The sequence below is a fragment of the Podarcis filfolensis genome (assembly GCF_964270895.1).
Source record: "Podarcis filfolensis genome assembly, chromosome: 6".
NCBI lineage: Eukaryota > Metazoa > Chordata > Lepidosauria > Squamata > Lacertidae > Podarcis > Podarcis filfolensis.
Genome location: NC_139609.1, coordinates 46,803,448 through 46,947,136, shown reverse-complemented (window position 1 = coordinate 46,947,136; position 143,689 = coordinate 46,803,448). Strand labels below are relative to the sequence as shown.

Genomic DNA, 143,689 nt, shown 5'->3' with positions numbered 1-143,689 from the left:
AGAATCTCTACTTTTCTTTTCTGTAAAACTTTAATAAAAATTTATTTTTTAAAAAAAGGAAAGTTTAATCCTGTAGGGTGCTGCTCCTTCACAAGCACCTTCCATGTGGAGGAGCAGCACCCTGCACGATCAGACCACTCCTAGTCCTGGCTCTGTTAGGAAGACAGCAGTGACTCTGAGGTGAGAAACAACCTAAGCAAAAAGAGCTTCTGTAGTGAGGAAAGTGCTGCCATGACTCCCCCTTCGTCCTAGTGCAAAAGAGAGCTGCTACCTGGGGTGTGGATGGGAAGAAGCTTCTCCATGCCTTTTTCTCTCTTTCTCACAGAAGGAAGACTGGTGAAGGCCCTAGCCAAGGAGCTGCAGCCTGCAGGATCAAATTGTCCAATCGCCGGCTGGTGTGAGGAGGATTTGATCCTGCTCCTTCACCAGCACCTTCCCAACTTGGGTCAAGCCTGCATCCCCCAACTGAGTTTGGATTCCAGCTTTGTCCCAGTTGAGTAAAAGGTAAAAGGTAAAGGAGCTCTGGATGGTTAAGTCCATTCAAAGGTGACTATGGAGTGCAGCTCTCATCTCACTTTTCAGGCCAAGAAAGTCGGCGCTTGTCCACAGACAGCTTTCCAGGTCGTGTGGCCAGCATGACTAAACCATTACTGGCACATGGAGGACCATGCACAGAAATGCCATTTACCTTCCCACCACAGTGGTACCTATTTATCTACTTGCACTGGTATGCTTTCGAACTGCTAGGTTGGCAGGAGCTGGGACAGAGCAATGGGAGCTTACCCCATCACGTGGATTCGAACTCTCGAACTTCTGATCGGCAAGCCCAAGAGGCTCAGTGGTTTAGACTACAGCGCAACCTGCATCCTTACCCAATCCAGCTTCCCTTACCCAATCTAGTACACAGTCCTACTTTATTTGTAACTTGACAAAATGTAGCATTGCATCAGCTGTGATTCCTTCATGCTACAGAGCTGATGGTACTATGAGGGCTTATTGTTGTAGTGAAGATCCTGAAGATCAGATGTTGTTTGAAATCAGCAGAGTCCTGCAAAAACAGAGCAGGAATTTATGTACATTCCTTCCCATGCCAGTTTTTCCAGTGTCTTTCTTGACCCACAATTAGTTTGCATGTTGTTGAGGGTTTATACGAAGGGCCTTGTACAATTTTCACTTATACCAGTACCTTCTCGATTCCACAAACTCTATTTTCTGTTTTCATAAATTAACCAACTCTTCTAGCCCTGACAGTTGGGTTGCGTGGAGTCCACATGCTCACATAATGATAATTAGCATCTTGATTAACAATCAAGAAGATTAAAGTGTGGTGTTTCCTCATCTTCCAAAGTGGGTGGGTTGCTGAGTCAATCTACAGTATTGATCCTGGAAGTGGTGCACTTAATTAAATGTGAAATGCATTTTAATCTACCAGTGCAAAAGCAGTCACTACAATGTGGCTGTAAGAACGAGTACATAAAAATATAAGAAAAGCGCTGTTGGATTAGACCAACGGTTCATCTCGTCTAGTATCCTATTTCTCCACAGTGGTCATCCAGATGCCTCTGGGAAGGCCACCAGCAGGAGATGACAGCACTAGCCTACTTCTTCTGTTGCTCCCTAGCAATTCATATTTAGTGGCATACCTGAAGTTGGAAACCCCATCATGACACCTAACCACTGATAGACTTACCCTCCATGAATTTGTCTAATTCCCTGTTATAGCCATCTAAGCCAATATGCCCAGTGCACAGTTTGTCCATGTCCCTAGGTTGTCCCTGATACTGTGGTGAAGCCACTATAGTCATACATCAATGTATCTTTCATGTTCTTCTAGGTGAAAGTTGATGTCCTCATTTTGTCAATGTGGCTTTGTTCCAAGCAAGCCTCCACCCCTGTATGCATTACTCATCCAGTTTATTGGAATACTTGGCACACCTGTTTTTAAAATGTTTTCAAAAGGCTGTTCATCAAAGGCAACAGAACAATATAGCTCCTTAGAAGGCAATATGGGGGAAAGTCATTTAATGAAGGATTAAACCAGAACTGAGTGTGAGAGGTAAGGGGTAGGGGAGGAGGAAGCTTTCTGTACATCCAGCAAATGCACTTCAGCCAGTGGAGTGTAATGGATGGAGTGCTGGACTAGGATGTGGGAGCCCAAGGTTTAAGTCCCCACTCAGCCATGAAACTCACTGGGTGACCTTGGGCCACTTTGTCAGGATTCACAGAATGCTGTGTGAGATAGTAAGTCTGCAGGCTTGGGTTTGCTAGCAGATGCAACTGGCTGATGCAATCAGCCTGCAATACTGTCTATGGAAGTGCTGAGTCAAAAAGACTCAGCAGTAATGTGCTGTCAGTTGATTGGCTGTCATCGGTTTAAAAGGGATGTAAATATAACAATAAATAAATAAATAAATGGTAGACATGTGGAACGAGAGGAGGGGTTGATCAGGTGTCAAAGAAGAGGGTTGGCAGCCCCACACGTTTGAAACCCCCATGTTTGTTCATAGGATCCTAGGTCACTGAGGGGAAAAGGTGTGTCCCTGTCATGCTATGGAATTTCTGCCTGCTTTTGAAAACTTAAGGGTCAGCTCACATAGGACAACTTCTTTGTTTTGTTTCTCTCCCACAATAAATCTTACTTTTATTCAATTCAGTCTGAAAGCATGTAAAGGTTGCATTTTCACACTCTGTAATAGCTTAAAGCAATTCAATAATTCAGAGAGTGCTCAGAACAATGCATTTCCAAAGTTCTGTGTGAATGTGCTCCAGGTCAACGGAGGGAAAGGATGTAGCTCAGGGGCAGAACATTTGCTTTGCATGTAGAGGATTCCCAGTTCAATCCCCAACATCTCCACATAGATATGGGGATGTCGCCTGTCCGAAACCCTGAAAAATAGCTTCCAGGCTGTGTGCCATATTCAACTAGCTGGACCAATGATCTGACTCAGTATAAAGCAGCTTTCTATGTTTCTTCCTGTCAAAAAGAGAGGGAGAAGGGAGGAGGGGCAGTAGAGATCCCAAATTTTCAGTTTCATAGTTAATTTTCCAGCAGCTGGTAGAATTGTGGTTATGTTCAATCAAATCACAAGGTGGCAGCAAAGGGATTTCGAAAATATACGAGGCTTTTAGTGAAGCCAGGCGATGAAATGCTCTGTGCCCTAGCCTAAAATATATTTGGGGTTTGCATTCTACCTTTCATTTATTCTTTAACTCCAGAACCTTTGACAGAGTAAGATGCTTTTCCTGTAACAACATCCCGTTGTCATTCCCAAAATAATGTCAGAGTTAGAGTGTTATAAGAAAACTGCACTGCTACTGAGCCATTGAAACAGGAAATTATAAGCTTGTGAATCTGGAAAAGTAGGCGGGAAGGTAACAAATATGTTTATTATAGGAAATGCATAACTTGGATATGAAAGAGGTGTCTGCTTCTAAGCTAACCTGTTAAGCCAGAATCCAAGGAAGCCATTCTTGCTCTTTTGTCCCCAAGACAATTTCTCATCTCGAGATCTGAATGAAGAAGTGAGGAGGGGTTTGGCAGTGAAGAGAGATGCAAGCTGAGAGTACCGTTCTACTTCAAAGGAAAGAGGGTTAGCAGCACAGATCAAAGAACAGAGGCAGTCTAGAAATGGACATCTCCTCTGTGTGTTTTAGCCCCATGCAAAGCCTTATCTTAGCAAGTTGAGTCACACCACAAAATTCTGGCATGCTAGGCCATTCCTAATTACAATCACTGTGTAGATGGGTGGAAGAGGAAGAGATGGTGGAACATAGCAAGCTGCCCAGTAACCAGGTTCTCACAGTATTGTCTGTTCAGACTGGTAGCAGCCCTCAAACAGAAGTTTTCACACAAAATTATGTTTGGGCCCTGCCTGGAAGACCAGAAGTTCCCTGCTCCTGAGCTAGATACAAACTAAAGAAGCAATCAGATAGTGGCCTGGTTCACACCTTACTAAAATACGGCAGGTTCTCCGGGTGTGGGGGATCGTGGCCGTTTTGCTCCTTCCCAGTTGTTCTGCTGGTCAGCTGAGCCAATCCATGGCTTGTCATCTGAATGTGGGCTTGTGATTTAGCTCTCCCAGATTAACCAGGAGCTGTATACCAAGACTTGGGCTGCAGCTCAGGCTTAGTTGAGAGACAGAGCTTGAGGTTAGAACCAAGGTTCTCACTTCAGCTTTCCTGTGCGGTGGCTTGACACATCACTCATCTTGCCAGTGAAGAATTATCACCATTCAGCCCTCTCATCGCATCTTGGCCTCTAGTCTAGATGCTCTTAGCTTATTCAGACTGAGAAGAGTTTTCTTATCAGCACTGCATACCGGTACTTATTTTCCCCCACACACCCTTTCCTACCACCTTCCCTGTTTTCAGATTGGCCACATGAGTGTGTTAACTCTCCAACACACTGAACTCAGCAGATAACATGGTAGTGGTTTCCCTGGTGACAGAATGACCAATTGCAGGCTTTGCTGCTCCTTTTCTTCCTCCTCCCTCCCTGGTTCATTTTCATGGTACCCAACTCCTGCAGCAAGGCAGAATGGGGCTGATAGGTGTCTGAAAGAGCTTCATAGTCAGAGGCCATGGGCAACTGATTTCCGTTACTGCGGGCTATTGAAGATATATTCCTGCTGAGCTGCTTTGGAGGGGAAATGTAGCCCAAGAGGTCTGACATATAGTTCTTTTATAAAGAGAAATCTTGTTCTGTTGCATCCACTCTCTGTGTATAGACACGAAGATATCTCTCCTGCTGTTTGTGCAAATTATTTGGACTGATCCATACAATGAGCACACACATCACCTTTCTCTCCCCCTTAAAGAATTCTGGGCTAGATTTTACAATAACTGCTATATAAAATCCAGTTAAGCCCCATAAACAAAGATGATTGTAAATTGCATGGCTTTTATTTACACTCATTATCAACATACACACACCAGCTGGCAGTGCAATTTTTTAAAAAGTTAAGTTTTATATAATATGCTTTGATATGTTAATCTTGGAAACCTCCGACCTGTTTTCAGATACAGGTAGTACTAAATAATATGACTTATTTTTTTATAGTCAGGCTAATCATGGTATTGTAGAGTTGGAAGGGATACCAAGGATCATCTATTCCAACCCCCTGCAATGTAGGAATCTCAACTAGATCATACATGACAGATGACCATCCAACCTCTGCTTTAAAACCTCCAAGGATGGAGACTCCACTCCTTCTCGCCCTAATGGTTAGGACTGCTGTTCCTATCTAACCTCAAAATCCCGGCAGGAATGCTGCTATAATCTTTTAAAATTGGACTTTAAAATATTTTAAGTAAACACCTAAATATGTCTGCTTCCTTCCTGCAATGATCCTTAACCATGTGGCTAACCATTTTCATTTCTCAGCCTTCTTTGTCAGGGTGTGTGGCACGCTCTCTCTCTCTCTCTCTCTCTCTCTCTCTCTCTCTCCAATGCTGAGGTTTAGCTTTCTTTTCTAACTTGCCTGTATCTGTTCTGTGTTTATTTACTAACTATATTTTTTTGGGGGGGGGGATGAACGAATTCCTATGCCTCACAAATAACCCAGAGATGCATTTTAAATAAAAGCAAACATTCTACTCATGTAAAAAAACACTGATTCCTGGACCGTCCGCGGGCCGGATTTAGAAGGCAGTTGGGCTGGATCTGGCCCCCGAACCTTAGTTTGCCTACCCATGGTTTATACTATACTATAGTATACTATAGTATACTATACTATACTATACTATACTATACTATACTATACTATACTAGTATGTTTTTATTGTATGTAAGCCACTCCGGGAGTCATTTTGGCTGAAGAGCAAGGCACAAATGCTCTAAATAAATACATACCTGCACGCATGCATAAAATGAGGTTTAAATGCTCTACACTTCCATGGCTTGGCAAGCTCAAAAATATCCTGGGGCCTGTAGTTGTTATGGGTGGTGAGAGTTTTTAGGAGATCCCTTCTGCACCACACACACAGAACTGCAACTCTCAGAGTGGTTTAGCAGCCAGTCATTCATCCCAGTCAACTCTGGAAACTGCAGTTCTGTGAGGGGAATAGGGGTCTCCCAGCAACTCTCAGCACCCTTAAAAATCTGATCAGAAGGAATACGATACATACAGCCATCTTAAAAATGCACAATCCTGTGATGTACATTTGAAATGCAGTCAGAGGAAACTCAGCTGCTTCTTTGTAGCATTAATATTATAATCTGACAGTGGTTTGGATCTCTTAATAAGTGACAAATCCAAGCAAACCTATGCAAATGAGGAACTGGGTTTATTACGTTTTCATTTCTAGTCAATCAAACAGAGCTGTCCCAAGATATTTTGCTCCCTGAGGCAGAGCGGAGAATCGCAGCCCACCCCACAAATAACAGTGCAAGGTTGGCTTATTTGCTTCGGCACCCAAGGCAGGAAATCCCACAAGCACCTCTCCCAACAAATTAAATAATAATTTGCTGCCCTTTCAGCTCCCTAGGGCAGCCACCGAGTGACTGTTGGGGAAACGGGACTGGCCAAAATCTCTCTTTCCCCCTGGTCACTGGATCTCTGGATTCAACCCACTAGAATACACTGTTCAGCTGAGGCTGCAATCCTAAAAATGCTTATTAGGAATCAGTCCTGTTGAGCTCAATAGGACTTACCTCTAAATAAAGATGCATAGGATTGTACTGCATTAGAATGTTCCTCAGTATGTATTCAGATGTCAAGGAAATAAGCAACTATTCCATTTTTAAAAGACATCTGAAAGCAGCCTTGTTCAGGGAAGTTTTTAATATTTAATGTTGTATTGTTTTAAACTCAGCCAGATGGGCGGGGTATAAATAAATTAGTAGTAGTAGTAGTAGTAGTAGTAGTAGTAGTAGTAGTAGTATTTTGTCAATGTACTGTTTTTCCTTTCAAATCCCATCGACAAAACCAATAACTTTGAAGGGTGTCTTTTTTTGTTTTTCCGAAGATTTCATGTGAGGCATGAATTGCTGACCAATATTAGTAAAGCTAATTTTTACCTCAGAGGGGGAGACATTCTCTGAAGGCTGCACTATGGCTTTCTGAAAATGCTCTTTTGAATCCAGGTGCTGGGAAATTCTCATAAGCAAACCTTACCTTATGGGGTACATTCATGCCTTTAAGAATAGCAAAAGCCAGCTCCCAAATTGATAAGGAAGTCAATTTGCAGCCAGGAATTCCTTCTTGCAGTAGGACTTGCAGTGCTGGCTATTTCTAAAATGAAGCATTGGAAAAGCTGATGGGGAAGAATATAATGAGAACCTAATTGGAGGAGGTGTTATGTTTTAACTAATAAGGAAAGTAGCTTTTGTGTTTTCTCATTAATTGATGGATAATTATATATACATACACATATGTATGTACATAAATCTATATAAAAATCTCTCAACAGTTGTTGCTACGGCACTAATCTAATCCAGAGGCAGGGAACCTGTTGCCCTCCAGATGTTGGGCTTTCAACGTCCCTGACCATTGGCCATGCTGACTAGGCTTTAAGGGAGTCCTAACAACATCCTGACGCGGGTGGCGCTGTGGCTTAAACCACAGAGCCTAAGACTTGCCGATCAGAAGGTTGGCGGTTCGAATCCCCGTGATGGGGTGAGCTCCCATTGCTCGGTCCCTGCTCCTGCCAACCTAGCAGTTCGAAAGCACGTCAAAGTGCAAGTAGATAAATAGGTACTGCTCCGGCGGGAAGGTAAACGGCATTTCCGTGCACTGCTCTGGTTCGCCAGAAGTGGCTTAGTCATGCTGGCCACATGACCTGGAAGTTGTACGCTGGCTCCCTCGGCCAATAAAGCGAGATGAGCGCCGCAACCCCAGAGTCGGTCACGACTGGACCTAATGGTCAGGGGTCCCCTTTACCCCCTAAGAACATCCTAAGGGGCTCTGGTTCCCGATCCCTGGCCAAATCTATCACATCTTCTTGTGTTTTCCCCATAAGTTGCATCTCATACATTAATGTCTAGGATGTCAGTAGCTTTGACATGATGCAAGAGAAAACTTGCAAAACATAACCTTCCATTTAGGAATGAATCACGAGGAGAATGTTACGATCGAGCTTTTGTTGCTCTTTCACCCCGAGGAAGCGGTGGTTTCATCATTCTTCTGATTACAAAGCAAAGCAACCTCTTGGCAGTACGACAGAAGATAAACTAGAGAGATTAACAAAATGCAGTGGGCAACACCTGCCTTTGTCCAGGGTTTAAGGCACGCCCTCGCTGAGGACTCTGGGAGTTGAACCTGGGACCTTTTTCATGCAAAACAGATGCCAAGCTGTGGCCCTTCGCCCATATACTGTGCATCCATACCTTTTATCTAATGAGGAAATTAGCTTTTATACCTGGCCATTGGCTGGCTGAGTCTTTTCTCATTAGTTGATGGAGAATAATATTATACATATATATATATATATATATATATATATATATATATATATATACCTGAGCAACCCAAGCTCAGTTGGTTAGAACGTGGTGCTGATAAAGCCAAGATTGTAGGTTTGATCTCTGTAATGGGAGAGCTGGATATTCCTGCATTAGAGTAGAGGATCCTGAGGGTCATTTCCATTAGGAAATGGTATGTCCTGCAGAGGACACCTAAGGCCCGTGAATAATAATAGCTTAAAGGTCCCGGGCCCTAAGGAAGCCAGACTACCAGGGCCAGGGCTTTTTCAGTGACAGCTCCTACCTGGTGGAATGCTCTGTCCCACAAGACTAGGGCCCTGCAGGACTTGATCTCTTTCCACAGGGCCTGTAAGACAGAGCTATTCCGCCTGGCCTTCAATTTGAATTAGCCTGATCCTCTATTCCCTTTTCCCTTTCCTCTTCTATGAAGAAACCCTTTCTGGAACCCCACATTTAAATTCTTCCCTGGTCTCCTTGCTGGCCCTAGTAGGACCAACTTGGCCAGTTAGCCCTGGCCAAGATTTGATGTCTACTGACTGGTTTTTGTTTCCCCTCCTAAAATGACCCCTGAATTTTTGAATTCTGTTGATATAGATGCTGCATTTTATGTTGTGTTTTATGCTGTTTTAAAGTCGCATTTTAATCAATGTTTTATATTTGCTGTTAGTTGCCCTGAGCCTGGTTTTTAAACAGGGAAGGGCGGGGTATAAATAAAAAATTATTATTATTATTATTATTATTATTATTATTATTATTATTATTATTACCTTGCTGAATGTCTAGCATTTATGAGAGCGAGGCAATTGTCAGGTCTAGCCTCTGCTCCCAGAAATGGCATAAAAGACTTCTCTCCTTCCCCTTCCCTCTCATAGAATTGAGTGAAAAGTTTATGCTTATTGTGGGCAAGGAATGGGTGAGAGATTGAGGTGGTTGGAATGGGAGATAGACATCTAATTTTAATCACTCAAGTGTTAGGCCCAAATGGCTCCTTTTAGCATGGTTGGTGCTATTTCTGTACCTTCTTCGCCTTCTCCCTGCATCACCATGGTAACGATGGCTGCAACTCCAGCAGCCATTTTTCACAGAGGTCTGAGGGGATGGGCCATAAATCCAGCTAAACAAGCCTGCTAGGTTCCAGTTGCATTCATGACAAGGTTACATCACAGGATTGAGGAAGATGGATGTGCGCATGTGAGTGCTTAGCGCCAAATTTTCTCTTTCTCTCTCTCATTTTTTTAGAAGTGCAAACAATAGAGCTAAAAGGTCGTGTATCAGTGAGATAATCGTCAGCGACGTGTCATTATTACATACTGTGCATTTATTATCTCTTGCTGCAGCCATGTCAGAGGCGGCTGCAGAGGGCTAGATAATTGGGTGCCTTCATGCAGATGGTTTATTATCAGTCTCTTCCAGGAGGAGGTTTAAGACAGTTAGTGATGCTGTTTGCTAGTTAAAGATTAGAGACCCCAGAGAATAATTAACAATCCCAAAAGCCAGTCTTTCTGCAGGATTCTTATGCCTCCACTCCCTCCACTGCCTTTTAATCTATTCATTCTAGCAGGTGTAATAAAGTGATAAGGAGAGGCTCAGGGGATGTTTGTTTGACTGCTTTTGGGTGTACAAACTACAAAGGATGGCATTTTATTTCTGTCTTTCCTTGGCACCAGCAGAAACTAGGAAAACTTTCATGCCCACTCTGTGTCTGTAAACACACACTGCTGCTGGCCAAGTTCTTGCCCAGAGACCACCTGGGCCACCAGCAGGCTTGCCCATTTCCATGGCATTGGGCAGGGGGGAGCGATTCATGTGTCTCCAGCAGCAGAGGCTTTCTGACAAAGTGGCAACCATGCACAGCTGCAAAACTGCTCTTTTTCTTTATGAAGACGCAAACGTTCAAACTGATTTTCCTATTTGCTGTACCAGAGACAATTGGATCTTCCATGCTTGGTAGGTAGCACAGTGTTAAGACTAGGTAGGCAGACATGACATTTTGGCGATAAAGCAGTTACCACCTGAATGTTTTCCACTAAAATATTAAATTAACTGTTTTTAAAATGTGGGAAAGCTCTCAACTTACAAATCTAGTGAATGAATGATTGGTTGGGTTTGTGGGTTCCATGAGAAATCTGTGGTACAATATTAGGGCTCCTCCCACCTCTTGAATATGTCCCCCATGGGTTCAGAATTCAGAATGCGGCAGCTAGACTGGCGACTGGGAGTGACTGCCAAGACCCCATAACACCGGTCTTGAAAGACCTACATTGGCTCCCAGTATGTTTCCGAGCACAATTCACAGTGTTGGTGCTGACCTTTAAAGCCCTAAACAGCCTCGGCCCAGTATACCTGAAGGAGTGTCTTCACCCCCATCGTTCTGCCTGGACACTGAGGTCCAGCGCCGAGGGTCTTCTGGCGGTTCCCTCACTGCGAGAAGCCAAGTTACAGGGAACCAGGCAGAGGGCCTTCTCAGTAGTGGTGCCCACCCTGTGGAATGCCCTCTCATCAGATGTCAAAGAAATAAACAACTATTTGACATTTAGAAGGCAGCTCTGTTTAGGGAAGCTTTTAATGACTGATGTTTTAATGTATTTTTAATCTTTTGTTGGAAGCCGCCCTGAGTGGCTGGGGAAACAGCCAGATGGGCAGGGTAGAAATAAATTATTATTGCACTATTATATTATTATTATTATTATTATTATTATTATTATTATGTCTACAAATACTGCAGTGGAGGACAAAAGAGGGATGTTCTAAACGGCAGCTGCTTTAAGGTATAGCAGCATGTAAAATCCTAGCCATGGCAGAAGACATCTTCGAGAAAAGAAAAAGAAAATGCCCCAATATTGTACCACCAATTATCCCTGAAAACCAATTTCTCTCCTATTAAGCAAGGTAAAAAAAATTAAGCTAGCATTGTTATAGGTATGCTATCTGGTCGGGGAACTGCTTTGCAAAATTTGGAGAAGTGTGAATTTCAAAGGATAGTTGCATTTTGGTCCGGGCATTGTTTCTGGAAGTGTGGGTAAGGAGGGTTCACTTGAGAATGCAAATTACTGCCTCATCCCTACTTCCAACCAGTAGCAGCAGGCAGGGCTGCATGGATGGGTCTGCCTGGCTCTCCTGCCCTCCAAGGAGCACTGCCTGTTACCAAGAGGAGGAAGGGCAAGGGAGTTAAGAAACGGGAGGGGCGTGGGCTTTCCGTGAGCACAGCATCAGGAACATAGGATTGGCTTCAGTGCTGCAACCTCACATGCCTTCCCTTTCTCTTCTCAGTAACTGGTACACAGCACTGGGGTGAGAGGAGTGTGGCGCAGCCACACCATGTAGTTCTGCTGTCTTTTACTGCTTCCAGCTACAGTCCTCAACTGGCATTTGTAGTTGCGATATAACATACAGTGGTACCTCAGGTTAAGTACTTAATTCGTTCCGGAGGTCCGTTCTTAACCTGAAACTGTTCTTAACCTGAAGCACCACTTTAGCTAATAGGGCCTCCTGCTGCCGCTGCACCGCTGGAGCACAATTTCTGTTCTCATCCTGAAGCAAAGTTCTTAACCTGAAGCACTATTTTTGGGTTAGCGGAGTCTGTAACCTGAAGTGTATGTAACCTGAAGTGTATGTAACCTGAGGTACCACTCTACAAGCAAGTCTGTCTGTGACCTCTTTATTTAAATCTTCATCTAAATGTAAGAAAAGCAATATGTATGCAATTGCTGACCAATGCCATTAAATGACTTCAGGAGCCTAAAATCGGTTATGTGCCAAGTTCTCCCAACTCCCCAAGTAAATGTGTCTATGTTGCGTGATCCACTCTGATTGTTCTTAACCTGCATTGCAGCATTGGCTTCCACTTTCTGAAATGCTTGGGAATGGAGTCACATGAGGGAATGGCATGGAATCACCCCCCACTCAAAAGACGTGTTGTGGCGAGAGAGCAGTGATAGAGAGATCAATCCTGAAGCCAAATACCTTGGCTGGTTAGTTAAAATTCATGCATGTGGCTTTCAGACAATCAACTCCCACTTCACACTTACTTAGCTTCCCGTCGCACAGTTTGCCTTCTCATTGACCTATATATATGATCAGTCATTTCGGGTTACCTAGTCTCAGTCCTGTGACTTTTATAAGCTATGTTATCTATCAACACCCTTGATATTTCAGTTGCCCTTCTGACCTCTAGAGGGCAGCACTCCCACTCTTTTTAAGATTCTGGGTGTTGTCGTGGGGCCGCCCAATATTCTTTATATTTATGTTTTTTCATCCATGAACCTTGGACTTCCTCCCACTCTGTCTCATAGGATTACAAAAAAATTAAGAAAGTTTTACAGAGTGGCTTTTTCATAGCTACATGTGACAGTTCATTTTCTGTATATAACTGACTAAATATATGAAAGTTACAGGTAGGTAGCAGTGTTAGTCTGCCGTAGTCAAAACAAAATTTAAAAATTCCTTCCAGTAGCACCTTAGAGGCCAAATAAGTTTGTTATTGGTATGAGCTTTCGTGTGCATGCACACTTCTTCAGTGCACACTTCTAAGGTGCTGCTGAAAGGATTTTTAAAAAATATATGAAAGTTGATGATTTGTGATGCAAATCCCACCTCACCTTGGTACTTGCATCCTCTTTGTCTACCCAGCTCCTTTCTCTAGAGTAGAACCAACTACTTCATGGGCTAGAGAAGAGTACTCTTTTGCTTGTTTAACAGACTTGTATGTCCCTTTTGGCAAAACAGCACCAAGGCAATTAAAGCAGTTTAGAACAATAAAAATCAAATCAATAAACTAAAAGTAGCATCAGAAAAATGCTGAAAAATCTTAACATGCCTGTGGAATGCCAGAGGAACAGGCTCGTGGAGAATAAGGCCATCAATATTGACTGGCAGGGATGTGCACAAAGTTTGTGGATTTTTTGAAATTGCTTATGAAATATCACATAATTCACTGGTTTGAATTAGGTAAAGAGCATGTGGGGGGGTAACCTTTTTTTTCCTTTGTCAATTTCACAATGAAGATACGGATATATAGATCACACAGAGACACAGGAAGTGCCTCTATATTTTCCCCTTTGCAGATTTGGGGACTGATTTCCATAGGAGCTCAAGGTTACCCCAGGGGCGTAGGAAGGGAGGTGCGGGAAGGTGCAGCCCGCCCCGGGTGTCATGCCTGAGGGGGTGACAAAATGGCACACTGCGGGGGGCAGCACTTACCGCGGGACCTGGCCTGCAGCGCACCCGAGCCGCGCATTTCTCCTGGGAGTGACGCGGTGGCTCAGGGCCCCACACTGCCCGAAACAGGCAGCCGCCATGAGCAGCTCGTCATGGCACCTCCCTGGGCGGATCGTCATGGATCACCACGGTGCCCCCGTGGGCAGCTCACCCCACTCCTGCAGCTCCAGGTACTGGAGCAGCTAGCTATGCCCCTGGGTTACCCATTTCCTTTGTACTGGTGCAAATCTTGGGTCCCTGCAGCTGATTTTTGGACAAGAGAAAAGATTGGGAATTCTAGTCCTAGGACTGCGTCACGTCTAGTATGCCCTTGAGCATAATATGTTCAATAAACTTCTCACATAGGAGAACTGGTTAATAAACAGCCAAGTAGAAAGTGCCTGTTAGAAACTCCAGAGACTGGGGAAAGGTCAGTCATGCTGCTAGGGATGGAGGAGAAATTTGTTTTGCCCACTTTTCGCAGCAAGCCAAACAGATGTCCTGGTCGCAAACTTATTATGTACAGTAGACTGGGATGCAACTATCAGTTGGCTTATGCGCTTCATTGTATTGTGTGATGCAGTTTTGGATCCCTCTAAAAATATGCCCAAAAGCATGTGTTTCGTGTTTAAAGTGTGCACAAAATGCACATTTTATGGCTGCAAAGAATGCAAAAGTATGTTTTTTATCAGATTTATCAGATGCAATTTAAATGCATTTTTTAAAAAAAATCCACAAAAATTGAATCAAAGGACCCATGATTTGGTGTGTGTAAAACTGACATGGAATGAAAATAGGCTGATCCTTTCACCCTTGTTCACCACCAATAATATATAGAATGTAAGAAAATGTGACCTTGTTTACCCTCCCATCCAAATCAACAACTGAGAGCATCTAGTTCTCTTCCATCTACCGCTTGTCGGGTTTTTGAGGCTTTGGCGTGCACCATTGAAACATTTCCAAGTGTAACTTTGAACCCAGGACAATTGGAAACATTTTTTCTTACATAAAAGTGTCGATTGCCAAAACAGAAATCAATTGTTTGCAGTAATTGACTCTGGCTCTCACCTATCATCCCGTGTTACTTTTGTAACAAAAGGGAGGACAGGGGAGTCAGAAGGGCTATTCTAACAGAGTGCAGCTAAGCACACACTTTAAGAAGAATTTGCTGAATTGCAGGCTATGAGTTGAGGGTGAAACTTGGTCATGCATTCCTATAAAATGGGACATACTGTGTCTTCAAAAGGCTATAGTGTAGGAGTGGATAGAGCAGGAATGTAGTTCCTGAGCTATTTTAAGCCCCCCCCCACACACACAATTTTTAATAGATTCCACATCATTAATTCAAATGCAATGTGATTTTGACTTTAGAAATCGTTCTTTCCCATATTCTAGCATGCATTGTCTGCATTTTGAGCTGCACAAAATTTGAATGAAAGAGACTTTAAGGACACTTCTAGTCCCCATTATGAATGGGCAGCAGCCTTGTCCATCATCTCCATCTATATGCCCTCTCTCCCAGCCTCACACAAGGATAGAAGCAGTGGCCAGAACCAACAGAGTCTCGGGTCTTAAGGAAGAGAGACTCACCCATACTATGGGATAACCTAGAGACAACCCAAAGAGCAATGATCTGGTAGGGTTGCCAGCACTGTAGTCATTTGAGGAAGGAAAAGTAACTAGGTTTGGGTTTGAATCACTGGGGAAGAAATGGTGAAAGAAATCCTGCGAACTTTTGAAACACAGGATTTTGTTACATCCTGCTTTGCAGGCTAGCTGGTGTGACTAGCTGAACACCCATACTGTAATTAAAAATATCTTTATTGATTAGTTAAACAATTAAAAATACACACAGTAATCCATTTTACATTGGAAAATTATACCTGGGATTTTGTTCCCACAATAAAACTGTTGACTTAAAAAAAAATCAATAAGTATCAGCCAACACTCACTTGCAGGTAACAAATCCTCCGCTCATTTGATACATACATGGAAAGAAAAGCAGATCATTCACATCTAAGGCTTGCATCTGAGTCACATAGGCTTTATTCATGCCCTAGTACAGTAGCTGGTGTGTCCTTGTGGCAATTCCATAGCAGAGCAAGAATCAAATGAAGCAGTCTGGTGGAGCATTACAGACTTGAGTTGATAATACCTATTTACTGTTCCCATGTAGATGCTTTATTGTGAAGAAAGAGTAGTTTCTCACCAAGAAATTTCCAGGTGGGACATAGCAGTGGGCTATAAAGGACTTTCAAAGAGGTCTGTGTTTGCTGTCTATGGCAATCCAGCAATAGCTGCTAAGAAGAAATAATAATTAATCTTAGGGGCATTGCTGGGTACTTAGAAGACTTGGGGCAAAAGTCTGTACGAAGTTTGCATGTGTTAGATGCAAATTCAGACTGGTTTTCACAGCCCTTTACTTTGTGCTAAGGGTTTCCAGGCAGGATCTTCTGGGCAGATTATGATGGTGAGTGACTTTGCAGCACAACTAGGTGCCCTGTAAGCTAAATGGTTTTTGGGTTTTTTGCGGGGGGGGGGCCTCAAAAGGGAGAGGGACAGAAGATCCAGGGCCTAGTGCAAGAGACTTGGTTTCAGCCCCCCCCCCCAAATGTCTGTGGTGATTATGGAATGATACTAGCAATCAGCTTTGGTAAAGATTCTGATGTTGGACTCGACATGGTGTGCCAGTTTATTCCACCCCCCAGAGAGGTACACAGATGACCTCAAAACTTAACACAGGACTATAACAGCAACATGAAATCTGGTGTGGAAAAGTTTTAACATAAAAAGAAATAAAACATGGGCTTCACTCAGCCAGCAGCCAATGCCTTGTAGTAAAGTGATTAAATCCATGCACAACAACTGATGTGCAGAACTGGTCTCTTGTATGGAGTCTATAATATGGGCAGGATAAGAAAAGACCAAGAAGTGAGGATGATGGTGATAAAGATGCTACATGCAAGTGGTAAGAACTTGAATATTGTTTTCACTATGACATTCAGTTGTGTTTCTGCACTCCAACTCGACTTTGTTTTCATAAACGTGCGGGCCTTCTTCACTCCTGAAATATTAAGGGACAGAAAACACATATTATTTATATACTTCACTGCATCTGTCAGGGAACTGTCATCTGAGACGAAGGAGGTGAAAGGGCTCATGGAGGGTGAGAGAGACCACTCAGCGGAGGAGGGGACCAGCAGGGGGAGAAGTGGAGTTCCAAGGGAAAGTGAGTCGGAGGGAGAGCTCAGAGATACTTCAAGCGAGAACAGTGGGGGGGTTTCAGGACCTCCCGTAGGAACACCCACTCCTCGGCGGAAACTGTCACGCCGAGAGTCCAGAAGACGTGTTTCCGTTAAGGAGCTTTTATGCTGGAAGAAGTTCCGTAAACGCCCACTGTCCGATTCAACGAGCGATTGATGGAGCCACGCTTAAGGAGCTCCATCACAGACAGAGGTTTGGGAACTTAGCCAAACTCTGAGGGATCAGGATTTTACGCCCAAGCAGCTCATCATCCCATCACAGCATCATACCCAGCTTCCAAGGAGAATGGCAGAGTACGCATGGTTCTTTTTCCTTATTTTTATCCTAATTTTGTGCAGTCAGGCTGAAAGATCCCAGCAGACCCAAGTTCACACAGTTAAATTTTCTAGCAGAGCAGGGATTTGAACCCCTGAAGTAACTGTTACATCTCAAGTCAGAGCCAAGTAAAAGTGGTTTTCATGATGTTTGAAGCATCTGTTTTATGAAATTGAAGCCTGATGCACAGATGCACTAAGGATGGCTATGCACACTCATCCTTTTTTAGAAACAATGGTTCCAATGCAGGGCTGTCAAACAAGAGGCTCATAGGCCAAGCAATGCATTTTGGGATTCCACTTCCAGTGTGGCCTACGGCACCCCTATTGCACCCCAAGCTATTCAAGCTCTTTTCAGATATCCAGAGTCAACCAATGGAGTCAGGCTACAAAGAGAGAGAAAATGAGTCAGCAGTGGCTGATACTATGTGCTTTCCTTCCATGTTCTTGAAACTGGCAGGGCACGTGTCAAGGAAACAAGAGAATGAGGAAAGGTGTGGTGATTTGTTATTGGGAAAGGCAACATGGATTACAGAGCTGTTTCAGATTTGCAGGGTAGAGGAGGCCACAGTTTTGAAAGACAAAGCAGTGACACGTGGGGATTTTCTTTTTTAACATAATGTTCTTTAATTAAAAGAACTCTCAGAGTGGTTTGCAGAAGTAAAATACATATTAAACCAACACAGAGATAATAGGGCAGAAGGGTACAGTGCTAGAGTTCCAAGAAAGCCTGAACAACAAAATAGCTTTTATTAAACAGTGGAAGCCTGTGTCTTCTGAATAATAGTGGGGAGGATGTTCAGAGGCAGACACCAGCATGGGGAGGGCCACTTCCACTTGCCGCACGACACTCAGTAAGACACAGTGTAATTAGCAAGGTTTCCTCTGATGAGCTTAATGATTACTGGGTCTATGTAGGGGAAGGTGGTCCTTTAGTATCCCAGAAACCAGAGACCCTGGGAAACATCCTGTGTTTCCCAGTACTCCTTGTGTCATGCTATGGCACCACACTAGGTGCAAGGGGACGAAGATGGCCTCACACAGAAACCTCCATTGAGAGCTTCATGGAACTAAGGGAAAGGAGAGTTGTCAACACCAAGGAGGTGCTCAGATGTGAGCCAAGAGGGTTATAATTAGGATCAGTGGAGAGATTTCAGCAGCACGATGGGAATGGGTGGCACCTCGGAGTGGAAAGGTGGGGAGCATTTTTAGAGGCAGTTTTTCATGTCTATTCGCAAGACGTTACATCTTGTAACTGGGAGTGAATTATGCAAGCTTTCTGATGCCATGAACTGCCGTGAGCACGGTCTGCTATGGAAAGGCTCCATGCAAATGGAAGGTGATGAGCGTGTGCATAGACCCCTTTTACATGCTGTTAAAATGTACAGGTGGAGAGAGAGGGTGTGGCTGCTGCATGCATTGGTGGTGGAGGAGTTCACTCTGGTGACCCTGTGGCCTCTCCTCATGCAATCTGTAAATGTGGGAAAGGAGTAATCTGAATCCCGCTTTTAGTTAGTTATGCTTTTTTGATATATATAAATATGAAACTAACCTGAAGTCCGCTGCAGTTGTTGAATACCTCCCTTCTGACCCATTTGAAATGGGCATCTCTTCTTTGTTGCTGCTCATGGAGATTGCTTTGTTTTTCTCCTCAAGGGAATCACTGTGGAAATAATCAGAAGGTACACTAGGAGACCAGAAGGATAGGTCTTGTGTTCAATTCAATCACATAGATCCTACACTTGAATGCCTCTCCTTCTTTCTTTCCTCCCTTCTCTCTCTCTCTCTCTCTCTCTCTCTCTCTCTCTCAGATTTATAACCTGTGCCTTCAGGACCCAAAAGCACCCCCATTATAATAAAATAGTGATAAACAACAATAAAAGTCTAGCAGCTATCACAATAAGGCACAGCAATGAAAACACACTATCATCAGTATAAGAACACATCAAGGTTAAAAAGGCTTGCAAAGTAGAAAAGATTTTTCCTTCTCTGGGGAGGGCGTCTCACAGGCCAGGGGCCATCACTTGAAAGTATTTCTCCCACGTAACTGCCCACCTCAGCTTGGATGCCATGGGCGACTGAAGAAAAGTGTCAGAGGAATATCTCAGTATACAGACAGACTGGTAAGGGGTACTTAAGGAAGGAAACATTTGACTGTAATTTATTTATTACCTTTTCGTCTCATCCTTCCTCCCAAAAGAACCAATATAAATGTTGGTGTGATTTAAACATAGTGGGGACAGTAGAAGGAAGATTTCAACCCTACTCCACCAGCACTGCAGTCCCAACCCATTTTTTTTTTTTTTTTGAGGGGAGAGGGGTAAATGCACTTGCTTTACATATTTTTAAAAGGGTGCAATCCAGTCAGGTATCTACTGACATCGCATCTCGTTTTGTCCCAAAGCAGCCCGATACATCAACACAGAAGCCATACAACCATCTTTGGCTGGAATAATGACAGTGGTGGTGGTACTTACTTGTTGTCCTGGCACCATAACCTATTGACAACAAAGGCAACCATTGCCAAAACCAAGAAGACAGTAACTGCAATGGTGCCCTGCACCCATGGCTGGAGGCTTCGCTGAACTGTCAAGAAAAGGGATGAAAACAAGTTTATTGTGGCTCCCAGTACTGGTAGTCTAGCTAGTTCTGTATTAGGCATGCAACACTATGCTCACCAACTTGGTGGGAAGGGTTCATAGTTGACTGAAGGAACATCTGTTCTGCATGCAGAAGATCTTTAGTACAATTACTGAAACAGTGCAAGATCTGAAACAGTGCAGAATCCCTGCCAGCCAGTGTAGAGTAGGGGGTTGGAAACCTCAGGACCAAGGTGGCCCTCTGAACCTCTTTCTCTGGCCTTCTCTCCCCAGGCCATCTCCCCCACCAGCCCTGTGTTCCACCCTCCTGTGTGAAATACTTGAGCACAACATCACCCGTGGCTTCCAGCAACTGGTCTTCAGAAGCACTACAGCCTCCAACCATGAAGGCAGAGAGCATAGACATTATGGCTAGGACGCATTGCTAGCCTTCTACTCCATGAATTTGTCCAAGCCACTTTAAATCCTCACTCACCATGTGGGCCCTGCAAGGTTGGCCAGAAAGAAACATGCCCCCTGGGTTGAAAAAGACTCCCCATTTTCAGTGTAGGCAATACTGAGCCAATATTGGCCTGGCTTGCTATAATGCAGCTTCTTATGTTCCCAACTGTAATTTATCTGGGCAGGGTCCGTTTCTGTTTAGTGACAAACTTACTGCTGCTGCCTAATCAAATTAAATAGAAGTAGCAGTATCTAAATAGCAGTACATGTGCATAAATCAAAAAGATTACAATCTATGCTTCCTCTGCCATAGATGCATTTCTTCCCCTTGTTATATTTTCACACCCTAGACAAGTCCCGAGGCAATTGAATATGGGGAATGCCGTGGCAACATGCAATTCATACTCTTAGCTGGCAGAGATCTCTCAGAAAGCAGTCACGTCTCATCTCCCACCAGGTATCATGCTCATTCAGAAACCTGGTTATTAATTCTGAATCAACCTGTGAGGTGTTTGTTCTTTCCCCCCCTGCTCAGCCTTCCCCCAATAGTTCTGATATTAAGTAGAACTAAAAGCATTTATTTGGGGGGCGGGGAGTGTTAAATAAATTCTCTTGGGTCAAACTTTCATGGGGAAAGCCAAATTTACATCCCCCTGATTTAAGTATGTAAGAGTCAGGCTGACCCAAGGTACTGTACTTTGTTGATTAAGAGGAAGGACAAGGTCATCCCCACCAACTCCATGCACAGGAACAGTTGATGGGCAGTTGAATCTTGCTTCAGCGCTTGCTGCCTGAGGGTGGAGCAGCACCAACGCAGAGTGCAAGCAAGGACCCCAGCACACATTGTGTTCATTTGGCTTTTCTTCACTTTCGGTGTGAAGTGCCTTGTGGGAGAATTTGTGCAGGAGCAAAATCTACTTTAAAAAATAAATAAATAAAAATCCTGGCTGGCCTTCAGTGTTGGCCATAGAAATTATTTCACATAAATAAATCAAAGAAGTTACCTTAAAGGTAATCTAATCTAGCGTTTTGAGCAATGGCAATCCAGCTCCCATGGCCCCATCTGATCTGTGCATTTAAAACAACACCATACCAATTCCCAATCCTTGGAACTGCGGTTTCTTAACATTGCTGAGAGTTGTTAAAGGTAAAGGGACCCCTGACCATTAGGTCCAGTCGTGGCCAACTCTGGGGTTGCGGTGCTCATCTCGCTTTATTGGCCGAGGGAGCCAGTGTACAGCTTCCGGGTCATGTGGCCAGCATGACTAAGCCGCTTCTGGTGAACCAGAGCAGCACACGGAAATGCTGTTTACCTTCCTGCCGGATTGGTACCTATTTATCTACTTGCACTTTGACGTGCTTTCTAACTGCTAGGTTGGCAGGAGCAGGGACCGAGCAAAGGGAGCTCACCCCATCGCAGGGATTCGAACCTCTGACCTTCTGATGTTAGGAAGCCTCTATTCCCCTCACAGAGCTACAGTTCTCAGAGTGGTTTAGTAGCCAATTCCTCTTCCCAGGGAACTCTGGGAACTGTATCTTTGTGATTAGGTGTCTCCGAACAACTCTCATCACCCTTAACAAACTACAGTTCTCAGAAGTCTTTGGAGGAAGCTATGGGTGAGATTCATCGAACGAGCCCCATGATCAGAAGCCCTGCTTGTCCCCTCTTCCCTATATGTGCCCCCCGAAATTGGCTAAAGGGTGTTGGGAGAATCTCCCAGAATAGCACACAGGGGAAAGAGAGGGCAGATCATTCACCCTGGCAAGCTGCAATGCTTGCGCAGTTGGAACATTCATCATAGCTCAAAGTTGATTTCCACCCCATGATTGTTCATGCAGATGGGGCCAGTGTAAGACTACAATATCCCAGGTAAGCAGCCATCCAGCCACAGAAGGAAAATAAAAAGATCGGAGGTAGGGAAGTAATCCCTCCTCTAGAATTTTCTGCCAAAAGGAAGTGTTTTGCATTCCGTGTTACGGTAAAACCGCGGCCCTGCCAGTGTTGACAAACACTTTCTTCTCTAAGAGGGCGGGTGGCCCTTTCGCAAGCTTCTTATGACTACCTGTCCCACCCCATTCATGTTTTGCTGCCCTCTCAAAACCACTTTCCTGGAACAGAAAATGCCCAACCTTTGCCTCACCCTGAATAGAAATCAGACTGTGTTCTCCTCATGCTGTAATCTGTCACTAATTGTTAGGTCGTTCCAAAGAGGAGGATGGTGACTTGGTACACAATAGGCCTGTCAAAAGTGGGGCCAATGTTCCCAGACTGGAATGTTCAACTGAAACTAAAATTTGCAAACATCTCCTTACAGAACTCACTTGACTCTCCTCAGTTTGGAACTGCTGAGCTTTGAATGCTCAGTTAAGTCAATACCTTCTGAAGTGGCAAAGGCCTCCCCTCCCATGTTTGAAATCAGATTCCAGAAGCCTAGTTGCTCAGTAGTCCTCAAACATCTGTGGAATTCTCCATGGGAGGAGGTTCAAAGCTCCAAACAGGGCTACGTGAGGACTGGTGATCTCCCTTGGTTAATGCTGGACTACAGCAGCTGATGAAAGACAGTCCAAAGGTCTCTCCTGCCATTTTACATCTTGCCTTCCTTTAGAAAGTAGAAGAACATCATTCTGCCCTTTGACTGACACATGCATTGCAATAAAGGAAGCTCTTCTCCTTGGCATCTGGCCACCTTATGCAGAATTAAAATTGGAATTAAATCAAAGGGCACTGGAGGCATTCGTCACTCACCACCATCCTACAGAAATCCTACCCTCTTGTTTTGTCTCCCAGCAGTTCTAACAGATCATCCATTAATGTCCAGATAATGTTCAACAGGAAAGGAAAAGGTGCACTGTGTCAGAGGTGCTTGTAGGACAACAGTTGGGTTTTGAGTAAATGCACCTTAAGGATTGCCAGCTTCTAGCAGAGCCCATATACGTTTAACAGCTATGTGACTGGCAGACGGTACCAAGTTAGTGTCAGCACCTGGTATCCTTGGGCAGCTGTTTCCTTGCAGGACTCGCTACTGATGCCAGTCCTGGATAACATGCCCCTGCCCCCACCCACCATTTACTTTTCCCACAATGTCCCAAGGTAGCAGCAGACAAACATGAGGAAAACAGAAAACAGGGAGGGAATGAGGTCTCATAGTTTACAATAGCAAAAGACTTCTTGGGCAGGGGGAAATATAGAACAGAAATGAGGGGTGCTTTTATGAAAGTTTATTGTGAATCAGGTCCATTTTTTGGCCATTTCCCACATATCTTTGGGAAAGAGTGACAAACTATCTGCGAGGGGTGGCCTAGAAAGATGAGGAACATGTCGCCATTGGCAAAGCAAATCCAGAATTCCTTTCTCTCACCCAGACATGTGCAACAGACCAGAATGCTGATGGAGAATGCATTTAGATGTACATCTGCATAGGCATCTGCATGGACATGGCCACCCTCATTTTCCCCAACTAGTTACCAGTATGTGCAACTAGGTCTGATTAGAAAGTGAAAATTTGCTGTGTGCTTTCCTGGTGATGCTATGAATGAAACTGACATCATGGTAGAGCAGGACAGAGGGTGTTCCCTAGCAATCTGTGCAACAGGAAAACTTCTCCTGTCTCCTTCTGAGTGAGGACAATGAGAGGGATCCATTTGCTCTCAGTGACACTGTCCTGTAGCTAAATCTGATTGGCTATGTGGCACCATGGTTTCATCATATCACAGTGTGATCCCTAACTGGAATGGATCATACAATAAAAAAAGTCACAGAAATGCCATAATGAAAAAGCAGCAGCACATTGGAGCAGGCATGGGGTGTGGCAAGGGAGGGAGAGAGTAATGAAATGCCATTTGTGATAGACTGCCTCATTTATTTATTTTTTTAAGAGAACCTTTTGTAAATTTAGCACAACTCTAGCAAAAATACAGCTGAAAAACTTCCTGAGTTGCAAACCAGAGAATGACAGCTCTGCCATGTGCCCTGCAGTGTGGGCTCTGCAGCTACCTGCCTTCTACTTGATTAGTGCACACAGGTAAATAGTCCTTTTAAGGGTTGGCACTTTCAGCCCTGTCAGCCCACCTACTCAATGAAACAGCATTTACAAGGCAAAGAATGCAAAGAATGCATGATGAAGGTAGGTGAAAAAGTGCAATAAACAAAGCTATGTGATGTGCTGCTTTAGCATCTGCAGGCCGGCCAAAATCTGTGCCACATTCCTCCCAGCCAAAGAGGACTTTAGAAGCCCTGCCAAGGCCAGCATGGATGACATAGTCTGACTATTAGATTGTGGAAGTACTAATGAGCCACAGCCTGTGCAATCTTGCAGTTCTTTGTAGCAGGAAAACGCCCTGCCTTTCCAGTTTGGAGCTCAACCACACAGCCAGCCAGCTGCATGGGAAACTGCTGCTTGGACACATCCTGCACAAAGACTGCAGCCTGGCTGTGTTCAGTGCAAGATGTCTTACTCCACAGTTTCATTCTAACTGTTTCATTGGACAGGACATGGTGTCTGCAAAAAGTTTTCATACATCATTGCAGTTGATGTTTCTGGCTTACATCTTTTATAGTGTGTGGCATCCTTCTTGATTTGCGTATGCATTTATTTGTTGATTAATTTTGTATCCCACCTTCCCTCCCAAAGGAGCCCACATATGCATCAGAGCTGGAAAGAAGAGAGCTTCCATGGTCAGGTGGAACATATCTGCAGATTTTTCCCCCCTCAGAAGTATTTGCCAGGATCCTTACATTCCACTCAGCAGTGCAAAATAGAAGTGAACAGAAGTCTGCCCATGTTGATGTTGGGAATACTCTTCCTGCAGGTTTTTGGGATTTTTAAAAATTCCTCCCATCTTAATTTTGCACTTAACATGAAGGGTGCTGCTATTCAAAGGTGCCAGGGAGGTCAGGCATGGGTGAAGAGGACAAGCATTGGTGGTGTATTGTTCACCTGTGTCGCAAAGCAGCCTCACCCCTGGAGATTCAGCTTGCTTGACAAATGCACAGAGCAAGTGACCAAACAAAAATGGCAGTGGAAATAATCTGGCACTCCCACAGCTGTGCTGAAACAGCTCTGACCTCGCCATCACCCTGCTCCACCCCAGCCCAGCTATAGTGAGCCCAGTGTGGGAGGGTAGCTTTGCAGCTCTGCCCCCCCCCCCCATGACACTGGCCGCAACTGCTGCTTATGTTCAGCAGGTGGCTGCATCATGTGCCCTCCTCAGACCATGCCCAGGGACATAAGGCTGTCTGAATGCTCCAGCGTTACTTCATTAGTTCATGCTGGACAACCACAGTTCCTTTTGGTTTACTTAACAGAGACATCTTAGCTCATGCCTGCCCAGAAGTCATGGTCTGTTGTGCCCTAGCAGCTTCCCCAAACTCCAGTGGAGTGGAGGCTGGCTGTGGAAATTCAGTGGTAAACTAAAGGAAGGGAAGAAAACTCTGCAAATTCTATTTTTCCACAGTGAAGGAGAAGGATGGATGAAAGAGATGGAAAGAGATGAGATGAGGGGAATATGGGTGAAGAGACAGCTATGCACATTCAGATTTTTTTTAAAAAAATCAAAAGCCTATGATGAAGGAGGAAATAAAGCAGGCCAGTGAATGTAGCAATGGAAGATTTTGTCCAAATAAACACGACTAGCATTAAGCAATGCTGGTGTTGGTTTCATGGTGTCATAATTGTTATAATAGAAAGCAAACAAACTTTGGGCATAAATTCAAGTATATACTGTAGAAGCAGAATAAATGTCAAAACAAAAGAGGTCAAATATCAGCTGGGAAAGGTGAAGAAGAATCAGCATCTGCCAAAAAAGAAATCTGTTACCTCTTTGGCAGTTCACAGGTTCCAAAGCGACCAAGAGACAAAAGGTCACAGCCAGAGCAGCATTCATTTTGGTGGTGTGGGGAAGCGACTTTGCTGATCAGCGCCTTGATTTGTTTGCTGTAAGCAGAGGCTCCGTGGACTTGTTCCTTCTCTGAGGAATGCAGGAAGGCAAAATGTGAAATCCGAAGAGCCAAGGTGTATTTGGGCACGCCTCCCTCCTGGGTAATAAGCCTGGTGGATGATCAAGCCCATTAATTGGAGGGTTGCCATGCACCAGCAGCTATGCAAATGGAGCAATTCCAGAGCATTTTAGCAACTTAAGAGGATTGTTTTTACTTGCTGCCTCTTTGCTCCATTGTGCATCAGGTTGTTATGCAGCTCACAGAACTGCATCTTGACTTTCCAGCACCTCGTTAATGGCTTGGAAAGAGTCCAGAAAAAAGAAAAGGGGCTCTTTCTTTGGCCCATGCCCCACTGTCCCCTTCTGGTGCTGCCCATGGGTAAAGTCCCCATCCAAGTATAGATCAGACACAACTCTGCTAAGCTTCAGTAAGGTAGTCTCCTTGTGTACCTTCAGACCATAGCCTAAGACACTTTTTCAAAAGAGAGGGGATGTTAAAGCAACCATCTCATAGTCCAGTCTCCCCTGCTATTCTGTAAACTATCATTGAATGTACACCTTCCCATTTACTCTGCATCCAGTGTGCTCCCACCACCGGTATGGGAAGAAGCAAACATGTGACGTCAGCCACAATCCATAGCCTATCATCTTTCTTAGGAAATAGTATATTTTGATGCATTTTCTTGGATTCAAATGGAGAAAAATAATATACAGTAGCTGCATTTTAAGTGTACATGGCTTCAGTGATTATCAGGAGCAAAATTCCCCCACTAGTACAATGGTCTTGCCACTTGGTATTCTGGTAGCTATGCAGCCCCTAAGAAATGAAGAAAGTAAACATCACTTGGCACATGCCTTTCTGCAAAAAGCAGGTCAGGGTTTCCTTTGGCAGGGTCTGAATCTCGCCCCATTTGCCAGAGATAGCATGCTTGGTTTAGCTAGTTGCACACCACTTGCACTGAATACAGTGGGACTTGTTCCTGAGCAAAAAAATGGGGGATGCCCTCTGCCACTTTCATCAACCCTACCAACGATATTACCCTACTCTTGCTCGGGAAACTGTTTCATGTATTTTACTTTGTGCTGATAAATCATCCTTTGCTGCTCAATGAGGAAACCAGCTATTGTGTGTACTGGGATGAGAAAGATAGAGAGATTTGGTAACCACCTCCAAATATTTGAAAAGCTGCCAGAAGAAGACAAGTGAGCATTGTTCTCTGCTTCCAGACTGGGAGAGCAGATGATGGACTTACAAGGCTTAAGTTAAAGGAAGATATTCAGGTTAGGCATTGGGGAAAGGTTACTAACTATGAGAGCAGCAGGGCAACAAAACCAAGTGACTTAAGTAGCTGTCCAATCTCCCACCCTGCAAAGCTTGAATCAGAGGCACCTGTGTTTCAAGCCACACATTATGATCCCTCCAGTGCACCCAAATCAGTCAACTCTTTGGTCAACACAGTGACTTTAAGAGCCCGTCTGGTGTAGTGGTTAGAGTGCTGGACTAGGCCCTGGGAGACCAGGGTTCAAATCCCCACTTGGGCATGTAGTCACTTGGGCCTCTCAGTCTAATCTACCTCACAGGCTTGTTGTGGGGGGTTAGATAAGAGTGGGGAGAACCATGGATACCACCTTGAGCTCCTTGGAGAAAGAAGTGTGAACTAAATGCAATAAACAAAGAAGCATGTGACAAGGTAACCTGTCTGGCCTTGGAGCAGAGAGAATTTTGAAGTTGTGCTCAGCTGTGGAGCCCCTGAGGGACAGGTGTGGGAAGGGATATAGGAAGCTGCCTTAGAGCATTGAAGGTCAGCTCTGAATTCCGTAGTTGCTCATTCTGGTTCTCAACAACAGCATCTCTTTGTCGGTGCTGGTTTATTATTGATCAGCTTGGCAGATTATCTCAAAGCAGAACATGCTGTGATAATAACTGCCTTGTGCAGAGGAGTCTGGCACTGCATCAGAGGGACTGGGAGGGAGAGCCAAAGACTAGCTGCAGAAGTCACTACCTTTGAGATGCTCTAACAGGCTACGCATGATAAAATATTGATGTCTAGATGTTCTCTTGTCAGTACTCGTGAACATCGTTGAGCTGTTTTCCCATGTGATTTTAACGACTTGCTCAGATTCATCTACCTGATTGATCAGCCCCTCTGAGGACTGGAATTTCTGCTTGCCAGACAAAATAATCTCCCCACCTGCTCCCCCCTCCATGTACCCCCTCTTCTGTGGGTTCTCCTAACACAACTTCCCAAGCCAATGTGGGGGCATGGGGACACTTGGGGGGAGGAGAGGGGCAAGTGCCACTGCGCTGGTGGAAGGCATAGCACAAGGTGCCACTAGCAGGACTCATTCATGTTTCCACTCAGGAAAGTGTTGAGTGGGGGGGTATTTGTGGCTTTAATGCATAAATAAAATTACATACCTCTTACTCTTGTTCTCACTCTCTATCTAGCTACCTTTATATGTTTAGGATTTTTTAAAAAGAAACTCAAAAGACACCTTGTACTACTTTATTGCTTCTTATGAAGCTAAATTTAAAAGAGAGATTTTGGTAAACGCCTAGAAATGTCTACCTAGAAATAATGAGGTGGGGGGAGGGGTTGTTTTGTTTTTTAATTTGTAAGAAGTAAGTGTTGTTTTCAATTAAGCAAATTGCATTATAAAACAATGTGGATTGTCACAGATAAACACAAGGAAAGCTGGTCATACATTGCATGCCTCAGCTATGACATTGCAAAGATCTATGTTAGGAACATTCACAAAGCAGTGCCATTTTCCTGTTCCTTAATGCCCGTAACCACTATTTATTTTCTTGAGATAACAGCCAAAGCCCTGGAATGGGGAAGGGTCATTTCTGGGAACGGGATTTCTGTGCTGACTCAAAGGCCACATCAATTCACAGGAGACAGCAGTGGACTTACCTGTAACTCACTTCTACACAACTGTGTACAGGATTGCCACCACACCTGTTTTCCTTGCTTTATGCTGCTATCATACACAAACATGCATGGAAGTTACTCCCATTGAATTAAATGGGGCACTTCTGAGTAGAAATGCATAGAGTTGTGCTGTTAGGTAGCAACCCACTTCACAATGAAGTTAAGCAGCTTAATTTGAACTACCTGGAGTAAGTGGGATGGGAATTTGGCTTATTTGATCTGGTCAAGCATGAATGGCTTATTTGCTATCTCTAAGACTCTGCTCTTTATATTTGAGGAGCTATTTCAAAAAAGGTTGTTATTATGTGCTTTGAGTATCATGGATTTACCAGTATAGCTCTTAAGTATCAGGTGTTAGGGTTCCTTTTACCAGTCTTGCCTTATAAATGAGCTGTAATTGCTTCTCCATTTGGTACAGATGATAGTTTATTGATGGACAAACCATGTAGGTCACAATGGCTGTGCCACTTCATTCTTTATTGGATAATTCTAAACCAGGAATGTCCAATGTCCATTTTGGGGGGCCTAATCTGGCCCGCCGATACTACCCCGTGGCAGTATAAGTCCTGGGGTAAAATCCTTAAAAAAGCTCAATAACTTCAATCCTAACAACTTTGGTTGGCCCTCACACATGTTCACTTCATCAAATCTGGCCCTCTTTGAAAAAAGTTTGGGCACCCCTGTTAAACTAACCTAAAGGCAAGAGCTTTAAGCTGGCTAAAGAGATGTCACGTCATTCTCTAACTGATTGATCTGTTAATAAGGTGAAGGTAAAGGACTCCTGGATGGTTAAGTCCAGTCGAATTTGACTATGGCGTGTGGCACTTATCTCTGCTTTTAGGCCAAGGGAGCCAGCATTTGTCCTCAGACAGCTTTTCCAGGTCATGTGGCCAGCATGACTAAACTGCTTCTGGCTCACGAAACACTGTGACGAGTGTCAGGGCCCACGGAAACACCTTTTACCTTCCCGCCACAGCAGTACCTGTTTATCTACTTGCCCTGGTGTTCTTTCGAACTGCTAGGTTGGCAGAAGATGGGACAGAGCAACGGGCACTCACCCCGTCATGGGGATTTGAACCACCAACCTTCCAATCAGCAAGCTCAAGAGGCTCAGTGGTTTAGACTGCAGCTGCACCTGCATCTAACTGATTGATCTGTTAATAATCTTGTGCATCTCAAAATCAGACCCGGTTGGTCACAAATGTGAAATGTCAGGAGTCCACTGTGCACTTCTACAGCCAAGCATTGATATGAAACAGTCCATCTATGAGCTGAATCTTCATGTGAATTGGCTCTTGACTCTTAACAGCAACAATCTTTAGTTTTCATCTGCTTAAACACAACTGTCTTGGTTTCACTGGTTTGTGGCTCTAATGGCTGAGATTGCATACACATTGTTGCTTGCTAATAACTGTGATGTTAAAGCAAATTTTAAAATGTTTTCCATTGAGCCCAGAGCTGAGTCATCTGAACTGTACCAACAATTTTTTCTGGTTTCATGGTCCAGCGGGTGGTGGAGAAACAGTACTTAAAGGAAATTTTATTTAAGCTACAATGACTGACACAAACTAGTCCAGTAAAACATGTGATTATTTTATTTAATCTTTCAAGTTGTGAAGAGGAAGTAAGCGGTGAGCAGCTATAATGCCAGGAAGTGCTATCTCCTAAGATCAAATCTCAATCCTTCATCTGATTTATGATTTCACAGTTCTTTCCATAGTAATAAGTATTTTTGAAAAATGAAGCAGGTCCTCATAAATTACAATTCAGAGTTTTAGAGCAGGGGTTCCCAAACTTTTCTCCCCACCCTAAACCACTTGAAACTTGTTGCGGGACTTAGTGGACCACTTCATAGGGGTTTGGTTTGGTTTAGTTTGCCTATTGCAGTGTGTTGTGCTAGATACTGCAAGACTTGAAATTGTATTTCTATTGCTTCTTTTATTTTTATTTTTATATTTATATTTTGTTTTATTGTATTACAGTTTGATTTCCATGGAACTGTATAGAATTCAAATTGTAAGTGTTCTTCACTGACATGTTTGGACCAGAGTTGGGGAACCCCTACTTTAGAGAATTCTCTTCCACCTTAAAGAAATGTCTTCCTCTCTGTGTCAGGATCCATCTCATCCATTTCTCAGATGAAAACAAGGCTGTTGGGTTTGCATGGGAACTGCCATCTTACTCTTCTGGAAACGTGAATGTACAAGGATCAAGAATATGTCACAGAGCTTCACTGGAAGCTGCCTTACATTCTGCTGGCGGGGGGGCGGGGGCGACCGTGATTATATTTAGGTTTACTTTAAACCTAAAAATTTGGCTGGCATTTACAGTACTAGGTGTGGTTCCAGCACCTCAAGGATTTACCTGTTGCCAGTGGGGATTTAAAACAAAAAGAAGTCTCAGAACTAATGTTAAGATTCAAACATGTTGGCACCATTCAAGCTAAAGTTTAGTTGTGTGACTAATGGAAGAGGGAAGTTGCCCCCCCCCCCATATATCATGATCCCCAGATTCCCAGGTTTCATTTCATAAAAAGAGTAAGTTTCCAGCATTTGTAGAGCCTGTGATATGTACAGACACTATTCTTACAAATTTTTGAGAGAAATTAGCCTGCTACCCCATTCAGTATTTTATTTTGCACCCCCCTGGAAACACACACACACACACACACACACACACCGAATATTTGCTGTGGATGCCTGCATACATGTTTACTCTGGTGACAACCCTGATTGATCTATGTCAGACTTTCTTCTGGGTAAACATGCAGAAGATTATGCATACTTAATTGGGGGCAACCCCTACTGGACTCAGTGAGACTTGCTTTCTGAGTAAAACATTTTCAGCGAGGGTTTAATCACATTTATCTTTAATTGTATTGGAGCCAAGTCACTTACTTCAGCTCACATTTGCATGCAAAACTGTTGCTAAATAAACAGATCAAAGGGTGTTTTCATGCATCAAGTCAGCTGGGCCATGGAACCTGCTTTTGGTGACAAAGATCAGTTCTGGTGTGTAGAATAATGATAGAAATGGGTGTCACAAGAGGTTCGTGATGATAGAATTGTAGAGTTGGAAGGGATTCCGAGGGTCATCTAATCCAACCCCCTGCAATACAAAAAAATAATAATAATAACTAAAACATGCATGACAGGTGGCCATTGAAGGAGAGTCCACAGTCTCCCAAGGAAAACCATTCCACTGTTGAACAGCTCTTACCGCCGGAGTTTTTCCTGATGTTTAGTCAGAATCTCCTTTCTTGTAACTCGAATCCATTGGTTTGAGTTCCACCCTCCAGAGCAGGAAAATACAAGGTTGCTGCATCGTCGTTATGACAGCCCTTGGGATATCTGAAGATAGCTATTGTATTTCCACAGTCTCCTGAGTGTTCCTGATCTAAATCCCCCTTTCCTGAAAGATGTATTAGCTCCATTGATGAAACAGCACAGGCCAGTGCTTTGGAAGGGGTGTATATCACTTAAATGTCATGGAGGGGAGAGTAAGGCATCTCCCCCAGCACTAGTGACTGCTTTGATCAAAATGTGGGCCTGTTTTGGATCCTGCGTAATCACAATCAGACCATATACATCTGGAATTTGAAGACTTCTAGGGCAGAAAATGTGGCCACAGGGCCTGTTTGAGCTACAGTGCCTGACTTTTTAAAGTGTGCAACTTCATACAGTTCAGTGTACCATTCAAATTGTAAATCCAAAACTGGAGCAAATAAAAAGCAGAAAACGGTGATCCTTAGAGTGTTAAGCTAAGACTGGGGTTGCCCAGATTCAAATCCCCTCCCAGCCATGGTGCTCACTGGGCCCACTCATTATCCTTCAGTCTTACCTGCCTCACAGGGTTGTTGTGAGGATAACGTGAGTGGGAAGGGTGAGATAATAAATAAGTAAATGAAAAATATTAATAGCCAGTCCACATCAGCAAGTACACAGATACTGTATACAATCATGTCACCCCCTAGACTGTTAACCTGGCAGCGTGTCAATGGATATTGAGTATAACGATCTCTGGCAGACAAGCTGCCTGATAAGCAGCAACAACTCTCTGTCAGTTTTATGTAAGTTTATTTACAAGAAAAACATATCCAGAGCACGGCTTCCCACCTGCTCATATTAACAGTAGTTGATCAGTCTGACTCATCATCCCTCCCCCAACAGGAAGAACGCCAAAATCCCACCTTTCTTCTCCTTCCCTTCCATTGTTCTCTGAGCTTCTCCAGTCTCCTAGTATGGGGACCGAATGGCTGGCCTGCCTCCTTCCCACTCCCAGAAGACACAGCCTCAGATTCTGGCTTATCTGCTGGTTGCCTGGCAACTCTCTGGCCGACTTCCAGCTCTTCCTCTCCTTGGTAGCTAACAGTATGCTCCCTGGGAAGGAGGGGAGCCAGGCTGTCCTCTCTAAACTCAGACAGACAGCCCCTTGCTCGCTTAGCTCAATTTCTGAGGCTGACTCTTCTGCTGCGCTCAGGGGGGCCACGTTCCTGACATTGAGAGTGTCAGTGGTTGAGAAAGGTGGTAGCTCAGAAGTAGGGCATCTGCCTTACATGCAGAAGATCCCAGGTTCAATCCCTATCATCTCCAGGTAAGGCTGGAAGAGAACCTTCTCTGAAATTATGAAGAGCTACTGCCAGTCAGTGTGGTAGATTGGCCAATGGGTCTGACTCAGTAGAAACAGCTTCCTATGACATTCCAGTTTCATACTAAACCAGCATGGTGAGGATCATCTTGAGCACCGAGATGGTGCTTTTTTTGCTTTCCAACCCTTTGAGGCTCAGGCAGCTCAAGAGGAATCAAATTATAGTCATTTCAAAACGTGACCTGTGGTTAAACAGTTTTCTCTGTGAAAATGGGCTTAGCCATTTCTTGGCAGATCTGTAAGCGATTTTTTATGAGCAGAAATGCCACAGAGATAGAAGCAGGGGGGAACCTACCAAGCATCTTGTTACAATTAAAAGCAGATCGCCCATTTCATCTGAGGTCACTTCTAGATGGTGGAAGGAGGGCAGAAAATTCTCCTGTGGGTCAGCTTCCGTGACAGATTATCACTTTCATGTGACTTCCAGTGCTATCAGCCTGGCAACTTATCAGCGAGTGCGGCTTTCAGCCAGAAATATGCTCCCATCTCACTGCCAGTTCGATGCAGCATGAAGATTAGGGACAATGAAATAGTCAATTATTCATTCTGCTTGGTGTCCACTGGGCAGCAGAGCTGACCACCTGCAATTAGCCTTTTCGCCTTTCAAAAACCTGAATGTGGGGACATCTTTGAGACAAAGCAGGGGAGAAAGGGGTCCTTTAAAATGGCAGTGTGAGATTATTTCGAACGTGAGCCTAAGGGCCTCTCTGGCCTCGCATTGTTCTCCATTGCACATGTGCTGACCTCCAACCTCAGCTGTCACGTGGTTGACAGCATCACATGACAGTTACCATAAGACACTGCATAGTACTTTCGATAGCTAGGGGACCATACATCACACTCAGAGGATACACTGAAATGTAAAAGCTCTTTCTTTATTTTTATTTAAACATGTATTTGCAGGGATTTTCCGGTCAAGTGCCTGCTTTAACATGTAATCAGCGTATCATTCACTCCATTGGGCCTCACTGCCTTTTTTTAATGGATTAATGCAATAAAATAAAGCAAAGTTTAAATGAACAGGAATGTCATTTTAAGACACACACACACAAACTATGAAGCTCCCAAAGAAATGTGTGTAAACAAATGTTTTTGGGGAGTTTTTAAACTGTAATGAATATTGCAGAAAGCAAACAGTTGGACACAACTGAGTGCCCAATTTCTCCATCTTGGTGTCTATAATCTTCTCCTAACAGAGGACGCTCCAGAAAACCTTGAGCTTATGTGGCAGACGTGGGGCTGAAGCATTTAGGAAGAACACAGGGCCACTGCAGAGAAAGAGAGGGCACACAGGAGGAGAAAAAGGAGAGAAATGTTGGCTTCTTATATTGATATTAGTTTTATCATTTGCAAATGGGAGGGAGCAGCAAAGACAATCTGCCGCCTGTGACACTCTGTGTTGGCAATGTTGTGAAAACAGCAGCAGAGAAAACCCGTGGTCAGTACTGCCTCAAACAAGCCTCAAGCTGGGGAATGGGCAGAAACATGGGCTCAGTCATTGTGGGTGAGTGTGCAAAGACGTGGGGCACTGTGGCAGCTTCCAATTTTTCAATGCAGAGTAAACTTGTACAATGCCATCTAGGGCTGCCTGTCAGAAGGTTTGGTGTGATAGCATATAAAAAGCCACCTGCCCACATCCGGGGGGGGAGGGGACTTGGTTTGCACATGGTTGCAACTTGTCAAACCCAGACGCAGCTCAACTTCAAGGCTGTGCAAAGGTCAGTTCACATGGCTGCACTGGTGACTCCTTTCCAATCCCTTCTGTGGCCTCTATATTTCAGGCTGAAGGCTGAGCTTTTGCATGGCCGACACGGTGACATGCCATCCATGCCACTTAAAGGTAAAGGGTAAAGGTACCCCTGACCATTAGATCCAGTCGCAGATGACTCTGGGGTTGCGCGCTCATCTCGCTCTATAGACCAAGGGAACTAGCATTTGTCTGCAGACAGCTTCCGGGTCATGTGGCCAGCATGACTAAGCCGCTTCTGGCGAGCCAGAGCAGCACACGGAAACGCCATTTACCTTCCCGCTGGAGTGGTACCTATTTATCTACTTGCAGTTGACGTGCTTTTGAACTGCTAGGTGGGCAGGAGCTGGGACCGAACAACGGGAGCTCACCCCGTCACGGGGATTCGAACTGCCAACCTTCCAATCAGCAAGCTCTAGGCTCTGTGGTTTAGACCACAGCGCCACCCGCATCCCTATCTATGCCACTTACAGACTGGCATTTCAACCAAAGCACAACAAGGGCAGAACTGCAATTTCTGCATTTGCAGGAAGAGTTGAGCAGCCATCTCTGCTCATGCAGCTGTACTGTAGAACTGCTCCTATTGGTTTATCCCATTCCATCTGAGTTGGAAGAGAGATGGCAAGCGACTCCTGCTGACCAAGATGTAAATATGAACCCGGGCACCGTCCCAATAAATTCTCAGTCACCACAATACCTTCATCTTCATCCAGAACTTTACCCAAAATCTAAACACAGCTACAAGCTGTCTTCGCACATGTCAAAGTGTATGCGTGAAAGAGTGTACACTTGTTGATTTGCACAGTTCAAGGTACATAGTTGGAGGTCTGTGCAAGGGGAAATTAAATGGATAAACTATAATCAAATATTATGATGCTTTATTCCACTGCTGCTGCTAACTGAAATTATCTTCCCTTACCCCGACTGGGTTCACACACAAATTCTCTTCCTTTCAAATGCTAATCCCTACCAGACATGGACTTACAATTACAAATTCATAGGCATCTTTCCCAGGAGCAGGAATTGTTTTGCCCCATAATAACCTCTAAAATGAGGTCTTAATAGAAATTCACTCACAGTCACTGGTAAAGCTTCATTAGCCAAAGAGAAAAGACAGGGCCGGCAGCAGTGGTCCCTAACCACTCTAGGGAAAAATTAATTCAAATTACTTTGTGAAGTAACAAGGCCAGATAATGTGTTTCCTTTGCAGGATTATTGTTTTTTTCACATTCTAATGTGCTTGTAGATTAGGTTGCTGTACTTTATCCTGCAGTGGTCCACAGTGACAAGGCTGGGAACTAGTAGCATCATTGCCCTCTCGGAAAACTTGTTTCAACATGACTTGTGCGATAGCAGGCTGATTTAACGCTGAACGCTTCTTCTGGAAATCTTTCCAATAGCAGTGGCTAGTCTCTGCCAGAGAGCTGAGATCCAAAAAGAGGGAGGGTCTGTGAGTCTACTGATTGCCACTAGTAGGTGATGATCAAGGAAGGTGCAGCGAGCAGCGAGGGGCCGGCCAAGTCTATGCCTTGAAAAGGAGATGTCTGGCCTCCAAAGTAATGCTTTATGAGATCTTACGATGTCTTTGGTTGAAGCCTAGATTGAAGCTGAAGACAACCAAGTAGAGCAAATTGCACAAGTATTGCAGGAAGTGGTCTGAATAAGATGTCAAGAAGGCAAAGACCTGGAACCCTTCCACACTTCACTTGTAGGTTTGGCAACGGAATTGTCCAGTAAGCTCCCTTTAGAGTTTGAAGATTGGGCGATGCCTTGCCATTTCCCAGTTCTCTTTCCTTAGAAAGATGCTCTGAAGAAGCACCTTGCTTGTTGGGGTTTCACTCACCTTGGAAAGGTCTTCCCGTGTCAGTCATTGGACTCCTTTCCCCTTGGAACCGCTGCCTTCATTTTTGGATGGCATGTATTCCCTTCACACATGGTTGTGTCAAATCCCTTAATTATATTGTACTCCCCATCCAAATAAATAAGAGTTAGCTCTTATTTATTTGAATTTGGGATAGAAAATAATTAATGAGATTTAACACCACCAAGCAAAACAGTGGGGAAGGATTGCATGCCTGTGCTTCTGCTGGAGATGGTGGACCAGTGTTCTTAGCAACCGGCTTGCATTAACAGAGGCTGCTGGGGCCTGACAGCACACAGGGATGATGTGGGCATGGCAGGGACACAGAGAGGCAGCCAGGCAAAGGATCAAACTGGCATAGCCTGATGCTTCACTGCTGTTTCTTCTCATCCCTTACTGATGATAGCATTCTCTTGCAGGACAAATTATTCAGATTCGATCTTAGTTGTGGTCAGTGCTTCTCTGCAATAAGGACATTGCAAGAAATCTCTTCTGGGAGGGGCAGTAGTTACACCGTTACTGAAGAAGCCACCTCTAAACTTGGTGATTTTGGAAATTACAGATCCATTTCAAATCCAACAGTTTTGGCTAAAATGGTTGAGCAATTCCATCTCTTTATGACTTAGGGTTGACTTAGGGCTCATCCGCTTGACCCACCACTTTCCCCACTGTTTCCCTCTGGATCAGAGCAAAGTCAAGTGGGTTTTCTGTGGAATGATGGTTATCCTGATTTAGAGCTGAATAATGGGTTGGAAAGACAAAACCTCCTGGACCTGTGCTTTTCCTTCTCTAGGTGACCTATGTGGTCTGACATATACCTTCTTTCGGCTGATATTATCCTTTAATATAGGGGTAGCCAACATGGTACTCTGCAGGTGCTACTGGATTATAACACTTCTAACCTCTGCCTATTGGCCATGCTGGTGGGGTTGGGAGTCCAGCAACATCTGGCTGTCCCTGCCTACACCAATAGCCTGCCTTTCCTTCATCACGGTACTCAAGGTTAGCATTCATGGGGCTCTTAGGCAAACTCTCATCAAACAGCAAATAATAATAATAATAATAATAATAATAATAATAATAATAATATATTGTTGTTGTTATTATCATCATCATTATTATTATTATTATTATTATTATTATTATTATTATTATTTATACCCCACCCATCTGGCTGGGTTTATTTATTTATTTCTATTTATCTGTATGTGCGCATGCAGACAATCATTATTATCCCATATTAAATTGCCATGTTGGCACTTTGCGATAAATAAGTGGGTTTTGGCTTGCAGTTTGGGCACTTGATCTCTAAAAGATTCGCCACCACTAGAGTGTTCCCTTTCTCTTGCTCAATGAGGCCACCCTGTGGCAGAGAAAAGGAGAGACATAAATGGGAAGATAGACTGTAGTTCAAACCATTACGGTTGGAGAAACAACATCATTCAAGCCAGCTCTGCCCTCCATGGATCTCTGAAAATTAAACAGGTGAGGAAACTTAATTTATCCTCTCCCTCACATCCCCATTCCTGCTTTATTTTGTTCATGTTGCAGGTGGAAGCCAAAGAGGAATTGTTGGGAATAAAGAAGAGTGCAAACACTCTCAGCTTCCTTAGTTTAGCAAAACAATGTTAAATAGTTTCTACATGTTTGGCAGAAAGCTGGAATCATGTGGCACTAAAGAAATATGGAGCAGCACCTATCCAGAACCAACCTGGTGGCACAAAGGCAGCTAGATGGTGTGCCTGTCTTGGGTCTCTGTGTCCTGGTTTGGTCAAACACAGACATGCAGCCTGAATAATTTCTCTATGCCTGGTAAGAACTTGTAGAATGGCCCTCATCTCCCCCATGACTTCTCTCCCCCATTTTGAAAAACTGGATTGTTTTCTGATGTCTTCTTTTAGTTTCTTTAAGTCCCTTTGACTATGCCAGGGAGGAGGAACCTATGGCCCAGCCCAGATGTTTTGGGGCTACAACTCCAATCCCCCCAACTATTGTGGCTGATGGGAACTGGATCCTAGCAATATCTGAAGGTCCACAGATTCCCCCATCCTTGGATTACACCCATGTCTCTGGCTGTCTGGCATAAGACAAGGCAGCATGTCATAGGGATACACACCAGATTCAGTGAAACTCTGCATCCCAAACCCAACCAGCCCAATTCAACCTGTTTTTAAAGGTATTCTTTCACAAAAGGTACCCCTGGCAGTGACGCTACCATTCATCCATCACTTTCCATTATGGAGGTTCAGGAATGCAGCGGCACTAGCAATGTCTGAGGAGGACTGAGGATATTTGAGTGTCAACACTGATAAATGCATTCAGAGGGGTCATCTGCAAAACCCCTAAATTGGTTAAGGTTTGTAAGTTTTCAAGCTCCACCTACTGCTAATCCTGATGAGAACTAAAAGTCTGATTTTTGAAAGACAAGTAAGGAGAAAGTTCCAGATTTCTGCATTTGACACCAGGCGTCTGCTAAACAGGCCTGTCCTGTCAGGTTTCAGACATGAAGGTTCTGAGATCTGTTCCTCCACATAGTAAAGGTAAAGGGGCCCCTGACCATTAGGTCCAGCCATGACCGACTCTGGGGTTGCGGCACTCATCTTGCTTTATTGGCCAAGGGAGCCGGTGTACAGCTTCCGGGTCATGTGGCCAGCATGACTAAGCCGCTTCTGGCGAACCAGAGCAGCGCACGGAAACACCGTTTACCTTCCTGCTTCTACTTGCACTTTGACGTGCTTTCGAACTGCTAGGTTGGCAGGAGCAGGGACCGAGCAACAGGAGCTCACCCCATCACAGGGATTTGAACCGCCGACCTTCTGATCGGCAAGTCCTAGGCTCTGTGGCTTAACCCACAGCGCCACCCACATCCCGTTCCTCCACATATAACCTCAGAAAAGCTGGTGGTGGCATGGATGCATTAGCAGCCATTAATTTCCCCAGCAGCCACCCAGATCAATGTCTGAAAGGCAGCCATCGTCTTCCTTTTTCTTTTTTCTTTTTAGACCAGAGAGCTGATTGTCAAAACATTACATCCGAGTCACTTCCATAATGAAGCTGAAGGGGGAGGGAAGAACCCATCAGAAGGCAGTGAAATGAATCTAATCGCCTCCACTTCCATTCAACAAGCTCCAGTTCCACGCTGTTGTTCCCCTTACAAGTGCACTCAAAACCCCAGCAAGTGCCTAACAAAAGGTTTCCTCTCCTCTTTGGTATCTGTTAAACAAGCTCTTTCTTTGCCACCCGGCATCTGCTTAGCAGTGGCAACGGGCTCCTTGCATTACCATAAGAACACTGGGATGGGATTTGGCCCGGCTACTCAGGCAAAAGCACCACAACAACTGGTCTGATTGCCTCCATCAAAAAAAGAAACCAACACAGAGAGAGAGAGACAAGAAAGAAATGAGACAGAGGCACATAACTGCTTTAGTCCTTGTGCTGCTGGCCAAAGCCCAAGTGAGCAGCTGCAGGTACCAGTGGAAACTCTGCGCCAGTCTATGCGCTGATGCTTTTGCAGGCAGGATGGCAGCAAGGAGTTACACAGAACAGGTTTTTGCATTGAGTCCAACAAGTATTTATTCTTATTTTTAATTTAGTTCAAAATTGATAAACAGCTTGATCAAAAATTTCTCCCAACGGTGTCCAAATGTAATTATAGATGACACTTGGCTAAAATCCAGAACCCAATTAAAAGCAATCCACAAACCAAGGATGCATAAAATCATCATCATTAGCATCAAAGATAATGTCGACAAAACTTTAAAAACACATGTAAGCAACTGAATCAAGTGTCTAGATAGGCTTGCCAAAACAAAAATGTTTTCTGCAGAGTATGGTGAGGGTACCTGCCTAAATGTGACTATCTTTGAAGGGTGCAACCCTCTAAAGGGAGCTTCTTACCTTTGAAAAACAAGAAGAGACAGATTGATGGCAAGTCCTGAGAACAGACAGCAAGTGATGAAGGCAAGGGGGGGGAATTGGATTTTTCTCAAGTGGGGGCTGGGAACAAGCATTCCGTTGGGGGATTGCCCCGGCCTGGGAGGGAAGAGAAGGGCAGACCTCCAGGACCAAAGAGCCTTTCTGATTAGAAAATCATAAGCTGCCACCACTTTGCCCTGCTGAGAAATAGCGTACAAGTCCCTATAGACAGATTCTCAGGCCATGTTTAACGAACTGATAATTGAAGCCCCTTTGACAAATGGCAGGGCAACCCCTGGGGAGCTGTGGAAATGTCAGCTCTGCCAGGATCCCACCAGTCACCAACAGAATTACAATCACATGCAAAGGCAACAGAGCACAACCTGTTTAGGGTTAGGGAGGCTTAAGCCGGTGGTGTCCAAGTCCTGCAGTTTGGGGCAGGAGGGGGGCAGGAGGGCTGGATGCCTTTGTTCCTGAGATCAATGGGTGAAATTAGAAATTAAAGTGTGCACCAAGAGCCAAAGGAATAGAATAGAATAGAACAGAATAGAATAGCATTTATTGCATTAGTTCATAAACCATAGCAGGAGAAAGCCAAAGGGGAGCCAAATGGAGTTAAATTGGTAGAGCAGAGGATGGGAGTATGGTGGTTAAAGTTGACCCCTGGTTGACTTCCATGCAGTGGCGGAGCTTCATGCTCCAGCACCGGGGGGGGCGGAGTGCAGGTGGGGGCAGGGCTGGCGTGCGTCCTGGGGCAGGGCACGCATCCTGGGTGCGTGGCACGTCGCTGCAGGAGCGTGACACCCAGCGCTGGGCAGCCACGATGGCACCTCACCAGGATCACGCTGGCAGGGATAGTGTGCTCCCCCCGCACTCCTCTTCCTCCTCCAGTGCTTCCATGCTATGTTGCAGGTGAGCTTGCCACTCAGTCTGATATGAGAACATCGTCTGGACCAGGGAATCCCAAACTGTGGTCCACATGGGGCCCATGGGGGCAGAGGGGGAGTTTGGGAACTACTGGATTAGGTTATACCAGGTCAGATGCCTGCACATCTGCAAGAATTTTTCTAGAAGGACAGGGAAAAGTAAAACATTAATTTTTTTTTTATAATATTTTTTTATTCAAGATTTTTATAACAACACAAACATATAACACATACATAAACAGACAAAGAACAAAAACAAAACATAAAACATGTACCATTTCATATCTTAATTTCTTATACCTTTCTTCCCCGACTTCCTCATGCCTCCCTTTTCTGTATTCCAAATTCTTATCAATTACTCAGCAAATCTTCCCTTATTTTAAATTAAATTTAAACTAATCTTCCTTATTTTCCTTGTCTTAACCATTGCTAATAGTAACCATTTACTTTCCAGTCCAACATCATTCTAACTTTCGTTAATTTTGTAATATTTCTTTAAATAGTCCTTGAACTTTTTCCATTCTTCTTGCGCTGCTTCTCTTCCCTGGTTTCGGATTCTGCTCGTCATTTCTGCCAGGCCCATGTAGTCTATCACCTTCATCTGCCATTCTTCCAGTGTGGGTAGTTCTTGTGTCTTCCAGTACTTCGCAATAAGTATTCTAGCTGCTGTTGTAGCATACAAAAAGAAAGTTATATCCATCTTTAACACCCCCTGTCCGACAATACCCAAGAGAAAGGCCTCTGGTTTCTTAGGGAAAGTATATTTAAATACCTTTTTAAGTTCATTATAGATCATTTCCCAGAATGCCTTAATCTTCGGGCACGTCCACCAAAGGTGAAAGAATGTACCCTCCTTTTCTTTACATTTGAAAAGTAAAACATTAAAAGTTGGGAGCAGACTAGTTGAGAGAGAGAGAGAGAGAGCGCTCTTGTACATCTTGCTTCACATATCAGGTTCTACAAATGCTATGAAATTACTCGCCGAGTTTCGCGATAGGGGAAATATTCTGGCACAGGGCAGAAGTGGGGGGGCAGGGCTCTTTCCTGTTTCACTTCAGGTGGCAAAATGTGATGGGCTGCCCCTGTTGTGTACACATCACTTTTGCCACCTGTGCATATATTGGAGATCTGCAGTTGCCTAGGGCAGGAGTTCCCAAACTGTGTGCTCCAAGGCCCTTAATATCCTGGAGCCAGCACTAGTCAGTATACTCATGGAACTTTAAAGGAGCCTCTCCTGAGAAGTTCAGTTTACCTGGATATCCATGGTGGCATCTGCCTGTTTTATTTTCAGCACCTTGGACTGAATGAGAAATTTACCATAAACTGAGATGCTCAGGGGGACAGGTGGAAGCAAGGGCCTTTGACAATCAACATAGAAAATGCTCTAACCTCCCAGCCTCATATTTGCCCATTTCTAGCACCTGCCCTCACCCACCGCAGATGCATCAGGTATGGGACAAGTCCAGGCATCTGAGCTCTCCATGAAGCAAGCACTTCCCATTTTGTTGCTTCATGCATTGGTGAAAGAGTCCTGAGAACTGGTTCCTATTTGTCTGGAAAATGGAATGTTATCGTTTTCTTTTTACCCTCTCTTTATTAGCCAGCCAATTTGTCTTGAATAGAAGCAGCATATAATGCCAATTCTTTCGTATTCTAGATTCACCCAGGAAATCACTCGCAATTTCTCCCTAGGGCCTGGTGGTGGTTCACAGCAGCTTTTGTCCTTCCGTGAGAATAAGCACAGCAAGGCAAGATAACTGGCAGGTCTCTGTCCGGCATATGGCAAGAGGGATGCACTAAGCAGATCGGAAAGCAATAAATTGCCCGTTCCCATTGCAAAGCCTGTATACTAATGAGGAGATGCAGCACTTTGCATCATTATGATTGGGAATGATTGGAGGCGGGGGGGCTGATTTAATGCATGACTATAGCAGCTCCATTAATGAAACAGATAAGGAAAACTGAATGGAAATTGACACTGTCAGTTCAAATTGTCCTTAACCCACCTACTTTGTCTCAGTAGAGTGGTACCTTGGGTTACATATGCTTCAGGTTACAGACGCTTCAGGTTACACACTCCACTAAGCTGGAAATAGTGCTTCAGGTTAAGAACTTTGCTTCAGGATAAGAACAGAAATCGGGCTCCGGCGGTTCAGCAGCAGCAGGAGGCCCCATTAGCTAAAGTGGTGCTTCAGGTTAAGAACAGTTTCAGGTTAAGTACGGACCTCTGGAATGAATTAAGTACTTAACCTGAAGTACCACTGTATAATAAAAATTATGAGGGTTGTGGGGGGAGCTTCTTTGCTTTTAAAAAATCATTTGCTTGCATAAGAACATAAGATCCCACCAGGATCAGACGAAAGGCCTGTCAAGTCCAGCATTCTGTTCCCACAATGGCCAACCAGATACCTATGGGAAACCACAAGCAAGACTCATCATCCATTCTTTTCCCCAGCAACTGATGATGCATCTGACTCTGGAGATAGTATTTATCAGTCATCATGACTAATGCACTTAAACGGGTATCAGGTATAAACGCAGTATAAATTCAGCAAGCATGTGAGCTGTCAAGCTCCTAGCGAAGGAGCTTCATCTGTCAAATTCAGAAAGGCATCCCTTCTTGAGATAGTAGTCTCTCAACGGGCACCATAGCATTCCCCAGGCACCAAACCAAGTTCTTCCTTTCATGGTAGGTGAAAGTTCTGTAACAAGAGTGTGGGCAAGCACAGAACTAAATCACTTGGCTATTTTTCTCTAGCCTATAAGAGGCATTGCCTGTTTTTATTATCAGTCACAACCAGACCCAACCAAACCAAACAGATATTTGTATACCAATATCCCAACCCAACCACTCCAAGTAGGCTTTGCCGTCCTTCCTAACAGACTTGTTCAGATAATCTGGATTATGTGGAAGTACAGTAAAATATTTGGCAAAAGAAGATGGCATGGAGACAGTGTTGTTGTTTTTTTAAACCTTTATTTAGAAATATCCTTCATATAGTCATTATATATATATATATATTTATATATATATATATATACATACACATTACAACAAATGTGTTTTCAAAGTAGCACATCACCTTGTGGGCTTTTACAAAGGTAATCAGAATAAAAATGTACCAAGTCTGGTTATACTTTACTTCTGCTGTAAAATGCAGGGGGAAAAACAACAACAAAAGGGGGCAAAAAGAATCCATCACACAGTACGACACTGACTTGAAAGTGCTGCTTCTTCAGAACCTAAATTTTGTGGGTGTTATATACACCAAGACACAGAGCAGGCAAGAGAGGAGAGGCATGGGGAAGCAGAGTTGTACCATTCCAATCACAATTTAAAGTACACATGAACAGACCTCAGATATACTGAAATTGTACTGCGATGAAAAGATATGAGTTGTACCATTCTCTCATATGGATTAAAACAGTCGAAGAGTGTGAGTAATGCATGTGATGTGTGGAAAGCACCTAACATTTTATTCTCCCCAATTTCTGGGCAACAGAACCCACTAAAGAGATTGAGATGTAAGCAGCTTACATCGATCTGTAGTGACCCTCCCAGTTACACCAGCACTATTCAGATGACGTGTGATGCAGGGAAGGGAAGGTAAGCAGAGGGAGAGAGACCAAAGGCTGGATCCTGTGACCTAGAGACAGTCTGACATCTGTTTAACTAGGGGGGCAATACTATTGATCAACATCCCAGTAGGCCATTCACATCTCAAAACTCAAGATCAGGCACAGTGATTCTTTCCTCCATTCTCACTCAGACCTCCTCCTCCTGCCCCACCTTCATTGGCTACATGATAATCTCCGACTCAGGTGTAGAATTACTTATTGGTCTCACTCTTAGTCCCTCCCTGACACTTCGCATTTATAACTATCATAGAAGTAGATACCATATTGTTGTTTTCTTCCATGACCTGGAACTCTATGAGGCATTACAAAGGAATGCAAGATTTCTGTTGTCTAAGTTAAACACAGGAGGTTAGATGCATACTAAGCTCGTTTCACTATAGCTACAGCCTTTAACTGGAGGCAGATCCTATTAAACTCAATGGGCTTACATCTGAACAGACATGTATAAGACTGCACTTTTCATTCCCATTACAATCTAGGGGACAAGTCATCATTAGTTTAATTCTGTTGATTACAATAGAACCTAAACTCACCTTAGTCTTGATCCAACCTAGAGTGGCATTCTGCATGTCTGAAGAAATTCACACCACATTATTTTACCTTATTTCCCACATATAAAATATCTAGGTGAGGGACAGGACCCAGCAAGTTGAGCACCAGCTATTTTTTATGAACAGTGAGGAAAGCAGAAAAAAATTGGTTTATTGAGATGGCATACATGTATAACAGTTCACCAGGGTCTCAATAAATCTAGCTGGTGAGCTGCATTAGGCTTAGTGGTTCACAGACTGGAGCTGCCATCGTTATTATTAATTTTTTGCAAATCCAGTGAAATGTACCAAATAGGTTCACATTGATGGCGAAATCAGACATTCACTGATCAGATGAGGTCAGTTGCTATTTTAGTACATGAAACAACAGTTTGCACTCATCTCTGCTGTGAAGCAGCATGGGAGCGAGGAATTTCTTCAAGATACACACCCCATTGCCTATAACGTCTCAATGGGAGAATGTGAAAGTCAATGTGTACATGAAATCAAACAATGTACATTTGGATTTTTATCATTAGGAAATGCAACACTGCCCGCACACCTCCTTTGCGGAAGACTGTGTGAAAGCTCACACAATATAGGTTACTTCAACAGCTCAGGGGAGACACGCCACACTTCTGCAGAGTGACAGTACCACCAAGCGCATAGGGGGACAGATCACTTACTTGGAGCAGTTGAATGTTAACCCATGGTAAGGGCTGGTATTGAGCTCCACAGAAATGGTGTTGAGGTCTAGAGAATGCAAGATGTGAAATGAGGTTAAAAAGCTCCTCACACAACTTCCCCGAGCACAGTTCTTTAGACTCACACAAACATTTACCTACAATATTGTGAAGTCAGAGGAATTTGTTCCCTGTGGAATATCAGTTGCAGAAGTTAATTCTGAAGTGGAAGTGCCTGGGGAGGGGGCTTCTCAACTTTATTAAATCTATGCTAACATCGCCCAAAGCCAACTGACATGCCTAAGGGTGAAGCCAAGTCTAAATCAAACAAGACCATTTTGGGCCCTAGAACAATAATACCAAAAACTGGGATTTTTTTTTTTTAACATTTTCACTTGAAAATACTTCTCCATATAATATACCTCTCAACACAAACATACATACAGACATTTTAACATAGCAATAGTTAATGTTCATTTCCTCAGAAAACAGAAGGAGGTATCTCAGGGGCTTGCCTGGTGGGACAGAAGCAGGGGCCTCACTGGTGCTTACTGAGGTGGGCTAGGTGAATCAGTGGCAAGGTCAGGGCTGTGCAGAAGCTCCCACTGGAGTGTCCACACAGCCCTGGCCTCATGCCACCCAGTACGTGGCAGCAGCGACACTGGTCCTAGGAGGCTCTTCCTGCAGCTCCACTCACCAGGTGAGCCACTCCTGTTTTTAGCAGTTCTATGAAATCCAGTCATATTTATTTAGGAACAGGCAGCTCTATGCCACAGTTTTCATTGGTCAAAAGACTAGAGAAGGCTGTATCCCATTTCCTAGTTAACTATCAACCTAAGAAAAGAGACTGTAAAGACTGAAATAGGATAAAGTAAATGTGGGGCTGATGAACATGTCTAAAATTTGACCTACGGTGGCTGTGCAGGACCAGTGAATGAATGAAACACACTAAGAGCTCAATCCTATATGTATTAACTCAGAAGTAAACCCCAGGTGTTCAATGAGGATTACTCCCTAGTATGTGTGTGTAGGATTACATCCCAAAACTCAGAATCTGGTGCTTTGCAGTTCATTTAATCTGACTTTCAGATTCCATTTCCTATCCATGGATTTCTGCCAGTGCTTCCTGTTCATAACAACTGTTTAAACAGAAACTTTTACAAGCAGTGTTTAGCAAGCTATTTATTCCACCTCTACAAATACATTTGGCTGTTAATGGGATAATGGGGAAATGAAGTCCACACACATATGCATAAGCAAGCACATCGTCCAAAAGAGAAATACTTTAACTTTCACCAAAAAACACAAACCCTCAAAATCAGAAACCCTTTGGTACTAAAAACAAAAGCCTTCTGTAAAGCTGTTTGGATATCTGTGAGATGTTTATTAAAAAAATAAAACAAGACTTAAGACTGAAACCCAAAAGGCCTTCTCCATTAAGGGTAGACTTCCATTTGTTTGCAAAGCTCTGTCCTTCAGTCATGGAAGCACCCAGAGTTTTCTGAATCGTGCCTTGAACCTATAAAACTGCTGTAGCTACAGAGAGTGCATAAAACAGAAGCAGTCTTAGCAACTATAGCTTCCCAATATGCATCCTAGAATTGTGGGTGTGCTTGCAAACATGTTGCTTTGTGCACATTCCCATGCTACATTTTTATCCGCACACTTAGAAGATCTCCTACGCTCGTCTTGAACATGCAGTACAGTATAAGAATTGGCCCTGAGAAGTGTAAAAACTTTCTGGATCTGCAATCGCCACAGAATCATTGCCTGTAACCTTCAAAGCTCAAAGTATTTCTCAACACTGTCATAGGCTTTATTGTTGGTTTGGTGAGATTGCAGAGAGCTAGGTGGATTCTGATGGGGGGGTAGTTGGAAGAGGTTTTGAACAAAGTACTGGCATTGGGGAAATGCCCAGGAAAGAGCTCACATGCTATCGGAAACATAACATCACAGGGTTATGTTGCACAACAGAATGCACACCAGCTCTGGCTCCCTGCAACTTCTGAGAATAGTACCCCCTGAGCATTGTCCTCCTGGGGCTTCTACTGCAAAGTCTCCTAGGGCACTTCCAGATTGGGGTTTGATTCAATCACATGCTGATAAATGGAGGCTGCACAACTATAGTTGCTTGGGAGGTCTTGTGCAACAAAACCCCAAATATTGGACTTTTTGCAATAAGTGAGAGGGGGAACAAAATAAAAAAATTCCTTCCAGTAGCACCTTAGAGACCAACTAAGTTTGTTATTGGTATGACCTTTCGCATGCATGCATAGGTATCTGAAAAAGTGTGCGTGCACGTGAAAGCTCATACCAATAACAAACTTAGTTGGTCTCTAAGGTGCTACTGGAAGGATTTTTTTTATTTTGTTTCAACTATGGCAGACCAACACAGCTACCCACCTGTGATAGGGGGAATGCACTGATACGCTGTCTAGCCTCTCCACAAGCAAGTCAGGGTGAATACTCCATCTGGAGGCACCCTTAGCATGTCTGGCACACAGCACAGTTGGCCATTTGCCATTCCCAGCAAGAACCTGACTCTGATGACCAACAGCATCAACCACAAATATGGTTTGTGGATATGCTTTTGTGCAACTCCCATTCATTTACACAGATCTTGTGCAGGAGAAGCTCCTAGTGGCTCATGTGACCCCTGACTTTTACGTAAGTAAATCCAAACAAGTCAAAGTGCATTACTGAAACATTGTTTATATCAGTTTTGCATATAAATATATATTTACATACACACACAATTTCTCATCACGCTTGTTTCAGGAAAAATAAAACCAGGAAACCCCAAGATAAGAACTCCAAGGAAATGCTGTTGCTCACTCAGGTTAGAAGAAATCATCATTGTGATGAAATGTCAGAAGTTGGGAAACAAACCCTCACTGATGTACCTTTTTAGTTCAACAGATACTGCAGATTGGAATTAAACAAAAAAAATTCCACCATCATAAATACAAGACCTCAAACAACCCAAAACTGAGCTAGATTTAATTTGTTAAAAAAATCAGAGAAACCCACAACACAAAGTCAGCTGTTCCTTCACAAGGGATCATTTCCTTTCTTTCATAAGAAAGGCAAAGCTCTTGAGTGAAGGCAGGCAAGTTGCATACATTTTCTCAGAGTGAGCTGGAGAAAAACCACACTGCAGGGATGGTTTTTAAGGGCTTTCATGGCCCCACGGACGCACAATGTTATGGAAGATGCTTGGAACAGATGACAGGGGACGAGGGGCAACACAATACTGAAGCAGTGATAACTCTGCAGAAGGACAGAGTGTCAGGCCAATCCCTTTTAAACCTTGTATGAATACAAGATGAGATGGCTGCATATTTTTTCCACCTTTGAGTGTTAAACTCTTTTAAAAACACAGAGTTAACAAGACAATCCTCCCAGGCCATCAATGCTCTGTCAGTGAAGATGCACTTGATCCATCTGTGTTTTGTTATGCAGCTCTCTTGTTCAAGCCAACAGGAAAAATTGGGAAGTACCCATTTTCTTTTCAAGAGGAGGGGGGTGAAGGACATGCATAAATTCCAGATACCATGTATTCAAGGGCCTGCCTGTGCCTCTTTGCAGGTTCATCATCGCTGCGCACTGTTTTCAATGGGAAGAATAGAATGGTGGAGAGCTCTCGTGTGCTGCTTGGGGTCTAACGGTTCGTGTTCTTCTGTGAAACTGTCTGGGCTTCCTGCTCCATCTAATGAGCTTCCACAGCTTGAGTTTGGAGACAACATGTCCTGAAGAAGGTCCTCTTGCACGAGGCCACTCTCTTTGCTGACTTTGCCCCTTTGGTTTCCTTCTTCTTCCTGGTCATTGAGCAGCTTGGCCAAGAAATTGATGTATTTCATAGCCAGGCGTAAGATTTCGTTCTTGCTCAGCTTTTTGTCAGGTGGGTGAGTTGGGATGAGCTTGCGGAGCTCAGCAAAAGCTCCATTGACATTCTGCTGCCTCCACCTCTCCCGGCTATTTGTGAATATTCGACGGACCACCTTTGTGTGAGGACCTAAAAATAAAGAGAAATGCCAGTTTAGCAGTGACAGAATTCATGGGGAAACAGTAACATGAACACATCGAAACAACTTATTAAAGTGTGGCTTTCAAGTAGAGATGGGTGAATCTCTCATTTTCCCCATCTTAAATTCAGTTCACCATATTTCGGCATTAGTTTGCAATTTTTTGAATTAAAAAACCTCACAAAAATTACTCAGCATTTTACTGTACATTTCCCCTAAAATACACTTCTCTGTATGCAAATTTTGAAGGACAGCCATGTTTCAGTTTGTGTATTTTTTCAGAAGTGTGAATTATTGCATAAAAACCTTCATTCCTACAGTACAATCTGTAGATATCTTGGCAGAGCCAGCCAGATACACTTTTCATCACTGGAACAGGAGACAAATTAGACAGGTGCCCAATTCTTTCTTCTCATAAGGTGTGACACAAACTATAATCAGTTCATATTTCAAGCCAATCTCTTCTGCAGCAACATAACCTGAGGCCTCATCCCACAGTGCAACTTGGCTAATCAGAGAATCCTTAACAGAAAGGAATATACATACAGCACTTCAGGGAGACACTATCTCTACCTATCTATCTATATCTATCTATCTATCATCTATCTATCTATCTATCTATCTAATCTATCATCTATAGCACGTTGGTGGTGGTGGGTGCTAAATTGACACTTTTCAACATTGGGTCAGTTACTGTCTCTTAGCCTAAGCTACCTCACAGAGTAGTTGTGAGGATATGATGGGGAGGCAGGAAAGCATACATGCCACCTTGAGTTCCTTGAGGGAAAGATGGGATATAAATCAATCATACAAACAAATATTATGCAGACTGTGAATTGTTTCATCTTACAAAAACTCATAACACCCAGTTGGATAGTCTGGTGTTCATGATATGACACGTGCTATGTGTATTGGGGTCCTTAAGACCCACCAAATACTCTTATAACTGAGGCCCAGTGTTGAGGAGAGGAGAGGAGAGAGAGAGAGAGAGAGAGAGAGAGAACTTCAGCTGCTTGGTACAGAATGCATCCCGAGTTAGCTTTGTTCCAGTGAAAAAAAGCTTCTGCTTGTGCAAGGCAGGGCCCCTAATTTTTGTCACATGTACACAAAAGACCTCCATCCACTGCAAGCCTCTGGTTCATATTCCATACTGATCAGGAGGGTCTCCTAACCATCAGAAGCAACTTTTCAGGGGACACCTGGGTTACAGTGGGTAGGAGAAATCAGTTGTGGTGCCCATTGAGACTGGTATGGCAGAAGGTAGAGTGGCTCACAGTAGGTGGAGCCATGCCCAATAACAGGCAGAGCCAACTAATTCTAGTTTTGCCCCATCCTCCTCATTATTGAGTTCCATAATGGTGACACTGAGGACTCAGCTATACAGATGGAAATAAAACATTTTAAATGTGTTGTGAAGTGCAATATACAAATGTGACACTAGAGGGCGAAAGTGAGCTATGCCAAATTCAATGTATTTTTTCAAAACTTTTTTAAAAGCATTTTCGCAGTGTTTTGTTTTGTTTTTTTTAAAAAGTGTGTAGATTCCACCTGAGAGTAATGAGGAAGAAGCTGACAACCAACACTGCCCCTCTCTGGACTCACTATACAAAAGATGGCAGGCAGGTGAGAACTGACTAAGGGTCGACTTGGGCTGATGGGGCATTGCTCCATTCCTCGAAACAGACCAGCTTCTCCTGGAGATCAGTAAAAATCATCTTGGGCAAACAGAAATGATTTCCACTAGTGCAAAACCACCATGGATACAGCCCAATAACTGTAATTCACAACCCATTTCCAGCAATTTGCACATACTCAATTTTAGCAGAATTCAATGCCCGTTGGCAGTCACCTCCCAAGGGAAAGGGGCCTAGGACCCAGCAGTTCCCCACAAGTTAGTCCACCCAACAATCGAAGCAGGAAATTGATCGTGTGGGATACGCCCACCTGATCCTAACAGATGATCCTGCTCAATGCTCCAGAGGAAGGCGAAAAAGCCCCGGTGTCTGCCAATGTGCCGCGGGGGGAATTTCCTTCCCGATGCCAACCCAGGTGACCAGGAAAACCCTGTGCATAAGAGCAAGAATCACCACATGTTACAGCAGAAGGCAGTAGCAAGTGTCACTCCCCTGTCTTTTCCATAAGCAATGTTTACCCTTATATTCTGCATGAATTATGCACTGTGCAGATGAAGGAGATTACACATATTTGACTTAATAGGCATTGTTTACTTCAGCATGAATTTGGCATTTTTTTAATCAGCGGCACTGGTGGCAGTGGTGAAGGGTAACTGGATTGAGTGGGCAGTCAAGTATCAAGGGTCTCTTCAAGTCAGGGGGCTGAAGATGTAATGAGGTCAACTGTTGCAATAGGGAAATCTGAATCGATAGGTATTAAGGGGAGGAAGCTGTTGCTCAAAGCTGGCTTTGGTTCTCAGTTTGCAAATGGATAAGCACTAAGGCAAAAAAACCTTATTGATAGATCCCCTGCCCTCTGATCCAGAAGCCTTTGTCCCAGGTGAATGGAATTGACAGAGACAGGGTCAGCTCTAGGACTCAAGGAGCACTCTGCAAATTGCCCTCTGGCGGGTCTTCTACATTAGTGGGCACTGCAGACTTACATGGTGGCAATGACATCCTGCTAGGAGGCTCCATTTTAAATTTCACACAGTGCCCCTGACAGAACATTGTCATGGGCCACTAAAGGAATCACAAAATGGTGGTTGTCAGGCTATATTGGCAGCAATGTGGGAAATTTTAAAATGCCAAATTCAGGGCAGACGTCACTGTGAGTGACCTCTGATGCAGTACTGGAACCTCGTCAGTGGCCTGGTGCTGACACCAAGCCTGGACTGAGATGAATTAATGCTTAAGGAAAGCAATTCTTCACATGCTCACAGACACTCTGCTTTTAGTCACACCAAGAGCCAATTCTCTCATGACAATCCACACTTAATATACAATTATTTTGAAACCTGGCGTGGCTGTCTTATCTCCCAGCAGCACCACCCTGTACATATGCCTGGGTGCGTCTGCAAGGACCGGCTTCCTGATGTATATGTTGCAAGGAAGAAATAGCCCAGTGCATCCATCTCTGCATACAAAATTACATAGTTTGTCTCCTTATTACGGGTAAAGATGGGCAATTGCAGAGAAAAGCAGACATGTGTCAAGAGTTTCTTAGGACTGGGAATCCAGGAGGTGCCTATTTGAGTAGGGCTGCCATATGTCCAGGAACTGGACTGCCAAAATGGCGTCTGGATGGATTTTCACAGAATCGGCCAAATGTCGGGGAAAACCCAGATGTATGGCAACTAGAACAATATTTTTTTAAAAAAAATGCTTTAAAAAACACTTATTTTTTGGAAGATGCTCCCCAAAGGTCAACAACTTTTTCAGATTTTAACTTTTGGGAATATGGCGACTGTATTTGAAATCCTTGTGCTCTTGTGCATATACAGATTATAAATCCCTCCTTGCAGGAAGTTCGACAGAAGGAGCTCCACCTGCCTAACAGTTTTCATGACAAGAAGAGTGGCAGTAAAACTGGAAACTGGCCCTGTTTCAGATCCATTTATGCATGCCTTAAAAATATTGAGGGCTTATCTTAAGAACATGTCATGACTGAGAAAACAAATATTACATCTACTTCCACTGAAGCGCTCAAACTGAGAGGATATTTTTCGCAACCCATGAGCAAAACTTCTTTTAAAAAAAAATAGAAATAAAAATCTGGCATTATCCAAATTGATCTGCCAATCTAAATTTTATATCCTGAGTTTTGATGGCTGAACTAAGCACTAAGCCCTAAAAACTCTTTGACTGTGGAGACATTTTTCTTAAGTTACGGGGGCATTGACAAAAGTGGGTGATGGCATTGAGCTTTTTTCATTGGATCACCAACTTGGTAGCTGTGAAAAAGTTGTGAGAAGGCAACTCTCTATCCCCCAGATCTTATACTTCAGATCAACCTACTGCAGCAATAGTAGAGAATCTCTGGCCCACAGACTTAACTAGGGCCAGCAAGGGTCCCAGTTTGGCCTGCATAGCCATTCCCAACAAGCCACACCCAACTGTCAAAGTTGATCCATTGGGTTGCAGATAGTGATCTGGCCCACTGAGCCAAAAAGATTCCCCACCTTCTTTAATATACCAGAAGCCTTATCCTGTGGACTTGATTTCATGCATTTATTTTGGGGTGAAAGAGGGTCTCTGTCTGGGGAACTGCTCCAGGAACCCCAACCATCTTACCTGGCCTTGGAGAAAGTCATGTGTTGCAGGCACATCTGAAGTAATCTCAGTTCATAAATAAGATGGAATATGAACTCTCATCCCACAGATACAAATCCAACTTTTTAGTCCTGGTCCCATCAGTGTACCACATCCAATCTACCGCATCACAGAGATCACAAAGTTCTACCTTAGTGTCCCTGAACAAGCTGGCGTTTTGCCAGTTGACTGGTGCACATCTTTTAGACTAAAAATACTAAAAAGTAAACATACTAAAAAGTCTTGCCTTTGAGGACGTAAAGCAGGGGTAGTTCACCAAAAGCCCAGCTCCCCTCCCCCAAGTTCTTCCCTATAGCCCCTGAGAATTTGGCGGCAGCAATGGAACAAAAAATAATGATGATGTCCTCACCAGCATTGGGACTCTGCTGTCGCATGGAGGAGTACCCGCCATAGGTTTCTGCTGTAGAGGGGTGAAAAGAAGGAGGGTACAGGGAAAATTGTGTTCAGTCGTGGAAAATTGTCCTGAGATTGCTATCTAGGGTCATGGTTTCAAATCCCACCCAACCTCAGTGGTGTGTGTGTGTGTACTGGAGAGAGTGGATGTGAATGTAGGGCAGCCTCTTGATCACCCCACACACATTTTAGGTCACTGGCACGAGGCCCTTGGAGAGGTCCCCCAGAGGTCAAAGCAGCCCACAAGCCACCCTTGACATAATGCAAAACTGCATTTAGAATGGATTAAATCAAATATATTAGGATCATTGTTGGTTTGGGCTTCTGTAGGCTTAGGGCTCATTGGGGTTGATCGTTTTCTGCTTTGTTTTCTTTGCTTGTTCAGGTGACAGAACCACAGAAATACCACACAGAGTTAATCCATCACAAAATGAATCCCAGTTTTTGAAAACGCCTGCAAAAATAATTTAATAGCCCTGGCGTGTGGATTCATTGTACTGCTTTTCCTGCCGCCTCCCAACCCAGGGTTGTGGCTTAGTGGCAGAGCATCTGCTTCGCATGCAGAAGGTCTCAAGTTCAATCCCCAGGAAGAGCTGGAGGAGACCCCTATCTGAAACCCTGGAGAGATGCTGCCAGTCCCTGTACTTGTCAATGTTAAATGGGCTATGTCTCTGCATGTTTGCCTCAATGAGGGCTGCTCTAGAACCAGTGTGACAGCAGTTCCATGTAAATTGTTGGTTTGGTCTAAAATGAACACATTGGCAGAAGCTAAGTCCCTCACTGCCACAGGATAACTCTCATTTAAAAGACAGAGGATCCTTGCAAAGCTACTGAAGATGGTGATGGAAGACTAATCTTAAATTGAGGAAATCCTCAATTTAAGATTAGTCCAGCTGCATTGTCATGTCAAGTAGCTTGTCCCTGTGTCTTTTCAATGAGGCATCCAAATTATATCCAGTCCTTTTATAAATTGTGGAAATATCAATAGTTGAACAACTGAGTTAGCAACAGACAAAGTCAAATGTTTGATGAAATATAAAAATGGGCTCATTAATAGAGCCAGCACAACTGTTAATGTGAATATTGAGGATTACTAAGCATATGTAAAGCAGCATAGCTAGCAAGCAAGCAACCACTTTGCCAATATGGATGGAGGAAATGTCAAACCTGATATTTAAAATATAATATTAAAAGGGAGGAAAGATATATTTCAATCTTTTCAGGTGGTTTTTTTTTAGTTTTGTTTGATCCCTAATTTAAACATAAATGATTGAAAAAGCAGCAAGATCATGACCACTGGATATTTCTATTGCTTTGAAATACATTACAAATCCTCACCATGTTCTGTAAGTGGTGACCTCTCACTGAGAAGGAGTTCTGACCTCCAAATGGCATTTTGCCAGTTAATTACCCTGGGATTATCAGGCTGCCGTGGTCATAATAACCCAATTTCTCCATAGCAGTTCTTGAGCAAATGAGGTGTGGGTGACAGCATGTGTCCCATTCATGGAATTAGTTCCAGGGGTTTTTAACAAAGTTTCTACTTCATGTCCTTATCCCACATCAATAAAACCTGCTCTGCATCCTCACTTTGGCTTCTTTGATTCTCGACCTGCACAAGTTGTGCCCCACTAAGGCAAACCCTCTTTGTCATATTGCTGCCTACCTGAGGCTACGAAAGGGCTGTCGAGAATCTGAAAAGTCACAAGACATGACTGATGGGGCTGTGTTCAGCTTGGTGGTTACAAGAACACATGCCCAGTTTATACACAGTCCAGACAGGCTAGTAGTACTTCTGGGTCTTAAGTTCATGTCCTCAGTATATATAAACCAAGAAGGAACATCTCACCAGTCAAGTATACCCTTCACATGGTTCAGGTGTAAAGAAGCCTAAAATCAACCTTTTGCTCATGGACAGCTTTTAAATTATTCCATGAACTTCAAGGCCAGTAAACTATACATTAATAGTTTCCAGCAACTTGTACTCAGAAGCATATGCCTTCTCTGATAGTGGAGGTAGAGCATAGGCATCAGTAGTAGCCACTGGTAAGTCCTCTCCTCCATGAATTTGTCTAATCCTGTTTTGAAGCCATCCATGCCCATCGATGCCTCTTGTGGAAACAAATGCCATAGTTCAATGAGGCTCTATCAAGTACATTGTTTTGTCTGCCCTCAATCTTCCAACATTCAGTTTCAGGGGATGAAGAGAGAGGGAGTGTGACTTCTCTCTCTCCACTTTCTCCACACCTTATACACCTCTATCCTACCACCTGTCTTACTCATCTTTTTTGAAAGTCTCAAGTGTTGTAACCCTTCCTCCAGTCCTGTGATCGTTTTGTCTATCCTTTCATTATTCTTTTTCCAGCTGCATAATATCCATTTTGAGGTAAGGTGGCCAGAACTGGACACTATAGGTTCCTATAGCAGCATCACGATATTGGCAGCTTTATTTTCAATCCCCTTGAATTTGCATTTTTCACAGCTGCAATATTGTGTATTACTTCAAAATGTGGTCAGCCAGTCCTGCTGCTTTAGAGGCCCTCCTTCTTGTTCTGCTGATTGAGGCCCTGGACACATGACCCAGCTGAAGGTCCAAAGGCCTCACCCCATCAAACCCCATCCAACACTGATGGCCACGCTCCTTTGATTTCCAAAAACTGGTTTTGCTTAGTGCATTTTGGCTAAATACATGAATAACTACAGGACCAGGGCAATGTAGTAGGCAAATATTGTCTTCTCCCTCCTAGGGTGGTCATCAACTAAGCTTTACTCAGAGTAGAAGAACCACTGAACTTAATGGACCTAACTTAGTCATGCCTATTCATTTCAATGGATCTGCTCTAAGTAAAACTTTAATGAATACCACCCAATTGGTTTCATCCCAACATTTTCCCATTATTGCTATTGTCACCATCATCATCACCACTACGAAGCCAACACAGTGCCTTCCAGGTGCTGTAGGACTACAGCTCCCATCATCTCTGGCCACTAGTCATGCTGGCTGGGGCTGATGGGAGTTGGAGTCCGACAACCATGTTAATTACCTCCAATTTATGTACTTAGGCATCGTATATTCACCAAATGCAGATCCTTAAATTGCCAAGATGACACACCATCCACACACAAGAGGGAAGTGATAGCAGGCTTGGGGGAACCTCAGTATTTGCTAGGTACAAAAATCATTTGGAGGGGGGAGGAAAACCTGAAAGCAGGATAACAGCCCAAGCAGAACTCAGCATGCTGAATGGCTATGGAATGCTGTGAAGTAAAGGAAGCATGACAGGAGGTGTGGCTGGCTGGAACGCTGAGCAGAAGGACTGCTACTGCAATGTTTTGTTGCAGGTTCCACCTGTAGATCATAATCTGTCCGTCCCCCCCATCCCCCCCCCGCCAGCACAAAAATAACAGGAAATTAACTAGCAGATCACAGTTCTTGAGACTCTCAAATTTAAAAAGCTTCCTCACCATCAGAGAGCTCCACTTCATAGGGGGATGGTCTTCTTTTCACTCGGTTGTTGCTGTACATTGAGAAGTTATCTGGCTCTCCAAAGAAACCACTGCAAAGCAAGAGGCAGAACACAGGACAAAATGAGGAGAGAGAGTACAGTACTGCAAGGCAGATCTCTGCTGAAGACACTGGGCAGTCTTTGAATGTACTTCCATTCAGCTGAGCATATGCAGAGAGAGTGTGAGTGTGGGAAGGGGGGCATTGTGTGATGAGCATTCATAACATCGCACATATATGCACATATTACAGATGCTCATCACACACACCGAGAAACCTTGAGCTGCAATTCTAAGCACATTTATTTGGATGTAAGTTCCCCTGAAACCCATTCACCTTCTAAATAAGATGCTCTTAGGATTCAGATGTATTACACACGGGCCTGAAGCACTTTCAGAGTGCTTCTAATGGAAGAATTAAGGTATACTTTGCAGCACCTTTTTTTAAGCCCAAGGGATGCTTACCAGGGTTAAAGGATTTGTGTAACAAGGGGGGGAAATCATTGTGGAAGCATCTACTAACCTCAAAGAAGGCTTGGCCCTGGCATGACAGAGCTTTTTAATATACATATGAATTGCGATTAAACTGCATTGCATTTCTGCAGGCAGTGAAAAGGAACCTCAACAATTTCTTAACTAATGGAGGCAACCCATTGATTAAACACTCAGAATAATCCCTGGGAGGAAATGTTTTCTCTCTGTTCTTGATCTATTCCACTATAGACAATTTCTCGGCGAGGGGGGTGGGAGAGGGATCCAGAGCGCTAGCATTACCTTTGTTACTTTAAGGCTATCAACGTCTGCTAGTTAGTAATGCTAGTTAGTTCAATGGCATTTCACGGTACAGCCTGTTTTACAGTTCTAGCCCGTACACTTAACAAATGGCATTTAATTAAAAAAAAAGACATGACAGTCAACGGGTTCCTTCATCATTTTTTTTTAAATGATGCATAATTGTGGTTTAGAAAATGACGTATACAGAGGGGCCACTGAATTTGATTGTCAATAGAGAACAGGCGATCCACCAGAGAGAATCTGTTTCCTTCTGGCTCGTATAGACGAAGGTGGTGGCTATTAATTTCGTAGCAAGTAAGGCAAAAAATCAATTCTCTCTATGGCAAGCGGACAAAAGGGAAAGGCAGACAGTCCCACACAGCTCAGGTTTGGCACTCAGAGGGCAGAAGAAGGCGAGAGGACAAAAAAAAAAAGAGCGAGGAAAGAAAAAGATGTTGGTTTGTAAAATAAAAATGAAGGAGAGAGGGGAAGCGTGGAGGCAAGGCAAAGCCCCCATACCAGAGCATGAGACTCTTAAACTCAAGGTCGTGTGTTCGAAGCCTACGCTGGGCAAAATATTGCTCCACTGCAGGGCCCTCGTGCTCCCTTCCAATTCCACAATTCTGTGAAACCGGAGGACATCATCGACAATGGTGGCATATGACAAAGGCGACCCTAAGCAAACCAAGCCGAGAACGGATGGCACAGGCGGAAAAGTCCCTCCTTCCCCCCTCTCCCTCCCCCGAGGCTGCGGCGGACCTGCTGGCGGTGCTGAGCGGGGGGCCGAGGCCGTAGAGCATGGCTCGCGCAGGTGGCTGGAGCGAGAGCGCAGGGGCTGCCGTGGGGCTGAGCTGCACCATGCGGGCGTCGCTGCTGGCGTTGCTGCTGCTGCTGCTGAGGCTGGCGCCGGCGGGGGGCGTGCCCGTGCCTGTGCCCGCGGCGGTGGCGAGGGCGAGGGCAAGGGCGCTGGCCGGCTCGGCGCGCTGCGCTCGGCTGTTGGTGCTGCTGCTGTTGGTGCTGCTGCCTCCGTCTCGCTCGCGTTGGCTCTGCCTGGCGCCGCTCGGCGCGTCCGCGGCTTTTATAGGGCGCCCGGCGCGCACCAGCTCGATCACGGGCACCGGCGCGGCGGGGGGCGCCGGGCCGGGGGAGGGGGGCGGCCGGCCTGTCTCCTTGGCAACCCCATTGAGCAGCGCCGGCTCCCCCGGGAGGGCCATCCCCCCGCGCCGCCGATCGCCAACACCGCCGACGCTGTGGCTGCCCGAGCCCAAGCCCAAGTCCGGCTCGCCGACGCCCTCTGCTGCGGCTCCGGCTCCGTGCGCGGCATCCCGCGGCGGGTCACTGGGGGGCCTCTCCATCAGCATCCTGGGGAGAAAGAGGGAGAGGAGAGCCGTGAGGGAGGGAGGGGCGCGCGGGGGGGCGGGGGAGGGGAGGGGAGGGAAAGGAGGAGAAAAGGAAAGTGGAGGAAGAGGAAGGAAGGAAGGAAGGAAGGAAGGAAGGAAGGAAGGAAGGAAGGAAGATGAAACGGGGAGGGAGACGAGGGAGGAAAATTGCCCGCAGGGTGAAGAAAGGAGAAGGGCGAACGAGACGAGCTTCCAACCCCCAAAAAAGGGCTGGAAGACTGGGAGGAGGAAGGATCGGGAAAGAAAGCGACGCCTTCCCCGCTCGCGACGTCGCCCGCTTGTCATTGGCAGCGCAGCGGGCGCCCAGAGGGGTTGGGCACCGGCTCAGGGCCGCTCAGCAGCCGCGGAGGACAGTTGTGCGGCTAGCATGGCGCGCCGCGTAGAGCGCGCGGCCCTTGTGTGGCCCGGTGGCCGGGCAAGCTCGGGCGGGGACACCCACGCGAATCTAAGACGGGAGAAGAGGGCAGAGCAAAGGGGGTCCCTTCCCCAACCTCCGGCTCTGAGACTTCCCTGCGCCCCAGGAGAGCGAAAGGTCTTCAACCTGCCCTCCATCCTCTTGCGGAAAACTCTTTGCCTGCCCTGCCCATATCTCGTTTTTGCTTTTTAATTCCACACACGCACCCTTCGGACTTCGTGGCAATCGGGCGCGCATACCGCACAAAGGTCTTGCGCGGGTGCGTTTCCTAAGAGAGTGAGGGTGGCCTCGGGGAAGTCATTCTAACAGATATGAGGTGGGTGGGGAGAGCGGCCGGAGGATCAGATATCTACCATTTGGTGGAAGCGGAGGACGGTGGCAGAGTGACAGTGTCAACCAAAAGAGGAGGAGTTGTGCAGTGGGGAGAAGGAGACGGAGACGAAGGGAAGCCAGCAAAGCATCTTTGTTGCTGAAATAAAAAGAAAATCGCCACCATTCGCTGAAGCAGCCTGCGCGGAAGAGAAACTTTTTCATTTCACATTAATGCCAGGGATAAGGAAGGGGTGTAATAAGAAATCATATCACAATGGAAGAGTGAAAAGAAAGGAAGGAAGGAAGGAAGGAAGGAAGGAATTCACCTGTCTGTAATAACCTCTAAAAAAACAGCGCTGTAACTGGATTCCCATCTCCTTTTTTATTTATTCTACCGATCCAAAATTAAAATGAAATGAAAACTCAGGTGTTTCTTGAGTGAATCGCAATGCTGATGTATTCTGTTATGGTGTTTTTCTGGATAAAAGGGTAAAGGACCCCTGACAGTTAAGTCCAGTCGCGAACGACTCTGGGGTTGATATCAGCTTTTAAATTAACTTTGCATAGCCATATCGATGCCTTCAACTAATAATACTTTGGGGGGCTAATAGGACTCTCGTCCTGAGTGTTCCGTCTAGCCAACACTTGCCTTGCCTTCCTCGCTGCAACAAAGCGCGAAATAAAGGCACTTTCCCAAAGTCGGCTGCGCCCAGGCTCTGAGAACAGAGCCAGATTTGTTAACCTCCAGGCGCTCCACGAAATAGATGAATTATCCCGAACCGGGGCGCGCGCGCACACACACAGCCAGTTAAATTCGAATATTTGGGCTTCACAACACATTTTAACTCGAATTCTCCCGATTACGTCAATAGGCCTTTCTCCAAGTAAATGTTCCGATCGGCGATAGTATTGTGATCAGCAGAACCAAACGTGTCTCAGTTCCAACTCTTCTGGCAGCCGCCAACACAGTTTTATTATAACGAACGGAGACCCTCCCGCTCGATCGCTTTGCAGCCATCAGATTTTGGGGGATCGCGATGAACTCTAAGGCTATTTGGTGGCACAAACTGCTGCGGGGGTGGGGAATGGCTTCCGGTTTGATCCAGAAACTCCAAACAACAGGAAGCTGTCTATGAGATATAAGCCCAAACTCGGTTTTCCCAACTATCTCCATAATACTTGCAGAGGGAGTAGCCGTGCTGATATCTTGACACCTCTCCCCATCCCCGCCCCCCAAGAGGAGTGCTGTTGCTCCTCAAAGACTAAAATTTATTATGGCATAAGCTTCAGCTTAAATTCTTGGGGGTTTTGGGGGGGTTGTTTTTTAAGACCAGGTAGCCCTTTCAGATGGCAATCCGATATGCACTTCATTGGAAGCAAGTCCCATGAGAATGAGGGATGCTATCTTCCGAATATACATCCCTAGAACCGTCGTCCACCCCCCTACACACACGCACACACAAAACACATCGCTGCGGTGATTTTCCCGGAGTCCCTCTGAGTCCAAGGAGATTGGTTCCCGAGGACCGAGTGAAATATGTTCAGGATTTCAGCCTCAAACCGGCGGTCCTGGTTAGTTAGTGAACGGGTTGGTTTCGTTTAAGCAAGTAGTAGATCAGGGCTCCCGTTTAAAGCAAGAGCAAAACAAAGCACGAAGAAATAGAGGCGTTTGAAACGCAATTTATATTGGGGCTGATTGGCGAAGGGGCCTAGAGAAATCCATATTTTATGGCGTTTCGTTTAAATCGCTTAAATGCAGCGGAATTATTCCCGTCCGGCTTTCTCCGCTGAGCTGCGGGCTGTTAATTTCACGCCTCGAGCATAAATCCGGTCAGCGCCTCGCTCGGCTGCATAGAAAAACCGAGGCTTAAATTGGTTGCTGGCGAACTGAAACCACAACAGCCCCCGGGGATCGGCCGAGGAGTTGTCTCTGCCCACCCAGCGGGGCTTTCCTCCGAACACTGGCGCGTCGGAAGGCAAGCAAGGCCAGCGTCTGCCGCGGGGAGCGGAACGCAGGGAGCCCAAGACCAGTAAGGGCGGGTGGCCTAACCCAACTCCTAACCCAACTCCTACGCTTGTTGGACCTCGAAGGTCAAAACACCACACTGAGTTTCTCGAGTACATAAAGAAGGATTCCCAACGCCTTGGCTACTAGTGCATAGGGTCTTAATAAATAATAATAATAATAATAATAATAATAATAATAATTATTATTATTATTATTATTATTATTATTATTATTATTATTATAATTTTATTATTTATACCCCGCCCAGGATAGCATGGAGAACGTGTAGAATATCTAGCATTCAGACCTGCCCGACTGTCCCCAGACTTACGCTGCAGCCCATAAGACCCATGAACTCGATAGTATTTTATCATTTATCTCAACGATTGGTATGGCGCTTGATTGCGGTTGTCTCTTTGTGCAGGAGACCTAATCTATCATAAAAAGACGAACGCGAGTTAAAACTATAAAATCATAATTCAGCCTGCAGGAAAAACGACGACAATCTTCAGTAAGTTCAGGGGTGGAAGGACTTGTCTGGCCTCAACTGGGAGCTGCACAAAATTAGGCCCCGCAACGTTGAAGGCAGGAGGACTCTTTGTGGTTACAAGTTGAGCATCATCCCAGCCACCGGGGACGCCCCCCCCCTCAACAGTGACTTCCCTGAAGACCTCAGTAGTCCAGCAGGGATATAATGGATCTGGCGATCCCTGATACCTCTGGGCCGACCCAAATTGGGAATTAATACAAAGACCCTGAAGCTGACCCAGCAGCGAATACGACAAGTGGCTTATATATGCGATTGCCGCTTTGCTGCTCGGAATTAATCAGTTCGTATGCTGTGGCAGCAAAGCATCATTTAAACCAAGGGACCTGAAGTCGATTTCAAGGCTTTGTAGGCAGACGGACCTGCCCAAGCCCGGCCCAACCATACCAGTGAAGGACCACGCCACCAACAATGTCCTAAACGCCCGCGAAACCAGCAGGATTTCCTTGTTGTCAAAATCTCCGTTTGGGACCGGGGCTTTTCTTTCCATTCCTTCGGCCTCTGCCGGGATGGGTTGGAAGAGGGAGATCTTTGGGTGGCAGCTTTGGAGAGAGTAGGGGGCTGGAGGGGGGCGTCGTGGAGAAGGAGGAAAACGCCATCAAAATAGCACGACTCTATCTTTGACTAGTCACGACCGCTTCCCTGCTTTCAACTGCCTCGGCAGCAGCACCAACCCAATCCGGCCGCCTCCTTCCTCCTTTTAACTGGACTTTCTGATACTGTACGAGGAGGTAGAATTCGCCTCTGCCAGATGTTAAGCAGCGGCAGCCCCTTGCCTCTTGCCTCCACAAAGCCCCTCTCATTGTCAAGGCCGCCTCTCCTCCTCCTACCTCGAGGGGGCTTTCGTTTAGGGAGGGGCTGGCCCAGGATGCTGCCTCCTGCCACGGCTTAAGCAGAGGAAGAAGCGTCCCGGATATGGGGCCGAGGAAATGGGGTGCGAGGAGAGATATTTTGATCTCCACAGGTAGGGGGTGTATTTAACTAGAAAGCCAGAGGAAAATGAGTGTCTGTGCAAATGGGCCATAACATAATATTTCACATCAATGCTCACATCCTAAACGCATTCTCGGTCTGAAATAAGTACAATTGATTTTGATGGGGTTAGTTTCGAAGGAAATGTTAAGGGTGGCAGTCTGGTTTCGATTTCCGGTTCATGCGTCAATTATCATATGTATGTGAGAAGTGCCTTTCCTACCAGTAACCACAGGAGTCCAGCAGGAAGGGGGGAAAGGAAGCTTCACCCCCATCTCTCCATTCCCCACGCCACTAACAATCTTGTCTCAAAGAAGTCAATCTCACCAATGAGAGAGAAGTCATCTACCACTGGTATGTTTGGCCTGGTAAAGGAGACTCAGAGGAGATATGATAGCCATCTTCAAATATCTAAAGGGCTGTCACACTGAGGATGGAAAAAGTTGTTTTCTCCTGCTCCGAAGGCTAGGGCCCGAACCAATGGCTTCTAGCTACAAGATTCCGACTAAACATCAGAAATAACTTTCTGACAGTAAGAGCTGTTCGACAGTGGAACAGACTCCTAAGAGAGGTGGTGGACTCTCCTTCCTCGGAGGTTTTTAAGCAGAGACTGGATGGCTATCTGTCATGTATGATCTAGTTGAGATTCCTGGATTTAAGGAGGCTGGACTAGTTGACCTTCAGTGTCCCTTCCAACTCTACAATTCTATGATTCTATGACAATTTAATTTCGCTTTATGAACCCCTAAATATTTGCCCAACCACATTTTGGGATGTGAAAAGTCTGAAGGAATGGGATAGTCTTCTGTCTCTTACCACCTCCTCCTTCTAATTGAGTATGCTTTTGCAGGCAAAAAAACCCCTACCCACAATTTTCTTATTATTATTATTTGCAGCTTCAGGCCTGGTGAAGATTCCTGTGCGACTCAGAAGCTTGTTTTTGTACCCTGCCTTTTGTATTCGCTCTTGAGCGCAAAGGAAACGATTGTTTTCTTTCCTTCGACGCTTCCTTCCCATTGTATTGTTGTGGGGGAGAGCTGTGGGGCTCTTCCTCTTACTTAGAAGGAAGCCGCGATCCCTGCGGTAGTTGTTCGCTCTGCTCCTGACACAAGCCCTGGATCTCCAGTAGCCTTGAGTCTGTCCAACAACGGAACTGCGGGAGAAGCGAGCGGCCAGCAAATTGCAGATAAGTGGCGGGAAAAGTCCGGCGCACGTCTTAGCAGGGTCTGGAGGAGTGAGCTGCGTTTGGGGTTTTGCTGTACGCACGCTGTATCCAGAAAGAAATGTATGAAACGCGAAAATGTGTGTGTTTGGGGGATAGGGAGAGAAGCATTCGAGAGAAGTGGATTACACGCACACACCATACTGAATTCACCGTCAGCATATGCACTGCTACAAAATCGAGAGATGGCCAGGAGGCGCAAGTTTGTGGAGGAAGATGACGTCTGTTAAAGGTTATCTGCGGAGCTTCCATTACGGAGGCAGTCTACCCCTGGTAACCGGATGCCAGAACAAAAGGCAAGAGAGGGGTACTCTCCTCTTGCCTTTTATTCTAACAATAAGTTACCAGTGCCAAATTTAATTATTTAAAATTTACATGCAGGGGTTGCTTTTAAAAGACAAAATAAAAGAGTTACAAAAAGATGATTAAGACATAATAAGGATGGCAGAGGACACCATTTAAAGCTTAAATTGAATTAAACGAGAGTTGTAAACTAGAGTATCATCCAGCTGCGTTATTTATTTATTATTGGACTTATTAGTCTTTTTTACAGACTGTAAACTCAAAACAACTTACAATGTAATCGCAAAACTAAAACCAATATAAAGATTCAAAACAACAACAACACCGATATACATTAAAAGCATTCTAACACAACTGACCTATTAAAAAGGGCCGCAATAGCTAAAAAGTCTCCAGGCTAAAGGTCAGGGGGCGGGGACACGTTCGTGATTGGCTCCTAAAAGCAGCCAGTGATCGCATCAGGCGCAATTCCCTGGAGAGAACTTTCTATAAACTGGGAGCCACCACTGAAAAGTCCCTTCTTGTGTTGTCACCCTGCAGACCTAATTCAGAGGGGGCACATGGAGAAGGAGCTCCCGTGATGATCACAGGGCTGGGGTTGGTTCACCTGGGGAGAGGCGGTCTCTGAGGTACTGGGGTCCGGAGTAGCACAAAGCGTTACAGGTCGAAACCAGCACTTTGAATTGAGCTCGGAAACTATTTGTCAGCCAGCGCAGTCGTGTCAGAATTAGCTTTATATGCTCAGATCATCTTGCGCCCGTCAGCAATGCGGCCGCGGAATTTCGTACCGGTGTGGTTTCTGAACTGTCTTCAAGGCAGCCTAAAGTATAATGCATTGCAGTAATCTAGCCTAAATACGCATACTTCTGAGATATTCTGCAGCATCTGTCTGGCCACAGTTGCAGAGAGGCTGCTGAGCCGATGGGCTTGTAAAGGTCATTCTGTTCTGAAGCATAGCTTAGCAGCCTTGAGGGGCCGTGGACGTCCTCTCCTACAAAGTTATCACGCATTTCAAGCGAGATGTGGGTTTCACCATCAGGACAACGCGCAGCCTGCTTGTGTGTTTACCTGATCTATCTGTCAATAAATCAAGGGTGGAAGCGCGAGTGGAAATGTCTACAGGGAGGAAGCCTCAGTACACGATCTGGATTTTTTTTGCGTGTAAGCCAATACACGCAGAAGGGAGGAGGAGGAGCTGCTTGGTAAGGCCCCGCCCCCCGATTTGGACCTAGGCGACCTTTCTACATTCCCACACAAACGTCTATCTATCTATCTATCTATCTATCTATCTATCTATCTATCATCTAAATGCAATGTATTCTTTTGCTTTCAGTTCCTAAGCGCGCAGATGCCATAATTGTGGTGTACATATTTTGATGCAAATATATCACTTTTCTGCCCTACTGTATGACACACAACGCTCCCGGTATTAGTAGGCAGATGATAGTCTATTTTATTTATTCTTTGTACCACGAGGAATTAGAGGACTGTATGCACCAGCATGCTGGCTGCAGGAAACCGAACGAAAAAAGGAAAAGAAAGGAAACATTTGAGCAGGCTAGCGCCTCGCCTTGGCTTTGGGGGCTATATTATTCAGAAATACCGTTTTAAGTGAAAATTCGTATGGGGGAGGGGGGAGGTTTTTAAATTTTATTTTAAGGAACCCGTTTTACAGGAAATGTTCAGAATCGGAATTCCTAAAAGACGAAGAAGGGAGCAGGGTGCGACAAATTCCAGTTCGAAATGTATTGCATTTTCAGCCTTCCGCTGTTTTTATGCACGCGTGCATTAGCTGAATACTGTAACACGGCAGATCTTGACAGCATCTGAATTGGGAGAAACCAAATTCTCACCCTCTGAAATATTGGCCATCTACAAATAGGTTCTGTTTTAAGTTAATAAATAATAATCATAAAATAATAATAATTGTACTGTTCCAAATGAGCTTTCTTAAAGAATCCACCTTGTCTGTTCCCAAATCTTTAGCTTTCTCGCGAAAAACATGGGACGACAACACAGAGAGGGCCGCCCAAGCCTTCTCTTCGCGGCCTGTTAGGCTGCCACGCACTTCGGTATCCGCTTAAGAGAGATTCTGCGCCTTCTCAGACAGGCCGTCTTTCCTGGACGCTTCCTATCCCTCTCCTATTAATTCCTCGCACCTCTCCGCGCAAAAAACGCATTTCATTTCCATCCCTGCAAATCCAAGTATCTCAGGGGAAAAGAGAGGCGACGAGAAGCGGGGAACGAGTCTGGATCCTGGGATCTGAGCGCCTGAATCCGCCGGCTAACTCGGTTTGCCTGCGGACTGGCTTGGCTTCTTTTGTTTTACCGATCCTCAGCCACCACCGTAGACATTTCCCCCGCCTTAAAATACCGGGCCAAGCCTTAGCTTCTTAGTGCTGGTTATCTACAGTAACAGGGATAAAGTCCAGCTGCAGTCTTCTGTACACGCGTGCCGGGGAGCAGACGTGCAGAGAATGCGGGACCGGATTCGCACGGAGCCAGCCCGCCTCCCGCTTCCAGTTTATTCCGCATTTGCTTCTGGACTCACAGCAGGCCGTTTGCTGGGTGGGAACGGGCTCCAGCACAAAGAAAAATAGACAATTTTTAAAATAACAACAACAACTCCCAGATAGCAAAAGCAGCCGAAGATCAATTGCCCTGACGGATAGCTGCCTCGTTTCGTTAGCTAACCTGAGAACATCCAGGGGTTTTGCAGTGGAAAGGCGAGGCAGCGAGCGGGCAAAGAAATAAAGTGAAAATACACATCCATATAATTTGATATTTCTTTCATCCTGCTTTCCTCCCTTCCTCAGTGTGTATATAGGCGTGTGTGTGCGTGTGCATATATATGTATATGCACACGTGCGCACGCGAGCGACCTCAGAGTCTGGGAATGGCGCGGGGATTTATATATATATGTATGTATTTCTATTACTTCTCTGGCCGCCTCCCATACCTCTTCTCTGTTTGAGGCAAGGCTTCCTAATCCAGGCCCATTGGCAGGCCGGCTGCGGAGCCAAGATACCCAAAACACACACACACACACACGCACAAAATAACCCGCGAGAAAACAATATCGAGCGCGTCTCGATCGTCTCTCTCTTTTACTCACCATTTGCTTTTCATTGGTGAAAATGACTGGAGCCATTTTGTGGCCTATTCATGGCGGGTGGATGCAATTTTTTTCCCTCTCCCCTTTTCCTTTCTCCCCGCCTCCCTCTACCGTAAAAAAGAAAAAGAAAAAAGATAAAGCCAAAAAAAAAAAAAAAAGGAGAAAAGAGAAAGAGAGTGTTGGGTGGCTTCGCAGCGCCGGGATCTCATTCCCACATCACGTCCAGTTTCCTATTTAGTATGGAGAGCGGAACACCGGAGCAATGTGGCCAAGAGAGATAAGGCGCTCGCAGTGGCCCGCCTGCCCTGATAAGCCCCTAAACCCATTATTTATGAAATGATTCATTATTATTTGGCAATTTTATCGAAGGAAAGCGGAAAATTATTGCAGGGATATGCAGAGAGAGGGACTTTGGAATGCATGCCGGATTGCTTTTTTAGACGGGTGTGTGTGTGTGCGCGCGCAGGGGCGCGCATTCAGATGCGCTTTAAAAAGAGACAGAGGGGGGAAAAACGTGGGAGGGAAGAGGAGGAATAAAATATTCGCCAGGACTGCCCACATTTGAATAACGATCTTTTCTTTCAGCTTTCTTGGTGGTTACGATTCTCCCCCACCGGCTTCCTCTGCGTGCCCCCCCCCTCACCCGCCCATCCGCCCACCCGCCTCCACCGCCCACCCGGCATTAAATATGGAACACCTACTCGGCTCTTAATTTAATTTAATGAGCCAAAATAAAATGGATCGAGATATTGAAAAGGGGGAGAAGTGTGCGAGCGTGTAACTAAATGGCTGAGGGGAGCAGCATGTCTGGTACAACTGGGTAAACAAAGGGAAGGGATATAAAAAATCCTTCCCTAGCCAATAAATAAAGAAATAAATAAAATGTGTGGGCATAAACTAGCGATATTTGCTGGTTTAATTTGATATTCGACGGAGGGAAGTGGGGGCAATTAAGGAAATCAGAGGTGGGGGTGCTATTTAGGAATAAAAGCTCATTGAAGTGCGCAGTTATGGTTATTTTTTAATAACCCGTCAAATATGTAACCTTTTCATGGGAAGGAGATGGGCTAATATTCCGGAGGGGGGGCATTAAGGCGCTCGGATGGGGAAGGGACTCAGAACGATCACTGGAGATAGATGCAGAATTGAGTTGGCGGAGCTAAGATCCATAAAGTTCCGAGGCGCTGATGGATGGAGGAAAAACAAATAGAGCCTTTTTATTCCCGTCTATCCTCTCGGATCCTAAGCACGTATTAGCAGGATGTGCGTCCCATTCATTTCAACAGAGCATCGATGAGCAGTAAATGTCACATTTCCAAACCAAATTTCCTCTCCTTTCAATAGAGTCGTATGTGTGCAAGGCGCGTTCTCATTTGCATCGAACTAGGCGAAAAGCAGCTACAGTTAATCTGGAATACATGGAAGCCCTTTTGTGTCGATGCATTTATCTCAGATCGGTGGGAAACCGTTTAAGTGTACTCCCGGTTAACTACTGCGGAGTAATTACCTCCCTTCGGGATCGATGCAGATATAGCATTCCCGTCCGAGGTACCTTGAAATAAAAGGATGGAAAGCGGAAGTGACTCCGGGGGTCATTAATAGGCGTTGACATGACTTAGGGATGCGCTCAAGGTTTCTTTTTAAGGCTGCCGCAGCTCCTTTACAGAACAAGGGCTCTTTAAATCAGTGCAGGAATCGGGGTGAGCGGGTAGAGGACGATGCAGGAGCAGGAGACGACTTACTTTGTGTTCTGCCACTTAGCTTTGGGGAGCTGGCATCAGCCTGCTCTCCTCAGACTATTTTGGACTACACGATGCGACTCAGGAAGGCAAGGCTGATAGTTTTAGGAGACTGTTCTGCATGATGTATTTGAGATCATCATGCTGTTTACACTCGGACGAATCAGTTTAGAAGAGTTCCACCGTATGAAATACAACCTCTTGGCCTTTTATTTACGTCCACACTACACACCAACTACAGGCGCTATGCTGCGAATCTAGAGGCGCCCTTGTTCTGTGAATCCGATTCCGACTGGGTCCCCCGTGAAAATTAAACCCGAAAGTGGCAGCAACCTTAAAAGAATGGTCGTCTGCCCCGTAATAAATATGCTTTCAGCCAGATTGGCTTGAAATCATCCATTGTCCTTCTTAATACAACATATATTGTTACTTTCCAGGTTCTAGCGGGGTAGTCTCCTGCCGCAAAAAACAATGAAGATTATTGTGGCCCCTTAAAGACGAGCGCATTGGTTGTGACATAAGGCTTGGTGGAGTCCAGTCCACTTCATCAGATCAGATGCGCTCAGTCCACTAAAGCTTATGCTATATAATGCGTGGTTTTTATGGCCTTCTCTGCGGTAGCCCCTTCGTTTTTGGAATGCTCCCCAGGGAAGCACGCGGTAACTTTGCTATCATGTTTTTATCAGATATTATTGTAGATCTCAGACATTGAGAGATCTTTCACAACATAAAATTACAAAAGGAAAAACATTGGATTGGATAGCTCAGTTGATAGAGCATGAGACTCTTAAAGTCAGAGTCGTGGGTTCAAGCCCCACATCGGGCAAATGATTCCTGTATTGCAGGGGGTTGGACTAGATGATCCTCGTAGTCCCTCCCAACTCTACAATTCTATGATGATATAATAATACAGTGGTACCTCTGGTTAAGTACTTAATTCGTTCCAGAGGTCCGTTCTTAACCTGAAACTGTTCTTAACCTGAAGCACCACTTTAGTTAATGGGGCCTCCTGCTGCCGCTGCGCCGCCGGAGCACGATTTCTGTTCTCATCCTGAAGCAAAGTTCTTAACCGGAGGTACTATTTCTGCGTAGCGGAGTCTGTAACCTGAAGCGTATGTAACCCGAGGTACCACTGTAATGAGAACAAAAACAAGCCAGCAATCCCTCCTCCCACTTCTATCGCGCTTCTTATCTTTCTGAAAGTGGCTGACCGAAAGGGGAGAGACTGAAAGACGGAGTAGCGATGAGCAAACGTTAAACGCGGGAGTCGGTCTGTCAGTCATCCGGACATCAAGGGGGGAAGTAGGGCTTCGTGATCCAGGGAAATACAAAGAGCCCGATCAGCAGATTAGGCCCGCTTCCCTTAGACGCGAGGATTTCCCTAATGATGCTGCTTCAAGGGGACTCAGCCGCCGCCTGACGTCTCTAACCCAGGCTCTAAGATCGGAGGAAGGAGGCCGAGGAAGAGCTTCCCCCTCCCCAGGGAGGCCGCTCACGACGCTGCTGGGAAGCCAGGAAGATCAGCCCCAGAGCAGTCACGACTTGTCCGCCAGGCCTGTCCTGCACGCTGCATCCGGGAAACACGAGCGCCACTTCCTCTCGCCAGAGAGGAGAGAAAACGAAGGCGGCAGAAGGACGCGATCGCGGGATGGGGGTGAATTAAGAGTCACGTCTCGCCCTCCTTAACCCGGCACAAGATCCTAAGAGAGCTCCAGTTAGGCTGGAGGGGTGTCTGCGCTCCCGTATGACCTCGCCACAATGGGCAAAAGTAGTGCTCCGAGCATGTGCAGAGTGCTGCAGCCTTGTCCCTGAAAAGTCACATATGGGCACTCCCAGGACTTGGCTGCAGCGCCTTGAGCTGCAATATATCTTGTTATACAGAAGGAACCAGCTGGCACATGGTGACTTGCAGATCACCAGAATTGTGAGCTGGTACAGTATGCAGTACTATTTCAGCTTTAAGATGCAGAGGCAGAGTGGGGGTCTGTCAGCATACGTACAAGAAGCCATGATAGAATAATCAATGCAATTCTATTAATCAGTGGTTAAACACTTGGCATCTTAATAATAATAATTTATTATTTATACCCCGCCCATCTTAACTGACCTCCATTCAAAACTTCCCTTTGGCAGGATCTTCAAGCTTCCATTGCATTCTTCAAAACACTCGCTACACATTTATTGGGACACAGGAAATGCAAGAAAAAGGCAATGAGGCATCTAAGAACAGCACAGATTGGGGCAGAGGAACATGCAATCTCAGTGCCAGAACAGATGGCAAACAGCAGCAGTCTCAATGGAAAAAGCATCTCTCACATCCCTCAACCATAGACAACCGTCTCATGCATCAATATTCCAGTCTCAGCCATAATAGGGCTGAATCTCAGGTGCATAAATGTTGTTGCTAGAGACTTCAGTCCTTTTCACATCCATGCTCCCCATACCAAAGGGGCAACCTCACTTTTTTGCACTATGGAACACAACTTGGAATAACAGGGCAAGAGGTAGTAGTGAAAGAAATTAGAAAGAAGGAAGGTTATTTTTACACAACACCTTAGATAAGGTATTTCTCCACTGTCACATAAAATAAATATTTTAAATATTGGGGAATACAGAGGAAGGAGATGAGAATTAAGTTGCCATAGGAGAAAAATGAATGTGAAAAGTGCACGAAGGAAAGGAACAGTAAAAGACAAAGATGTGGTGGTGGGGTAAAGCTTATGGAACAGATTTTGCAGAAAAGGGGGGGGGGGAGTTATACCTCTGCAGCCAATGTCTGTATTTAGCTTGAGGAAAGCTGAAGTATGGAACTTCCTGCTAAAGGGAAATTGCTGTGGTAAAGAATTCAGCAATTTCCAAAGAGGGACTGGATATCAATAGTTGACAGCTAATTACAGTGGTACCTTGGGTTACAAACACTTCGAGTAACAGACTCTGCTAACCCAGATGTAGGACCTTGGGTTAAGAACTTTTCCCCCAGGATGAGAACAGAAATCGCGCAGTGGCAGGAGGAGGCCCCATTAGCTAAAGTGGTACGTCAGGTTAAGAACGGTTTCAGGTTAAGAACGGACCTCCAGAACAAATTAAGTTTGTAACCAGAGGTACCACTGTATGTCAAACTCCACCTAAATTTTGTAGCTTGTTCTGGCCCTGCATTGCCAATTTGTGCCTAGTGGGCTTCAGTAATTTTCAGCTTTCTCAAGTGGCCCTAGGAAAGTTTGAGAACCCTGTTTTAGGCAATTACCAAGAGTCGTATGTAACTTCTGCTAAGCTAATATAATGGATCTCCCCACCACATTCAGCAGTCCCCACTCTGCATATACCAGGAAAAATATTATGAAGTGAGGGACATCACTGTGCAATAATGATGGATATCATTGCAAATTTTTTATTGGAAAAAAACAATGTAAAACAGGCTAAAGGACCTGAAGGCCTTCATGGAAGATAATGAATTAAAACTATTATGGTAACACACACAGAAATAAAATAAACCAAATTTAATTTTTAAAAACCCTGAGTATAACAAGTCTGCATATTACAAGTGTCAAGTACATTTTATTTAGACATTTAAAAAATGTTAATGATTTCAAACACAAATAATAGATAAACAGTTCAGCAATTTATCCAGCATTTGTTCTTCATGTTTATACTACAAGACAAAAAAAAGATAAGGATGACATTGGCTGACCTTGTTTTTGTTTCATGATCATAGTAAACATTATGAAATTTTATTTCACATTTGTGTAAGAATCGGGGCTGTCTAATGAAGTGCATTACTCCAATGCTTGAATGGACTCAAAAAAGGTTAATGCTTTAAACTGAGTAACCAAAATAATCTCACCCTAAACCCCCTTTCCACTTCAGCATTGATTAAGTTGCCAAAGTCCATTTTACAAAATTCATACACATGTTTTAAAAAGTATGTCCCATTAGATATATATTTGCTGACCTTTAAGAGTATAAAGACACATCAATAAACATAAAGGTGCAAATATTTATATTTGAGATAACAGTCAAGCCATCACACCAGGCACACATTGAACCCTTTCCTCCCATTTAGTTTGTTGTCAAAACCACTTGAAAAGAGTTGGTGGCTTCTTGATTAAATTGAATTACAGAAAACTGGTTCAACTTGTATTGAGAAGTCCTGCAAGGAGTTGGTTGCCAATAAATCAGACAGCTTAAAATAACTTGGGTAACTGTCTGAGTTTTTGTACATCAAGGAAAGTACCCACTGAATTCATGTTGTCCACTTGCTTTAAATTATCAACAATAGGAGCTTGATGAGTTTCAGATACAATTTGATTATCTAGATTCTCTTTGTCCGGATGCTGAGTAAACTCTGCTTTTCCAGGTAGAAGTTTCATTTGGGGGTTCATGTCTTTAAAAAATGGATACGAACTCTCATCTGACTGGTGAAGGATTCGAAGTGGAATGACTGCATTTGTAACATTTCTTAATATGGGGCCCTCTGGATTAGACAGATGAGTACTAGATAGTTCAGATTCATGATGTGCTGGATTAACAGAAAGTCTCTCACTTCCTCTTTCGTAGGGGTCTTTCTGGCAGCTAAAGCCATCTAAAATAGGGTTTAAATTGAGTTGCAGAACAGGTTTTATGTTCTTTCCTCTACTGTAGTCAGTCTGTTCTTTCTCTTCATCATCACTGCCATCACTGCTTTGCAATAGTCCATACCTTTTCATGTACTTCTTGGTTGCAAATGACATATTGCTTGGGGAAATTAAGCCAAAGCCTACCAAAGTCTTATCAGTATTAGTGTGCAAGAGAGTCTGTACAGATGAAGCCATAGAATTTTTTTGGCTTGAGTGACTCAGAGAAAGCTGTGACAGTTGACTTTCACTTAGGTACTTGAGTGCAATAGCATTTGCTTCCATACTCAGATCTACTCCATTGGGAGTTAAGCCACTCATGCCAACATTAGCAAAAGAGATGTAGTTTAGACCTGGGACTACAGCTTCAGGATTAATACAGGCCAATATGCTAGAAGAAAACAAAGAAAAACAAGTTATTTTAACTTGATGCAAGTAAGTATACAGGGTGTACCTTATTCTACCTAATTGTAGCCATCAGGTCACAAAATGTCAATGTACTTTAAAGATAGGCTATCCTACTAGCTAAGGAGCCGAGGACAGTATTTAAAGCTTAGGTTGACACGGTGGCGTAGCGTGGATTGTCAGCACCCGGGGCAAGGCAAGTAATTTGCGCCCCCTAACCCGTGGATTTGCGCCCCCTAACCATAACCCCCAGATGTTGCACCTGGTGCGGCCGGGCCCCCCTGCACCCCCCACGCTACGCCACTGGGTTGACAAGTCAGTCTTTGGAAGCCTAGTTCTGTCCTACAGATATAGTAGCTGCTAACTATGGCTTACCAACTCAGACAACATTGATAAGTGCTTTTTGGGTCCTTTGGAAACAGACTGTATGCCAGTTCAAACTGCCAATGCTTATATCCAATGCTAATCCTACACAGAGTAGAAGCATTCAAATTAATGAACCTAAGTCACTCATGTTATTAAGTTACTAACTTTAATGGGTCGACTCTGAGTAGGACTGGGATTGGTGAAGCAGACCCCTCCCACATAGGTCAACTTTGACAGGTGGAAGGGTTTCTCTCTCCTGCTTTAGATTATGTTCTTGCCTAAATGCTGAATTACATGATACATAAGTGTATCAATGCATATTTTAGGATACAATGCACTTAGAAATGCATATTTAGAAAGAGAAAAACCAAAATCTTCATGTAGATTAAAACGATTTTAGATTATTGTGGGATTGAGCCTGAATAGACCTCTGAACATACACATGTGAAACTGACAAGCACGAAAAGGACACCAACATGAATTGACTGATCTATCCATCCCTACCCACAAAAGTCATTATTTTTGGCCCTTTGGAGTATGGATATGGGAAGCCCTCCAGATGATGTCGTCTACAACTCCCATCATCTCTGAACACTGACTGTACTGTTGAAGAATATCCGATTCCCATCCCCGCTTTAGAGGGATGAAGCCATTTATAAGCTCAGTCAGACTTTTTTGTTCTTTATTTAGAGCAATCTTTCTACCTGGCATTCTCTACTTTGTGTGCACTGTTCATCATCTTGTCAGGAGAGTCAAATTTTACTCCAAGGTTCCTCAGTTGTTTCAAGGTTGCATTCAGAACAATATCTTTATCACTTAGGAGTGGATCAGGATTGACTGAGCCTCTTCTTTCTGTTTTGTTCATTTTTGAAGCTGTGGTACATTCACTGCTGGTAATGTCCTTTTGTACTGAGGAACTGTTTTCTTCAGAAGATTCCTTCAAGAAGTGGTTCACTTGACCCTAAGGAAACGTAGAAAGGAAGGTACAGAGAACTGTAGAAAAAGCTAATCAAAGCTATAGGATATTAGCAGTCTCATACTTAGCATGCTAGGGAATAGTTTTGTATGTCAAGGCCAATCAAATATTCACAGAAGATCAGAACTTTTTTCATAATGAAACTTCATTTTAGATACTCAGTGACATCTGACTAAGCCATACTCAGAGTCGGAAAGTACAACTTAGATATCACCTCCAGTCGTTGCAATCTTAAATTATTGTTGTGCCACATACTATTTGAATTAAAAGATACACGAATTACATCTTGAAAAACTATTCTGGCATTCAAAATATCAGAAATGCCTACTATGGGCTGTAAAATGAAACATGAAGGCTCAATAAACAGTTGGACAACACAAATCTGTTTTTTAAAAACTGCATTTTTAAAAAAAATAAAGCCTGGTGGCTTCTCCGCTAATACCACTAAGGAGCACTGGGTTAAGGAATGATACATTGAAATAACTTACCAATATATCCTGGTAAAACTTCTGGTCATCTGGTGGGGCATTTGGAAGGTAAGTGATAACATGCTCAATATTTTGTTCATTAACTGCTACCAAATGACTGTCAGCTCTCTCTGATGGGCTGGTCTGCATGCACATGCTAACACTTTCATTCATTGATGAAATTGGGGGAAGTCCTGAGTCAGCATCTGGTCCACTACTAGAAGCAGAGAATAGTGAATTAGTAGAGAAGATTCAAATGAGTTGATTTTGAACAGAAGTGGGAAAGTGGGTCAATACTAGTGTGAAGGCTATAAAATGGGATGGTCATTATCAGCAATGCCATGGCAAAATGCAAAAGCTGTATTACGATGAGTATTCAAGCATATTCTACACAGCAAGTTGGAATAACTTCAGTAATGGGGGGAAAAAGTATGCCGCTTAAGTATACTCTTGTCATTCCCAAACCTCAAGCCCTTCCTTGATGGAGTAAGTTTCGACCAAACAACCAAGTTAGCAACACCTGTACATTTACTGCACAGTAAAGAATTATGCAGAGTCCCTTAATTAAATAAGACTTAATGCATATTTGCAGATAACAACAAGAATTGCTATTTTAACAGCTAAGGCTAGAAACATGGATAATTAATGCCAAAATGCCTGCTAGATCATCAAATGACCCGAAGAGCAACATAGGTATTAATGGTATTATTTGAATACCATGCAGCTTAAAGTAATCAATTGTGTATGTTGAAAGAGATAAGATTAAATCATGTACTGTCATTACAGGTTATCAGTTACTGCCAGAGAAGTGATTTTTCATCACTCAGAAAATTTTTGAAAGCTCAATATGTGAAAAATCACTTTTAGCAACTGGGATGCAAGCTTCATCAAGAGATTGCTTGCTTGATTAAAGTAAGTTCTGTATGCCCATGACTTGTTTCTATAGTTTGAGATCCTAGTCATCAGTAAAGCTGCACATGAAGTTGCAGTGAGGCAGGCATGCTTTTTTTTTTAATTCATCGCCTCCACAAATACGCAATCCATTTTTACCCATGAAAAGTGAAGTTAGGGTTGATTAATGGGGCTGCTGCATTGTAGCTGCCATTTAACTCAGTCATTAGCATTTCAAGCAAGTTGTCTGCAGTATCTGGTCATATAGGAGGAAAACATCTGCTAAAGATGCACAATTTTGAGTGGCTGTAGATATATTGTAGAATCTTTGCTGATTAATTCATTGCTACAGTCAGTGTTCTACATGGTTTTAGCTGCTATACTGTTTATTTAAAACAGTGAACATAATGCAAAGTCAATTAGACTCACTTTTTTTGGGGGGGGGGAAATGAAAATAGCCTTTTTGAAACCAACCCAAATTCTTAGAATTAACATTTTAGTTCTGACAGGTGACAAACACACATAAAATGGCTTGTTCTGAGGCTGAGCAGAGAAATACTGATGTACAACAAAACAAGCATGAAGGAGAGATTACTGAACTTAAGTGAATAATACAAACCACTTCAGCTCAGGCAAACAAGGCTGCCAACTGTGGTCAACTTCTTCTACAAATATGCATTATTGAAGGCAAAGGGAGGGAACTGAGGCAAACCAATGTGGAACTGTATGCCTCCACCAGTGTACTCTTGAAAGATCAGATGGGTTTCACACAACATAGCATATGTAGGTTATTAAAGTATGGGGAATTTAAACGAGGGTTGTTTTTTTACCGGAGTCCAGAGGGTTGACTAGCTCCTTCTACAAGATGAATACTATCCACAAAACTGGGTATGTCAACAGCATTTAATGAAGAGGCAATGCTTGCTTGACTCCTGTTCTTCTCAGTGTTCATAGAAATATTGATGTCTTCATTGGATATTTCAACATCATCTTGTTTCACATGCTCATTTTTATTTTCCAAAGTAGCATTCCACATCAAGCTAGCACCTAAAGTAAAACAGGAAGAAAGCCTTGGTTGAATTTAGCTAGGCTGGTGGCACCACTCTCTGTCTCTGCATGTATTGTGTATTCTATCCCAGTCCCAGATGTCCATCAACTTCATGCGTTATAGCAAATCACTGGTACAGCTTGTTGCAATTACTAGCAGTTCGTTAATGTGACACTCAGTGTTTAAGTAACTGAAAATGACAAATATTAGCAGTCCTCTCATGGGCAGTTTCACAACATGATGAGCTTGTGCATTTCATACAAATTTGGTAATCTTGATAATACAAGTTTTGGACTCTAGCAGCAGCCATCGAAACAAAAGTAGTTGAAGTCACAACACACTGAAGTGTGATTTGAGGCTGTGACGATCACATTAGTAACTTCTCTTTAGCAAGACGAGATCCACTGCACTAAAAAAAACCCCACAACTTTAACATTTGAACACTGCTGTGAGCAAACCAACTCAATCACATTAATTATTCCACAAAATTTACAGTCTGTCAAGCAATTAATATTCAGTTCTCAGTCATACTATACTGTATTGGAATCTACCATGATACAACAGTCTGGGTACAGGACCCAAGTTTGTTAGCAGAGTGGATCAAATAGGAAGACAGCAGAGCAGACTCTGAACAGCTAAAATGGCGCCCATGTCAGGTATTTTCCCACTGCTGAGTTATACCAGTGTAACTTCAATAAGGTGTACAATAAACCAATACCTGTGCTCACTGCAATGCTGACACTTTTCTTCATGTGTAACCCTGTGGATGATTGGGTTTCCATGGCAACAAATTCTAGTTGCTTCTCAGACTGTATGCTACTGTTTGCTATAGTTTTGGTTGAACAGGGCTGAAGAGTTTGTGCTTCTAAAAGCCGCTGAATCTGTAACCATGTAAGATCAGTGTTAATTATACTGCCAAGATAATAAAAGTGGGAGAAGTAATTAGTAAATATCACTGTCATATCAATTTGTCTCTTATGAATACATAACTATTCTTTCTTTAAGATGATTAAAGGCAGCATCTTTAAGTCCTCTTTATATAAAAATGCAACACTGCTAACTGTAGAACGGAGAAAAGCACATATTGCTCTTAAAACCGTTGAGTTTCATTAATTAAAACCTAGCTGGTTTCTATTCTGCACTGAACTTAATTCCAAACAACTTAATGGCTCACTAAATTGACTAGTAAACCAGCCAGCTTAATTCTGAAAGCATAGCTAACGAGCTATGTGAAACTGTTAAAAGACATAGTATTAACCCACTACATATTTCTACTAGGCTCTGAAGAGGCCACTTATTAACAGACAAGCACACAAGACCAAAGTTGTAATTTGATAATATCATAAGTACCATGAGTGTACTTATGATATAAGTACCATGAGTGTAAAGATCATGTTCCTGTGATGAACCTAGTAAATTCTAAGCACGTACACAATAGATTTAACCCAACAAACCTGAGCTTGTAGCAGTTTGATCTGCTTATCTTGTTCAGCAAGAATTTTGTAAACATCTGAAGGTAAGTTCATTATTCCATTATTGGGTCCCAACTTTGATGCATGAGTGTGCACACAAGCCGGATACACTGCATGTGATTGTGCACTGCCAGGGTCTGAAGAAGAACTCTTTACTGTAGCTGACATGTCATCATTATGGGGGCAAAACTTCCCCACTATCCCATGATGGCCAAGGTTCATAGGGCTACTTGTGGGACACACTGGGTTGCAGCAAGCATCTATATATTCTGTATTTTGATGAAACATTAATTGTGTACTCTCCTGGGAACTACTTGACTGGATTTCAGGTGTGTGACCGGAACCCACTGTAGACATCCCTTGCCAAACATTTGTTGGACTATATTGCATATGGTCACGTAACTGGCAGCTGCAGACACAATGGGGACAGCAAGGTGAGCTCTGAGATGGTATCCGAAGTTCCATGGGTCTTCTCATGTGTGGAGATGACAAAGCACAGCTGTGCCAGGAAGGCTGGGAAACTAAATGAGATTGTTTAGAGTTAGATCCTGAGGGTCCATTAAAAGGAAGCTCTCCTTTGCTTTGTGTAGGCTCATTATTTGCCAAATGTTGTTCTGGTGTTCCAAGCTGGTGGGAAGAGGTGTTGGGAGAGAACCCGCTACAAGGAGTTGAAGGAGAAGAAGAGGAAGAAGACCCAGAGCTCTTTCTCGCTTGAGATCCAACTACACCACAGTTGGACTGCTGTTGTAGTGGAGGTTTCTTTCCATTGGAAGATTTTAAAACTGAATTTCTCTGCTTTATCTGGTTTGGTAACTGCCTTGGAGAAGGCTCTCGGGCACAGAAACCCAAGCTTTGTTTCCCAGAATCACAGCTCTGAAGTTGGTGGGGTGGATGCCCTATGGAACATGCTATCTTGGCAGGTTGATGTCCCAATGAAGGTTGGGGTTTTTTATCCATCACCATGACATTTTTGGATGTTGACATAGATTCTGTAGAGATGCCATCAAACACAATAGACAGTTCAGGAACCGAAGGCTGGATCTCTGTCATCTGGAAACGAGGACAATATAAACTTAAAATACATGTTGATCTATGCATTTCTTATGTTACCAATTTAATTGGAATGTTCCTCCCCCACCTGAGAAACTGTTGTAGCAGCTTCCACTACACTATGGAGAAAGAGAAGGCAGACATCACTATGTAAGTCATACCCCATTGTAGAGGAAACCTACTTCTACCAGGAGACCTTTAATAAGATATTATCGCCAAAATAGGAGTCCTTGTGCCATATTAATGGAACCTCAAATATTGATACTATACATGTACTGTAGACAGATGCACAGGTACAAGTGTTTCAAATGGAAAGAAAAAGCTATTGCAGAAAAACACTGTTTCTATTTTGTCAAAGTGCATATAAGTCTCTCTATTAAAACACTACTAGCACAGTTATTGTCTATATCAAGAGACAGTCATTGGTTCCATCTTTAGCTTAGGAAGCAGAAAAATTGAAGGCAATCAACATTTGCATTCTTAAGAAGCCTATCTGTACAGCTCAACCATTATTTCTTCTCCCTCCTTCAATGTGCTTTTAGAGGACCTCCCTAGTAAATTAAGTCAAACAATGGGGCTATGGGTCAGCTGATTTATTTGGTCTACATGCTTCCCACAGTAGAATATGAAGTCTCCTTAAGAGGTTTCTTTATAAAGTTAATCTGAAACATGTACTTGCAGCAATAAAGGGTTAATAGCACCACAGCACAACCTGGTGGTAAGAGCATGAAATACAACTATCCCGGCAGCACTGATGCAGAAGCTGAGTGCTTAAGAATTCCTACCAACTACCCAAAAATACTGATATTTTCTCTAAAAACTTGAAGATACTAAATCTTGGAGATACCTGCTGACTCACTGGGTGAGGACGGGGAAATGGTCTTGGGGATGCATCCTCTTCCACACCAGAGTCATGATCACTAACAGAAAGTTTACTAGCTGAGGAACCTTGTGATGGGCTAAAAAAAATAAAAATTAAAATCAAGTTTTGAGTTTTGTATTACATAGAAAATGTTTTGATTGAGTAATAGAAAACAAAAATGTCTGATTAAATGCATAAGTATTTGAAAAAGGTCTCACCTGCTAAAGGAAACATTCTTTGAAATTTTACTGAAGAACTCCACTTCTGCGTTTTTATTTTCTGAACTTAGTTCAAATTGAATATGGTATTTATCTGATGGCTCCACGTTCTGAAATGAAGTAGATGTAGTCAGTAAGCTCCATTTAACAATTACCACACAACTTATCCCAACCAAAGTCATGTAAGAACTCTTCAAACAAACCCTAGTGCTGGTGCTACCTTCTTGCTTCCCATGAGTTTTTATATTCAGGGCACCCTGGACTGGAGTAAAGATTAATGTTAAACAGGAAGGTACTTGGTAGAGGATAAGAGCTAGAGCAGTGGTTTCTAACTGGTGGTCTGTGGACATCTGTGGCACATACCCATCAACTACCCAGGACATCCCATTTGGGGACTGTGCTTTTACATGGGTCATGTGACTCACATGGGAACACAGCCCAGAATACACATATTTGGTCTTCTGGGACATGTTGGTGCTGGGACAACATTTTCAAAAGTAGGGGGTCCATGCCTTGGCTTCTGAAAAACAGGGGGTACACAGTACTTATCTGACTGAAAACCACTGAGGTAGAGAATCATTGGATACAGCAAATCCTCAGATATAGCACAAGATCTAGTGTACACAAGTATTTTGGCACACAGAGAAATGAGCAATAATTCCCAAAGGGAATCTGCCTGCTAGAACAAGCTTGCCACATTCACAGTCCTGAACAAACAGCATGGGCAGAGATATTGGAGTACTTATTTGCTTCCTAGTCCTATGAAGCTGTTCTCACTATAAACTCCTGATTGTTGCTTTAAAGCCATGACAGTACCTGGCCTTCACCTGACATCACATATGACTTCAGGGATAGGGAATGGTTAGTCAGGAATGGTTTGCTGGGCCAACTTTGCCCCTGTGATAAACAACCGTTGACAAGCACCCCCTTGTAGCTGCACAGCCAACTTAAGTATGGAAATCAAGCAACTTACTTTAAAGCAACGTAATGTTTCTTTGCTTGTAAGTAGCTGGAAACCTAGTTTAGTATGTCCACCACAAGGAAGGCATTCATAGAACTCTGGATCTTTATGCGTCAGAGAATAAAGAATTACAAGGAAACTTCCTGATTCTGAAAGTACCCTGAAGAAAATAAAATAAAATACACTCATTAAACAGAAACAATAAATAAAAAAATCATTTGGCAATGTGATGTACTGAATTCAAATGAAATATATTATCTCTTCCTACATTAACCTACTTAGATCTGTCTGGGACAATCAAGCAATCTCCTGCTCCCTGATTTGTTTAATCTCTCTCACACACACCCATTCTCTGTGGTTTCTGCCCAAAATGGCTGCCGCCAACCAGCAAAGAACAAAAAAACCCAAGGATGTAAGGAAGTAAGTTGTTTGGATAAGTGAATCTGTGGGGGATATAGTGAGGTTTGGTCATAACTCTGTAAGTGTGGATAAATGATTTTTTGATAGTGAGCTTGCAGGTGGCGGGACCTGTGTGCACTTATCATTTATTGAGAAAAGCTCATTTTAATTATTATCACCTTTCTTGAATTGAAGAGTTGAATAAGTAGTGCAGGCTGCAAGTCCAGACTTGTGGGCTGTTGATATGAGAGATTCCACTCAACCAGCTAAAGGAAGAAAAAAAATAGGTTTGATGCTATAAGCCAGTGCATTCTCATGTAGCATATATATTTTACTCAACTGAGTTATCCAGTTTAAGATTAATATTTCTGCAGTACATATTAAAACATTCTGCTTTTCTGGTCAATGCCAAGTTCAAAGAAAGAAAAACAGAGGAAAGGTTCATACTTCATCCAAATACTTACATGCCAATCAGTGGCAAAGTATAAGCTTTGGGATCAGATTCAAGAACTAGCAGTAGTTTTCTGGTCTGGTCCATTGTAAGATAGCTGTAAATAAGAAAAAAAAATTCAAACTGTTTGAAAACCTATCTCAATCACTTGAGTCAACAAAAAGCTAGCCTTAAAAAACCCCCAATAAAATCCTTCTGAGGATTTTTCATTGGTCACAATCTGGCATGTTACTGGTGCAGGGAACTTGTGATGCTTTTAAAATATTGGTTGTATCCAATGGTGCTCTTGTGCTAGAAAAAGTGCTTCTGCAAAGGAGGGCGCCTGATTTTCACTGACCCATCCTACACAATAAAGTCCCCTGTGCCTCCTCTCACCAATCTTCTGTGGGTTTAGAGGACCCTCAGCATAGAGTTGCAATTGATAGAAAGGGGATTGGTGAAAATAGGGTGTCTTGCGGAAGTGCTTCCACTAGCTTAAAAGCATTTTATATCCACAGTGTAATACTAGAACTTAACACACAGGACATCTCTTATAATGATACACAAAACTATAGGTGGTATGTTCTCACATGTGTGTCAAGGAAAACCTGATTTCTAATACCAGAGTGGGCACACAAATTCAACCTTTGACTTATATATCGATTGAAAGAAATGACTGAACTTGCTTGTATAGCACCAGTTTTAACTTCAAAATCCAATAGAAACTAAGAATCCTCTGTGTAGGCCAATTCTTACACTAGAGCTGTTGAGAAGTCTTCCGTGTGGTGGAGACACAATGTGTAAAAGCTGCATTTCATATGACTAATTAGTGTATTTTTCCCATTGTGTGGAGTTTCAATACCAGTCGATATACTATACTGACCAGCAAACTGTTCACAGGATAACAGGCAATTTACGCGGTAGACAATATTAGTGTGTTACAGACACTGCCTTAAGCTGCATTTTCAGCAGCTTCCATATGACAATAAATAAATCCATTCATGCTAGGCCAGTAATTTAAAGTGAGATGTAGAAGGTTGCATCAGTTAATAATACAAAAGAGAGACCGTGTAATACAGCACAGTTTAGCTGTGACTGATGAAAATAGTCTTTAAATAGTGTCAGATCATTATATTCAAAACAAAGAAACTCCCCTAGCCCTAGTCAATTATATAAAAAACCTGGGAATCATATTGGATGATTTAAAGGGACTGGAAGCTACTTTCCAAGTCTCCTTAGAAATTATGCATTGATATATTTTACTCCAAGACCAAATGAAACAATACAGACAACTGAAATTTACCAAAGTGAATAGCAATGAAGCTTAACATACCCACATTTGCAGGTACCCTGAACTTGTGTAATGCTCATGTGGCTGCTCAGATTTCTAGCAAGAGCTGTAGGAATTATTGGAACAGAATTCACAGGAGTGTATTTTAAGGCATTGGCAAATGTAACAGCTGCCCAGTGAAAGTCAAAGTTTAGGTTGTCCATATCTTCTGTGGAATAAATGTGAACTCTTAAAGTCAGCAATTTCGAAGGTTCCAAAGAATCTTGACTGTTCAAATTCTGTTGCAGTATCTATAGGGGAAAATTATGTCCGGATTAGTCTCAGACACAAGCATGTTAGCAGGGTTTGTTCAAAGTTTAAGAACAGTAATGGCATTCTTTTTAGGCTAGGCATCTGAACTTCTGAAAAGAAACTTAGCTGGTCAGAGCTGTGATATATGGAGATTATTTTATTTCCCCTCTCCTATAAGAGTGCTCCAGAGAAAAAGATGTGGGAGAGTGAAAACAGAAATAAACAGAAGGGAATGTTAAAGAAAAACAGTCGCCCTTTCCAAACTTATACTGAATAAAAAAGCTACACCCAGATACAGCTTTTCATGTCTAAGCATCTACCACTGTCCGGGACAAACTGAGAATAGCCAATGGATATTAACATAGAAAGACAGCAGCTATTCAATAAACAACTTTCGTGTTAAAATAAGGGCCCCAAGTTTCTTACCTTAAAAGCCAAGCTGAAATCTTCAGAATTGTGCACTATGACATCACCTGATGAAAATCCCCAAGCACTAACAGTACATGGAATCAAAAAATCTCCAGGAAGCGATGCTGTTGGTATTTTCCCCAAGCCACCAGTTACTTCACGACCCGGATCAAAATGATCTATTGTTAGTGATACACCTTCACCATCTGTGCCAGAGAAGTTAGGCAAGTTAGAATACATTCCATGAAGATGGCTCACTGATCCCAAATTTCACCAAGGCTTAAAACAAGACCGTTTGTTAGACTTATCCAGCACTATGATGCTCACTCACATTTCAAGGTTCACACAAACCCTGCCCAAAGTAATTAGACAGCTGTAATTTTGATGAAGTCTTATTTAAGTGATAGTCATCTTTGCATACAGCAGGTTGCTGGTTCAACATTTCCAGTTAAAAGGACATAAGGTAGCAGAACAGAAGTTATTTTCCTGAGGTTACAAAGTCACTGCCAGTAACAATAGACTAGTAGACCATTGAGGTAACACTGTAAACAGGTTTGCATGTACTTAAAGTAACACAAACATCAAAATGCACAGTTCAGTGAAATAGTCATCAACATGCCATCACTGTACAGTGCAACCTCAGTTGTCGAACATAATCTCTAGTTGAAAGGATCTCAAGCAGCAGGGTTGGGAAAGTCACCTCAGACCTTGAAGAGCCATTGCCCGTCAGGAGAGACAATATTTAGATAGAACATGTGTAACCAAGAGGGTCCCCCACCCCCAATATTGTTGGATTACCAACATTGTGAGTGGCAGGGGACATTGGAAGTTGTAGTCCAGCAACATCTGGAGAAAGCAATGCTGATTCCACTGGCCTAGAAGGATCAATAGCCCAACAATGTAAGGCAGGCTCATGTTTACACCCCTTAGTATCATTCACAAAATAATCATGTTATAAAGACACACTGCTGTAAGGCTTATTTGTTGAGTCAAATAGAATGGCAATGGCCTCTAACAAGATACCTACCTTCATCTACTGCAAGATTTCCAATCAGAAAGCATATGAAGGGTTTTCTTCTACTCTGCCTAGCATGACGATGGGTCAGTCGCAGTGTTTTCTCATGCATTATCAGTTTAGGATTTCTGAAGAAACACAAATTAAAGTTTCAGTACTTGAGTTTACTATTTCTAAGTATACGAAGACTGATAGTTATCTCAAAGAATAATTCACTACTGCCACAAAATACAAATGATCCATGTTACAAAAAAAAAAAGGAAAGCAAGAATTGATGTGGGAAAAATTGGAGAAGCACCTTGAAAAAGTTGCTTAGGTTTGAAATTGTTCATTTATGTGTTATTAGTCCAAAAGCAACCATGATGCATTGTAATTATTTTTAGTAATTTTCCCAAGCTCAAATTTTGGATTTATTTTACTACATAGAAAATAGTTGAGTCAATCAGTTCTGAGTTGTTTATTGATTTAAAAAAACCATTACACTTCACTGAAATTATCTTGCTCCATGTATGGCAGAAAAATCAACTATGTCACTCTTGTGCCACATTACAGAAAGCGCAACTATAGTATTAGCTGTGGCTTCTTAGGGACACCTTTTTCTCCGCCCTAAATACAATTTGTACTTGCCCAATGTCTTTTCTTGGGGTGCTGTATGATTTGTTGTTCCAATGGGTAAAATTGAAGGAAAGCAGTTACTGGCAAAACTTTAATAAAAGCTTCCTTACAGTACAAAATTGTTCAAACATGGAACAGACCGCATATGGAGGTACTGGGCTTCCCTTTACTGGAAGTATATAAGCAGCAGGTAGTCATCCATCTGTCAATAATACTGCTACTGCATCCTGCATTAAACAGGACTTGGACTAGATGACCTCCATGGTATTATAACAATTGGATTCAGAGTTGGAGGAAGAGTTATTGATAGATGAGTAAACAGTTCAGGGCAAGAAAAACTCTTAATCTATATGAGACGCCATACCTGTAACACAGGTGAGAGACAATGCTTTCTCCAACAGGAGCTGGATTCCAAAGTGCACATTTTGATGCAGGAAAGCTGAAAGGCACCATTTTCCCCAAAACACCTCTGAAATGACATACAAATTTACTACTTTTTATTTGGGTACAGTTGGAGATAAGCAGAAGACAAGTTTACCAAATTCTCCCAAAATAATAATAATAATAATAATAATAATAATAATAATAATAATAATAATTTATTATTTATACCCCACCCATCTGGCTGGACTTCCCCAGCCACTCTGGGCAGCTTCCAACAAAATATTAAAACACTGTAATCCATCAAACATCAAAAGTTTCCCTAAACATGGTAGGAGTGTGCTCCTTTAAGCTGGAAAATGTAGGTTTTTCATATTCTCTTTAAATATATGTATTGCAAATCAGTGGGTGATATTCACCTAACTTTTATGCAGAGTAGACCTCCTGAAATGGCTCTAAATTAGTTATGTGCATTAATTTCAATTGGTTTACTCTGACTTAATTGAATACCACCCATTAACTACTTTTATGGTATTTTGCAAAAGAAGCCATTTCAAACAGAACACTTTCAGCTTAATTCAACCCAGTTGTAAGCAGTGCTGAATGTTTCATACACAAACTCAACTTAAAACTCCAGGGCATACTAGGACTGAGCTGAATAGTCTTTTTAAAGAATCATTCAAGGGTTGAGGAAATCAAATAGGTCCTCAAAAACAGTGCAATGGGAAAAAGCTTTGGACAATTCTGCTCCTTTTTTGTGGGGTGGAGGGTTGTGTTTGCCTTATTTTACATTACAAGTTACCTGAGGGGAGCTTTATTTTTCTTTAAACACTATGTTTAAGTAGTGCAGCTCTCTCATGCTGTCTTCCACACTAGCAACAATTCCTGAGTTGCCCACATGGTCATGTCAGGAAATGCTGCCAGGCTGGGAGCTAACTTGCAGAGAGCTCTGGACTGCTACGAGTGCATGCAAGGCTTTAAACACATGTGGCACAGTCAATGAATATCAATATGATTATCTCAAGGAAAACAGCCCACACCTCTGGTTTTCCCAAGCAACAGTGGCAAACTGGTGTAGTAGAGGGGAAAGGAGGAGGGAGTACACCAGCAAGTAATATCAACCACAGTGGTACCTCTGGATGCGAACGGGATCTGTTCCGGAGCCCCGTTCACATCCTGAGCAGAACGCAACCCACGTCTGCGCATGTTACGATTCACCGCTTCTGTGCATGACGTCATTTTGAGCGTCTGCACATGCATGAGCGGTGAAACCCAGAAGTAACCCATTCTGTTACTTCCGGGTCACTGGAACACAACCTGAAAACGCTCAACCTGAAGCTACTTTAACGCGAGGTATGACTGTATCAGGAATAAACATGCACCAGATACATATTACTGTTACACACATAAACAAAGCCAAGCTACTGGAACATATCATGTTGTCCTGGGTTCCTTAGATGGTAGGGCAGAACCTAACTTTAAAAAATAAAAATAAAATAAATATCAGTGACACATTTAGGACTGAACTGTTATAATTAACAAGCAGTGATACAATTTCTAGCTATCCATACTTTTCAACGTCTTCAGGGTACTCTGTTCTATTTGCCTTTATAGTGACTGAGTCAGAATCAGGGCCTCAGGAAATAAACATAAAAACACCTGAACAAATAGGAAATGCTGCTGACGTGTGACTTGGATCCCTCATGTGACAGGCTGTAAATCATATTCATATTGAAAGAGATCAAAATTTCTGCAATAATACCTTTGGTTTTGAGACACAGGTGAAATTAGTTCCATGAGGCTTTAAGCATCCGTTTGATCACTTCACCCTCTGAGAAAATGCAAGAACAGGAATAAGATAAAAGATACAGTTAAGTACCGCGAAGTAATCATGTCTGATACCAGTATTTTAGCATACTCCATTTCTGATATATCAAGGGAAGTTATTTATTGTCTAACTTGCAACATCTAATCTGCAACCTACCAGCAACATTTTTTTTCTAGTCAAATAGTTGTATCTTGGCTCTCAAGTTTTACTTTTACATTATTCCAGTGCTAGGTCTGGTATGCCCATGTACATAATACCCACGTACATAAAAACATAAGAGCCTGCTGAATCAGGCCAATGGGCCATCTAGTTCAACATCCTGTTCTCACAGTGGATGAACAGTACACCTCTATCATGGTTATCACAATTTTGTGGAAGGGCTATTATTGACCATGGAACTTTTAAATAACAAGTAGTCAATGTGGTGCCCTCCAGGTGTTCTTGAATTACAAGTCCCATCATTCCTGATGACTAGTACTAGTCATTCTGGCTGGGGCTGATGGAAGTTGTAGTCCAACAGCATCTTGAGGGCACATTGGCTAACACCATTTTAAAGGCACAAATTCAATAACCGTCTCATTCCCCAGCATAAGTTATTGCTACTGTGTTCTACTGTTTCTTCCAACTGCTCAAAATCACAGTTAAGGTGACTAACAGTCATAATTTAAAATTTATGAAACAAAAACTTTTGTTTAAAGCAAACAAGAGTTTGCTTTCAGAATAGAAAGATATCTGTATTTGAAAATCAGCGGTGAATGATTCTACACTCCCCAAGAGTTGGTAGTCAAAACTCCATCCATCTGACCTGCTCATTTCTGCCTGCCCAAGATTTCTACTTTTTAAGATCACCATCACTTTTTATTGTGCTTCAGTGGTCTTTGGGGGCTTTGTCTATTTTGCCCAGTGAAAGAAGCACTGCACTCAAGAAAGCAAACAGCAATGCTAGTTCAAACCACTGCTCTCAGATTTCCCTCCCACCAGGTCACCAGAACCATCCCCCACAGGTCAAATACTAGTTGGCAATCATCAGCTTAATGTGGTGAATTACCAGTATTGAAATCCTATTAAATTCATAGGTAGCCAGCAAGCAAAAGATGGGCTAAAGTGGCATTTTTTTGAGCCAATTCAAAATCAAAAGTGATCAGTATTAGAGGAATATTAATTTGTGAGCATTTTATATAACTGGGTGGTAGGCAACATCACCCTAATTTCAAATATTAACTGCCTCAATTTTTATGACTGCCCCCTCCCAAACCCATTTAATTCAAGGTTTGGGTAGTTTGCCTACCCATGTGCTAGTCCTTCTGGTGTTGTGCACTGCTACAACTGCCAGTATTCTTGGCATATACTTTTATTCTTATTTTGTTATACTATTCTGCTATTTCATAACGGTGAGCCGTTTATACCTAAGAATAATGATGATGATGATGATGTTGGGGGGAAAACCTTAATAGTAGATAAAACAGCTGCGGCTCTGGATTTTTCCCAAGGCGATACACTGAAAAACACGGATCTGAGCCATGTTTCCCCCAACCCAACCTCCGCGTCCCAGCCCCTACTGCACCTCACGGCCAGGCAGTGGGGAGACGAGGGGACTTCACCTATTGAACGTCCACGAGGCCCACAAGCTGTGACAGAAAGAGACAGAAACGCTGATTTGCTCGTGGACGCAGCTCTGCGTTTTTAAAGAAAGGGGGAACAACTTATTTGAAAAGCGAAACACCTGGTCTAATAGACAGGAGCGGCGGGGGGGGGGGAGCTAGTTGTGAGGGAAGCGTACAGGGAACCGAAGGGGCGGAAAGGAAACGGCGGGCGACGCGGGCAGAGCCCTGTGAGAAAAACCACCCAGCTCAGGCGCAGCGGCTCCCCACCTACCTCACGACTCCTCGCCAGAGCCCCCTTTTCCACGCGCCGCCAACGCACTCTCAGCGCTCGAGAGCCTGGCGCGGCGGCCAAGGTGTAACCGAATTCCTACCTCCTCCCTGTTGTGGCGGCTCCGATGGCGGCACGGGCGGCCAATCAGCGATCCCTCTCCTGCGAGGTCCACCCAGCCAATCGCGGCTCGCGACCCCTTCTATTAATCGCTGACATCGCGTCAATCAAAACCGTCGCACCCGCCCAGCAGGTCTCCGTAACCAATCCAAAAGCCCTAAATGAGACTAAGGCCCGTTGCGCGCGCGCGGACCTCTTGTGGGAGGGATATTTAAAAAAACATGGCTTTGTTTTAAACGGTCGCAGCAAGGGAGCTATTGCGCAAGCGCAGAGTCTGAAAGTTGAAAGAGGAAGGGGCGTGATTCCTTTTGTTACCTTAGTGATAACAGATACCTAGGCTTCGAGCGATGCTTCAGAAAGTGCTTGGGTAAACATAGTTGTGGGACGGTCTATTCAAGTCATGCTTACATATAATCTTGTATACGTTTTCTTGAATGCCGCTATATTTCAGGGGATTCGCCCCAGTAAGTACCTCCGAGGGTCGTTGGTAGGACTACTCGGCATGTCTTATTCAGAACGAAGTCCATTTTCAGTGGGTAAGCGGATACAGGATGGAAGCCTAAATACATCGCAGCAAAAACGTTATTTTGGCGCCTTAAAGACGAACAGTTTTAAGTGGCATCATCTGCAGACTGGTCTACTTTCAGCTGATATATGTCATCCCCGGTTGCAAGATGCTTCCTCTACTACACCCTCACCTGCCAACTAGAATGCATCTGAAGAAGTGGACTCTTGTCCACAAAAGCGGGAGGGGGCCACAATGCTTCGGCTTTGTGGTGCTTTGTCTTGCCCTCTTCCCAAACAATGCCAGCATAGTAGCATTTCTGCTGCCAAAAGTTTGCAAGCAATCGCAGAAAGGACAGAGACCTACAAGAAGCTCCTTTCGGGCACGTATCGCATGCATAAATCCATATATACTTCCAAACGAGAATAGGTATTTATAGATGTCTATCTCTGTGTGTAGAGACATCACCTTGCCAACAAAGGTCCGTATAGTAAAAGCTATGGTTTTCCCAGTAGTGATGTATGGAAGTGAAAGCTGGACCATAAAGAAGGCTGATCGCGGAAGAATTGATGCTTTTGAATTATGGTGCTGGAGGAGACTCTTGAGAGTCCCATGGACTGCAAGAAGAACAAACCTATCCATTCTTAAGGAAATCAGCCCTGAGTGCTCACTGGAAGGACAGATCCTGAAGCTGAGGCTCCAATACTTTGGCCACCTGATGAGAAGAGAAGACTCCCTGGAAAAGACCCTGATGTTGGGAAAGATGGAGGGCACAAGGAGAAGGGGGACAACAGAGGACGAGATGGTTGGATGGTGTTCTCGAAGCTACCAGCGTGAGTTTGACCAAACTGCGGGAGGTAGTGGAAGACAGAAGTGCCTGGCGTTCTTTGGTCCATGGGGTCACGAAGAGTCGGACACGACTAAACGACTAAACAACAACAAAACAACAAATCTCTGTGTGTGTATGTGTATATGTGTGCGTGTGCGTGCGTACACACATACGCGTTTCTTTGTTTCTTTTTTAGTTGCTCCTGAAAGTGTCCCCTCCTCATCCAAGTAGGATCCCTCCTAGACAAGGCGACCCGCCCCCCGTCTAAAACAGGCTCTCCTCCGGAGCCCTTCACGGGACGCCGCGCGGGCACAAGCGCGTAGCCCCGCCCTCTCCCTTGGCTCCGCCCCTCCCTGCCCGCCATGTCGCCCCTCCCCCAGCAGCAGCAGCGAGAGTGACCGGGCGGGAACCCGGAAGCGCTTTCCCTTCCTGGTGACACCTCAGCAGCCACCTCAGCCGGAGGAGTGAGGTGGCGTCGGGACAGTTAGCGAGCCCACCATCCCTGCCGGCGCGGCGCTCCCCCCCCGGCGTATGTTCTGTCGCTGCCTCTTGGCTTCCGCGGCTCGTGTCGGTCCCTCGGCTCCTCGGCTGGGCGCGGCGGCGGCGTCCTTGGCTTCTTCCGCCCCTTCCCCTCGCTTGCTGCTCCTCATGAAGCCGGTGGTCGTGTTCGTTCTCGGCGGGCCTGGCGCCGGAAAGGGGACCCAGTGCGCCCGCGTTGTGGAGGTAAGGGACGGAAAGGGCACCTCGTCTCTTCTCCCTCTTTCTTCCCTCCGCGATAGAACTACCATGCCTAGCAAGCAGCGCGCCCGTAGAAGCGCCCTAGTCCCTGTCAACCGGCGCCCAGAGGATGATGGGGGTTGTAGTTGTGACCGACTTGGCTTGTGGCCCTCCAGATTCTCAAATGGTTTGGACCAGACTTGATACCGGTGGGATCAAATATGCTACGAGTCTGGTGTTGAGGCTCGGAGCTAGAAATAGCAGTTGCACGGTAAGCAGGGCAACGGATGTTATAAGATACACGTGATAATAAATCTTTTCTTTTCAACAGAAAAAAAAATAGATAAGCAAAAACTGTAGACGTCTCAGGGATGCTCCTGGGGAAGGTATTCCACAGTCAGGCACAGAAAAGGACCGATCCTCAGTAACTAAGCAGGTGCTTATGGAAGGCAGTGGTGGTTATGTTGCGGGCTAGAAAAAGCTTGGGTTCAATGCTCATCTAAACCTCTGGCGTGATTGTTTCTGTTAGTAACTTATGAAGATCTTATATTTGGAGGGTAAAGAGGAAAAAAGCAATTTTGTGCACCTTTGCATTCATTCTTTAATTGGGGAATGGTTCGAGCTATTCAACTCTCATGGCTTCCAACTAATTGAAAGAATCTTCATAATCAATAAGCTGCTGGTCTTAAGATTTGTTGGGAGATGCTGTTGGGTTTAAACTGATTTCAATTTGTAGTATAAGTATGCCCCTAAGTTCTAGAAACTCGCATCAAGGTGTAAAACCATGTCCAACTTCAAGGCTACAATTACACGTTGAGGGGGTATGAGGCAAGTACACATAGCACTTCTGCCTTAGAAAGTTTGTTGGGAAGAACCAAAGAGTGGTCTACTTAAGCCTCTCTCTCTTGAGGCAGGCAGGGTTTCCTTTGCAGGCTTGGAGACATAACTTGTTAAAAATAAGGGTTGGTATGAGTCACAAATTTTGTGGCACTATAAAACCTTAAAAGTCCAATTTGTGCTGAAATCAAAAGTTGGCAACACAATTAGGTCATAAATGGTATAAATGCATGTTGAGTTATGTGTTCTAATACCTTATTCCACTCTGAATGTAACCTTTTCTGTAATCTGTGGTGATGATGAAAGCATACATTGTGGCTCAGTGCTTAATACTTCAGTTTAGCTTTCAACTGAATCAATTGAAACAAAAAATACGATTTTGACTAGTTTCTCAGTACCATTGCAGTACTACTAATGGTAATCTTACACCACATACAGTCATGAGCAAAGGAAGGAATAAGGCATAGGTCACATGTCACAATGATTCTTAGTAATGACTTACAGCTCGGGTGTGGCTCCCAACTGTAAAACTACTTGCATTGCTTCACTAAGATCCATTATTTGTATTGGCAAAATGCTGGCAAGAAAATATTGTCTTACAAGGCAAGGAATGCAGTACACATTTTACCCCATCCTTTTAAGATCCTCATAACTGAGGATTTTTGCTATCCAGTATATGAAGGAGAGAACACAATTTTGCCCTTGTTGCAAAAGTGCCCTCAAGTGCAGTAATTTACTTGTCTGAATAGGTATGACCAGAAAAAACTCTGATGTATATAGGATAAAGTAAAGGGTTGCACTTTGGAATACAATCTGTTCCCTGCTTTGGATGACATCACTATTTTGAAATAAGTGGAGCAAGGACAAGACTTTCCATATACAACTATGTCATATCTTTCATTTCAGTCCTGGCTACATTTACAGCCCTGTCCTAAATGTTGCACAGCAGAATGTCACAGGATTGTTACCTTACTTATCTAATTACATCATACAGCCACCACATTACAATTATCCTGGGTGGTTGTAAAAATTGAGGTCTACAGTTCCACTCTCTGCAAATATAGTGAATTCTGGAAGTCGAGTAAATGGCTCTATACAGGCAGTAGAGCACATTTATTTCAGTGCAGTGCTTTCAAGAAAGTATACATAAAATTGCATCTTAAGATTTTTTTTAAAAAGTTTAATGTATTGTACAAAGCAGTTAAGTCAGAATATGCTAACTGAGTTGTGGGTTAGATTTACAGATACATAAATGGGTGCCAAATAGAGATTTATTTCTGCCTGTTCTCTTCTATAGAAAATGTTTTTAAAACCATAATCCTCAACTGCAGACAGAAATACTGCATGCCGGTGTGAGGGTTTTCAGGGTAAAACTTCTTATGAAAAGCTTTGATTTAGGTTATAGCTTCTGTAGGTAATATTAGGAATAACAGACTTATTATTTATATACAACATTAGTTTAAAATATGTAGTAAGGCTATGGAGCACACCACTAGGATCCTTTGAGAGATATCAGTATGCAAAATTTTGCTTTGATGTTTTGCAAAGTAACATACATTTCACTGAGATTTAGGTGAATGTGTACAGTATTCCTAACATTGTCTTCTAGCATAACTTTCTTTTAGTCCTCTGTTGGTGGAACAGGAATTCAATGAAATTGTTCCTGCTTTGGCATCTGTTGGGTTGGTGTAACATCTACATATTGTGCTAGCCAAATTAACGTTCTAAATTCAGAGCAGTAAACAGTAATTATATAAACAAGCAGAAACTTATGGTGCAATTACACACCCACCCACCCTGCTCTTTAGCCAGGTAGCTTATAGAGCAGTAAAAGCAAGGCAAGGTAGACTCCTGCCCTTAGGCTTGCAATGTAAAAGATGCATCAGAAAAAGAAAATGGAGAGGAAGGAAGGAGAAAATAAGCAAGCTTGGATAACAATTCTAAGTTACAAGTTCCTATAATGATTAGTTAGGATGGAAGCAGTTCAGAAAGAGGAGAAACCAAAATCTACTGCTCTCCATTGCCTTGCATCCTTTCTCTTTTTCTGCTACAGCTTGATGGAATGATTCTGTTCAGGTGACAGTTGTATTTGATAACACTTGTAACAAAATGATAACCTTATTTTCAGTTAATTGTTCAGAAGTTATCAATGGCTATTAACAGTTAGGATGGTTGCATGCTACTTTCAAATTCAGAGGCACAATGCTTCTGAATACTGGTCACTGGAGAGCAATGTTGGAGAGGTCTACAGGCCAATTGATGTGTGTCCAATTGACACATGACCTTGCACATGTGCATCCCCACAACCTGGAAGTGGCTGGGAAAGGGAGTGGGGCAGCTTAATGTGTGCTTCACCAACAGCAGGGGGGTCAGGAACACAACCCTTGTGCAAAACAGTCATTGCCTATATTGTCCTTGCTGCTGTACTTGTGGGCAGGCCACTGTGGGTTGCAGGATACAGTGGTACCTCTGGTTACGTACTTAATTCGTTCCGGAGGTGCATTCTTAACCTGAAACTATTCTTAACCTGAAGCACCACTTTAGCTAATGGGGCCTCCCGCTGCTGCCGCACCACTGCTGCACAATTTCTGTTCTCATCCTGAAGCAAAGTTCTTAACCTGAGGTACTATTTCTGGGTTAGCGGAGTCTGGAATCTGAAGCTTATGTAACCTGAAGCGTATGTAACCCGAGGTACCACTGTACTGGTCTAGAAAGGTCCCTTGTCTGATCTGATGGGGCTGCCCTTATATTCTTAACATTGCCAGCTTTCTTTGGCACCTGGGTTGAATCGTGAGTCATTTGTCCAAGTGAGCTTGCTATAAGGGAAATTCAGTGTATTTTAAAACCCTGTTGATTACGTGAAGGTGTTGAGGAAATGGAAGACATATTAACTAATAGGTTTCTGCAAAGTTCCATGGAGGAAATCATTCCAACATATGTGAGAGTTCTCACAAAGTTACATATTAAACTTTGGTGAGGGAGCCTAAAGGAAAATGTTCTATGCATATGTGGATTGCATGTTGTCTTTTAGTAATAGTGATGCATGTGGTGCATTTAAAAAGAAGAATACGAACAATTTCATTTAAGATGTTGCTTATACTTAATTAAAAGATATTTAAATGTATATTTTTCTTTTAGAAATACGGTTACACACACCTCTCAGCAGGTGACCTGCTTCGAGATGAGAGGAAGAGACCGGGCTCTCAATATGGAGAGCTCATTGAAAGTTACATTAAAGATGGAAAAATTGTTCCTGTTGAGATAACCATCAGCTTGTTAAAGAGGGTAAGATTTTAACACTGCGCTGAGTATACAGTTTTCCATGGGAAGCTATAACAAAACAAAATAGCATAAAACAAAACTTTAATGTGGTTAGATAAAAATTTGCTTTCCCTTTGTTAGTAGCTAACAAAAACATGCAAGGCCGGGGGGGGGGGGGGAGAGCTTTTTCAGCCTGACCGCTGCATTCCCTTGTGGATCGTCTTCAAGGGAGGGGCACATGCACACATTCCAGCCAGGCAAAAGAACTCTCAAGGGGTGTGTGGAGCAGAACTAATGCTAAGTAGAAGCCCAAGTGCCAGGCAGAGAGGTCTGGAGGACTACATTCAGGCTCCAGGCCTGAGATTTCCTACCGCTGTGCAAGACAGATAGATGAATTGCTTTTGTACCTGTTATGTTTTTCATAAAAAACAATGCTTTTCTCTTTAGGGTTGCCAGAACCCTATGTGGAACAGAAACCAGCAGATATTTGGTCTTTATGAATGCACTGATCCATTGGGATTTCTGTCTATATTATTGCACTTTATGTGTTGTTTAAGTGCAAGATAAACATTTGTTATTGTGATAAGAATATATAGAATAGTATTGTTTATGTGAATGCACTGCCGGTTACGTCTTGTGTGTTTGTAAAACCCAGAGATAGGCAAATCACTCATCTACGAAGGATGTTTTTTATTAATAAATTCTGTACTCTGTTGCTGCAAGTAATTTGACTACATGGGCTATATATTTAGGATTCATTTGGCTAGAGCATGATGCTGATAATGTCAAGGTTGCAGGTTCGATTCCTGTAAGGGACAGCTGCATTTACCTGTATTGCAAGGGGTTGGACTAGATGATCCTCAGATCCCAATTCTGTGATTGGATCCAGAGTTGCCATTCTGTGAATGGAAGTGGCTGAGATCCTGCAAGGACTCCGTTTGGAGAAAAGGAAGGGATAAGCAATTCTCTTTCATCCCTCTTGTAGCTCTCACTGCCATCTCCTATTCTGATCTATGAAATCCTCCGCCTTTCAGAACATCTTCTCCTCAAGTTGCAGAGTGAACAAGGAATGAGTGGAAACTGTCTCTCCCCTGTTTCCTTCTGTGTGAATGTCCCATCTATTTTATTTTTGTGGTAGACATTTGTTCATTAAAATGCTTTTCCAATTGTGCCATAAGTATATTGGTATTAAGATAGTATGGAATTAACTTTAAGGTTGCAAGAAATGTATTTGGTACACCTGTAACAGTTCACATGAAAAGCACACGTGTATTTGTAGTACAGGGGGATTATTACTTAGATGTCACAATACTATGTTTGTAGAAAATCATGTTTAATATGAGCTCTCTGTTACCCATCAGGCTATGGATGAAACTATGGAAGCCAATGCACAGAAGAATAAATTCTTAATTGATGGATTTCCCAGAAATGAAGACAATCTTCAAGGCTGGAACAAAACCATGGATGGAAAAGCAGATGTATTGTTTGTTCTCTTTTTTGATTGTAACAATGAGGTAATCACAATATCAAGACACTTGCAACTTTCCTCTGTGCTGTATGAAGAGAGACAATGAAAAATGTTCCATTGTTCCATTTCTCTTTTCCCTTCTATACATTTTGATACTAATTACAGTATGTGTTAATTGGTTCCTTCCCACAATAAGCCTAGATAATTTTGTGGCAAAATTGTCTTGCAATTACAATTAACTGACATGGTGGAAAAAAGTTCTATTGAACTGTCCCATAGCAGAAAGAAGTATTGGTTACCAGAACACAATTAGAATTGTAGAAAGTGGGGGATATCTTTTTTTCTTTTGCTTCCAGCAGTGAAGAAGTCTTTGCGAGCACTGATATTCTATAGTATTCAGGCAAAATTAATTCTTATATCAACCACCTCTTTCCCCCAGTTCTGTCATCTTGAAAAATCACTTTGTCCTTTGCATTAGATAGGGTATTCTCTTTAGGAAATAAAAGACTGCATACATTCTTGAATGCTGTACATAAACAATAGTTCAGTATATGTGTTGTATTTTGCCTGGTACAGTGAATTTCAGTGGATAATTAGACTTCAAGGGCTTTTACCACAGTATGCTAGGTCCGTTTTGGAGATGCCTTTCTGTTCTACTGATTGTGAAATGTCAGATTTCACGTTGCTGGAATAAGGTCTAAGTTCTTATTTCACTTAAAAGTTTCCAAAAGTGGTGTTATCGATATACAGCATAAGTAATTGAAGGTAAGCTGAATATATTAATGCAAAATGTTTAATATATAGCTTTAGTCTTGTACCTTAAAAAAGCCAAGTATTTTGTTTACTTTTTGTAGCTTCATGTTTTGATAGTGGCTTCATGTTTCAATAACACTTTTATTTTTGTTTGAAGGTATGTATTAACCGTTGCCTTGAAAGAGGAAAGAGCAGTGGCAGAAGTGATGACAACAGAGAAAGTCTGGAAAAAAGGTACTGTGTCCATGCATAATTTCTGTGTTAGACTTCCTGATGCTTTTCAATTTCACGACTTTGCTGTATCTTTCTTTCCCTTAGAATCCATACATATCTAGAGTCTACCAAGCCCATAATAGACCTCTATGAGAAAATGGGCAAAGTTAGGAAAGTAGATGCCTCTAAATCTGTTGATGAGGTAAGTTGTGAAGAGAGAAGGTTTGGTTTTGAATTTCTTTACATGACCTATTAACCACACACAAGCACCAGGATTTTCTTAGGGCTTAAATATCCCAACTCTTCATTGCATTTTAAATTATCTTCTTTCTCTTACATGGGGAAGATACCAGGTAAATCTGTGGTCAGCGTTAAAACAGGAATGTCTTAACGGTCAAGCAATTTACACCTATTTTCAGTTCATCAATTCAAAACAGCTACCCAGATCCCAGTCACAAGCATGGCTGCACATAAGATTGAAAGTGTGTGCAGGGGGTTTCTTCAGGGCACCATGCGTACAGGAATAGGGCATGGATCCAAGTGCAGTGTACTTCATCCTACAATTGGCATGCCCTTATTGTCTAAGACAGGATGGCACAATGGTTGATGTGGTTGGCACAGTGAGACAGAGCTGCAGCAATAGCGTTAGCATTGCTTCTACTTACCAAGAGGGGGAGCACTGAGGTGGCACTGAGATTGGAATTTTGAGAGCACATTGACATGAGCACTAGATTCTCTGCCAGTATGTCCATGCAGTCCTGACCTCCCTTGCCACTTTGCCCTTCCTCTTCCTGGTAAGTGTTAGTGACTTGGCTGCAGAATCCCGAGCTTGCACTCCAGGGATCACACTATAAATTTGATTGCCAGGATTGGAAGCTCCTTGAGACCCTCCATTATAGTTTCTGATTTTTGTACTGCAGATGACATTCAAATGTTCAAATCAGTGCAACCAAAAATTATTATCAAGGGGACAATCTATATAGTGAAGACAGGCAGTTGAAATACAACTATGGCCTTCTGTCAGGAGAAGACACCATTAGTTTCCTTCTATCCCCTGAAATCCTCTATGCACCCCCAAAATCTGCAAAAGATTTGGGACCCTTGAGCAGATAAGTAGGAGAGGGGCAGAAGTCCCATTGTGTGAGTGGAAGTTTTCTTGTGCATCACAGTCCTCACATTAACTTCAATGACAGTTAGAAAATACTGATTTCACTGTCAATCCCGTCCCTTCTGTGTTTCATTGACTACTTGACATCCAAGCTGCCTCCATCACTGCTCTAAAACATTTACATCTGTTTTCACCTCTAATTGCCTTAGGCTGGGTGCTACATGTGCATGGTGGTAGATTGTAACTTGAATAGGCCTGTTGAACATAGTGATTATAAGAAACTCACAGTTCCATCCCTTTTAAGGCTCTGAACACTTTGTGTTAGTGTTTGTCCTGCCTTTTTATACTATGAATGTGTTTTTAGCTTTTACTCTCTTTTAGCTTTATGTTTTAATGTGCAGTGTTTGTTTTTTTGATACATCACTTGAGTTTATTTTTTCATTTTTAAAAAGCAGCTAATAAGTGCAATAAATAATTGTTTGCAGTATTCATGAAACGTGCTTGTAGGTATAATGTAGAAAAATTATATAATGTCTTTTCTTTTGCAGGTTTTTGGCAAAGTTGTGAAGATCTTTGATAAAGAAGGCTAGTTCTCTACTTGAACACTGTTTTCAAACTTGCTTGAATCTTGCTTTAAGAGCTGCTACTATAGTTCATTTTATAATGGTGATAAAATAGGCCTTTTTAAACACTTTTGTGTTGAAAACAGTTTAAAAATGGTTAATTTGAAAACCTGGTTTAAAATATGAGTTAGAATTAGATGTGGCTTGTCATTAAGATAGATACTGTCAAAAAGATTTGCAACTGGTAAAGAACCCTAATTGCAGAACAAAAATAGTAATTAAATGCTAATCCTAACCATTTTCAGAAAGCATCTGGTGATCCCCTTAATTTTTCTTTTCTTACTGCCCAAAGCCATGTTATTTTTTAGAATCCTGCATACAGAAATTGTAAATAGAAATAAGAGGGCCTGTTGAATTTTTTTTCGGTTTCTTTTTCTTTTAGTTTTGGACCAAATATGGGGAAATCGTATGTGTGTGTTTTTTAAAAAAATATGATATTTGCTGTTTTGAATGACAGGCAATTGCTGTAAGCAACAGTTTTAAACAGAGTATCCCCTTTGTATTGAATAGTTCTTGTTTATTTGGTTGCTAATAAAGCAATGACCCTCATGAGGCACCCCAATATTACCCACACTACTTGGAAGTTGTCCCGTTGCTTTCACATTTTGGTGCTCCCTGTATCCCACACATGCTTTTCCAAAGATAATGAGGAGCAACAGTATCTGGAAATCACATACGTTATAGTTTATAATCGGTGGGTTGGATTCAATCTACGTTGCACTTAGGTCCCACTGAAATCAATTTGAAAAGTTTAGTCATGATTAATTTTAATCCCATTGATTTTAATGGAAGAATGCAACCAGCAGAGCAATCCTTAACAGCTCCTGCAGGATCCATCCTGATAATCCCATTTTGCGAGTTTTGCACTGTCTATCCCCTGGAGCATAGCAGAAGCCTCCATCACAGCAAAACCAGGCAAATACATACCATCTCAGAGGGTTAGGACTGCAGCCTAACTTAAGTTGGGTCAAGCCTAGTGCATTTAGGGCTGAGGATTCAGATTATGTAGGTGCTGCACACATTTAGGTGTCTGTGTCTTTGCAAGTCATATGGGCATTTTCTATTTGCAGTACCCACAAGGGTTAAGAAATCAGATATTTGAAAGCAGCTATTATGGTAACATTCACTTGCCACACAACTCTAGCTGCATGATAAAATTAATCTAGAAGCTTTGTAACAAAATTATTTATTCAGTGATTTGAAGTGTATGTTTTGAGATAGGTTGGAGGGGAAATTCTTATGATTATATTTTCCACTAAAATTGTATAACTTGAACATTTCGACTCAATTATACGTTTGATATGGTTTGACCAATATAAAAGCATACTAGATCTGTATTGTTTAAATTTAATGTGTTGCTGGTGGCAGAAATGAGTTTTTAATAACTTGATTAATTTGGATAACAAAAACATGCTGAAATGCTTGCACAACTGTTCTAATTGCACATTTCTTTAATTTAAAAATGGCATAAAATATGGGGCTGGTTACTTAAATCTGTGGGGTTATTATTCTTTTTACTTTTTTTAAATGTCCATTGAATAGGATCTTGGAAATGTGATGATTCATATTTATTAGTGCACTCATTAAGGTTTCTTGTGATGGTTGCTTCATAAGCTACCATTTTAACTATGTTTACAACTATTATTTTTCCTGTTTTTGTCTCTCTCACACAGAATAGCATTTAGTGATATATTTTGTCTTTTAATTAAAATATAATTAAGGAACTGCAATTGACTTTGGCCAGCTGAACATTTGTGCTTTGACTTCACCGGTGTTCTCAAGAAGCAGAAAGCCTAAGTGGAAATGTGCTGTATTAGGATGAGATTTTTGCATTAAAATACACCATGTTATTGAGATTAGTCGCAAAAACTTTGAAACGTGCAGCTACTTTGCGGGGGCAATCATGGCCAACGTTTCTCAGAGCGTGTACAAACCAACACATAGTCTTAGTCTAGAGAATTGGCTTTTCAGTTACTTCCCCACAGGGAAACCTTGATTGTCTGCAAAGAGAGCCCTGTATATCTGCCATAGAATCTGCTTGTTGCACAGGATTCTGGGGAGTATTTTGGTGTGTACTCACAAAGGACTTTAGGAAGGTCTGTTGCAGCCCAGCTGTTACTCCTTGCAGACTGAGTACTCCATGCAGGACACACATTCCAGGAACCCCTCTCCTGATCCATTGTTACCAGTTTTGTTTAGTTTTATTGAGGATCCCTTAATAAGCATCTACGGAACTCTTGGTTCCTTATGACCTTAGTTTGAACCACTGTTATAAATTAACATACTGCTCCTACTTGTAGTAACAATCACTAAAGCTGATTAAAATCATCATCAATTCCCCCCTTCCCCCACAAAAATCATTCTATATACATCTTTGAAAATTGGAAAATCTACTCTTCTCCCTTTCTGCTGTGAAGGACAATCTCTGCAATTTGCTTATGCCTTGGTAGACATGCTTATGGCCTAAAATAGTGAATTTGGGAGCTGGGATCCTTCTTGTTGGTAGCATTTCCTGGAAGTGGGGATGAACCTGGTGTTTATAAGCATGCTGTGTTCTTGAACCCAAAAAGGAAAGGTAATCTATTTGTAGTGATTGTCTGCTACAGCAGGAAGACAAAAAGGGATTCAGTGGAACTAAATTCAGGCCTGAGTCAAAGGAAGCCTGAAGATGGATGGGTGCACAAAGGATTTCTTCAAATGCTCAGATAGGAAACCTGTATAACCATAGTTTGTGTGCAGAATGCTTCACATGCTTTGATTGTGGCATTTACTGCACCTCAATGTGCTGGGGGTAATGGATCTATGTATGTTGATCCTGTCTGTATGCTATCAAATAAGCCAACATAGTATCAAATGACCTGAAGTGTTACCAACAAAACTTTTTAGAAAGTCCTTTCGTAAAGTTAGTCATTAGATAAGAATCCTCATTGTAGTGATATTGCGGTGTTTGAATTTTACGAATATTAATCGAAGTGAGTATGTTTTCTTGCTATGTATTCTGCTATCTGTTTGAAAACTGAAACAACTGTATTTTTTATTTTTAAAAAATATGCTACCAATATTGAGTTTGGGGTTTAATCGTGTTGTTTAAACAATTGGGATTGATTCCTTTTGTCACTCTTACTGATGCCATGAATGCAGTGTTTTTCTCTCCACCCCCCCCCCCCGCCCTTTTCTGCAACCAGAAAAAAACTGTATAATTCCACGGAGCAGCAAATTGTAAAAAAACCTTCTAAAATGTACACAAATAAATTTTTGTTCTCAAGTAACCTACTGGTGAATCATTGCCATTATGTGTCTGCAAAACATAGCGGCTTTACTTTAAAATACACCACTGTTTTTTGTAGGAACACATGTGGGGGAAGTAGGGCAGGGCTGTCTGAAAATCCAAACACCATCCTAGTGATATTTGTACTTGACTACAGATGGGAGGGGAGAGTGTTTGACTTGTAGCTATGCTATGACTTGGAAGAAAGCCCTGCTAAATGACAAGACTCAGAATGTGGCCGTACTCGTCTTCATTACTCCAGATTGCCACAAGGAGGAGTGCTTGTTTTGTATAGAATGGCTCGAGCTCGCAGGTGAGAGGTTTAGGCTCTCTACATTACTGCTAAACAAAAGTTTGTCTTAAGCGTTCATCATCACAAAGTAATGATGTGGTTCAAAGCGGGTGAATTTCCTGAGCCAAGGACCAATTTTTATGGTTTTACAGACTTTTCAAGCTGCCTGTGGAATCTGCGAGAAGTCTCTCGATAAGAAATGCAAGATCAGTAAGAAGAATCAAGCGCTTCAGTGTAAGCTCTAAAGACTGCCATCCTACAGAGCCTCCAAATCACAACTTGGGAGGTTTGGTGTACTACGTGGCAGCAAGCAAGAGCAAATGCAACGGGCCAGGTACAAGTACTTCCTCCAAACCCTCCAGAACAGCAGAGAGGAGGTGTTGTTTTGTCTGGGAAGTAGAAATGCTTGTGCATGCAGAATGATCAAATCAGAACAATATTGAATTTCTCCCCGTGTTATTAGCAGTCATCAACCAGAGTGATGAATCAATAAGAGATCTTGTGTTGCACGTCTTATGAGACTGAACTTCAAATGAAGATCCCTTGCTTGAGTCTTGCCACTGCCATGAACTTACCAGCTTTTTAAAAGCCAATATGTCTCTGAGCCTCAGACCCTCTCTGCAATACAGAGCTAATAATACTGACCTACCTTACAAGGTTGTTGCAAAAAGTACAGTAAGGCGATTTTGTTATTGTTATTGCTATTATTGTTACTAAAAGTTGCATACTACCCTTTATCCAAAGATCTCAGGGCAGTTCACAGCATAAAAATACAATATAAAAGAACAAAAACAAAAACAAACCAATAGATGATCCTCGTGATCCCTTCCAGCTTTTCAATTCTATGATTTTGTAATAACCCTCCTCTCTCACAAGCACATTTAAAAGAATATAGGATGTGAAATGCTTTGAAGGCCTATGTTTTGATGGTGTGACAGCACTGCAGGGCCAACCTCCTGACACAGGGACCACTAGAGTTTATCTGTTTCGGGCAGGACAGTAGTAGTGATGTGTTGGGGCTGCAAAGACGCACCAGCAGGAATCCCAGATTGGCTCTGCCATTACATCTGTGCAGCCCTGTTGCAGTAAACTGTAGCAACTCGGGGCTTGGAGCCTGGAGCTCACTTGGTTGCCTTTTGGGCTTGGGAGTGCCCTGCCCTGTCCTGCCCTGCCTTTCCTAGAGATTGAAGCTGGAACCTTTTGCAGGCAAGGCATGTGATCTATCACTGTACTGTACTATAGCCCTTTCCTTTCCCAACTACCGTATTTGCTCCCATTGAGAAAACTTCAACCCACCCATTCGGGGCCATTAGCCACTACAGTAATCTTGCTTAGGCAAAGGAAATTTGGTCAGTCACTAACAATATTAGTTTTGCTGAATCTGGAGAGTCTTTTCTGTTGTGATGCTTATGAGACATTAGGGTGGGAAGCTTGAAGAAGGATGCTTTGAACTTGAAGTGTCAGTGTTACTGTAAAGACAGTATCATTTTTGTTTTTGCTGTGATTTCCTTTTTGTGTCTGGAGAAAGACATTGTGCCCAGGATGGGGGAAGGGGAAGAACTTTGCGAATATAGTGCTTTACTTTGTACGAAAATGAAAGATTTGATTATTATAGTTTGGATGACATGCTTGTTAAAAGTTAATTAAAAAGGCTCTCTTAATTAAAGTGATAAGGCACAGGTGACCTTAATAAAATGTCTCTTCAATATTAAGGTAAAATTACTCATTTTAGGGATGAATGTGACCTTCTCTCCCAGAGATCATTCACAGTAATACTGAATGTTTGTGAGTTTCAGACCTTTGATTTCTACAGTGCTGAAGTAGGTTACTGGTTACCAGATCCTTATTTGCATGGAAGTTTGAAACACAAAGGAACTATTAATAAGGACAGTTACTGAATTGTTATTTTTCTGTCGACAATTGTTCATTAATGAAGGATTTTGTTATTTGCCTTATTCATTAGATAAAATTATCTTCTTTTTGCTCTTAAATATATGAATCACGATAATGGCAATCCTTCTCAACTGGGTCAATTATTCAACAACACGCCTGCGCGCCTTTTGCTACAGACTATTCCTCTTATACTGCCTTGAGTGAGTGCTACTGAGGAATAAAATGATGAGTAGGACAGGAATTTGTGACCAGAGATTACACTGGACCTTCTCTTTGCTGACATGTGGACTTTTAAAGCTCTCCTGGTCCCTGAAGAATTCAAGGAAACTCAAAATTTGAGCCCTATTTTGTGCCATTTTGATTGGCCTGTTAAAGGTATTGCCCATTTTAGATTTTTTCCCCTTATGTGCCAGTACAGCTACCTTTTACTGCTGTATTATTTTAGTCCAACTTCAGCTACTCTTATATGAGATTATATTTGATGCAAGTCAGTCTAAGGAACACAAGTAGGGTTAGACTGGACATGGAGGTTTATTGGGGGACAAGCACTGTGGTTGAATGGGCTTAGATATAGAAACATCTTGGATCCACTGATCCCAGGATCCACTTAAGCTATTGTTGAGTGCTTTGCATGAGAGACAGGATGCTGTATTTTTACCTCCTGTATTGCTGCCAATTCCGAAAAAGTAATGTTGCTTTATGTCTCATGCATGGGAGGGCCACTGTCTACATCACTTGTTTTTACTTTCCTGGTGTGCACCTGCTGTCTGGTTTAATATATTTACAGCACTGGGGGCAGGGGGTAGAATAGATCACCATGTTTTGCATGTTCCAATAAACTTGTGTGGCTCATGGCATTTACACTACGGCATTCCATGTGGTTGTATCTCATCACCTCATGCTGTTTAACACCTACATGAAGCTGCTGGATGTGGTTGGCTCTGGAATTTATTTACAGTGGTACCTCAGGTTAAGTACTTAAATCGTTCTGGAGGTCCGTACTTAACTTGAAACTGTTCTTAACCTGAAGCACCACTTTAGCTAATGGGGCCTCCAGTTGCTGCCGCGCCGCCAGAGCCCGATTTCTGTTCTCATCCTGAAGCAAAGTTTTTAACCTGAAACATATTTCTGGGTTAGCAGTGTCTGTAACCTGAAGCGTATGTAACCTGAGGTACCACTGTATTTTAAAAAATTATATACCAGTATATCATAAAAATATATCACAAAAATAACAATATACAACCAAAATCAGACAATAAAATCATAAAAGTTAAAAAGAAGTTAAAAGCAATAAATTAAAAAGTGAACATCAATAGACTGTTGTGGGGGATGTACTCTTTAACTGTCCACTTAGGCCAGGCAGAATAGACAGAAATTCAGCAGGATTTTAAGCGTTGGCACAGAGGCACCCACTGAATCTCTATTGGGAGGGTTTTCCACGGGACTGGGCTGATAACGCTAAAGGCTCGCTTTCTCATTGTCAAATGAGCCCCACCAAGTCGGAGAATTGCTGCAAGGTGCTGTCAATATGTTGATAAAACCCCAACTCTGTTTTTCATTTCATGCAATCAAAATGTCACGTTGTAGGCCCTGGAAAAATTCACAAAGTAAAAGACAGAACGAAGGCTAATAAACTGAAGCTACTGTTGGTCGGTGAGATGTTCTTCATCCCAATCAAGATGAGGTTGTATCTCACCCATTCAAGATGCAGTTCACATGTTGCCAATGCTTTTAGATCCAACCTTTCTTGTGGATTTGATTCCCTACGGCTGCCAAGTTGGGTTTGGGTATGGCCAACTTTCCAGTACGGAATTAAAGATGCGACCCTAGTGCAAAATTGTTTCTCCATCTCAAAATATGGAGCCACATGTTTCTACAAGCCAAATTCCATAAAAAGAAGAAACCAAAGCTCTCTCTAGCTGTGTGTCTGGGAAGAAAAATGCCATAAAAGCCTAATAAAGTCAAAAGCTTTTTATTATTCTAAAATGAGTTGCTCTGTGCTTTTGACCTTTCAGTACATATTGAAGACTTACCTGCCATAAAGATTTAGTCTGGGCCCAAATCCCATCACCTCGCTCCTTTCTTCTCCAGAAAGAGAGCTGTCATCACATTGCTGAATCTTTTAAGTCTGCCTCAATGCTTGTCGTCTCTCTTGCTTAATAAAAAAAAGAGAGAAAGAGGGATAGGAGCTATGCATTAGGTCACCCTTCTCTTTTATGGTGGGCTGCTTGTTCTTTTACTATTTTCCCTGACCGCCTGCTTGTGGTAATTCTGTCAAACAAAATTTCTGATTGAACGGCTTATTTTAACAGAAACAAAATAAAACAAACAAGGGATTCCCACATGTCTCGATGCAGGATGAGTTGGTTCGGCTGCCAAGTGTCTCTCTCTCTCTAATAGGGGAAATGTATTTAGAAGTTTGTTGCTGCTGTGCTGTTTTATTTGCTTGTTCCTTTTTATGATCACTTTTTAAAGAGTCCCCCCACTGCCACAATATTCTAGTTTTATACTTGAAGACACTTTGGAAATGTGTGTCAAAAAGGTGACTGACAAAAAACTGCAATCTTGCACGGAATAGAAAAGAGAAATAGCTTAATGTTCTTTTGTATACATCGATCCATACATACGTAATTTTATTTGTATGCTGCCTTTTCGCAGTTCAAACCATGCTCAAGAAGGCTTATAGCATGAAAAACTACATAACTACAACATATCAAAAGTAGTCAGAAACATTAAGAAATACACAACCAAATGGCACAATTTCCACATAAATCACAACAAGAACTTAAATAAAGATGGGGGACAGCAGCAGCAGCAGCAGCAGCAAACCCACCCATTACCCACAAAAAATATCTTCAGTAGCCTCAGCTTTTTTCTAGCTGGAGTTAGTCAGGGCCACAGCTTCTCAGGCCAGGTGGGAAAAGACCTGCAAGGTAGGGGAGCAGGTCTTCCAGGATTCACAGCCAAGATGGCATACTTTGATCTGCAAATAAGTTTTTGCTTTCTCGACTCACCAAAAGTAGGTCTAGCTTTTTTTATTATAGGAGGAAATTGTCAATTTAGTTGTATAGGGAACTTAGTGGGGACTGAGGGGGAAAAGGAGAAAGGGAGCACCAAAAGAAGGGATATGTAGAAGAGGAAAGTGTACCTGCACATTTATAGATAGAATGGACCTCAATTTAGTCACTCATGGGATTACTAAAATTTTCAGAATACTTCCAGAGGGAGTTGAAAGCTGCATTTTCAGATTACCCATAGAAAAATGTGAAGGGGGTAAAATCAATAGATTTCTTCTGGTGGCACAATGCTAGTAATGCAAACAATAGCTTCTGAGGTGGAATTTATTATTTATTAAATACTGGAAGAAAGTAAGTTTGATAATAGGTCATATATTTTTCCTGTAGAAATTAAGCCTTCTGGTATAGCTGTAGTGATTTACTGATAGCCTTGGTTGTTCAAAATGAGCTCTATAAATTGACAGCTAATCTCAGAATCATTGCAAGAACAGAATTAGATCATAAACAGAAGAATTGGGAATGCTAACACTTATTAACATGAGTATGGAATACTAAGATGAACTGCATTCATGCCATATTTAGGAATGGAAAAGGAGGTGTATTGCCTTAATTCAAACTGGAACCTCTTTATACAATGTTGAGGTAAAATACAATCAAAACCAGTATTGGAATCAATTCACAAACTTTGCTTTCCTGTGTAATGCATATTCCTTGAGGCGCATGCCCTCATTTTACTTGTTTACCTTATTGTAAGATGTAAAAGTAATTAATAACATATTATGGTATCTGGCAACTAATCCCAAATGTTAGATATCTGACACCGACAGGAGAAAACAATGCTTTGTTGCATGTCAAGAGACTGACATGTCAAAATCAGCCTTGAAAGCCTTTAGAACACAAGTGACCCTGTAACAAGACCTCCTGGGTTGACTGGCAGCTTTTAACTTCAGCATTCGAGATTAGCTGACCTTGTTTATCCAAGATCCACCTGAGATATAGCAGACATGCCCATGTCTATTACGTTTCATGCTGTAAATGTTTGCTCAGGTATCAGAAACCAAGCGGAGTTAAGGGATCATAATAGCCATTTGGCCTCAGTTATAGGTCCTTGAGAACAATGCTTAGATGGGCTAGCATTAAGCACAGACTAATGCAACAGTTAATGGTCAAGAGAGGCATTGAAATGACAGTATTGCTTCCAATTAAGCTTTGGCCCCCCAAATATCAGCAGAGATTTTGGAACATATCTGTGGGGGAACAGAGGCAGTCTTGACCTACAAGCTGTTAGTAATGGGAGATCTCGCTGCCTTGACAGGAGCCAGTCTTGACAGACGTCTGTTATGACAACCCTGGGATTGTCTCAATATGTGATATTTAATAGTCTCTTACATTTGTATCCGTTCTTTCCTATCAATGGAGCCCCAGGCAGCAAACACACACAAAAATCAAAGCAATACAGTTAAAAATAAAATTTAAGAATTAGAAGCATCTGAAAACATTAAAAAACAATTAACATCCAAAAACAATCACATTTCCCCACTTTGCCAAGTGCTACAGCTGGTCCTGGTGATGCGCGCCCAGGAAATGGAAGAAGCAAAAGCAGATGTGCTCATGCCGACTAGATTATCGGCACACTGCCCAGTAATGTGATTCCGATGACTCAAAACAGGCTTGAGTTGTGGAAGAAGGGGATGGAGGTAGAGGCTGGGATATCTCTCCAAGACAAGGTTTCAAAACAATAACAGCTACATTTGTATATCTCCCCCTAGTGGGGAAGCCTGTGAGCAGGGAATCTGTGGCTATTACTCGGTGTTCAAGTTGGCAACTTCAGCCCTCATCAAGGGACAAATCAATTTTGTGTGATTGTTTTGACAGTCTCCATGCCAAGCCAGCCCCAGGCCCTTCTGGGCTACTCTCTATCCCTGAGACACAATGAATGATGGCTCCCCACAACATCAAGAAGGACCTGATACATTTACTGTATACAGGTTAAGGAGCTACAGTGGTACCTCAGCTTAAGAACTTCATTCATTCCGGAGGTCTGTTCTTAACCTGAAACTGTTCTTAACCTGAGGTACCACTTTAGCTAATGGGGCCTCCCACTGCCACCACATGATTTCTGTTCTCATCCTGAGGTAAAGTTCTTAACCCAAGGTACTATTTCTGGGTTAGTGGAGTCTGTAACCTGAAGCGTCTGTAACCCGAGGTACCACTGTATTTGTAGTTACTGCTTGTGGCCACAGGGTGTCTTACCTGATGAATTATTGTATTTTAATATTTTGCTGGAAACCGCTGAGAGTATAAAATTATTATCATCATCATCATCATCATCATCATCATCATCATCATCATCTCCAGTCATCTGTAGGGCTTTGGGTGCCACTCTAATAAAATGTATAATGTCTTCACATTCCAAGCAAGCTCAGTGTCACAGAATCATAGAATTGTAGAGTTGAAAGGGACCCTGAGGGTCATTTAGTCCAACCCCCCACAATGCAGGTCCCTTTTGCCGAACATGGGGGCTTGAACCCACAACCCTGAGATTAAGAGCATTGTGCTCTATCAACTGAGCTGCTTGTTCTCTTGTTCATAGCTTGGGAATGTAGATCAGGCCACATTTGTTTCTCTCCCAACCCTCCGTTCTTAACTGAAAACACCCACTAACTACCATTTAATCCTTTGTTTCTCCTGCAACCATTGCTTTCACATAATGCAAAAACGGCTTCGTGTTAAGTTGACCCCATTATAGTTGAAAAATCCTGTTGCACTGCAAAGTATCTTTTACACAAACAAGCGATTCATGGTGCAGGACAGGAAACAGGCTAAGCGCGAGCCTTCCCCTTCTGGCTCTGGATTACGTTTGTGGAAACGAGAAGCCCGCCATTTGGATATTTATTTAAGAAAATAAATATTATTATTTCAGGCGTTGGTAGCCTTCCGGGGGAGATACACCAGTGTGTAACAAGTGTGTGTTTAATGCAACTCTCTCCACTTGGATGTTATTTTCCTTCACAGTCAGGCAATTGAATTTAAGACAACTCTGGTTCCCTTGAGCAAACAAGAATGGTTGCTAATGCTACTAATGGCTGTACGCTGGGAGCTGCAACTTCAGTGCATCACAGGAACTGACTTGATGCTTTGCTTACCTTCAGAGCCTCTCTGTCCTATCTGTCTCAAAGCCATAGGAGCCAACTAATAATTTTTTTGAGGGGGCTGGCCCTCCCAAAGCTGGGCATTGCCATTCAAATGGTGTGTGTGTGTGCCATGTCATGTGGTTGAATATGTGGTGCAGGGCTCACCTGCCCCCCAATATTTTATTCAAGTTGGCACCCCTGCTCAGAGCTGTGGGAATAGTAGGGCTGGATCCAAACTGAATTATGCCACATGGAAATCTATGAGAAAAGTTAATAATGCCCAGGGATTTTTTTTCCAGCAGGAACTCACCAGAACTGATTTCTGACAACTCTCAGGTGGGCACCACTGCCTTCATAAGAAAACAAGGGAGATGTTCATAGTTCCAGCACCTCTTTTTTAAGAAAAATAGCGCTGGTGATGACTAATGTGAAACCCCACTGATTTCAATGTGAATGATGTGTGACTAACTGAGGCTGTAATCCTATACTCACTTACCTCCAGGGCTGGCCCTACCATTAGGCAGAGTGATGCACTGGTCTGTGGATCAGAACAGTTGTGTAGCATTGGGGTGGGATGGGGGTCGTGGCCCCAGGTTTCATTTGTCAATGAACCTCTCCTCTGCTATTTGCTTTGTTGCATTTCAAGAAACTGCTTTATTATTATTATTATTATTATTATTATTATTATTATTATTATTATTAATGTTCTAGTCAAAGGCCATGACAAACATGTCTTAAGCAATAGTATATTATATTTTCTAAAATATCTACCCAGCCTTTCTGCATAGAGCTCAAGGCAGTCTGCCAAACAGACACACAACACTGCATTAAGAAAGCATACATTATTTCTGTGTAAACACTTATTGGATTGTGCTACAAATTTATCAACGAATACCACAAAGCCTTGATGGATAACTGGTGTGAACTGCCCTTTGGACTTGCTCCTCTGTTAAGTGAAGTGTTAACTCTAGCCACAAATTAATTCAAAGCAAAGTTTAGTCGAAAATGACTCATGTGAATTCCCCCAAGTTGTTTTGGAATATTCTGTTTAATAAATGTAGATTCCACCACCACCACCCTCTCCAGAACTGTCCAGGTGGCTAAATATCTTCTCATGCGATATAGGTAAAGGTAAAGGGACCCCTGACCATTAGGTCCAGTCGTGACCGACTCTGGGGTTGCGGCGCTCATCTCGCTTTATTGGCCGAGGGAGCCAGTGTACAGCTTCCGGGTCATGTGGCCAGCATGACTAAGCCGCTTCTGGAGAACCAGAGCAGCACACGAAAACGCCGTTTACCTTCCCGCTGTAATGGTACCTATTTATCTACTTGCACTTTGACGTGCTTTCGAACTGCTAGGTTGGCAGGAGCAGGGACCGAGCAACGGGAGCTCACCCCGTCGCGGGGATTCGAACCGCTGACCTTCTGATCGGGAAGTCCTAGGCTCTGTGGTTTAACCCACAGCACCACCAGTGTGAGACACAGCCTTGAAGAAGGATGCCAATTAGAGAATGGTAGCCTTCCTTGGTGTTATCCAAGGTATGGATAGGACACAAGCGTAGCTTTCCTTAATGGTGCCTAAAATACACAGCTACCAGCTTTGCCCAGTGAAAGCTGCTGGCATTATCATTCCTTCATTTGATTTCTTACCCACCCTTCACTCAGGGCAGATTATGACAATTTGAAATTCAATATTAAAAATGGTTTAAAACAAATTACAGTCCCCAGAATAGGGTGGGTCCTGAAAATACATATCTCGGGTGTCAAAGGCCAGGGTAAGCAAGTCTGTCTTCAGCATATAATGGAAACTAATGAAGGTGCCAGACCCACCTTTATGGGGAGAGAATTCCATAGCCTAGGAGCTGCTGTAGGGGATGACATCTCCTGGGCCACCCTTACCCACCTGAACCTCTGAGGGCAGTGGAACTACCAAGAAGGTCCTCTCTGCTGAGGGTCTGCAGGGAAGGAGGGTAAGTTCATGAGCTGTGATGCAGCTAGTCCTGCAGAACCCATGGGACTTTGGGCTTGCCTGTTTACCAAACTGCCCTGAATGCTGCATGGCAAACAGCTTTTGAACTTTGTGCTATGCCATGGAAGTGGGCTGTAAAACACACACACATACATGCATGGAGAAATATCAGTGGAAATGCCCACGTCACTGGACATATCTAAAGTAGATACCTAGACAGTTTACACTGAGGTTATTGGGCATATAAGGGGTTTAAATACGCATCTCTCACACACAAACACAAAGATCCCAGATTCTGTGTTTTGCTTTTAAAGAAAAGCAGCTTGAGAAAGCAGGGAGCGCTTAGCCTGCCTGTTACTGTACTTCTTTGCTCTAAATTCCACTTCTTAAGTGATTTTTCTTTTTTAAAAAATAATAATGCTTTAGGACCTTATTACATGTGTTTGAGCATAATCTGTAGTCAGATCCGAAGAGCAGCAGGAAGAGGATTGTAGAGGAAGAGATAATTTTGAATGAGGCAGCATTCCAGATGTGCGCACTTAGCACTGTAGGGCTCGTCCTCCTCCTCCTCCTCCTCCTCCTCCTCCTCCTCCTCCTCCTCCTCCTCCTTCTTCTTCTTCAACTATTAGGAGCATTGTATTTGGAAGGGGTTGGAGTAACCCGATTTCAAATGCCATCACTGCCAGGAACTTCCTAACTGGCTTTGGCAACTCACTATCTCTCTGCTTCCCTTTCCCATCTGTGAAACAAGAATGACAGTGAGCAGCCTCCACTGGTTCTTCTGGAGGCAAAAGACACGGCAAAAGAAAATTGTAAAGCACCCTGCAATTTAGGATTAGGAAATACCATTGTTGTTCTTTATCCACCGAGAAATCTTCCCGTTTGAACAATGCTTGCTAGGACGGTTTTGGACAGCTTCATATCAGAAAGGATGCTATTTAAAAAACACCCTTTCTCCACTAGGTAAATGTCAGTGTGAAAACTCAGGCATAATTACTATGTTCTCCAAATCTCTCCCTCCCCCCTTCCTTTTTTTTCTTTTTTGTAATTGCGTGTCAGACCAAGTGCACTCCAAATGCAAGCACTGTTGGCTACAAGGAGAGTGCAACGAGATAATCCATGTTTTCATCATTCATAGGCCACTCTTTTCACAAGCCATGGTCCGTACTTTATTAGGTTGAGCAGCTCTGGGTCTGCAAGAAAGACCCAGGCCTTTCTCATCAGTATGAGAACGGCCCAGTGAATGGTTTCCAAGTGTTTACTCAGCATTTGTCTCGTGGCTCATCAGAGGAATGGGGAGGGAGGTGCCGACAGATCTTTTGTCCGACTGAACTGCCTGATGTGTTATGACAATGTTCCATGAATATGCAGAATGGCAGAAGGGATTAGGACCAGTACAATTCCCCCCAGGCCTCTTTTTTTTTTTTTTTTTGCCTAGGATGTTCAGAGCTTTAAGGATGACCTGTTCGCGGTTAGGGCACTAAACACCAGATTTTCCTGCAGATAGGAGTATAAAAATCCCACACTTGTCCAAAGCTGTTAACATCTGACTTGAAGGTCAGCCAGTCTTATTCACAGCCCTCTATCATTTTCCAGCAGGCAAAGGCAGCCTAATCAAAAGCTTTGTTTCAGAGGAGACATGGACATGGTACATTGTGAATGGCAGCCTCGTTCAGCAGTGCACATCGAGCCAAATACAAAGAGGGCAAGGCTTCCTTGCTCTGAGCAGATAATAATATTCTGGTCATCTACTGTTACGTTTCTGTATGCTGGCTTCCTGCTGCCTGAGACAGCTCTTTTCTCAGTTTCCAATTTCAGGTTAGGCTGGAACTAAAATGCCTACAATAACATTGTGCTACAAGAGCGTGCCCATCTAATAAAGGATCTGGGTGCTCACAAAGAAATGTGATAACATGCTCTTTCATTTAAAAGGAGATTGTGTTTATAGCTCTCAAGATTTTATAGGGGGCAGACTGGAAATGAGAGGGGTGCTGACAGTGGCAGACTTTGGGCTCTCAAATTTCAGCGGGGCCCTGTGCATCACTAGAATTTGGTGCCCCCCACCTCTCATGCTCCATTGTGGTGCATTGTTGTGGTGCCTCCTGCAGCCTAACACCCAGGGAGGCCACGCCAGTCACACTACCCTAAAACCACCTCTGGTGCAGTCTTGTCTATAAGTATTTTGATACCCTAGGCAAAAAGCCAGCCCAGCTATCTGGGTCCTTCTGAGTCTAGCATCTTCGCTAAATCTCACCAGCCCAGCTCCTATGTACTCTTAGAACCTATAAGGAACTCATACCTCTAGTTCCTAGAAACTCATGGCTCATTTTATTTACTGAAATCTTTCTCCCCTGATGAAACATTGGACGCTGGATTCCAGGGCTCTCCTGTTCATGAAGCCTTGCCTAATTCCCATCACTACCTACTGAATTCCTCAGTCCACTACACTGCTGTCACTGAATGTGGTCTCATGTAGAAGAAAAGAATGGAAGAAATACTGTGGTCCAGTGACACAAGCCTGTGAAGTATGGATTGGCTGCCTATTTGAAGGGTGAAGCTATGCCTAAGAATCATACAACCTGTGGCATCCCACTATCCTCACCAACAGATTCACGGCAGAACCAATCTGCACAGCCCTGAACTCACCCCCACCCTGCCCCACCCCACCTCTGTCCAGGTAAGCTCCAGTGACACTGGTGCAAAGGCGTTGAAAGAGCCAATACAACATGCAAAAGGGGATGGACCTGTTATCTAAGGTAGGTATTGAGAAGAGTAGAGGAGAAAAGTGAGAACTGTCTGCAACAAGGGGAAAAATTGGAGAGTAGAATGGGCAACTGTGGATAGAGTGGGATAGAGTGAAAACAGAGAAATGAAATATGAACTGATGTCTTGTCCCAATGCAGGGTACCATAATACTTTACATGAAAGTGGATGCATAGTCTGAAAATTATTAACAGTTTAAGTTTGCACTTAAGTATTATTATTTATTATTTGTACTTAATTGCCCTCCCTTGTGTACTTGCTGTCTGGGAAAAAAATATTACCAAAAGGTCAGGCAACTTAAGGCACAAAGTTAAGGCAATTTTCATGCTACCTGTTAAGGAAATTCAGAATTCAACAATGCTATCAGTTGTGAGTTTGGTAGAATCTAAAGGGCACCCTGTCCAGTTTACATATCAATGCTGAATACTGATGAATTGCACAGATTAGCAGATTTCCAGTGCAAAATGAGTAGGTTCATTTTTAATCCATGTTGCCAGGGATGGGCAGTCACTGTAATTTCCACCAGACTCTTTTGGGGCTATTGTCAGCTGCCCAAAATGAGGAGCTAAAATAAGGTTACCAGATGTCCCTGTTCCCTGACAAAATCCATCTATTTAGTAGGAAGTTGAAAAGTGTCCCCAGATTCATTGAGAAAAATCTGGTAACCTTAAGCTAAAATGATTAAAGTTGAAAGGATGTACCCCTCTGTCACTCCATAGGGGTACACACAGAGCTCTTGGAAGATCCTGAATAGAATAGTGTGTCTTGTGGCACATGAAAGGCCAACAAATCTATTACAGCATATGTTTTTGTGGAACAAACTCCATGAAATCCTAGAGATCCTCGTTTGCCAATCACTGTTCTACAGAGCAGTAAATGAATTTGGAAGCGTTCCATCTTCCCATCAGTATTATTTTAACAGCTCCGTCTATCTACTGCAAAGCAGTGCAAGTCCCAGTCTTCTCTTGGGGATTTTGTTTAATGCAAACGCACTCCCCCCTGCAGTTTTTGTTTGTCCGCAATTGGAAACAGAGCAACAGAGACACCTAGCCAGATAGGTGGGCTTTGGGATCTTGGTTTCTAAACCATTGAGCAATGTCAATACAAGCTTCAAAATACTTGCTGCAGGCTTACTGCATTTAAGATTTGAGACGGGGAAGGAAATGCACCTTGACACACAGATTTTCACAGCCTTGGGGGCAGGAAGAACCCATCTTGTTACAAATGAACTATATCGCTACTGTCAAGACAATTAGACAAAGAACTGAGACAAGGAGGACCAAGATGACAATGGAGGATATCTTAATTAGCAGCCTAACTGCCCAGAAACTTGAGTGTTGGCATCATCAGGAGGCCATGCTGTAATGTGCATATGCCAATCAATCCACTAAAAATGAAAGTGACCTAGGATTCTTAAAGACCTGAGTTCCACTCCCTGGTCCTTAGTCATGCTGGCCACATGACTCGGAAAAACTGTCTGTGGACAAACAGCAGCTCCCTTGGCCAGTAAAGCGAGATGAGCGCCGCAACCCCAGAGCCGTTTGCGACTGGACTTAACTGTCAGGGGTCCTTTACCTTTACCTTTTTAAGTCAAACCTTGGTCCATCTAGGTACACTGGGCAAAGCATCTGCCTTGCTTGCAGAAAGTCCTGGATATAATCCCTGGCATTTCCTGGTAGGGCTGGGTAGAGAAATCCCAGTCTGAAATTCTGGGGAGGCTGTGCCAGTCAGTGTAGACAATACAGAATCGGCTGGACCAAAGATCTGGCTAAATATCAGGCAGCCTCCTATGCTCCTATACACTTGGCAGCAGCTCTCCAAGGTTTTAAAATGGAGACCTTCCTGGCTCCACTTGAAGATGCCAGGTGTTGAACCTAGAAGCTTTTGCATGAAAAGAAAACCTGGAACAATAGCCCTTCCCCACAACTGTAGCCATGTAACAACTTCAGCTTCCATCTATGAAACAGCAGTGAGTGACCTGCTTCGTAAGGTTGCTATGGGGCTGCCTCTGAGGCTGGTCTGGGAGCTTCAGCTGGTGCAGAACTCAGTGGCGTGTCTGTGGTGTGAGACAGCCTCTAAGGAACGAATTAGACCTGCATTGAAATAATTACACTCAGGGTTGGTCAGTTTGGCCCCCCACCAAGGGTGCAGCCCCCCCCTTCTCTAACAGGCAAGCACCAGTTAAAAACCCTCCTGTGCACCCATGCCTTTAGATGAGTTGTTATGGATAATTTTCTGCAATGAATTCCCCATCCCCACCCCGTTTTCATTGCTGTTTCTTTTATTTTGTTTTAGTTTTATTGTCAGCCTGTTCTGGAATGCTGTTTTGGTTTTGAAGTGTGGGCTATATATACTATTTCAAATAAGCAAACTTATAAAATGTGCTACTTACAAATGGTTGGACTGCCTACCAGTCTCTTATATGTCTAGCTGCTGAACTGTAAAACACTTGGAGATGTTCTCAAACAGTCATACACACAGTTGGTGTGTGTGTGTGTGTGTGTGTGTGTGTGTGTGTGTGATATATACAAATGGCATGAGAAAACTTGGTATACTTGTTTGTATAACATTATTCTTGTTTATAAAACCCAATTTAAAAAAAGAGTAGGCCAGTTGAAATAAATTGCATATGAATTTTGCAGGTGGACATCCCATTCCGTCCATAACCCTGCATGTGTTAGAATATATTCCTTCCCAATCAGGACCTTTGGATGGCAGGAGTCTTAATTCAGTAACTGATAGCAACTGGGCATATGAAGACCCTACCCTGTTCCCCCTGGAGGTTCTGGCAGGGAGGGAGGGAGGAACAGGTACTCTGATCAGCAGTAGAAAGGGGTAACCTTAAAAGTCCTGAACAGCAGAAACAGTAGTTATAAACCATATTTTTCATCCCATCCAATCTTGAGAAAACTGGAGGGTCACACCATGCCCAAATCTCCAAATACGTTCCTATCTGAACAGAGTCTATTCCCTCCCTTTGCACCTTGACTTCTGCATTTCCATGAGGGGAGGAAACTGGGAGCAATGAAGCAGACAAAGAAACTGAAAGTGGCGGTGAAAATCTGGGCAAACAGAGGTAAAAACTCACTATTGAGTGAGTCTTTTTGTATGTGTGCTGATCATGCCAAAGAAGCAATAGTTGTCTGCAACCATCAGGCCCACTCTGTGCTACCCAAGAGAGTCACCTGAGTGAGCCTTGGTCTGCAGAGGAATGCAGTGGAAGGAAACATCAGTAATCCACTGTCAAGGTTTTAGGCAACTATGTTTTATTCAGGGTAAGCCCATTGAAATCAATGACCTTAACTTGGTAGTGTTCAACAGGTCTACTCTGAGTAGGGCTAGCATTGGCTACAACCCTATGACTCTTCTGCGCAGCATTTCGAATATTAAATCGCTTGCATCCACCTTTACTTAGAATACCACCGGTTAGGCATTTCGGTCTGCGGATGAGTCCAGAGAAGCATCTGGTCCTTATTTTGTTGGATGAAAGCCAGCTGTTGTGGCCTGAGGACTTGGAATAGCCTCGGAAACGAAACAACTCCCATCAGCCCCAGCCAGCATGGTCAGTGGTCAGGAATGATGGGAGTTGTAGTTCAGCAAACTCCGGAGGGTCGGCAACCCCTGCTCCAGATTGTGCTTCGCGCCCGTACGCGAAAGTTAAAGCAGGTGCCTTACATTACGATTGCCATGCTTTCTGTGCATGAGTGGAAGTCTAAATAAAATCGTCTGCCGAATAGAAGCTTTTTCTTACGCCCTAAAATAAATGTGTGCTCACAGCTCAGGCATATCAGCCGGGATGCCCCGAAGGAGCTCCTTTCTAACTCGTCTGAGGAAATGGAAGGCGATGCGCAACGGGGGTTGCCAACTGGCAATCACTTCGGAAACAGTTTACTGCAGTTGGCACGATGGCAAATATGGGGTGAGAAACGAGAAACGGAATTACTTCGGAGATTCATTTGAAATTAAAGTGCATTTATCACAACAACACTGTTATACACTCAGTCACATCTGGAGTAGTGCTTGCGGTTCTACTGGCCCATCCCCCAAAAGGTCATTGTTGGAGCCACAGACGATGGAGACGCGAGCTTGAGTATGAAACTTACTAGCCTATTGCACAAAGGTAATACTGACATTTATTACTCCACCTGCCTTTGCATCTGGCATCATCACTGAAGTCACGTGCCCCCCCAGAAGGCTGCCCAGAAAGTGATGGGTCTCTCGGGCTGCAAAAAAGTAAATAAATAAATCCCACTCCTGATCTAAACTATCGTCCCTTTCCCTCTTTCATAGGATCAACTCCTAGGGACTGAGGTCCCTTCGCCCCCCCTAAAATATTTGAAGGGGCCAGCCTCCCAGCAAGTTGATGGGCATTGCCATTCAAATGGTGTGCAAATGCCGCGTCTTGTGATAGATTATGCAGGGCGGAGCTTACCTGGGTTCCCCCAATATTTTATTCACGTTGGCGCCCCTGCCCGCTTTCATGATATTACACAGAAGTCCGACCACTGGCAAAGTGAGGATTGGTTCAAGAAGGAGCAACAGGACCGGGTTCCCTCGCCTGGTTTCGTTAACACTGAACATTGAACAGCATTGCAACGCTCTGTCCTGCAGCTCAGCCTCCAAGTAGTTTCTTCAGAAAGAAGTCCCACTGAATTCGGCCGGCTTACTCACAGGGAAGTCTGCACACGGTTGCAGCTTCAAGAAGCCTGGATACTTCTTACAGCCACATTTGCAGCGCCGAGGACCTTCTCCAATCCACAGCCGCCCCGATCAATGTGGGGACTGTTGCTCAGGTCAAAGTCTTGTTGCTCATTGGAGCAGCAGTTTAGGGACCTGCGCATCCGAAACCCGCTCAAAGGCACCCTTGCATTACAGAGGAATCCTGCACATTGGGTTCCATAGGGCTTTCTCTAGTAGGATTGCAGCTACAGTCTAGGATTGGAGACCCTGAGCAGCAAATTACGCTCCGGGGAGTCATTTCAGTTGAAATCCGCGGCGATTACTTCTGAAAGGAACGTGTTTAGTGTGGTGGGGCAGGTTTAAGCGCGCCTGGTGGCGGCGGTTCTCCTCTCTAGAGCAGTGAAATGACCATCACTTACCTCCCCCGACCCCGAACTAATTTAGTAAACAGCTCCCAAATAATTTCAGTTTTGCACCGTGCAGGATCTCTCTGTGTTTCCTAACTAAGCACCCTCGTTTGCAAAAGTTAAAAACAAAAGTAAACCAGGATTAAAGAAGCAGTGGGAGGTGTTTTGAACGCTTTGAGAAAAGGTAGCTAAGCAGGTGCGTAGGTAGAATATTTATTTTATTATTTATTGCATTCGTCTCCCACTTTTTTCTCCAAGGAGTTCCTCTTCTCCCCCTCCTCATTTAATCCCCGCAGCACCCTTGCGAGGTAGGTTAAACTAAGAGGCAGGGACTGGCCCAAGGTCACTCAGTGAGCTTCATGGAGGAATGGAGATGTGAACCCTGCTCTCTCAAGTCCTAGTCTGACACACTAACTAGTAGACTTAACCTGCAGCAATATGTTGCAGCGCAGCTGTGCCAAGTGTTTCTGTTCTGGATTCTAACTAGCCAGCCAAGCCCGTTTTCGGGGTACTATTGCGCGTGAACTGTTTCGATGTTGATGTTGAGCTTGGGGGTTCCCTGCTGACACCCCCCCCCACCCGCCGCCGCCTCTTGTTTCTCCGCGGTCTCGTGTTGGCTATAATACTGGCTGTTCGCGCTTCGCAAAGGAGCTGGCTGTTACCTATTCCGCCCCTTAAGGCTGCCATCCCATGGGATTCCAGCGGTTGCAAATAGAGTTCTCTTCGATTCGCACTACAAGTTTGCGTTGCAAATGAGAAGTCGCATTGCTCTGGAACGCTTGTCCATAGAATTTACAGCCTCGGTGTGTAAGCAGCTAGGAAGCTCGCCTGAGCAAATCTCTTTGATCTGAAGGGGAACTGCGCACCTCTGGACAGCTCCCAATTGACTTCAGCAACGCTGAAGTAGGGAAACCTCCAGTGGGTCGTAAAACAGAATCTGCGCTGCCCTATGGCACGCAGGTATCTAGAAGGCGAATCCAGTGGAACTGACTGCACAGTCCTAGAATGTCACCTGTTGAATCAAATGGGGCTTAACTCCCAGAGAAGTGGCTCTCTGATTGCAGCCTTGTGCTATTACAAATAGGTTTATGATGGCCATTTTAGCATACTTCCCTGCAAGAAAGTCCCTCTGGGTGGTGGTGGGGGGATAGAGGAGAAGTGGGGCTTGGTTTCGAGCGCACAAGGTCGGGATTGGACTATTCACAGAACAGCCCAATCCTAAACGAATCGCTGAGAAGACCGAGATGTACTTCCAACAGGCACCGAGATACCGCTGGGAATTTAGGACTATTAAGTCAATCCTAGTTAGAGAATTTTAGACATATGTACACCAGTTTTGTGATATTTGATTTGGTACCGGACAATTTTGGGAAACTCAAGAGGGCAGGAGAGACTAGACAAAGACCAAGCAATGGTTCCCTATAGATAAAAAATTGAAAGCAGCCTCCGTTGGCCCACGGGAGCGGGCTGGACGCGGGGAGCGCAGGAGGGCCCAGATCAGAGGTACCAACTTGAATAAAATATTGTGGGAGCCCAGGTAAGCCCCGCCCCGCATAACCGATCGCATAACGCGGTGCACACACACCATTTGAATGGGAATGCCCATCAATTTTGGGGGGCCCGGCCCCCTCAAATATTTTATTGTGGGGGCGGAAACCCCCACGGCCCCTATGAGTTGGCTCCCATGACCTAGATCCACATTAGGCCAACACCCATATCGGGACCAGCAAAGATGTTACATAATAGCGAGCAAGATACTGAGTACGTCAGAGTATGAGGATGCATGTTAAAACCGGGCGGGTGATGGAGCGGATTGGAAACGAAGCTGATAGGAGATAATGATCTCCAACCAGTTCAAACAAACCAGTTCAAATAAGCAGGAAAGTCGAGTCCAGTTTTGATGCGGTGAAAACACAGCTACTGACGATGCCCCCAACCCTCTCCTTTCACCATATGAAGGGGCAAAAAGAGGAAGGCGTGCCTTGATTTCACGGAATTCCCTACACTGCAGCCAGGTGTATCATGTACTTGCTAACTGATGACATCAGGTGGGGAGGAATTGGGTCGGAAGGAGGAAGCTCCTGCCTAAATGTGTAGCACTGAGAAAACGAGCACACCCCTGCTGTACTCGCAAAGGAAAACGAAGCCCATGAATGGCATAAGAGAACTTTGAAAACGTGTTCATAATCCAACACAATAGGAAAAAATAAAATCGCGGTTTTCCTTTGCCTATTTTCCTCCACGCCCCTCCCTTAGCTTGAATCCCCTTGGCAAGCCTGTCGAGTTGAATACATTCTGTTTTCGTTTTAAGGAGGATCTCCGTCCCTTGATCTAGGAGTTAGAGGGTGTGCTAAGTAAGTTGGAGACAGCTGGAACATCTCCGTGTGTTGCTTAAGAAAAGCTTATCATAATTAATGTCACCCTTTCCCATCTCATCCTTCAAACATTTCTGGCGTGTGTGAGAGAAGTGCGTATGTACATCGCAAAAGAATGATATACGCGCTCTCATTGAATGTGTGGACGAGAAGAACCAGAACTCCCCTGGCAACCGGCTCTAATACAAAAGCGAATCCCATGAGATTTGTTTCTGCCCATTGGCATTATTCACCAGGAAGTTCTCCTGCGCAAATCTCAATGGGAACTGTGCCAGTCCCCCTCCCCTTGCGCAACTTCCATTCTTTTAACTGAAGCATCAGCAGAAGGACTTGCCGGCCGAGTCTACGCATCTGTCTTCCTACATCCCGTTGGCTAAAGCATCTGCAAAGCACACTTCCTTCCAAGTAAATTCTCTTGACGTGCAGGGACAGTCTTGCCCTTAGGAGCCAGTTGCTGTTCCGGAGTCGCCACGGGGAATTCCCAGTAGTTCTTCGACGTATCAGTCCGTCTCCAAGCCGAAAAGGAGACGGTGCGGTCCGCAAACGTCTTACTGAAAAGAAATCCCCTCGTCGTAGTTGCTACAGGCTAAGGCTACAATCCTATAATCCAGCCATGCTTACTTGCAGTAAAAGTCCCCTTGAACGTGGTGCGACGCACTTCTGAGTTAGCACGCATAGGATCGCGCTACACCATGGGCTGGAAACGAAATCCTCCTTTACCTCCTCTCTACCTGGTGCAGACGAAGAAAGGAACCCCAGTTTAGTTTTTCACATACGAAATGCTGGCACTGGCTTGTGGAACGCTGTTTTCTGACAGCTGTGTGTGTGTGTGTGTGTGTGTGTGAGAGAGAGAGAGAGAGAGAGAGAGAGAGAGAGAGAGAGAGAGAGAGAAGGGAGAGAGAGAATGCATGCGAGTGAGGAGGGGGAGCGTTCAGGTGGGTGGGCAATAGCCGAGCCATTGAGGGGGTCGCATCAGGGTGGCGCCAGGCCTGATCTATATAAAGCAGGTCGCCCGTCCAATACCTGGTCCCCGAGGGAGCTGTGCTGTTTCATCTGCCTTTCCCTCCCGGGAGCTTCCCTTGTATATGAACCTGGCCGGCTTCTCCTTTTTCTCGGGTATATGCACCATGACAGCGGACTCCCTCCACTCGCCTAGTCAGGGGGCTAGCCCGGGCTCCCCCACTTTGCAGAGGGCCTCCCCGTCGGGCTGCAAAGTGGAACCGCTGCTCATCAAAGCGGAGCCCAGAGGCAGCCCGGCAGAGAGAGCAGCGGAGCAGCCGGTGGAGGAGCAGCCACCTGGCCCCGGCGCAGGTGGTGGTGCAGGAGGCGGCGGCGGCCGTCGGAGGAAGCGCCCGGTGCAGCGCGGCAAGCCGCCGTATTCCTACATCGCGCTGATCGCCATGGCCATCGCCAACGCGCCCGATCGGCGGCTGACGCTGGGCGGCATCTACAAGTTCATCACGGAGCGCTTCCCTTTCTACCGGGAGAACCCCAAGAAGTGGCAGAACTCCATTCGCCACAACCTGACCCTCAACGACTGCTTCGTCAAGATCCCCCGCGAGCCGGGCCACCCGGGCAAGGGCAACTACTGGACGCTGGACCCGGCCGCCGAGGACATGTTCGACAACGGCTCCTTCCTCCGGCGCAGGAAGCGCTTCAAGCGCACCGACCTCACCACCTACCCGGGCTACGTGCACAGCGCCAGCGCCTTCACCCCCAACCCGGGCCCCGTGGCCCGAGCGGGGCCCGGCTGCGGAGGCTCCGGAGGCGCCGCTTACCCGGGCGGCGGGGGCGCCCTCTACTCCCCCGGCGGCGGCGCCGCCTACAGCGCGCAGCTGCCCGGCCTGCCGCAGTACCCGGGGGCGCCCCCGGCGCTGCCGCCGCGGATGTTCAGCATCGACAGCCTCATTAGCTCCCAGCAGCAGCAGCAGCAGCAGCAAGCAGCCGCGGCCCTGCAAGGCTCCCCGGTGGGGCCCGAGCTGGCTCACCACCCCTTGGGCCTCAACGGCGCCGGGGACCTGGGCAGCTGCCCCGGGAGCAACGCCGAGGCCTGCTTCCAGACGCAGCAGGTCAGCCCCGGCTTCCTGGGCCGGCAGCCCCCGGCCATGGCCTACCCGTACTCGACCTCGCCGCCCGCCCACCTGGCCTTGCCGCCCGGCGCCTATTCGCCTCCCAGCGCGCAGCTCTACGGCGCCCCCAACAGGCTGGCCCTGCAGCCCGGGCGGCCCGCCGCCTCTTCTTGCGCCGACCACGCCGAGCAGCTTTTGGGCCTGGCGGCCTCGCAGCTCAACGGGCTCGGGCAGTTCGGAGGCGCCGCCAACAACTCATACATGAGGCAGCCCAATTTCCACTCCGGCCTGGAAAGGTACTTGTGAAGCCGAGGTGGGAAGCCGGCCTTGGCTGGGCAGGCGGGCAAAGCCATAACGTGAATCGCCCAGGACATTTTAAGAATCGGCACGTGGGAAGGGAGCTGCGCGCCTGGTACTTGAATGGAACTCTTGTCGGCGCGACCTGCTCGCGTGTGCCCCTGAATTGCGAGGAAGCCCACGGCGGGGGCGCCCACAGCAACGTCTGAACGGCATCCGCGTGGTTTGGAACCCGTGGAAACTCTACACGTGAAGCATGCCGGCAGCACGAGGGAAGGAGCTACCCAGCGCCTCCCCACCCCACGTGTCCAAAGGAACATGCGGTGGGGCATCCCCATACAAAAAGTGAGGACTGCCACAGGTCTTTTGAGAATATTGTACACATGTAACATATTTTCCCCTCCTCCAATAGGATCATGAATTTGCAATTTAGGACTTTTACATAGAGACTCTCTGCCTGTAACAGCCGCTTGAGAGGCACAGAGCCCCTCATGAATAGACATTGCCCAGCGCGCCGGAAAATGTGCTGCAACATTGAGCAGTGAGCTTGAAGATCCAAGTCTTGCAGTTTGGCTAGTCCAACAGAATAGGAGATACTGAACAGTGTTTTGCTTTTCGTTTTTAAATGATGTGTTGATTGGCCCAATAAGTTGTGATTTATTTATTTTATAAGAGCTTTTAATGTCATCTGATTCCCATGTTCTGCAGAGGTTTGCAATTGTGCCATTTCCAGGTCACAGGCAAGAACAACTTTTTTTCCACAGGGGCAGCCGAATCATGAGACAGAATTAAGGTCCCACCTCTTCAGGTGGCACTTTTGACCTGCAGTTTAGAGATAGCAGGTTAGAGGAACTTGCCATCTGCTAGTTCAGCCTTCTGCAGCCAGGACTGGGAGGAGGAGATAGAGAAGAAGGCAGCTGATCAGGGCTGGCTTAGGTTAGCCTCTTTGATTTGGCACTAAGGTTGGCCCTTTCTTGCCATTGTTTCTGCTGAGGGAAGTGCTGAGGTGGCATTCCTGCTGTCTGCCCTCAAAAGTACTTGCTCTGACAGGTTTTACAGAGCTTTCCTCCTTGTGGGCTCTGTTCTGACATTCTCAGTCCTTTATGTAAGAGAATGGCAGAGGACATGCTTTGCATGCAAAAAGTCCCAGTTAGGGCAGGAATGAACCCTGTCAAATTCTGGAGAGCTGCTGCCATTCAGTGGAGACAGTACTGAGCTAAATGGACCAGAGATTTGATTCCCACGTTTAGCAGCTGCCTGTGGTTTCTAAGATCACCCAGGAAGCTTTGTGGCTGAGCTTGTATTTTTATTTTTATTTTACCTTTTGCACCAGTGATGGGGAACCAGTGACTCTCCAGGTGTCATTGGGCACCAGCTCCCATCAGCCCTTGCCATCCTGGCCATTGTAGTCCAATAACACCTGGAGGGTGGCAGCTTCCCCACCCTTGTCAGATAGATAGGATTCCATTATACCCACACAATAACTGGTGTGAGATAAAGTTAGGCTGAGAGATGGTGACTGACTGAATGTTACCTGGTGAGCTGAGTGATGCTTTGATCCCAGGTTTCCTCCAGTCAACTACAATGCTATATTTTCTAAACACTGCACTGTCTTGGAGATGCTAAGAATGCCAGTAGTAATTTGCTGGTATGTAGCGCCTTACTCGGTTTTACGGACCGCCTAGTGGCGCAGCAATAAAACTGCTAGCACATTTGCAAAGCTAAGTCCGGTATGGTTTCAGATTGGATGATGACATTCCTGCATTGCAGGAGATTGGACAAGATGACCCTTAGAGTCCTTCCAGCTCTACAATTATATGACTGTATGTTACTTTATTCTAGCAGTGAATAATTGCACTTGACAAACAGCTGCCTAGTTTTCAAAGCCGGCAAATTTTACACAACGGGTTGGGCCAACGACATACCATTTTTACTTCCTGTGTGTCTCCTTATCACTGCGTAGGCAGTGTCTAGTACATTTCAAATGTATAACACTTCCATTTTTTACCATACGTTACGTATGAAAGTGGTTTGCTTTCCCCGTCAGTAATGTTTCATAACGTGCAGGTAATGGACAATCGTCATTGTGCCGCACGATGCTTGTATTATGCAGTGTTGCTCGCTGGGCTACTGTATCATATTACAACACCAACATATGCTGCATATGAAATGTACAGTGTATATAGTGCATATTGCATATATAGCATTAGCATAGTTTGTAGTGCATATTGCATAATGAACAAGAATGCCTTCGGAATAATGCACGGTAGTGCTTTGCATGTATGATGCATTTAAATATCCCAGGATGTGGGATTTCTTGATAACCTATAACCAAATATCTCAGTTCATAACTTAGTTAAGTATATTTTTATTTAAGCATATTTAGATGCAGTCATAAAAATGTGTCATTTAAAAAGTCAATTTCATTTAAATAATTAGGATACTATTGATTCCACTGATTTCAGTCAAAGATTGCAAATATATTTGGGATCAAAGCCTTTATTGATTTAAATCTGAACTCTTAAATGGACTGTTGATTCATTGGTGATGCTTAAAGAATTAGTAGCATTAAGTATTTCAATATTAATATTTAATACATTTAAAGCCTAGTTCTCATTGAGATGATAAACCTTTATCTCGTCCGTTCCACATCATACTGCTGGTGAGGTCTCATATGATGCAACCATGTACCATAAATCAGTCAATCCCTGCACATAGGAAGGTGGCATGTTTAGAAGAAGGCAAGGTTAGGACCCTTCTTCCCTGACACATATTTTGTTTTGTACGGAGAAGCATTCCTTACCTGCAGTAGGGAAGTGGCACATTCTAGGCACAGGTTTAACACTTCAGTGACAATTAGTCCTGCTTATTAAATTAAGCAATTCTTTTTGTAAGTAGGAGAAATTTATATTTTTCTAACTTAGGAAAAAAATTAAATACTCATTTTAGACATGTTTAAGTGTGCTGGTCCTGTTTTGAATATGCCTCTTGAATAGACGATTTATTATTTAAAAGGAAAAGAAAGGAAGAACAATTCTTAAGCTTTTCAAATCTTGTTTGTGACATGAGCTTTACCTGTGTGTTTTTGCTCCCATATTTATCAACAGGGGAGTCACTTAGCTCCTTAGTCTTCCTTTGAAGTACATGGACCCTGGTAACGGGGGAGTTTTTGCATGATCAGGGGTGGCAGGTCATAAGGAAGCATTTGCACATGATAGTATACATGCAGAGCTTCCTGCACTACAAGGGGCCCTGTGGTTTGTGCAAAGGCTGGGAGGCAAGGAGTACGCACGCTGATGCACAGTACAGCAGAGCTATCCAAACCGTGTGTCGCGACATGTTAGTGTGTTGCCGTGTTGAACAAACACTCCCCATACTCTTCCAATGGCTGGAAAGGGGTCAGTTTAACTTCCGGTTTGCTACTAAAACTGAATTACTGTGTCGCGATATGATGCTTGTCTAAAAAGTTTGTCACCCACGTGAAAAGTTTGGAAAGCTCTACAGTAGAGTCTCATTGATGGTTATGGATAATTAAAGTGTGTGCTTAGCTTTCTCCCATTGAAATCATTGAGTTTTAAGCACTGTTTTTTTTTTTTAAATCATGTCCCATGTCTTGTATGTCAAATCAGTGAGTGGTCTCAGTTAAGGGAAAAAGAAATATTAAGTACTTCACTGTTTCATTTGTTGAGATGATCTAAAAGGCAGTTGTGTCCAGCAACCTTATTTGGGCTTATTCAGAAAGTTCTGCACTTGGAAGGCTATGCTTGGAAGATCCAGCTAGAGTAGTCTAAGCTACAATTGCTTCTGCAACACAGCAACCCTGTCCTGTTACACCAAGTCTTGCACTCTGTTTTATATAGAGTTGCAATCTGGCAAAGGTTTTTAGGTTAATTGCTTGATTTAGTACACATTTATGTGTCTGACTGAGTTCCACAGGACAAGCAAGTTTGCAGTGACAGCCTGAGGGCAAGTATTGCTAAATTCTGAGGAAATAGGCATGGCACAGGGCTGTCCATAATCTGTCTTTTTTATTTAATTCCCCCAATCCATAATTGGGTAAAATAATTTTGGCAAAAGATGTAAATAAATAATTGCCAGCTCAATCCTATATATTACTACTCAGAAGTTAGCCCTTTGAATTCAGAGTGGTGCTTTCACCCATGGAAATGGGTTTAGGATTGCCGCCTCAGTGAAATTGCAATACTTGGATACAGAATTTTCACATCCATTAATTTCAGTGCATCAAAATTCCCCTATAGTGTATCCCCTTCAGTTGATAGTGGATCGCGTGACCTGTCAGCAAGGTGTGATCCTTCCTTCCTGTGCCTTGAAAAGTATTGAAAGGAAGAGCCAAATGTATGGTCAGATCAAAAGGATTGTCAATGGAGCACAAATCTGGACTTCTGTCAATTGTTCTGGAAGCTTTTTGGCTTTTGTTTTGCATTTTGAAATAGTGGAGCATAGCATATGCAGGGCTGGGGTGCCCTGGAATGTTAGGCTCCTGTTAGAAAGCAATAGCGCATGCTTTCTTTTTTTGAAACAGATGCATAATTTTCATTTTACAAGAAAAAGCAAAAAACTTAAAAATCAAGTCTTATGTTTACAGTATAATATTTTTACTGCATTTCTAAACTATATAGTGCATGCTTTTTGCTTCTGTGAATGCATGACAGCATGTGCATCTTGATCAGAAGAGTCTTCCTTCAGTCCTTGGTTACTCATCTTGGTCCAGACTTGCTTACTCCTCTAGCCAGTGGGATTGTGTGAAGATCTAAGTGGGAAGCAGTTGCCCACTTACTTCCCTTTAAGAGTCATTAGCCTGAGCAAACTGTAGCATTGTTGTAATGGTTTAAACATATGGGAGGAAGATAAGTCAGAATAGTAATTTTCGTTTCTTCATTTTTGACCTGTTGCTGTTGGGAGAACAGACGAGCTTTTTCACCTAAGGAAAATGACCAGAAGGTTAGCATATCCAGCAGCAAATTTTAATCTTTAGCAGGGCTCCTTTGTCTCTAGCTCAGATAAATATACATTTATGACATTTTGGGAGACTGTGATGCATTTGATATGGTTCTCGCTAGGCAGTGTCATTAAGACCAGTGAAACGTATCTATCTCTGTCTTTGGGAAATGGTGCTTGAGCTATTCAAGCCTTTTTCAGTTCCCTGGCAGTCAGAAGAAAGCTTGATCTGCCTGGGAAACTTCTCAGAAGACTCTTGAAGATCTCTGCAGTCTTTGGTTTCCGTTGAAGTGTGCCTGGAGCCAGCAGGGCTCTGGTTGTCTGAAGAGGTGCATTATCGCTCTCTGGTGTTTTTTAGCTGGCTCCTCCTTTGCGCACTTAAAGTTGTCTTCATAGGCTCTTAACATTTTCAAGCATAGCCTGATGTGGAATGTTGCAGCATTTATTTTCCAAAGCTTCACTTAGCCCTGATGTCTGTAGTACTATCTATCTACCCACCTGCACCTGCACACACACACACACACACACACACACACACACACATATACACAGTGTAGAAACTCAGATATACAGTGGTACCTTGGGTTAAGTAGTTAATTCGTTCCGGAGGTCCGTTCTTAACCTGAAACTGTTCTTAACCTGAAGCACCACTTTAGCTAATGGGGCCTCCTGCTGCCGCTACACCACCAGAGCACGATTTCTGTTCTCATCCTGAAGCAAAGTTCTTAACCTGAAGCACTATTTCTGGGTTAGCGGAGTCTGTAACCTGAAGCGTATGTAACCTGAAGCGTATGTAACCCGAGGTACCACTGTATAAGTTAGACACCAAATGAGCACCTTAAACCTAGGTTACAGTTGCCACTATGGAATGTCTATTCTATTTGCTAGGGAATTTAACTAGATGACCCTTGGTCCCTCTCAACACCACAATTCTATGATTCTATGATCTCAACTACATTGCTTGGCCGTAGCTTGCTCTTGCAACAAATCACTTGTCTCAGTAGCCAAGAAGGAGAAATACATACAGTGGAATTGGAAATGGCATTAACAATGGACTAAGGCAGATGTTTTTTAACTGTGGTTGCCAACCTGAGGTTCAGAAATCTCCACATAGACGCAACTGGACCCGCGCCAGTAGCAAAATGCGTCTGGGGAATTTCAAACACCGTATACATACATATAAAGGTAAAGGTAAAGGACCCCTGACAGTTAAGTCCAGTCACATACGACTCTGGGGTTGCGGCACTCATCTTGCTTTACAGGCCAAGGGAGCTGGCGATTGTCCGCAGACAGTTTTTCTGGGTCATGTGGCCAGCATGACTAAGCCACTTCTGGCACAACGGAACACCGAAACCAGAGCAGCGCACGGAAACGGTGTTTACCTTCCTGCCAGAGCGGTATTTATTTATTTACTTGCACTTTTGGCATGCTTTCAAACTGCTAGGTGGACAGGAGCTGGGACTGAACAATGGGAGCTCGCCCCGCACAGGGATTTGAACCGCTGACCTTCTGATCGGCAAGCCCAAGAGGCTCAGTTGTTTAGACCACAGTGCCACCTGCCTTTTGGATTTGGTTTTGTGTGTGTGTGTGTGTACACACACACACACACACATATACACATCCAAAACCAACATAGTAACCAGGACCCTTATTGGCAATATGTTACTGCTTCTTAAACCGTTCTTACCACAGAGATCAACAAGCTAAGACTGAAGTTCACAAAGCACTTAATTGTCGTATTCATACTTAATCAATGGAGTTTATCTTGTTTCAATGTAAATGCTTTTATTTAAATCATTTCGGGATTGCCAGCTTTCACATCTGCACAACAGACATCACCGCTGGAATCTAGCTGGGGATAATTAAGGAGCTGATGAAATAAAGAATTTAGTGGGTGCCTCCTATTTACTTGGTTCTGTTCACAATCTGAGTGCATTCAGAAACATCCAGCACATCCGCCAGGAATGAAGCTAATCCAAACCGATTAAAAATAATAAAGAGATATGCCTTGCTGAATTCAGAGGACCTGTGAAAAAGACTCAGGATGAGAGCTGAAGTGGGAGAAGTTGTAAGTTTTCCCGCACAACCAGGAGGTGAGCAATATGGTAATACATATTTTGGGTGGCCTTCTTAAACTCCTGTGGGGAGTTCCTTCATGATTATCTTAATGTATCACAACTAGTCTTTTAAGCTTTCGTTTCAAAAGCTTGTTTATAGCTGGGATGAATCAAGCAAATGAGTTGGATTAAAGTGTCGTGAGGGGCATAAGCCTAGCAGGGCCAAAGTGGATTTAGGTTGAGGGGAAGTTTATGTTTGCCTTGCCAGTAGAGTAAAACTATGCTTCTCCAGGTAGGTGGACCTCCAGCATAAGTGATTATTGTTAAGAAGAAAAGGCAAATTATAAATAGTTTGCCTTCCTTTGCTTAGTAAAAGAAAGGTGATGTAGCCTGTTTTAACTAATGGTATACTTACGGAGGACTGAATTGAGCTTTCATCATAAGAGGCAACAGCAAATTACCTAAAGACTTTCTGTTCCTGATGGGCAATGAGAAATGTATATATTAGGTGTAGCTAAAAGTGAAGACGTAGAAGAACAAAACAGAAGGAGGACCAGATGTTGCCCCAGATGCCATTACTAACAGGTTGCAGTTCACCTGCAGTATCTAGTTGCTGCAAGATATGACCTTCCAAAAGTTCTGAGGAGTTTTAATGAGGTTCCATTGGAGAGCTCTTCAAGCAGATATGTAATGGAGCAAATTTATCCTCTGCTGAATGAATACATAGAAAGTGAGTCAGTTCATCCCGACGTTTTGGTGCAGATACATGGGACGTCTCTCCTGATTATGCTGGGAATTTCTAGCAATATGAACAGAAACTAACACAATGTATGGTGGCTTAGTGTGAATGTATGTTAGAACAATTTGGTTCTAGTTCAGGGATGTATTTTATGAGCAGCTTCATCTAGTACACACAAAAAAGGTGTGTGCAGCTAGCAGGAGCATCATCATCATCTTGTGGGGAGCTTTAATATATGGTGTTTTGGAGATGCTGGGTGTTTTGTCAAGTACTGAAAGACCTAGGCACTTGTCATGGGGAGAGGCTGAGTACCAGGTGGTCAATGAAAGGTGAGAAAATAGTGGGATAAAGAAGGGAGAAGGTTTCCCAATCTATGCATATTTTCAAAAGTATCAGTGGCTGCTCAAAAGTATGCAGCTACTAGTTGTATCGCTAATGATTTTGGCAAAAAATAATATCCCCTTTACAGTCTGGTTCTTCTGTAACTGATCTATGTGTTTGAGCATGATTTGCTCCTCATTTGTGTATTGATAAGCACAAATTGTGCAATTATATGTATTTCTACTCTTTGTACTTGTTAATAATTCCTTGGTGACAATATATGTAAAGACCTAAATTCATCTCTTTCCAGGGGCATCTAGACGGGAGAAGAGTTTCATCTAGGGATGAGCAAATCCATTCTCTCGGTTTCTCATTTTTCCAATCTTAAATTCAGTTCTCCACATTTCTGCAGCCATTTGCAATTGTGTGTGCACTTTTTAAAAAGCAAAGAACCCTCATGAAAATTTGTCCGCATTTTAATGTGGCCTTCTTCTAATACACATTTTTCTATGCAGTTTTGACTAGTGCAAGCAGTTTCCCATAATATACTGTAATGCATTTTTGTAAGTTATTTAGTCATTTTTCCGCATTTTTATAAACAAGGATGGTTGGAGAATGGCATCTCAGAATTCTGATACATGTGAATTATCAGATTTCTACTGCATCCCTGGCTGCATCTGCTTTTCCAAAGTGCAAGCTCAAAAATGAATTACAGGACTTGCCTGTCTTCTCTCTCTCTGCTCCTCACCGACCCAACCCTTCCCATTCTAAATGCTCAAGTAATATGAAGGAAGATGTGTACTGAAAGGTTAACTGCTTTAAAAGGCGGGTGTTGAGGCTGAACAGCTCAAGTGCAACCCCTGCTGTTGTGTAGCAAAGTGGCAATTAAGATGCAGTTTTGCGTTATCTCTGCCCATAGATCCAGGTATTTTGAAGGTATATCCGTCTTATTTCATAAACTTTGGACATGGATGGATTTCTTCCAACAAGGATTAATTTTTATTGTTACCCTGAGAAAAGTATTCATACACATGTGTGAAAAGAGAAATTAACACAGTACGACTGCATTTGGACAAAACCCCAAACACTTCATTTCCTCAAAAATATTTACATTCTGCCTTTAATCAAAAGATCCCAATGTGATCTAAAATGCAATGTTGGTGGAGAAATAAGTTCTTTCTTGTCACCACCATCAAGGAAGATGAACTCTGGCCCACATTTAGTTGGACTAGTTTTCTTTCATTGTCACTCTTAGTGTTATTCTGTGAATGGTAAACCCAAATTAATCTGTGGACTTAATATAGAATTAGGGGTGCTCGCTGCCACTTAAATGAGAGATCAGTTCAGGGATGAAGACAGTTGCCCTTGGAAGACTGGGCTAAAGGTAGTCCAAACCTCTATGCTAGGTCTTACAGGGGGAGCACTGAAAGGATGATTGCTAAAATTTCTCCTGTGAATGAAGAAAGTTGAAGTTTAATTTAGTCACATCTCTTCCATCCCCAACACATTTTCAAGGCAGAGTCCTGGCTTTTGACCAATAGCAGCCTTCCAACTTGGTGCCCTCCAGTTGCTTTGGAATACAAATCCCATAAGCCTCAGCCAGTGCAGCCATTTTGGCTGGGGCTCATAGGAATCGTAGTCCAAAACATTGGAGGGCACCAGATTGGTAAAGGATGGCCTGTAGTATCAGACAATCGGCATGTGGCAATTCAGGTGATAATGGTCTGTGAACCTCAATGCCAGACCTGCTAATGACCTGTACATTCCTGTTTATGTACCCTCATGACTGTTGGGGAAAAATCAAATCTGGTAAAGCAAAGTTTTCCAGTTCTGAAGAAACAGTCCAGCCAGCCTTCATAGGCCAGTTTTGGAATTATGTTTGGGATATTGAGTTCCTCTAATTTTTGTTGCTGAATGTGGATGGATGCCCATGGATTGTTCTGATGTGGACTCTATAGGGTTGCTATTTCTTCCTGCATAAATCACTGGAATGGCTGCGTATGCCGAAGACACATGAACCACCTGGAGTTTGGGAGCCTAAGCCTGCTGCCTAATTTGATGGTGTGGCTGTGGATAGATGAGCCAATGAAGCTGCTTAAAGACGGAGTTACAACAAAGTAAAATGATGGTGCTAAGCACACATCATAGAATTGTAGAGTTGGAAGGGACCACAAGAGTCATCTGGTCCAATCCTCTGCAATGCAGGGATCTTTTGCCCAACATGGGGCTGGAACCCACAACCCTGATATCAAGAGTCTCGTGCTCTACCGACTGAGCTACTATCTCTCAGTGGGAGCATGGTTTTTGGAAATCAACAGGATGAATGCATTGAATGTCCCTCGCTCTGACATTCCGCCCCCCTTACAGTGTTTAAGCCACAAAGGGTTACATGGAAGTTGGCTCTGACTCTGGGCCCAATGAAGTGTGTCGCACTGGAGCCAGCTACATGTTCTGCACCATTACCCCCATTATTCCCTTCGTTTCACACCCTGATCCATTGTTTGCAATGAAACTGTACCAGAGACATGGAAAATTACACTTTTGCACACCCCACATTTTGTACTGGAACGCGTGGAAGTTTTGGAGCAATATGCAAGCTCATCTTTTTGCTGGTCCCAAGAGCCTCAGGTAACGTCTTAAGCTCAAAGAACTGAAAACGAGCGTGCTATGTGAACATGATTTGAACAGGCCATGTAGATCTGTCAGAAGTTGGGATGGGGAGAAGCAAGGGCAGAGAAATAACTCAGATTTCATTACTCTGTTTATTAGCACCAATGGAGAAATTCCTTCCAATGCACATGGCGGCTTCAAAGGAGTGGTTTTTGTCAAGTCTGCAGCCAGGGAGGAAAGGGTTAAACTCTCCCTCCTTGTCTGATGTTAAGCATAAGAAGCTATGAGTCATGCTGGTCCACTAAGAGGGAGGAAAACAAAATCCGCAGGCAATACCTTTATGAGGACCAACCAAAATGTCACAAAAAGTGAGCAAGCTTTTGAGTTCTTCATATTGCTTCATTAACATCCAGGCTGCTGAAAACTGCAGAAATGGTAAGCTTGCTTGCCATTTCATGACATTTCAATTGGTTCTACCATAAAGGCACTGCCAGACTGTAGATGTTTGACATTTTATTATGTTTTTATATCTGTTGGAAGCCACCCAGAGTGGCTGGGGCAACCCAGCCAGATAGGTGGGGTCTTATTATTGTTGTTGTTATTGATTTTTGCATATAGATAATAAATCTTACGTTAGGGTTTTGTTTTGCTTTTTTGCAAGGGGAAATAATACATTTCTGAAATAATTTAGCCCCTGGGACCCTAGGAAAAAAAAAATGAGGAAGGTTCTGTTTTTGCATTTGGCATTGCCACTGGCCTTCATGGTTGCAAGGCACCCTTGGCAACCCCCCCCCCCAAAAAGTGCTCCAATTCTCAAATTTGGAAAGGGCTTACGGAACATTTCCTGCAAACTGCTTAGAGATGTTACTACAATTGAGTGGGTTATATTTTTTTGTTAGATAAAATAAATAAACAACACAGGAAACTGTTTTACAGCCAGTCAGCCCATATATCTACCTAGCTCAGTAACGCTTACCCTGACTGGCAGTGACCTTCAGGGTTTCAGGCAGGGGTCATTCTTTGCCCTACCTGAAGATGCTGGGGGTTCAACCTGGGAGATTTTACATGCAAAGTAGATGCTCCAGTGCTGTGCTTTGGTCCTTTGCGTCCTCTCTCCAAGGTTGGGAAAGGGTAGCTTTTTAGCTTGCAGCCAGAGACTGGTTAACCTGCTTCTTCTTTGATATCCAGTAGATGGTGCTAGCATGTAATGGACTTCCCTTATATTATCATCATGATCATAGCCAGAGGGAAGGATGTCCTGGAAATACATGCTAAATGTTTATGGCCTTTTCCTGTTGATCTGGCTTGTAATCACCAGTCTTTCAATCAACTGCCCCCAGCCCTGATGTGCTGTGTATCTCCTTTGTATGGCGATGTGGCATATTTCTTTCAGAAACAAAAATAATGTAAGAGACATCCAGTGCTGAATTTAACCACACATCAAGGGGAAACTGGTTCCTCGGTGCAAGAGGGGAAGAAGGCTACATTTGCTAGCCAAGGGTTGGGTCTTTGTGGGTCTTTATGGAGTGTTTTGTCTAATTTCTTTACGGGAGTGATAATATGGCAACAAGCATTCATCCTGATTGCTTGCAGGGTGTTAACACTTCTCCATGTTATTCATTCATTTTATATGTATGCTGCTGTTACACACACACACACACACACACACACACAATGCTCAAAGCAGCTTACAAAAAAAGAAACAGGGATGCATTTCAAACAAACACTACAAAAACAATTTCATAATAACACAGCAAAACAATAGCAAATATAATAACATACCAAAAACCACATTCCAATGCTATAAATATATCATGATTACTTAAATGGCATGCAGAAGCCAATAACAAAAATAGCAAGGGAGCTTCACAGTTTCACCTTAGTCCCAGGGACATTCCTCCCATGGTGTTGTTCAGTGTCCCTCTCCTGTAACAATTTCTTTTAAGGCTTCTAAGGGCAAAGGGTGGGGTAACTGAAAACACCCCTCCCATGATGGTACTCATTCATCCCACACTTGTTAATGCATTTGCCTGTCATTTGCCAAACCACAAAATATCAGGAGTTTTTAAAAGTAGAGGTTTGTTTGTTTGTTTCGTTCTATGGCAATTAATCCACTTTAATTGTGCAAGCCTAATTTTATGGTGTGCACTTGAATTCCTACTACAAAAAGAGTGACTGGCAACACCCTATAGCAACTTATATCCTTTGAGAATAGAAGCTCTGCAAACTGGCAGCATGATCTTGAATTTCAATGGCACATATCCTTCTTGACTTCATTATTGGTGTATATTGAGCTGAAAACTGCCTGAATACATGGAAGGTTCAACCATTTAGAATCCTATGTTTGTTTGTTTGTACCTGGGCACAAAGCTTGGAAAGAGTATGCCAAATCATTAAATCATTGCCATCCCTACTCTTGTGGGTTTGTTTTCTTTAATGCTCAAGTACATCCTTTGCCATCTCTTTATTTCTGTGTC

General features: G+C 43.6%; 5 protein-coding genes and 1 long non-coding RNA gene across 15 annotated transcripts; 3 read left to right on the top strand and 3 right to left on the bottom strand.

Annotated features, from left to right (window-relative positions):
• Positions 1-15,421: 15,421 nt before the first annotated feature.
• Positions 15,422-26,247, bottom strand: PDZK1IP1 (PDZK1 interacting protein 1). The gene is made up of 4 exons (XM_083621083.1): positions 26,054-26,247; positions 19,674-19,782; positions 18,749-18,859; positions 15,422-16,682 (listed from the first exon to the last, which is right to left on the bottom strand). The coding sequence occupies exons 1-4, from the start codon at positions 26,118-26,120 to the stop codon at positions 16,574-16,576; spliced, it is 396 nt and encodes a 131-aa protein (XP_083477209.1). The 5' UTR covers positions 26,121-26,247; the 3' UTR covers positions 15,422-16,573.
• A 23,503-nt stretch (positions 26,248-49,750) lies between these two features.
• On the bottom strand, positions 49,751-70,763 carry TAL1 (TAL bHLH transcription factor 1, erythroid differentiation factor). 3 transcript variants are annotated; one of them, XM_083619613.1, is made up of 5 exons: positions 70,335-70,763; positions 60,800-61,402; positions 59,228-59,319; positions 55,719-55,769; positions 49,751-51,073 (listed from the first exon to the last, which is right to left on the bottom strand). In XM_083619613.1, the coding sequence occupies exons 1-5, from the start codon at positions 70,346-70,348 to the stop codon at positions 50,652-50,654; spliced, it is 1,182 nt and encodes a 393-aa protein (XP_083475739.1). In that variant the 5' UTR covers positions 70,349-70,763; the 3' UTR covers positions 49,751-50,651. The 3 variants fall into 3 exon arrangements, with proteins under 3 accessions (XP_083475739.1, XP_083475740.1, XP_083475741.1); XM_083619614.1 differs by having other exon boundaries at positions 55,719-55,766; positions 70,335-70,541; XM_083619615.1 differs by lacking the exon at positions 55,719-55,769 and having other exon boundaries at positions 70,335-70,411.
• On the top strand, positions 65,946-67,286 carry LOC310764956. The gene is made up of 2 exons (XR_014549383.1): positions 65,946-66,048; positions 66,591-67,286. It is a non-coding gene; the product is annotated as an uncharacterized lncRNA (long non-coding RNA).
• Positions 70,764-75,441: 4,678 nt separating the features above from the next.
• STIL (STIL centriolar assembly protein) lies at positions 75,442-95,009 on the bottom strand. 7 transcript variants are annotated; one of them, XM_083619548.1, is made up of 17 exons: positions 94,522-95,009; positions 91,992-92,060; positions 90,213-90,317; positions 89,246-89,361; positions 88,237-88,424; positions 87,562-87,809; positions 86,263-86,346; positions 85,978-86,064; positions 85,412-85,559; positions 84,439-84,548; positions 84,206-84,317; positions 82,291-83,358; positions 81,555-81,717; positions 80,619-80,835; positions 78,919-79,114; positions 78,159-78,415; positions 75,442-77,074 (listed from the first exon to the last, which is right to left on the bottom strand). In XM_083619548.1, exons 2-17 carry the CDS (start codon positions 92,024-92,026, stop codon positions 76,255-76,257), a joined length of 3,954 nt encoding a protein of 1,317 aa, XP_083475674.1. In that variant the 5' UTR covers positions 92,027-92,060; positions 94,522-95,009; the 3' UTR covers positions 75,442-76,254. The 7 variants fall into 7 exon arrangements, with proteins under 7 accessions (XP_083475674.1, XP_083475678.1, XP_083475676.1 ...); XM_083619552.1 differs by having other exon boundaries at positions 84,218-84,317; XM_083619550.1 differs by lacking the exon at positions 94,522-95,009 and adding an exon at positions 93,933-94,196 and having other exon boundaries at positions 84,218-84,317.
• Positions 94,373-107,632, top strand: CMPK1 (cytidine/uridine monophosphate kinase 1). Of its 2 annotated transcripts, XM_083619616.1 has the most exons (7): positions 94,373-94,416; positions 95,580-96,106; positions 100,076-100,222; positions 101,560-101,712; positions 102,577-102,653; positions 102,738-102,834; positions 104,289-107,632. In XM_083619616.1, exons 2-7 carry the CDS (start codon positions 95,915-95,917, stop codon positions 104,328-104,330), a joined length of 708 nt encoding a protein of 235 aa, XP_083475742.1. In that variant the 5' UTR covers positions 94,373-94,416; positions 95,580-95,914; the 3' UTR covers positions 104,331-107,632. The 2 variants fall into 2 exon arrangements, with proteins under 2 accessions (XP_083475742.1, XP_083475743.1); XM_083619617.1 differs by lacking the exons at positions 94,373-94,416; positions 95,580-96,106 and adding an exon at positions 96,133-96,371.
• Positions 107,633-129,245: 21,613 nt separating this feature from the next.
• On the top strand, positions 129,246-130,535 carry FOXE3 (forkhead box E3; the record flags this gene model as incomplete). The annotated part of the gene is made up of 1 exon (XM_083620228.1): positions 129,246-130,535. The coding sequence occupies one exon, from the start codon at positions 129,246-129,248 to the stop codon at positions 130,533-130,535; it is 1,290 nt and encodes a 429-aa protein (XP_083476354.1).
• Between the last annotated feature and the right edge of the window lie 13,154 nt (positions 130,536-143,689).

Excerpts from the sequence above, each read along its gene's own strand:
- STIL (XM_083619548.1), bottom strand. The coding sequence starts at position 92,026 with ATGGAACTAATTTCACCTGTGTCTCAAAACCAAAG. Across the intron at positions 86,347-87,561 it reads CAGGGTACCTGCAAATGTGG|CTATCTTACAATGGACCAGA; the intron begins GTATGTTAAGCT and ends TCTTATTTACAG. Across the intron at positions 78,416-78,918 it reads AGTTTTACCAGGATATATTG|GGTCAAGTGAACCACTTCTT; the intron begins GTAAGTTATTTC and ends ACGTTTCCTTAG.
- CMPK1 (XM_083619616.1), top strand. The coding sequence starts at position 95,915 with ATGTTCTGTCGCTGCCTCTTGGCTTCCGCGGCTCGTGTCGGTCCCTCG. Across the intron at positions 96,107-100,075 it reads AGTGCGCCCGCGTTGTGGAG|AAATACGGTTACACACACCT; the intron begins GTAAGGGACGGA and ends TTTTTCTTTTAG. Across the intron at positions 102,835-104,288 it reads CCTCTAAATCTGTTGATGAG|GTTTTTGGCAAAGTTGTGAA; the intron begins GTAAGTTGTGAA and ends TTTCTTTTGCAG.
- TAL1 (XM_083619613.1), bottom strand. Across the intron at positions 59,320-60,799 it reads CCGCTCAGCACCGCCAGCAG|TGGTTTCTTTGGAGAGCCAG; the intron begins GTCCGCCGCAGC and ends CTTGCTTTGCAG. Across the intron at positions 51,074-55,718 it reads ACAGCAGAGTCCCAATGCTG|GTCCTCACACAAAGGTGGTC; the intron begins GTGAGGACATCA and ends CTTTATTTTTAG.
- PDZK1IP1 (XM_083621083.1), bottom strand. The coding sequence starts at position 26,120 with ATGAATGCTGCTCTGGCTGTGACCTTTTGTCTCTTGGTCGCTTTGGAA. Across the intron at positions 18,860-19,673 it reads TTATGGTGCCAGGACAACAA|TGATTCCCTTGAGGAGAAAA; the intron begins GTAAGTACCACC and ends TTATTTCCACAG. Across the intron at positions 16,683-18,748 it reads ACAACTGCAGCGGACTTCAG|GAGTGAAGAAGGCCCGCACG; the intron begins GTTAGTTTCATA and ends TTAATATTTCAG.